We start from the raw sequence: 144,179 nt of genomic DNA on the forward strand, positions 1-144,179 counted from the left end.
TTCTGGACATCCAGTCTACTCCGCAGTTTGGTTTTCTTTACGGTCACTGCAGAAAATCCCGCTTCACAAAGACAGGAGGTTGGAAATGGAAGCAGGGTTTTCGATACTTTTGGGTGATCTCAGGATAATCTGCCTTGAGTTTAACACACTGGCGCAGTTGTGGGCTCTTAAATCAGGGATAACGGCTGGTAACCTGTCATGTGACCGAAACCTGTACACACACACACACACACACACACACACACACACACACACACACACACACACACACACACACACACACACACACACACACACACACACACACACACACACACACACACACACAGGTGCTCTGTCTCTCTCTCTCTTTGTCTATCTCCCTCTAAAAATTAAAAAAAACTAAAAAGAAAAAGAACAAAACTAGAAAGTTGCATTGAGTATACAGAAGCTGAAATTTAACCTTGACCTAGTTTTCATCTAATTTCTTCCCGTTTGCTGCCCAAGTAATGTGCTTTTTTTTCATCTGTCTATCTGCAGCGGTTGCGAAGATATTTGTTGGACATACTAACGGACGAACAGGCCGACAAACACACGAACACTGACAAATACAGCACCGCTTTGAAACGGGATGAGCCAAGGCAGTCACAGACTGCCTTCAAAATTTTACCCTAACCTAAAGTTGAAACTTGACCTTGACCTAGTTTTCTAAAGGTCAAGGTCATCATCTTATTTTCATCCTCATTGCCGCCCAAGTAATATACTTTTTGTTTCCTATTTCTATCTGCAACGGTTGCAAAGATATTTGTTGGACATACGAACGTACAGACGGACGAACACACGAACATTGACAATTACAATACATCACTGCTTTGAAGTGGGATGTAATAATGTACCGATTTAAGCCCCATCCATTTCTGCTTACACCACACCCCTTCCGGTTTAAGTCCCACCCATGTCATGCACAGATACGGATACAGATAATTTAAATGGTTGAACAGATGCAGATAGTGGTGTACTCACTCATCCCTAGAACAATTATCGTCATGCTTTACTCTCATTTAAACATTTGCAGTAGTGGAAAATGAGAAAGGTCAAATCAATTTCAATCAACTATTTCCTAACTAGGAGAAGTTGAGTTACTGACAGGAACTGTGCTAAGCCAATTGCCATTGCATTAGAGGGGACGTAAATGGCATTTTTGAACATAATGTGACAATACTGAGTACACCGCACAATCAAGACAGCACAACAAACGTGTCCTATATGAGTTAACACAGAACAAAAGTTGCTCACATGAGACACCAGTGCTTTCAAAGTAAAGGTTCTTTGAATCACCTTTGTCCAATAAAAAAATCTGACACTCTTTGCTGGAATATAAAGCTTAGTCCTCAAGTGCCGAATGTTATAAAGTAGCGGAAGTGCAAATTAACAAGCATCCATGTACAATATTCATAGTCTATAGACTTTTAGAAAAATGCAGGCTGCAAAATAATCACCAATCAACTCAAAACATCTAAAACACTAAAATTCTAATTTTATTCTCTGTCATGTCTTCACATAGCACTGTGTGTAGTACCTCTCACATTAAAAATATTTTACAGAATGTTAAATTCAAAAAGTCAGATTTATTCAGGTTCAGGAATCTAAACGCATCTTCATCCTTTGATATTTAGAATGGCATCTCTATATTATTTCAGCCCACTTTAGCAACACAGGGCCTTAATTATTCTGACAGTAATGACTTGTAATTATGTGCTGTATAGTATTTTTAAAATGCGACTCCATACCAGGCAGCATTTGAAGAATTTGTAATCATAGTGAATAAAAATATCTTTCTAATGAATTTAATGTTGGCTTAGATGAATGTTACATGCTGTGAAGGCAGACACAGACATCTGTCAGGATACATTTTTCATAAGGAAGCCCTCTTTGCGGGCAAAGCCCCTCCAATAATGCATGAAACATTTACCACAATCAGTGAAATGAAGCTGAGCCATCAGCAAGAAATGAGTTGAAGGTGCAGACTGTGGTCCTTCATGTGAGAAAAGGGCCAACTAAAGCTCTTTTGGGATACATGCAACGGGAGAACTGATGCAATGCATAAGCTGACTGCCGATTTCTTCCATACTCCTATACTTTGATCCCTGCCTTCCTCTGAACTAGGTCTATGTTTTCCTTTTACACTAGCCCTCAAAACCCTTTTTTTTTCTGCAGTTCTGTGAAAAAACACATCTGGGTCAGTTTTGTCATTTTACTTGTTATTCACATATTTTCATACTTCATGCTTGATGCTTTTTTATATTTGTCACAGACTTGTATTATTTCATGCCTGTCTCCTGAAACCATGACCATGGTATGCTTTTAAACATTCAAACATGATTTTGGGAGACTGTTTTCTATTATCAATTTCTCATGTCTTCAGAGACAGTTTAACACAACGTCTTTTCGCAAACATTGAATTAATTTTCACTGCTGGGTACTTCATCCTACAGCAGAGTGATGCAGCGCTGCTGTAGGTGTCATAAAGTGAGATCTGTTCCCTTCTGGATCCAAGTCCTTGTCATTAATATAAATTAAAAAATATAATTAGAGAACTGTCATTGAAAGGTCACAGAATGAAATTTAACTGTGCAACACTCCTAATTACTGACAAATTGTGACACTTTTATCACAGTCAACCTATGGCAGGCATTTTAACTGCATCCAAATTTTCAAAGTCTGTACAATATTTGACAAGAGACATTAACAATGTTAATTTTTATGTGTAGAAAACATGGTCTTGTGGTACGACTGATAAATAATATAGTGCTTTTACTTTGCTGTGTTTTGAGCTGTAGAGACATTGCTATTTGTAGAGGCTGACTGAATGTGCTGACATGTCATGTGGTTAGCTTATCAGTCAGCAATATTTATAAATCCAGTTAAGAAGGGACATTTTCACTAATTGGAGTCATGCAAGTATGTTTCAGTCCAATATTCACTGTTTGGCGTTTAGTTTTATCTGCAATTTGGTCTCTGCAGAGGGAAATGTCTCATTTTCTAGTCTTTAAGAGGTCTGTCTAACTGAGTGTCTTTGCTGTTTGGTGCTGTGCAGTGTGGAGAGGACTTACGGACACTATTTTCTCCGGGGCGGCACGGTGGCGCAGTGGGTAGCGCTGCCGCCTCACAACATGGCGGATCCAGGATCAAGTCCCGCTCTTTGCGGAGTTCGCGTGGTCTCCCCGTGTCTGCGTGGGTTTCTCTCCGGGTTCTCCGGCTTCCTCCCACCTCCAAAAGCATGCGCGATTGGCCGTTCCAAAGTACCCGAAGGAGTGAGTGTGTGTGTGCATGGTAGTATGTCTTTGTGTGTGGCTCCGCGGTGCACTGGCGTCGTGCCCGGAGTGTCCCCCGCCTGGCGCCCTATGCCGCCGAGATAGGCTCCGGCTCCCCGTGACCCGCTACGGCGGATACAGCGGTGGGAATCTGAAGATGACTGACTTGACTATTTTGTCCTGCTGACATAATGTTAGCAGTGAAACTGAACCAAAACAGTCAAGTTATGGGTAAGACAGTTAAAGAATGAGCAGGAACTGGTCAGAAAGCTCTGATATGACAAGAAGAACAGCAAAGTCAGGTGAAAGCTTACATTACTATTGGAAGGTTATTTCTTTATATTACCCTGCTAAAATCTGTTCAGAGAGTCACACCAGTTTTATTTTGTCACTTTATACATCGGTATCATGAAAATCACCAACAGACATAGGAAGTAAATTAATCTATTGAGATTCTATTGCAGCATATTGGGTATAGCAGGCAGTGGAGAAAAATTACTTGATTTATAAATCAAAATCTGCATTTTTTGGAGACAAAATGAAAAAATACAAACATCTTGCTCTTAAAATAAAAATCAATAGTTTTGAAGTGTTTGCCATTAGTGGGGTAAAACAAAAGAATGCACATTCAAGTTCACCCCATGAGATGCTTTTGCTTTGTTCTGCAAAGACTTTTAGTTGAAAATAGAAAGTGAATTATTTGTTCAACACACTAACTGTTAGTTACAGCACTTGTAGTGTGTGCAACTAAAATGTGATTAGGGCCAATTTACTTATGTGGTTAGTTGAGACAATCCGTTGCTCAAAATCATTAGAATTGTCAAATATAAGAAAACCACTGAGTTATTTATCCTCTTCTGAAATATATACTTTTTGATAACACTTGGCATTCCCCATTGTAGATGCCAGCTCTTTGTGGCAGCTATAGCCTTTATAGTATGTTTGTTTATCGTATGGTCACATACGGGGATGCGCGTCACGTGGTGGTGGTACATCAGTAGTAGTAAAGTCAGCTGTTCACCTGGCGGGACTTTGGTGTGAATGAACTGAGAGAGGGTGAATGGGGAAGTGCTACTTTTTGCTGACCGCTTTTGTTCTTTTGTCGTATACTGAATCGCTGCCTTTTCCCCATGTAAGTGTTTATTTTTGTTATCAGTAATAAATCTACAAAACGCAGTACTCTGGAGCAGTGATAACTGATGCTTCGACAGCCAGCGCATCTGGCAAGGTATTACTTTTACCCTACTCAGCCTCTCGGCGACTAGGTTGTTCAGGATAGTCGCCTTCACCCATTATTAGCAATACTGATGTGTAAAAACAGAAATTAAAAAAATCCTTTGACACTGCACTAAAGTGCATACATTCTCATGATTGATTAGACATCTAGTTGACAGATACCTGACGGTTGTTTGCTATGGTTGGCACTTGCAACAACCAGGCTTTCATTGCTGTCCAGTCCAGCAGAATTTCAACTTTGTATCTCAGTTTTTGGAGCCATAAGCAAGCAAAATCAGTAGCAACAGCTTGTCTCTGAACATCACCAGTTTCCTTTCCAAATTGCAGTACAGTCATTTTGTGTTTGCTTCCACTGACACCTCTTCAGATTGATGCTTTCATTTTCAGTTGGAGAACATTTACAGAAAAAGTAAAAAAAAAGTAAATCTCAATGATTTACAGGTAATTAAGCATTACAATACCATTTTGACTGAGTTTCTTTATGGTTTAGAAGTAATTTTAAATTTTTACCATGTTTGTATTGTAAAATGAGAAATCACTTTAATAGCATTAATGGCTATGTTAGCAAGAAATGTTACCCAAAAGGTGAAGATGTGTTTTGCTGCCCAAACTTTTCCCTCACTCCTACATCTCATTATCCACTCGTATCACAGGAGTGCATCAGGTGAAAATGACTGACAATGGCTCAAGATGGAAACAAAAAATAAATGACGATACAGGTGACATCCTTGTACTAGAATGAATCAGTCAGACTGAAAGAGCATCGTATCCACTCACGATGTTACTGTATGTGTCACAGGATTATGTTTTCAATGAGCCATGCTTTGCACTGTATTAAAAACAAGGTATTGCTTTCCACCTTTCATCAGCTGTTTCATTGACTGATGAAGACATAAGGGGTTCTGTGAAAATGATTTCATTCTCTTATGTTTGAAGAAAATTAGGTTTTACAGTATGGTGTGTGGGAGGTACTTCCTCAGCAGGGCAAAAGACAAATGTTTAGAGGTATCGGTCTTGTTTGAGTTAAATGAAAAGGTGCATTCAACAAGCCATCTTCAGCTGTGTTGAGAATGTGGGGGTGTGCTCATTGAATTACTACACTTCTGCTGCTGCATTCAATAAAGAGTAATTCAGGCTTAGGGGGTGGTAGTTTGTGTGACATGTTTTAGTTCAAGTAAATATGGCATGAATGAGATTGTAGGTGAGCTGGTGTTCTCCTGCAGTCAGATCTATCAATTTCCTATGGATCACATGGTCACAAACAGATCCTGATGATGTCATGGCTCTCTGCATCATTAACATTGAAAGGTTATTTCCCCCTTCTTGGTAGTCGGGTATATCACATGCTGAGTTCAATTTCCAATTTGCCACAAGAGTGCCTGGGTCATTCTTACTATTTATCTGGGGAGAGACTATCTAACAGTGTGATAAAATTCCTGTTGAATTAGCTGACTTCTTTTATTATTTCCCTTGGAGCCCCTGACTTGGCTGAGCAGAATAATTCACCATCCACTGTTTGCTTGCTATAGTTAGAATCAAGAGCTTTTAATTTTCAACTTTCAGTGGATAGGATCTGTCTAATACTTAATAAAATTAAGATTTTCATGTATTTGTGTTGCACATATTATAAAAAGAAGCAACACTGGGGTAAATTTCCCTTACTTAAATTTAAATAACAAATTATATATGCACTCTAAAGTGATCATGTGTCATAAATATCTGAGTCATGAGTACATATTTATTGATATTCTGAGATCTGGTTATGATATACTATATTAAAAACATTCTATGGTTACATAGTTCATTGTTTTTGGAAGATTAGAATTTAGCAAGCAACAACATACTCTGAAAACTTTTCACAGTTTCAGAACTAACAAATTATTTTAAGCTGCTTTGTAATGCTCTAATTAGGAACCTCGGGCTACAGTGGTACTTTTGAAGGCATAATTAGTTTTGAAACCTCAAAGAAGTCTTACGCTCTCTTAGCTTCATTCCTTCTATGTATTCCATTTTATTCTGTTTCCATACCAGCTCCGTATCAAATAGGTCCTACCAATGTTCTGTAAGCATCTAAAGACATAGGTCATTTTTCAATTCGGCTGATAAATAAAAGCTTAAGAACAACATGTCAACATATTTGCACTTTAAAATGTACTTGATAACTGTGGAATTGATGTTTCCTCATGGAATTATTCAACTACGATGTATTTATTCAGTGTTGGTATGAATTGTAGATCATATAAGAGAGGCGGCAGTGGCTCTGTTGGTAGAGCGGATCGTCCAATGATCACAAGATTTACAGTTCGATTCCCACTCCCGCCCAGCCACCTTGGAGTGTAAGGTGACAGTGGAAGGTGTCAGCTCATCTTACAAGCACTGCCAAGGTGCCCTTGAGCAAGGGGCCGTCCCCTTTACAAGTTGCTCATTAGGGCTGTCTGCCGCTCTACCCCCCCCCCCCCCCCACTGCAAGCCCACATGCCTCTTGTGTGTGTATGCATGACTAAAAAGTAACAATGTGACTTAGCGTGTACTACTAATTTCCCTTAAGGGATCAATATAGAAATATATATATATCAGTATTTCTGAAGTACACTGACATCTTTAAAGAAGGTTAGGAAATGTCTGAATCCACTATTCCTCGCCAATTTGACACATTATATTTGATTGTGGTACTTTGTCCACATTTTTCACATTTAGCCTGAATCCCACTTGGAAAGTAAGAAATTAGGGCAGTAGAACCCAGGAGAGTTTTGAAATAAAACAAGGTTTCTGGAATATTGTGTGCGCTGTGACTGACATTTGCAGTCACTGAACTGCTGGTGACTGCATATTAGTTAGTATTCACTGATGGTGTAAGGATGATCATAAACATGCTATTGTCTCCCCCATCTGTTTAACAGATGTAAAGAACAGATGATGATCACAAAACAAATTTTGGGGAGAGCAGAAAAATGCTAATCATGCACACTGATCTGACATTGTCAACAACGCTGTTTCTCGGAAATGTCAACATTTCCAATTTGATTAGAACTCTTGCACTTCAACAAACACATTTGTGGAGCTCTCAGAGTAAATACATCAGATGGCCACTTACAGATTGTGGGATCTTTCCCAGTAATTTGGCTTTGTTCCACCGCCAAAATCATGCAATGTATGTGAATTGCTGACTCTAAATTACCCGCAGGCATGAATGTGAGCCTTTCTAGATGTGATGAACTGGCAACTTGTCCGGGGTGAACACTGCCTCCCGCCCAAAGTCAGCTGGGATAGGCTCCAGCCCATCTATGGCTGCAGAAAATGAATGAACAAAACCCAGATAGACCAACTACACCAATGCAGAACACAAGTCGAAAACTGTCATCGAAACCAGCAGGTGGAGCTCAATGGACTACCGACAGTGGGTAAATAGCAGCTGAATCATGATAACAACAAGCATCTCCAGGGTCGAATCAGATGGCAAGGTTGTTGTCTACAGTCATGACATAAATGTCCCAACACAAGCACGTCTGATACATCCTCCCACTTTTTGTTAACACATGTTTGTTTTCAGCTCTGCAAGAAAGTCACAGCTACGCCTGTTATCGAGGACAGTCATTACTGTTGCTTGGCTACTAACATTCCTACCCATCCTCTGGCTATTACTGTGGAATAGTGACGCCTTTACTGCGCTCATTTCTTGTCAGGTCTTACTTGGAAAGGAAGAACCTGGAGATGACATCATGCAGCTCCATGGACAGCTGTCAGACTGACTCAGATGAATGTGGGCAGACTGAAAGTCACTGTGTTCCTTATGTCAGAGAACAAAATCCTCCTGCAGTGAGGAAGCTTCCTAGTCATTCACCATCAAAGTATGAGTAAGTGCTTTGATGGGAAGCTGTTACATACAGTAACTTCAAAGTTCGCAAAACAACAGCTGATAGCAATAGTGAACGACAATTACCTGTGCCTGCAATTACAAGTTTCCTTTATCAGCATGGAGCAGTCCCAGGGCTGCTGCTTGAAAAAGATATTGTTTCCTTAGTAGAAAATCTGTTCTATATGATCACTGAGCAGGGAGCCTAGGAAGACACATTGAATAACGTAAGTCTAATTTAATAACACTGACCATGATTACTAATGAAGAAAATAAAATGTTCACTGTTCTTTGTGGTTCACTCTAATAAACTCTGCTCATTCAGTTATACATTCAGTGTGCACAAATGTGCACTTACTTATAATGAGAAGGAATTATTTATAGCATGTGTGCGCTTATTGTTTGTTGGGCCCAACAGGTAAAAATATACTGAAGGTTAAGAACGCTCAAACTTGACCTCCCAGCAATCTGTTGCTTGAGACAAATATTCATAATTCCCATGCACAACTGTCACCACATCCAGTCCCTCTTCAATATGTTCATTAATTGAATGAACAGATCCTTGAAAGACTATGTAAGTGGCAGATCCTCTCATTATTGAAAGTGATTTTATGCACACAGTAATCCTGTGATGATATGTATCTGTTCTGATGGAATTTAATATGACTATTTAATGCCTGGTACTTCAATTTCAGCCGAGTAAATTGAAACTAAAAGGAGAAAACAATGACGTTATCATTTTATAACTGCATAAAGAATCTTCAGGAGTTCAGGACGATAATTATAAGGCCTTCATTAAAGGCTTCATAAAGCACATTTGTAAGTTAATTCGGCTGAGGCCTGGAATTTATACAGCACTGGTGGAGCTTCTTCATTAAGAATGCTCCATCCAACAAATAGAAGTTTGTTAGTTATACTTGCCTGCTAAACAAAACAGTGCTGTTTAAGATGCTCTCTGTGCCCACCTCCTTGAATTGCAGATGACTGCTTTCTTTTACCAGCATTTGTCTCCATATGTTTATGTATATGTTTGGAATTGTATTCCCTTTCACTAATCATGACTAATTATATTGTTTTCAGAATTCAATTAGTTTTATTCAGAATGCAAACTAACAAAAAACTATTAACATATGCAGTCAGTAAAAGGATATCAACTGATAGGTATGTTCCACTCACTATATGACAATGATTTAAAAACTGATGAGATGATATCACTGTTTAAACGGATCATATACCCTTTGCTGTTCCAACTACTGAATTACCAGGCAAATGTACATTTTGCTCCCAAGTGTTTTGTTGATTTGTTCACTGTGAGAAAAACTCCAAATGCATCGTACAAGAAAAAAAAATGTGTGTGTGTGTGTGTGTGTGTGTGTGTGTGTGTTTGTCTGCCTGTGTGTGTGTGTGTGTGTGTGTGTGTGTGTGTGTGTGTGTGTGTGTGTGTGTGTGTGTGTGAGTGTGTGTGTGTGTGTGTGTGTGTGTGTGTGTGTGTGTGCGTGCGTGCGTGCGTGTGTGTGCGTGTGTGTGTGTGGTACTCTGAAGGATGGAGAACTGAGGAGAAGGGGTGGCACCACCTGACTGTTTCAGATAATCTATTTATGACTTCACACTTCATTGGGCACAGACCAAAACAATTGGCTCTTGAGCGTGTTTATCCCGTGTGTCATTGTTATCAGTCATAGCTGCAACACACCAGAAAAGTGTATCCATTGCATACCAGGGTGGCAGTGGCTCAGTCACTAGGGCTTGGGCTGGGGACTGGAGGGTGACCAACTCAAGGTCTGTGTGGACAAAAAAACCCCACTGGGAATGTGAGTTCACAGTAGAGGGAGGCCAGTTCACCTCGTGATTATTACTGAGGTGCCCCTGCGCAAGGCACCGTCCCCGAAGAAAGCTGCTCATTGGGCACAAGGGAGCTTGTGGGGAGCTGCCCCCTGTTCTGCCTCTCATTATTTACATGCTTACAGGTCCCTTGTGTGTATGGGTCTGTACACACACGCACACGCACACACACACGCACACGCACACACACGCACACACACATGCACATATATGCTGTGTATATACACACACTTTATATACGTATATATACTGTACATATATACACATATATGGTATTTATACAGTATATGTACACATACACACACACACACACACACACACACACACACATACACATACACACAACACACGTGAGTGTGACAAATAATATAGCAATAACTAGCGTGGAAAAATTGTTTCCCCTACATGAGATCAATAAACTTTATTATTACCAATTATAGTTTACATTTTTAAAACCTTAAAATTTTAGAATCTGTGATGCCTGCAATCCATCTCTGGCTATCGCACCCTCACCCCAATCAGAAAGGTCTTATCTGAAATGTCAGTGCTGCTGTAGTAGGATAGTCATTAAGTATAAATAAAATATGAGAAACTGAAGATAGAACTTGCCCAAAGTGTGTGCCAACCTAATGCTGTATTTGTTTACTTGGGAGCACACTCTTTCTCTGGGGCTTGTTGTTGTATTTGTTAATTACATTTATGAAGCTAGGAACTTATAAACAAATCAGAATACATGACAACATTTAATGTGTGATCGTAATATTGTACTCCAATTTGTGAGACTCTTAAAAGATTTGAAATGCTTTTAATGAATAAACAGTGAGAGTGGTATAGCCAAGGCAATACATGATTTTAAAATCTAGACACTAGAGACACTGTCACTTTTGCATTAAACTGTATAATTGAAACTGATTAACAACACGATAACTTTTGAAATTCGGCAAAATCCGTTTCAAAAATATTAGTTTGGAATGAGTGTCCATTCATTTTTTTTATTATGCAGTAAAATGAATGAGGACTGAAAATGGTATTCCACGAGTTGTTATCTGCTGTTTATGGAAGCGACCATTAATCCATATATGGTCATACAGAGTTACTGCCACGCCCCAGGCCCCTCCTCGTTTGCGGGCTTGTCGGGTCCTGTAGTCGCCCTGCCCCAGTGCCAGGAAGTTCAGGAACTCGGTCACCGCCCCAGCCCCCCTTCTCCTCGTCCATTGTTGGGCAACAGTCTGCGACATCGAAACGGTCTCAAGCGAAACTTTTCAGGAAGTTAATTAGCTGACGAACAGCGTTGGAAGGCGAATTTAGTGTTACGGAGAACCGTACGAAAGGAACCAGCTTCCAGGCTCGCCGGGCTTTACTGAATAAGCAAGAAGAAAGGAGAGTAAAACTTTTCGGTCAAGGAACGCAGTAATTCTCATCCCTCCATTTTGAACTTTTAAAGTACCGTTCTTCTTGCCCGTTGTTTTTGGTAAGTTTACCATGGTTCCTTATTCTACTTCTGGCACACTTAAAGATGTTTTAAAGCGAAAAGTTAACTGAATTACATATCAGAAAGCACATGTGACGTTTTTCAGTATTTATGCAGGGTAAAGAAGCAAACTGCTGTGTTGGCTAACATTGCTAGCAAGGTGCCGCGTTTGGCAGATTTGCACGTTAGCAGGTAACCCGCAGTTTGTAGAACTGAGTTAGCCTGGGTGTGACGATGCCCTGTCCAAATTGCTGACAAGAAAGCAGTCAACATTTGTTAACATCGGGAAATAAGCGTTTGTAAAGTAACAATTAATAAACTATTGCGTTAATTCACGTCTCGTTATCCGTAGATGTAAGATGTCAATCTGATAGGTAAGCTTTGGTTAGCACCTGTAGCTCACCGTGTGTCCATTACTACAATAATAATTTGCGTGGATTTATTTTATTTTTAATGAATGGTTAAAAAGTTAACAAATAATACAGCTTCATTAAATTGAAAGTTTCTTCAAGCAAAATTCACTTGTTAATAACAGACGTGCCCCAGTAGTGACAGGCCTTTCAGGTGTTGGTTTGGCCAGGCTAGATGTGGGAGACTTTCACTGCCACACCCGATCACACAGCAGCAGGTCATACCGCTCTCTCAGGTACTCGGAGTTGCATATTTTTTTTCATGAATGAAGACTCAATAGAAGTAGGGCGGGCTGGGTACGAGGATTGCCGCATGCATTTACCAAACTGTTTAATATTCAACGGAAAATATTCAACAGAAAATGAAACAGAAACAACGATTAGATACTTCAAGGAAACAAAGAGTAAATGTTGGTGTTTTTTGTGAAATAAACTTTTGATGTCACAGTGAATGAGAGACCTTGAAATGTCTGAAAAGGAATTTATTTTAAAGTTCTTATGACTACTAAAGCTAGTAAAATTGAAAGCACCATCACCCAACTGACGGTTCTATAACATATGATGTCGCAGCAAACACAGCTACACTTTTAGTGTTCGAGCAAACTATGATTTACAATCCTGTTTTCAGTACAGCTGACCATGTTTTCATCTGCAGCTCCTCAGCCATCATGACTTAGTGGTTATTTAACAATTCCATAACTATTTATTTATACCTTGCCATGCCAGTTATCTAATTAAGCTGCAGTCATTGCTTGAAAAGACTGGTCAGACGTGGGCCACAGCATTATTGTACTATGCATTTGGCAGTCATCCTGCCAGGTAAAAAATTGCATGCTGAAACAAGAATATTAATACTTCAACATTTTAACTGCTCTTAAAATCATGAAAGAAGCTCCAGCAAAAATTTTTATGTACAGTAATTCATTTATAAGTGTGTTTTCTTATCATGGTACAGCTGCAAGCGTTAAGACATCATCAGCATCATCATGTGATCTCACAATTAGGGATTAGCATTTTAAGTTGCTAAACACTAATCAACTGTTATCCCTCCAGAATTGTTGAGACCATGACAAACATCAACACAGCCAACATCAACTTCAAATGGGACCCAAAGAGTCTCGAGATTCGTACTCTGGCAGTGGAGAGGCTGCTGGAGCCTCTGGTCACACAGGTAATGTTAACACATGTGCACTTTTATTTAGAGTAACACAACAGGGTCTGATACCATGTAGCTGGACAAATTTGAAAGTCAAATAATTTTCTTTTCAGTATGACAATATCCATAGAATGATAAGCAGGCCTTGAGTAATGTTTTGTAAAATGCAAGCCGTTATTCATTCATTCATTTTCTGCCGCTTTATCCGCTGTAGCGGGTCAAGGGCAGTTGGAGCCTATCTTAACTGGCATAGGGCATGAGGCGGGGGGCACGACGCCAGTGCACACACACAAAGACAGACAACCATGCACTCACACACACACTCCCACGGGCAATTTGGGACCGGCCAATCAACCTAAAGCGCATGCTTTTGGAGGTGGGAGAAAGACGGAGAACCCGGAGAGAACCCACACAGACACAGGGAGAACATGCTAACTCCGCACACAGTGGGACTCGAACCCAGAACCGCTGTGTTGTGAGGCGACAGCGCTACCCACTGCGCCACTGTGCCGCCTGCAAGCACGTTATGTCAAGTTCAATTCTGTTTCCCAAAAAAGTGGCAGACTGAAAAGCCTGTTATATTTTCAAAAGACTTTTAGTCATTAACATAAATTAGACAATGTGAAGACAATGTAGCTAGTTGTATATTTAACTTATCAACGTCATTTAGCAAAGACAAGCACATTCTGAATACATCTTTCAAGAGTTGGAACAAGGGAAGTAAAATGAAATGAAATCAACTCAGAAGAAATATTCCAGCTAAGCAGTAAAAAGTTTCATTATTTTCTGAAAGGGACATCCTTGAAAGACTCAATCACGAACAAGCAAAGATGGTTAGACGTACAGTCTTCTTCTTTCTTCTTCTTTTCCTTTTGGCTTTCCCTTCAGGGGTCGCCACAGTGAATCAATTGCCTCCATCTAACCCTGTCTTCTGCATCCTCTTTTCTCACACCAACTACCTTCATGTCCTCCTTCACTACATCCATAAACCTCCTCTTTGGTCTTCCTCTAGGCCTCTTGCCTGGCAGTTCAATACTCAGCATCCTTCTACCAATATATTCACTATCTCTCCTCTGGACATGTCCAAACCATCTCAGTCTGGCCTCTCTGACTTTATCTCCAAAACCTCTAACAAACCTGTGCTGTCCCTCTGATGTACTCATTGCTGGTCCTATCCTTCTTGGTCACTCCAAAAGAAAACCTTGGCATCTTCATCTCTGCTACCTCCAGCTCTGTCTCCTTTCTTTTCCTCAGTGACACTGTCTCTAGACCAAACAACATCGCTGGTCTCGCCACAGTTTTGTACACCTTTCCTTTCATTTTAACTGAAACTCTTCTATCACACATCACACCAGACTCTTCCTTCACCCGTTCTATCCAGCCTGTACACGCTTCTTCACCTCTTTTCCACACTCTCCATTGCTCTGGACCCTAAGTACTTAAAATCCTCCACCTTCTTGATCTGTTCTCCCTGTAACTTCACTCTTCCACTTGGGTCCTTCTCATTCACACACATTACTGTGGATAACCTTCATTCCTCTCCTTTCCAGGACAAACCTCCACTTCTCTAGCTTCTCCTCCACCTCTTCCCTGCTCTCACTGCAGATCACAATGTCATCTGCAAACATCATAATCCATGGAGATTCCTATCTAACCTCGTCTGTCAGCCTGTCCATCACCATAGCGAACAAGAGGGGGCTCAGAGCTGATCCCTGATGCAGTCCCACCTCCACCTTGTACTCCTCTGTCACACCTACAGCACACCTCAACACTGTCTTACAGTCCTCATACATGTCCTGCACCACTCTCACATACTTCTCTGCCACTCCAGACTTCCTCATACAAAACCACAGTTCCTCTCTGGGCACCCTGTTATAAGCTTTCTCCAGATCTACAAAAACACAATACAGCTCCATCTGGCTTTCTCTGTACTTCTCTATCAGCATCCTCAAAGCAAATACTTCATCTGTAGTACTCTTTTTTTTTTTTTTTGGCATGAAACCATACTGCTGCTCACAAATGCTCACTTCTGCCCTTAGTCTAGCTTCCACTATTCTTTCCCATAAATTCATTGTGTGGCTCATCAGCTTTATTCCTCTATAGTTGTCACAGCTCTGCACATCTCCCTTGTTCTTAAAAAAGGGCAACAGCGCACTTCTCCATTCCTCACACATCTTCTCACTATCTAAGATCCTGTTGAAAACCCAGTCAGGGACTCTTCTTCAACCTCTCCTAGACACTTCCAAACCTCTACAGGTATATCATCAGGACCGACTGCCTTTCCACTCTTCATCCTCTTCAATGCTCTCCTCTACTTCCTGGTCCACAACAGTCACCTCTTCTAGTCTTTGTTCTCTCTCATTTTCCACGTTCATCAGCTCTTCAAAGTACTCTTTCCATCTTCCCATCACACTACTGGCACCTGTCAATAGAATTCCGTCCCTATCCTTAATCACCCTAACCTGCTGCACGTCCTTCCCATCTCTATCTCTCTGTCTTGCCAGCCTGTATAGGTCAGTCTCTCCCTCCTTGCTGTCCAACCTAGCATACAAGTCACCACAAGCCCCTTGTTTGGCCTTTGCTACCTCTACCTTCACCTTACGCTGCATCTCCCTGTATTCCTGTCTATTCTCCTCAGTCCTCTCAGTGTCCCACTTCTTAGCTAACCTCTTTCTCTGTATTCACTCCTGCACCTCCTCATTCAACCACCAAGTCTCCTTATTTACTTTCCTTCCAGATGACACACCAAGTACTCTCCTACCTGTCTCCCTGATCACATTAGCTGTAGTTGTCCAGTCATGTGGAAGCACCTCCTGACCACCCAGACCTATTCTTAACTCCTTCCGAAAAGTCATGCAACAGTCTTCCTTTTTCAGCTTCCACCATTTTGTCCTCTGCTCTGTCTTTTCCTTTTCATCCTCCAAACCACCAGAGTCATCCTACACACCACCATCCTATGCTGTTTGGCTCTCGCCTATCACTACTTTGCAGTCACTGATCTCCTTCAGATTACACCGTCTGCACAAGATGTAGTCTACCTGTGTGCTCCTACCTCCACTCTTATAGGTCACCCTATGTTCCTGCCTCTTCTGGAAGAAAGTATTCACTATAGCCATTTCCATCCTTTTTGCAAAGTCAATTACCAATCTGTCCTTCTGCATTCCTCTCCTGGATACCAAACCTGCCCATCACCTCCTCATCACCTCTGTTTCCTGCACCAACATGTCCATTGAAGTCTGCACCAATGAAAACTCTCTCACTTCTAGGTATGCTCTGCATCACTTCATCCAAGTCCAACCAGAATTTCTCCTTCTCCTCCAGCTCACATCCTACCTGTGAAGCATACCCACTAATAGCATTGAACATCATACCTTCAATTTCATCGAAGGTGTGTTGTTCATCACTCTATCTGACACTCTATCTGACACTCTTTTTACCTCAGGACATTCCTAACAAACTCCTCCTTCATGATAACTCCTACTCCATTTCTTTTCCTATCTACACCATAATAGAACAACTTGAACCCTGCTCCTAAACTTCTAACCTTGCTACCTTTCCACCTGGTCTCCTGGACACACAGTATGTGAAACCTTCCTTCTCTGCATCATGTCAACCAACTCCTTACCTTTTCCTGTCATAGTTCCAACATTCAACGTCCCTACTCTCAGTCCTATACTCTTGGCGTTCCTCTTCTCTCTCTTCCTACGAACACACTTTCCTCCTCTCCTTCTTCGACCAACAGTAGTCCAATTGCCACCGGTTCCCTGTAGGTCAACAGCACCGATGGCGGTCATTGTTAACCTGGGCTTCGACTGATCCGGTATGGAAGTCATAGGTTTGATTCGCATGTTTGATTTGGCAAAAGTTTTACGCCGGATGCCCTTCCTGACGCAACTTTCTGTATTTATCCGGGCTTGGGGCCAGCACAATAAGACACTGACTTGTGTCCTCTTGCAGGTGTACAGTACACCACTGTTAAAATATGTTTGGTCAAATAGTACAGCCGTTTTCAGAAAGGTGCTCAATTGCAGTTGCAAGACATTTGAGGATTTGACCTTTGACAGTCCTTGATATAATCAGTGGATTAAGAGAAATTGGAGAAATCTCTGCATGTAAGAGGCAAGGATGACAGCGGTATCTGTGGTCTTAGATTCCTCAGTCCCCACTGCTTCGTAGGAAGCATATTATTATATGTCAGTAACATGGGACTATTTGAGTAGCTAACAAAAATAATTGGTCCATCTGGGTGGGTATATAGCTTCTAAGAAATGTTGGTGCAAAGTATTGCCGAAAAAGAAATGCATCATACTAGTTCACTCATCTTCTTAAACATCATCCTTCTTTGCAGCTCACAGGTTCAGATCCATATGTGAATTTTAACCTTAACAAAGAAATTGTTTAGCAAAGAGCATGTAGACCAGTGGGATTCAAATAACAAAATTCATAAATTAATTTTCTCCTTGAAACAAACCACAGAGAAACAGTTACAGGTTAATCAAAAAAATAAAATCTGTCTTAACTCTTTAACCAGAACAAAACCGAAAAAATATCTTATTTGATTTATTTTCACAACACCTGAAGTAAATGAGTAATTTTGAGTAATTATAAATTAATACTTGTTCAGAAAATCCTCACAAATAATCCAAACGGTATCTTTTTCAGGTATCTCCATATTTAAGGGTTTTTGTAATCCAGGCAACAGCATCACTGTGCCCTTGTACTTTCATAGAAACTAAATGGAATAAAAAGCAAATATAGCAGTGTTGAGGGTTTATGGGTGAAAGGAGCTATAAGATTGTTTTAATTTGCAAAATGATCTTTTTGCATAAATTTTACTTACTAAGTACATATAACTGCATATCCTTGCCATAGGTCACCACTTTGGTTAACTCCAGCAACAAAGGCCCATCTAACAAGAAGAAAGGACGCTCCAAGAAGGCCCATGTGCTTGCTGCATCTGTGGAGACTGCTACCCAGAACTTCCTGGAGAAAGGAGAAAAGATTGCCAAGGAAAGTCAGTTTCTTAAGGATGAGCTGACAGCTGCTGTAGAAGACGTCCGTAAGCAAGGTATATTTGGAAAAGATATTGCAACAGTGTGTGTTTTGTAGAGAGTGCTTCTGAAGATAGGGAATATGATAAATAAATCATAAACCATGTACATATATCTGCTGCAGTGGAGAATCTTAAAAGTAAAATGTTTTGAGCGGTACAGATGTTTGCTATGAAAATTTTATTGTGTCCCATGAATTGACTTTTAATTTAAGCATACACATTCTTCATGGGATGGGATATAGAGTGGTGGGCAGCGCTCACATGGGACGGAACAAATGACCAACTTGTAAGGGGACGGTGCCTTGCTCAAGAGCACCTTGGCAGTGCTCAGGAGGTGAACTGGCACCTCCCAGTGCCAATTTACACGCCTCTTGGTAGGCAGTCACGTGATACTGTACGCGCATTCCATTGACTGACGGCATCTGGAAGTGCGCTATGTTCCGTGAGTCTTGGACTTACGAGAAACAAAAGTGCTTTAAACAGTCGATAAGAGTGGGAAAAGGTAATACAGATAGAAGGTGGTTTCAAAGCAGTATAGTGAGGGTCATAAACATTTAAATTACCGTAAATCATAAGATAGTTTGTCGCTATATCGCAGAATTCTTTAATTGCGTGTGGTTCCTGGATACATTAACCACGATGAACGAGGGCACACTCCTCATCTCCGTCTCGCCATCAATTCATTGATAAAAAGCTTACTTGCAGCAGCTCTATTTCCGTCTTTGACAGACTGATTGCCTTTAACTTAAAAGCTGTATTATATGGCTTTCTTTGCTTGTTTCCAATCATAAGTGCTGTGCATGATATGCAAAATGTCTGTTCAGAACACAGTCCAATTATAGTTGCGTCTTTGTGGTGTACTGTCTCTTCCACCTGTCTCTCACTCTTTCACTTCCTGCGACAGCGCCCCCTAGAGGCCATTAGCCCTTAAAAATCTTATCGTTCCATCGTCACATCGTTCTTTCAGCTGCAGGGTTCAAAGTTTGGGAAAAAATAGAAGGTCTATATGCCGCTTGTATTTATGTATATGAATGACTAGGTAAGTGCATATACACAGTTTGTGTGTGTTTATATGTGTGTTTATATATACTGTATAAGATATACACATTGTTAAACGTGTTTTAATATCAGATTCAAAACTGTTATACAAAGCACACTTCCAAGTTTCATTCATTTAGTTTTACATTGTGTATTACACCTTATTTCCCTATTCTTGTGTAACTAGCTGTGGTTGGTGTTATGTCCTTCTGTATGCATTCGTCTGTTTTCCCCAGAAGCCCAGTTTTCCCTGCTTGAGCTCTGCCCCAAGTAGCTAGGAGGTAAATGACATGTCGCTACATAGCCTGCGCAGTGGCCATGAATGTTACTGTAATTGTGGTTAGCTGTCACTGAACTGGAATTCAGTAACTGCTAGCTGGTATACCAGCAAGACCTGGCTGTCAGCTATGCCATGCTGCTTGGTGGAGCGTGCGTAGACTGATAATACAGCTATTGAGTAGAACACACACACACACACACACACACACACACACACACACACACACACACACACACACACACACACACACACACACACACACACACACACACACACACACACACACACACACACACACACACACACACACACACACACACACACACACACACACACACACACACACACACACACACACACACACACACAAATAGGAAGAAAACATGACCACTAAGGTGACATTGGCCCAAATACATTTTACTTACAGATTGTGTGATATATTTAGCTATATTGTTTGAGACAAATGCTCAATTAATATCAAGACAATTCTCAATCTTTTTAAAGACTTTATCCTTTTCTGTCTGCTCTTGTCGCCATTCCATTCACCTTGTCCTTTGCGCCCCACCTGTGTTGTCCAGCTCTGTGGGGGATCTTATTGTGTGATGTACATTTTAATCATTTCATTGTGCACCTGGTTGGCTGCAGGGTAGCACTAGATGGATGAAAGTTTATTAAAGGAGCACTGATCACTATCTGCCCTCTGAAAATGGCCTTATTGATTTTGTTCACAAGGGGAAATAACAGCCTGAAGGTGTGGGCTATGTTTTAGATCTGTCTGGTCAATCATTTGTACAAACTACTTTATATATGTGTGTGTTTGAATGAAATATATCCCAAAAACTGCATGAGATTTCTGGGCTACAACTTTGATAGTGCAAGTGTTGGCTGTCTTTTTTCTCTCCATAAAACATTTCTTGAATTTCTGCAATCAATTACAAACTGTGCATAAAAAATACTTTTCCTTGGCTTGTGTATTTGTACGTCCTTGTCATTTAATTATCTTCTGTGTCTTACCATTGACATAAAAAAATGAGTTGGATGAGTTGAAAAGCTGCTGTACACTGGATGAAGTTTGTTGTAGATGATTACTAGTTGATTTAGTAAAACTAAAGTCCCATATCTTCTCTGCCTCTGACTCATTTTACTTTTTAGAGATGTTTTGCCTTTGTAAACAACTTGATAGGTATTTACAGCGATGCCACCATATTTTGGCATTTTTTGATGTGGTTACCCTACCCTGACAATCACATGCCATAAAAATATTATAGTGAGGAAATATGCATACACTGCGCTTCTTCTGTTGACTCTGTAGTTTTTACTTTTGTATAAATACTGTACACTGGCCAGCTGTTGTTGTTCTGGTCCCTCTAGTTGCATGAGTAATGGCGAACATTTGCACACTGCTTTGTTATTAAAGTCATTAATGGGACACATACAGTACAATCAGCTTTTAGGGATGAGGTTTATGTCTTCTTTTAGCATACACATCGCCACTCACGTGTCTCACCAATTGGGTATATGTCCTCAAGTAAAACTCCTTGTTGATTTCGGGTATCCAAAGTAATTCCATGTGACAAGTATTACATTAGGTTTTAAATAAAAGGTGACATCTGTCATTCCATTCAGCCAATTTTTGTGCTGTGTCTTTGTACGTTTGAGTCTCATTTTTATTTAAACATTCCAGGCATGTTTTATGAGAATATTTGTATGCATTAATGTGTCCCCAGAATGGTAGAACGATAACTGCAAATAAAACTAGTCTCCTGTCAAATGTGTAAAGAAAAAATAAAACTATGAAAATGCAATTTTACTCCATAATGGCTGAGCTTTATAACTCTGAGACATAATTGTTATCCATAGATTGGGATGTGCCTGGGCTGCCAGTGAGTTTCAAAAGCTTGTTATCCATGTCAATGTTTTTGTCTCAGTGGTAGCTGTGCTAGCACAAATCTAAACCCCTGATTGTTGAGTATGTGATTCCACAGTATGGAGTTACTGCTGAGTGCATATATTGAACTGAACGTACTAGTATGCATTGTTGTTGGATATTTGGAGGATTTGTTCATTGGCACAGTTGAAAATGTTACCACCACAGTCCGCTGAGTTTCTCACAAGTTAATTATTTACCCCACTGCAGATGTTTGTAGATGTTTTTTCAAAACCAAGCTATGAATCATAGATTTTTAAAGGAAATGTTTCAGTCGATAGTCATCATTGTGATGCCACCTGCATAGAGTTTGACCAAGCTATAACCAAATTCTTCATCAGAAATATGATGTCATTAAGCTGTATGGGAGGAAGAGGACTGTGTGAACTCATGAACTTTGATGAAGCAAAGTTCAGGAACTACAAGAGCTGAGACAATTGAGTTGTGCTGTATTACTTGGGGATTATACTGTACACATTGATACTACTTCTGAAACAAGTAAAACATCTTTGACCATGGTGGTTGTCATTCATTGCGCTTCAGTCTATAGAGAATATTAATCAATAGAGTTGCTCTGTCTTAAATGCAAACATGGCCTTAATAAAGTACAAACACAGCTTTAACAAAGTACTTGTTAGTTAGAATGCATCAAATTTAAATGTATTTTCTGTCCCTGCCTCCAGCGCTCAATTGTTTGCTTAGTCAGATGTACTGGGCCATCCAACTCTAGGACAACACTGGACAAAACGGACAGTGAGCCCTTTGTCTCAGCTTTGACCTCCTTTTTTTGGAAAGAAGTTTGCCTGTATGCCAGCAGACATTATTACTGGGTGTTGAAACAGTGTGTGTGTCTTTTAACTCTGTGTGACATGCAATGAAATGTGTCCTTCATCCTGTTTCCTACACACTTCTTTTGTTGTGGATGAAAACATGACAATTAATTTGTAGCTGTGATTTAGCAATCTTAGAAATTAGCTGTTAGCTTCTAGAGCAGTGGTTTTTAACCTTGTTGGAGATATCGAACCCTGCCGGTTTCATGTGCTCACTCACCGAACCCTTCTTTAGTAAAAAAATAAATAATTTTTTTTTCTCTTAAATTTAAGACATAACTATAGTATGTTTTACTGGTGTATTTGATGAATTGTGCATTAATGTCACCTTTTTCAAAGAACAAAACCAAGACAGTGCATGGACTCACATGAAATTATCTGCAAATCAGTGTGCTGTTGTTATTGAGAGACCAGTTCAGATATGCGTGGCTTCACCTTGGCAAGTGCTACTCCTGGGCTTGCACTAGGAGCAAGTATGACTAAGCCACTGTGGCTCAGTGTAGAAGAATTGAGCAAGCCACAAATAGCCACATTCTGTGCCCAAGACAGTGGCGTAGTGCGCGGACAATCGACGCTTGTTGCGGGGGGCGTGGGGGGGACACCCCCCAGGGGGAGTCCGGGTGGCCTGCCCCGGGAAATGTTTTAGAAAATGGGGTTGTTTTCCTACATTCTGGTGCATTCTGAGGACAAAATCTTCTGGTCAATTTACCTACAAAAATACACTTAAGTCAACAGTTCAAGCTTAACTATCTTTATTTCTGTCCTACTTTATGCAGGTATGAATGTGAGATTCAACAATTGAAAACTTCACTATTTGAAGATACAGTCATACAAAATATTACTCAATGTTTACTTGTAAGTTTTACTTAGACTAGAAGACATTTTAACGTTGACCACCACCAACACCATTGGTATGCCATAGTTTATTTAAAACATTTTTTTAAATTCAACAACATGATTTTTCATTTCAATTTAAAAAGGCATGAAAAATAGCAAGCGAGGTGAATACATATTTACATGCATCACTGGTTATTCCTGCTGGTCAAATGTATCAAAAGTCTAAGACTACAAACAAGTATTGATAATATCCTTCATTTACCTTCTGATCGGTCTGTCACCACTCCTCCCCCCTCTCAGCATTCACCATTTGTTTATTAATGAGGACTTTAACACAAACTCTACTATAAAACACTGGATTCTTTTGATCGATCGTCCTCGCCTTGTTGTACACAAATTCGCTGGTTCAGCTTGTAAAAAAACAATATTTTGCTTTTCATTGGACGAGAGGAGGTCATGACCCGAGTGCATATTTAATGATCGAGATCGTTCAGGTCACTTTGGATATTTCTGTCGGCATGCTTTGGCTAAATTCCGTCGGCATGCGGAAAGAACGGCGCTAGCGCCGCTCGCTATCGGAAATAGCGAGCGGCGCTAGCAAGCGACAAAGTTTTAAGTTTTAGCCTTTTTTCCGTAAAAATAAGAACGCCACTGTGGCTACACAGTCTAAAAACCTTGTAGCCAATCTGGAATTTACTTCGCCTATGGCGAAGTGGGGAATGGCTAGCGTAAGCCCAGCTACTCTTATGTCATTTTCACAGCAAAGTCTGTTTCTTTTGTTTTCTATGCAGCTTAAGGAAGTGTTCCTTTATTTTTGCCAATGCAAGAGTAGTTGCTCAACTTGACATTGCAAATCATGCAGAACGCTCACTTCCATCACGTTCCGTTATATAGTACATGTAAATTCACGTTGCACATATTCGTCCGACCACTTTCTTTTTTTGCTCAACATAGTAACTATAAATTAAAATATTAAGAAAGCAATCAGATGACGTACCATCATGACGGGCATAAATCGACTACTGAGTGCGCAAAATCCCCTGTAGCACAGGTAGGCTAATCGATGTAGCGTGATCACCCGCAGCCAGTGATGGCTAAGGGGGCGTGTCATCACGAATTGACACGATGTGTCAAACGTACACAGTGATTTGTGTATGTTAGGCAAAAAACACCTGACACATCGTATTGGTTGTTTTGTCTTGACCTCTGTCTCTAGAGACTACTAATGTTAATACTACTACATCTGAATGGGTAATAGAAAACAGTGCTGAAAAACAATTATTTAATGGTTTTTGTGACACTTATCTTTTTTTATAAGAAAGAAAAAAGATAAATCCATGTCCTTGCCTGTTAATTTGTATTTTTGCAAAATTTTGGTACAATACCAGTTGCTTGATATTCAAGGATATTTGCTTTTTCAGGAGTGCAAACAATGCAAAATAGTTCTCATCAAATACAACCAGATTAAAGAAAAGTACATTCACTATGTAGATATTGCTTTGTGCGCTGTAGCACAATCATGCTGCAACAGACTTTGACCTTGCCTAAACTTGTCTCACCAAGCTGGAAACAAAAATTTTTTGCTAAATTTCTAGGTATGCTGATAAACAAACCCACACCATTATCCCTCCTCCATAAAACTTAAGAGTTGGCACAATACAGTCTGGTAAGTAATCTGGCATCCACCAAACCCAGACGCATCCATCAGACTGCTAGACAGAGGAGCGTGATTCGTCACTCCACACTACACGTTTCCCCTGCTCCAGAACTAGGGGTGGTATACTTTACATTAGTCCTGGTGACGTTAGGCTTGCATGCAGCCTCTCAGAAATGGAAAGCTCACAAAGCTCCTGGTGTACAACTTTTGTGTTAATGTTTATGGCAGAGGAAGTTTGAAACTTTTTCAGTTACTCAGTGAGCAGACTGTTATGGAGTTTTGTACACTATGTACCTCCACGCGATCACCCCACTGTGACATAGTCTTCCGCTTTGTGACTGAGTTGCCGTTATTACTAAACACTTCCATTTTCATTTATATCAGTTGACCATAGTATAAATGATGTAGAAGAAATTTTGCAGTTATTATTTGTACCACGCTTGAATTCACTGAACTTTTCTGACCAATCTATTTTAAACAATGTATTCTCAGGTGAATCAATGCGGCAGGCTTCTGGAGAATTTGCAGAAGACCCCTGCTCCTCAGTGAAACGAGGGAATATGGTTCGTGCTGCCAGAGCTCTCCTGTCGGCGGTCACACATCTGTTGGTGCTGGCAGACATGTCTGATGTCTACAAACTGCTACTGCAGCTTAAACTGGTGAGAAACTTGCAATCCCTCGATCTGATGTGAGGTTTCAGATTTCAGAACACAATACCCCTCAGTTTACCTCACCTTTCCAAACTTGTTGTACAAGTGGAACTTATGACCAAGAAAAAGTAAGTAAAACCTTCAAAGGCCCCATGGAGAGCTAGCATTTTGGTTGTTAGTATCATGCTGTGGAACACATCTTAGTCCTTGGAAGAGGAACTGGTTCCTATTTAGATTATTCTGAGACAAAAAATTCTATTTTGGCATCAGTAGATTCTTTTTGGCAGGAACTGTGTATACTATTTAATACCCCAAATGTAGTACCGTATTTTCCGCACTATAAGGCGCACCTAAAAGCCTAACATTTTCTCATAAACCTGTAGTGCGCCTTATAATCCGGTGCGTCTTATATATGGATTGATTATCATATTAATATTGATTAAAAACATGATCGCTGAAAAAAAGCCGGCAGTCTGGCTGCCAGTCATGCCGCACTCCGCCACCAGAGGAGCCCCCTCACAAGGCAGTTGGGCCTACGCCCCCTAACAACGGTAGTCAAGGGGCGTCACCGAAGTCTTGGCTCTGACTGAGCTGCTCTGACGGTAGAGCAGACTGTAGCAGCACCGGTGATTACGTAGCAAAACATAAGGAACTTTCAACAATTCTATTAATAAAGTTTGACTGACTGACTGATCTCCGTATTTCCTAACTATTTGGCGTCGGAAATAACCCACTTTAAACTTAATTGGTCTTAAAAATGCCATTGTGCTGTCATTTGGAATCTAGTGACGGTCCATTCTATTAGTCTGTGGAAACAAACGGAGAAACTGGCATAAAGGTGAATGAAAGACCCTCAAAGCTGAACTACCAGCCTTTTCTGAAATTTCAAGAGCAGAGTCACTGCTAGACAAAGGTGTCTGTTGTGCTGCATTGATTTACAGATGTAGTTGATAGCTCTGGGGGGGCGGCGGAGGGGCGCATTCTGGCTTGTGTATTCTGTCTGCAGCAACGTGCTGTGAGATTCACGGCGGTGAGACACCGACGTTAAAGTCAGTTCTAGGAGTAAAACAGCGTCATATTTGCCAGTAAATTAGCAGCCTGACATTAAAAACTAGTTAAAAAATTGTTTAGGACACACAGCAGCAAATAGCTGCACCTCACCTCCGACTGGACTACCAATTGATCGAAACATGATCTTTCTAAGATGGCAAAGTGATCAAGTGATCAGATTTCCTTGATGAGGCTCAGAATGGCTTATTGCAATCATGACTGCCTGAGCAGTGCGGCTCTATCTAGTGGATGGTGCGCAACTACAGCCGCTGCAGTTTATCAAATAAATTTTATTAATTTTTTATTGTGTGCGCCTTATAATCCGGTGCTCCTTATATATGAAATAAATTATAAAACAAACAAATTATTGAGGGTGCGCCTTATAGTCCAGTGCGCCTTATAGTGCATACAATACTGTAATCATTTTATAAGATCAAGAATAAATTTAAGACAGGACAGGATATAAGTAATACACTTCACCCTGTGGTGCAAGTTTACAGCTGTTTGAAAATCTTAAAAATTATCTGTTGAAATTACTTTGTGGGCCACTACTGAAATATATTGAGTTGCAGTCCAAATTATAGCAAGTGCAAATCCTTGACAATGTAGGTGGTCTTAGTTGCTTCTTTTTAATATATTAATCAAGATTTTACATATCTCTGAAAAATGTAGCAAAATGAAAGTGAGTTTTAGTGAGCTTATTAAATCTGATTTCAAAAGAGATGTAATTCTCAGTCGCAGCTTCAGTAATTGGCTTGGCCTTAATGGAATTTAAAGTACTGTATTTTGGGGTTTCTGTTTTTTTCTTAAATTCAATAACTTGCCGTTAAAAAAACATTTTTGTCTTTTGTTTCGTATTTTTCATCCTGCCTGGCTCAGGTGGAGGACAATCTGGTAAAAGTGCGCAATGCAGGGACTGAGCAGGACCTTGGGATCCAGTATAAGGCCTTGAAACCAGAAGTGGACAAGCTGAACATCATGGCTGCTAAAAGACAGCAGGTAATGTACAGATGACAAAAAAAGCAACGACTTCTGATTGTCAGATCACAAACGCTTGTTTGAATAATTGGTCTGAGAGTTTCTCAAGTGCCTGAATGGTTGCTAATGGCCTTGTTACTCATAGTGAAATAAGAGGTGTAATCTACATAGTAAATTTTTAGTGAAGCCAGAGGAAGAAGTAAGCATAAAGAGTGTCTTCTGCTTTTTCTGGAAAATCAGATACAGTAAACATGAAAAAAACCTTCTTACTAGTTGCTGTGAAGCAGGTTGGGAGTTCAAGACTGTAAATATGACAAACTCACAAAGTGGTAGTTGAGTGCATTAAGATGCATTATACAAAGGAGATGGTCTTTGGGGTTCTCAGTGCAGAGCCAGAGGAGAATCACCCATGATAATCACAGGAAATTATAAAAGCATAGAACTTTGTGTTCATGTCTTCATGATCATGTCTATACTATGAGCACACTGTAACTACAAGGGAAGTAGATACACTTTAGCGATTAGAACTAATTTACATTTAGTAGTTCTTATTTGACAGCTGAATTGGTGTTATTGTTTTGTTGACCAAAGGATCTTTTTATTTTTTTCTGGCTAAACTGAACAGGCCACAGTTGCTTTAAGAATGAAGTTGTGCTTTCAGAGGGGGATTAGAATACCATTACAAAACCAAATGGAAAAGCCAGTTGAGAGCTAAAATTGTTATCCAATATATTTCCCTTCTCTGTTTCAGTAAATGTCAGTTTATAACATTTCATCTGCATCAAGCTGTGTAAATTACCTACAAGAACATCAGGTATGCTTAAAAGAGTCAGGTATGCTTAAAAGAGCAGTTTTATTCACTGTGACTTGTTGAAGTGCAGTGACCATAGCATATGGTAAGACCAATGCAAAATTGACCCGGGCTTTGATATTGACAAGTTAGACCCCTAATATCACAGGTTTATCCACTTACCATTCAATAGTGAAACTGTATAATGTCAAATAGTTTGACTTCCAGTTACGTGCTTCAAAAGCAGTTGTATAGCTTTTAAAACACAAATTAGAGGTCTGTTGCTTTCATTTTAAATAGGGGAATCTTGCAAGAAATTGGCACTGCTTTTGTGAAGAAATTCCACTCTTCTGAAATTGTATATTTTTAAACTGAGTTAAATGTGATTCCTGAAAGTAATGTGTATTAAAAAAACATTTTCTTGAATTTCTGTCAAGGAGTACTGTGAAAAAGCATTACAAGTTCAGTTAAGATAGCAGGCTTTCTATTTAGGCGTTTTTATGGCTTATTTTTGCCAGTGCTCGCCATTTCTGGAGTGAAATTCTATGGTTGTAATAGCAATGCTTTAAATTGCAAAGGCATATTATAGTGACCTGATTAAGATAGCTGCTGCCACAAGGAGATATTTTATCTATTTTAACCTTTTATTTTGTAAGACATTTGATGTTTATTTTTCCATCTCATCTACTAGGAGCTAAAAGATGTCCACCACAAGGACCAAATGGCCGCTGCTCGAGGGATGCTACAAAGGAACATTCCCATGCTATATACAGCATCCCGTGCCTGCTTACAGCACCCTGATGTAGCAGCCTACAAGGCTAACCGTGATCTGATCTACAAGCAGCTCCAAAATGCTGTTTCTGGCATATCCAATGCTGCTCAGGCCACTGCAACTGAAGACTCAGTCCTCAGTCAGCCAGCAGGAGGTGGAGAGCTCGCCTACGCCCTTAACAATTTTGATGTAAGTCAAATGAGTGGTTTACAAGTTGCACCCCATTTGCCTTTTGTCATGAAACCAACCAGATATCCAACAATATGCCAGATTAATACAAATATGAACTTAAACATGAAGAATTTCCCTGCAATGATGGGCCTCAGTTGTAAAATTGAAATCCTGTTCTTGGAGGTTATATTTAGGTCAAATTTTTAGTTTATGGAAATGGCCCAACTGAATCATAAAATGACCAAGGCCCTGGAAGGGCTTGAGGTTGAGCTGGAAATTAGAACGAGGTATGTGGACAAAATTGGGACATGGCTTTTGGGTACATTTGAATATGTTCTTGAGTCACTGCTGCTCTCCTCCCTGATTTGATTCCATCTATGTCAAATGAAGGAGCTTTATATGGCTTTCAGAAAAGCTGTTCGTTTGAGTACATGTAGTGAAAGCTTCAAAAATTCTGAAAGATAAGATGAATCCCCTCTCTTTGGTAGCCCCAAGAGTTTACTCTATTGTTGTTTAGTATTAGTTGGTCAGATTGGTCATACTTTGTCATATGCTTGAACACAACATTGAAGACATTCCTGCAGCTCTTTGATGGAATTTTGTTAGCATGGTTTTGGGGGCCACAAGGATAACTGCAGTTAAAACAAAGTTGATGTGAGTGATCAGGTACAACATGGGTTTATACATGGTTCAGAGGGATGTCTGCCAGTGTAACGTTGGTCAGTGTTATGTTCACTCAATGGGTTGATGAGTAAAAAATAAAATATGATCCGTATTTTGTTTTATGTCATTAGATTTCAACCCAAATAAACACGTTATAGAAGATTAAAAGCAAAGTGGTACAGAGCACTCTTGACGTTAAAGTGATCCTGGTGACATAACGTAACATGTAGACTTTCTAAAAAAATTTTGATAGTAGTCACATAAGCCTTTATTTTTGATTTGCTGTTGATAATTGTATGGCACATTATTATTCTGCACAAAACAAAAGCTGACAATGCAGTGCATCTACTTGAGAATATGGACAGGTCTGTCTCATCAGTGATCATTTTACATGTAGTTATGTATAAAGTCATGCCCCCAAAATGTCGTATGCAGACCATTTCTGTATTGTTTAAAGTGTAAGGCAAAAAAAATTAGCAAATGAGTCATCTCTCTGTCTCACTGGTTCCTCCTCCGTGTCTGTCTCGTGTGCCTGTCACCATGGTGACATGGCACTCAAGTAGAGGAGGTCAGATGAGACGGAATGGAGGGGGCTGGAGGTGGATCCGATAGATGTTGGGCCACCAAATAAACCACAATCCTAACAACGGTGTCGTTAAATATTTTGTTGGAATAAGGTATCAGCAGGTGTGTCACTGAAAAAGTTATATTTTTGTTTACCTGCCATAATTGTCATGGTAATGTATTAACACACTGGGATGCCTTTACAACATGTCAACTAGTAGTCTCTCTCAACAGGCTTGTCCTTGTGAAATCAGGCAATTAGATGTTTTTTCATTCAACAGATATAATTGAGTGTGGGTGGATTTGGTTATTGTCACATTGTGAATCAGAATAGAAAATCTCACATTTATACTGTATACTGTATGTTAACAGTAATGGGGTAATCTGTTGCCTGAAATGATTTGTCTGCTGTGCACACACGTTTTGCCAATATTTATAGATATATTGTGAAATGGTCATCACTTAGTTCTTAAAGTTGTACTTAAGACAGATAATCTCTTTAAAAAAAAGAAAACCCCCCCCCTTTGTATTTCCATGAAGTGCTGTTAGTACAATTTACAACAAAACCTAAACCACCAATCAGAAGCTGGAGGAATTTCTAAGGAAGTGTCAGTCACTGGTGTACCCGCCTTTCCCATGTTATTTCACTGAGCATTCCATAGTAGCCTCCTGTGTGGGCTGCACTTTGGAGACAGGGCTGCAGGCTAGTGTGGAAGTTAAGGTAGGAACCTGACAGTGGCACTCATTCAAATTTTCAAGCTACGTCTACTCTGTTCAGTCAAACATACTGCAGCTTGAATTCACTATATGGAGTTGCTCACTGAAGGAGTAGTTGCAGATTGTAGCCCTCAGTGCTCACCTGTGGGACTTGACTTGAAAATCTGTAAATTTTGCCCCAACTCCACACAGAAATTAAATTTTGAATTAAAAACTAAAATAAGCCATCCATCCATTTTCTTGAAGATGAGATGACGATAATCGTCTTGTCTTCAATCACTTTTCCGCCGTGCAAGTCACAGGTGTTGCTAAAAAAGTTTTCCAGCTGTCTCCTATGGGCTAATGGGGAAGAATAAATACAGATTTTCATCTCAGATAACTTTCTCAGATAAGTTTCACTGTCAACTTTTATAATTTATTTGATAAAGCCATTCTTCGTTCATATGGCTTTGATTGTGGAACATACCAGTCATATACTTGTTAGATGTCTTGTAAACAATAAGACACACAAGCTTTTTTTAGCATTATGCATATTCAAATTTCCCAGTTAGGGATCAGTAAAGTCTGTCTCTCTAATCTCTGAAGAATTTAACTTTATTGATCCCCAAAGGGGTAATTATTTTACCACTCTAGCTATTCTGTTTGTGTGTGTGTGTGTGTGTGCGTGCGTGTGTGTGTGTGTGTGTGTGTGTGTGTGTGTGTGTGTGCGTGTGTGTGTGTGTGATATGTATAATTCTATAGGTGAAAATAAGCAGGGAGTCATGTCTGGATCAATCACTGTTAAATCAACCCTTACTTTACCACCTAGGATTTAGTCTTTGAGCTGAAAGAGCAGGAGATCAGTGAAGTATGATAACTTAAGCATTTTTTACCCCCAGGTTTAATTTCCTGTCTGATCTTTTCTTTACAGAAACAAATCATCGTGGATCCCCTGGCCTTTAGTGAGGAACGCTTCCGTCCCTCCTTGGAGGAGCGCCTTGAGAGTATTATCAGTGGTGCGGCCCTCATGGCTGACTCTTCATGCACACGTGATGACCGTAGGGAGCGCATTGTTGCTGAATGCAATTCTGTACGCCAGGCTCTTCAGGATCTTCTGTCAGAATACATGGGCAATGTAAGTGACATGTCTATTATCTATCTGTTCCCATTGCCACCTCACCGCCCTCTATTCTAGCCTCCTATTCAGCTGTTCTCTTCATTAATATGAGAAGAGAACTGATAAGACATAACAGATAAGTACTATCTACATACAGTATATGCACATATACATACACACAGGAACCAGAACAAAAGCATGCTGTTCAAGCAAGTGCCTTATAACTAGAAACTGAACAATGGCAAGATGTGACAAATGCTGTAGTGTTTTTAAGTCAGCATCACCCACCTTAACATGTTTCCTGTATTATGAGATAAGTCCGAGGACTTAAGACCTGTTTCTTTTCTGTTAACTTGGCAATTTTTCCTGTTTTGGAGCTAATAACATTTCTGTAAAGCTAAGAGCATCCCTGATGTCGCACTTGAATACTGTCTTTTTAACAAAGCCTACAGTTGGCTGAAGATTAACAAAGTAATAGCCTATTTGAAAATAAACAAGGCAGTCAGAGACTGCTACCTCCCACGACACCCCTGAATTCAAAATTTTACCCTGACCTGCACATTTTTGTGCCTTGGCTTTTTGAAAATGTTGTTTTTTGTTATGTTATTATCTTTATCTATATCTCATCAGGTTTCAAAGATTTGTACCTAAAAAGGTATAAAAGTGAAAATTTGACCTTTATATATGACCTTGACCTAGTTTTGTCAAGCTCAAGGTCATTATCTCACCTTCATCCCCTTTGCTGCCCGAGTAATGTGCTTTTTGCTTCTTCTTCTTTCTATCTGCTACGGTTGTGAAGCTATTTGGTGGATGGACAGATGGTCGGACAGACAAATACAAAAACACTGACAATTATAATTCATCACTGCTTTGCGGGATTAAATATTTTGGGCCATGTGGGACTTGCAAGAACAAATTCTAATTTTATATTGACTTGACACTATTTTTTCTGCAGTATTGTTTTTCAAATTGCTCAGATTAGGTTTGTAGTTCATGGCTTTCTTGATTGACGTATTGAGAAGAAATGTTTTCAGAAGTTGTGAGCTGTGAAACCAAAACAGTGCTATATTTTAAGGCAGAAGTGGCTCCATAGAACTGAGAAGAACTGCAGAATCACATGGTGATTATTTTCTAGAAGAAGTTGACTGGTAAAGCTTATTAAACCAAAGAGGTAGGCTAAGTACGGGTTTTACCTGTTCTGGGGTACATGCTTAAACAAGCGTGATGGGACAGTGTCTATCAGAGAAACCTTTAGTGTTCATTCTGGAGAAAAAGGCGTTTGACCCATTTTGGTGCCGGGTTCACATACAGATGTTGACTACCGGTAGTCCTCAACTTACAAACATTTGGAGATATGAACAAAAGTGCATCGCCATATCCGACTGTATTTCCAAAATTCCACCGTCTGCCACAACCCCCGCCGAGCAGCACTGCTCCATACACGTTAATCTCCAACACTCAGCTGTCCCTCTTGCTGTTGTGTGTTGTTCTCTGAGCATCTTAGCATGTCAGGCCATACAGTGCCGTACAGTAGATTGTCAAAATCAATAGCTGACTCTGGCTGTTGTTGTTGTTGAATGCGCTTAAAAACTGGTCGAGAGGTCCTCAAAAAAGCAATTTTGGCCAGTAATAAATATGCTCAGCTGCTAATTTTTTAATTTACCAGTCCTTTTGGCTGATGAGCCAGAAAGTTTGGACACTTTTGTTAGAGATTCATTTTATTGTGCTAAATAGAAAAACATCACCAAATCAGCTAATCTTGCAAGCCACTAATCTTGTGAAGTGTCAGGTAAATAAATAAGATGGTCAATGGAGAACATTTTAGTGTGTCCCTCAACCCAGTACATTGTCAAAGCTTCTCACTTGATAGTTGTTGGCTGCATTTTAGAGTGCAGTAATAGCTTTAGCAACTACTGCTTGTTTCTTTGCAAAGACTGGAAAGTTGTGAATTAATTGGTCTTAAGTCAGGTCCTCAGACATTCTCTTGTCAGCAAATGCTGACAGTACTGTGTATACACATGTGTTAGTTGTGTGTGTGCTAGCTCAAACAGAACACACACACACACACACACACACACACACACACGCACGCACATCTCTGTGGATGTGTAACAAAAGGCAGTGAGCACAAGTGACATTAAGATAGATACTTTGTAACCATTGGAAACTGCAAATGCAATGTCCAATGGTTATTTTTTTCCAATGGTGGCATGTCTGCTCTTTTTGCATTTTGGATTATGGCATTAAGGCATGGTCTATCCTTGGTTAGTTGTTTTGTATGACTGGTCCCTTTCTTTATTGTTTTGTGACTATCCTGGCAAAACCTGCCAGCATGGCATGCTTTGCAAAGGCTTTGCTCGCACATGGTTAACATACAGCAGATTTGACAAATATCAATATGTAATTTTTCTAATATAGTTGAGCAGCATTTCAAAATGAGGTTATATTCAAATGACTTGTCAGTATTCATATCACCATGTTACAAATAATACACAAAATTATTCCACTGGTTGGACTTTGCATTTCTTATTTGTAATTACTGTATTTCCCAGACTTTGCTTTGCCTGTCAGTGAACGGACGTTGAGTGTTGTGCTGCGCTAAGCTATTGCTGGTTAAGGCTCACAGAGGCTGGAGTGCCAGCAGATCATAAAAGCATTCCAGCGAATGAGTGAAAGCAGATTGCAAATCCACCTGCAGCGAAAGCAATTGCAGGATCCGATTAGGTCGTAAAACAATAAAATAATATGGGAGGTTAAAACTTAACAAGTTACCGGTAAGCAACAGCAGGTTGCACCAGCATTCACTTGTAGGCGGAACCGGAAGTGATATTAACAGTTATTCAAATAAGTATTTTCTGCTGATTGGTCGCTGAACTATCGCTGAACTACATGACATTCAGCAAGTTGCCATAAAAGTAAATACAATCAAGGGATATGTAATGATAAGCTCACCCTGACGAGCAGATTTTTTTATGTGGCACTGTTACATTCAGAGTAAAGGAAAGTCATAACTATAGGTAGAACAACACAAATAGTCCAATATGAATGTCTTTAATTCAAGGTGAAAAATTTCACACTTGGCGACCAAATTAGCATTATGACATCAGTCGATGTTGAAGTGTTTTGTAAACTTAATTTTCATAGACCATGAAATTTAGAAATAAGGGTTTCATGATATCCTGGTATTGATGCTAATTGCAATGTGGTGGGCTGCAGTCTGCCTTGTCTTAACATGGTGTCATAAGGAATTGAAAGTGTTATAGCACATTTCTTAATACCAGTAAGATTTTGTTTTGTTCCATTCTCAGGCACTTGCAGTTAACTGTAACGCAAGACAGAAATGGATTGGCATAAATCCTTATTACACAGACCAGCAAAAGTGTCACAATTACAAACAATTTTTTGTCATTAAACTAACATGTTACTCAGTATGTATAGGTGTGTGTGTGTGTGTGTGTGTGTGTGTGTGTGTGTGTGTGTGTGTGTGTGTGTGTGTGTGTGTGTAATGTTATTTTTGTATATGCATGTACACACGCGCACACAGAAAAAAAAAATACAGTCCATGCATGTATATATTTTTTTCTGTTTGTGTGTATGTATGGATATGGTGCATAGTGGTTGATGTCAGAGCTCGAGGACTTTGTGTTCTCTGCAAGCTGATAACTACCACTAGGTTTTGGTTGTGGGTTTCACAAATTTCATCAAAAGTTTCATAAACATCATCAAAAAAACATCCCCTCTCTTCTTAAATCGCCTTGTTTTTTACAACAATATCAATATCACCACTGCTCTCTCAGGATCTGTGTATGTCTTTAGAAAGTACTGGTTGTGTTGTTACCCTTTATGCATACCACTTGAATCATGTTGCTTCCCTTGGCAGTAATATAAACACTAAGCACTGTTAATTTAAAATAAAGGCAAAGTTTGACAGTTTGAAGTTAGTTCTTCTGCTGTTCTGGACAGCTGCTGATCACATTGGCTAGCCTTTTTATACAACAATGCTGCACTAAAAATACAGCATTGTTGTATCTGTATGAAGTTATTATTTTCAGCACTTACAGATCCTTTCTGTAGAAGCCACAAGATTGCACAATGGCAATGTAAATGTGCATGCCTTTCCATTATTAAAACAACACTCGGTCTTAACCTCCTGAACTAATTTTCTTTTTTGGCCTACAATACACTTGCAGAGACAGGGCAAATGGAGTTGTTCATATAAAATATATTGTAAGAAATTCAATATAAATTACTGGAGTGGAAAGTCTTACAAAATTTGTAAGTTTCAAGTAGTTTTTAGTACGACCATAAACCCTAAGATAATATTGGGCTACATTCACTGTACAGGTCAGATGTACACTGTGTGCAAAATTATTAGGCAAGTGATTGTTCTGTCCACATTATCATTTTATCCATAACTTCCAACTCTAAGCTGTATAAACTTCAGTACTTAATGGATTTAATGTATATCATGTGATGTGTATTTGTGTAACGGGAAGATGTAAACTTAGGATATCAACACCCTATATTGAGTTGTGCATAATTATTAGGTAGATTCTCAGCAAAAATGGGCCAAAAAATAGATTTTTTTTACTGACTCAGAAAAATCAAAAATTGTAAAAATTCTTTAAGAGGGATGCAGCACTTTTGCAATATCTAAGCTATTGGGGCATGATAACAGAACCATCAAACATTTTTGTCATAATAGTCAAGTGTTGCAAGAAATGTGTTGAGAAGAAAGACGCAAATTAACCATTAAAGCTTTGAGAAGAATCAAACATGAAACTATAAGGAACTCCTCCAATGCTACCATATTCCACACTGTAACCTACTTGGAGTGTCAAGAAGTACAAAGTGTTCAGTTCTCCGAAACATGGCCAAAGTAAGAGGCTAAACATTGAACTGCTGAACAAGACATACGTTGAAACATCAACAATAGACCAAGAAATATGTGAAGATAGATTTTTCCAAGATTTTGTGGACTGACGAGACTAAAGTGACTCTTGATGGACCAGATGGATGGGCCTGTGGTTAGATCAGTCACGGACACAAAGCTCCGCATTTAGTCAGATGCCAGCAAGGTGGAGATGGTGTACTGCTATGGCCAGGTATGATTAAAGATAAGCTAATTAGACCTTTTCTGGTTGAATACAGACTCAAAATAACCCCCATACCTAATTCCAATTTTTAGGAGGCACTTCAAGCAGTGGTACAGCAAAAAGTCTGTGCCTTTCAAGCAGCCTCTTTTGTACAAGACAAGGCTCCAACACAAGCATCAAAGTACTCCACTGCGTGGCAGGCCAGTAAATGCCTTAAAGATGGAATAACTAATGACATGGCCCCCTTCTTCACCTGACCTAAACCTTAGTGAAAGATGATGCTCTTCTTCTTTTCCTTTCGGCTTTTTCCTTCAGGGGTCGCCTCAGCGAATCAGTTGCCACCATCTAACCCCGTCTTCTGCATCCTCTTCTCTAACACCAACTACCTTCAGGTCCTCGTTCACTACATTCATAAACCTCCACTTTGGTCTTCCTCTTGGCCTCCTACCTGGCAGTTCAAAACTCAGGATCCTTCTACCAATATATTCACTATCTCTCCTCTGGACATGTCCAAACCATCTCAGTCTGGCCTCTCTGACTTTATCTCCAAGACCTCTAACATGTGCTGTCCCTCTGATGTACTCATTCCTGATCCTATCCTTCCTGGTCACTCCCAAAGAGAACCTCAGCATCTTCATCTCTGCTACCTCCAGCTCTGTCTCCTCCTCAGTGACATTGTCTCTAGACCAAACAACATCGCTGGTCTCATCACAGTTTTGTACACCTTGAAAAATGACGCTCTAAGGCTGAAAATTAGTATACTCATAATACGAACATACATACCGGTTAAAAATAGCTTTTCCGTTGGTTTATGCATGATAACTGTTTTTGGATAGGCAATTTCAGTGCTTGTTTGGCATCTCCCAGGACCCTGCTAACATCCCCAAATTCAACAGCCCTTGTGCTATTTGGTCTTAATGTTACAGGACTGTTTTTTGTGTGGCGAAAATCTGTTTTTATTTGGCACATTGAGGCATCTCTACAATAAATTTAAATATATACTGTTTGAGTCATATCTCCCAGTTCTTCTTGCTGTTCTACACATGTCTAGGCATACCTGGGTCTTGTGGTTTACATAGCAAGAAGTAATCGTAGAAGACTAAGGAACGTAAATGTCTATGCAGACATTTTTTTGTTGTTGTTGTAATTTTATATACTGGTTTGATCCCCGAAGGGAAATTAAGAACGCACACTCTAGCTAATGATTCAAACGCATGCATACATATATATTTGTGAGTACAGGCCCCTGTATCACACACACACACAAGGGGGCCTGTAGGTATGCAGGGGAGGTAGAGTGGCAGGCAGCTCCTTTTTGGTGCGCCTCAAATGAGCAATTTGTAAAGGGGACGGCACCTTGCTCAAGGGTGCCTTGGCAGTGCTCCAGAGGTGAGCTGACACCTCCCACTGTCAGCTCACCTCCAGGTATTTATTTTGGGGCGGGAGTGGGAATCGAACCGCCGATCTTAAATCACAGGATAACCCGCTCTGCCGCCCGCTTTTACCGCTGAGCCACTGCCACCCCTAAAATGTTGTATTAATAAAATGATTAAAGGAGATGCATTAAAGGACTTTTATATCGCGAATCCCAAAGACATGGGTTAGGCATAACCATGATTTGATAAATTTTTTGTCATTAATTTGTAAACTACAGGTAGATGATGCGATCATTGTTTTCACATGCATCACTGAAAGAGTTAGAATTAAATGAGTTTTTAAAATCTTCATGCTTTAAATTTGACTTGATAAAATATTTTTAATTGAGTATTTTTCGTCAGATTTTCAAAGATATAGGGATACATACCAATGCTATCAACAGTTTTATTGGCTTTAAAGATTTGGACAAGAAACCAGGTTGTAATGAAAGAACAAGCCAAGTTGTGAGCATCCATCATTTACCAAACACTGTAAATTATAAACATTTTATTTAAAAAATATATGTTTTGAGGGTTATGTTATCTTAAGTTTGGCACATCTTATCCACTATACACATATGAAAATGTACATAATACAAAAGGAAAATGGGAAGAGATAAGCATTCCTTTTCGACACAGATTTTGGGTAAGAGAGTGGGAATTGGTTCACTTTTTTTTTCCATTTTTTTATTTTTAGGCATGTGAGGTTCAGGGCTAAAGGGTAACGAGAGGAAACAAAAACAGTTTACAAAGAGCCAAAGTGCAAAGGGATGCATATTTTAACAAACTGTGTGGATTTTTTTGTCATTTACTACAAGTCATGGGTTTAAACAGTGAAATGACAAGTGATTGACAGAACCTTATAGGAATTCCACAGACATCCCTATCCTTGGTATTATCAAACATGAGGTCTCTTCATACTGTTTGCTAAATCACCAAAAAAAGAAATCTTTAGCTAATTTTTCACTTGTGACCATGCAACAGATTTGAAGGGCAATAGTTAAAGGCAGACCTTAGCTGAAAAAAAATTAATGAAAGAAAGTGGAGGTGCTTGACTTTGTAAATCTGTATGATCACTTGATGTAATGTGTTTGGTTTTCAATGTTAACAATTTTTGGTTTACACAAATACTTTAGAAGTTGACCTAGCCATCATGAAAGCATGTGAATAATTTGAGCCAAATTATGACAGGGTTCAGTTTGGAGACAAAACACATATGTTACCTCCTGGCTTCCTCTGGGGGGCACTGGGTCACTAACTATCTTCAACTGACATCTTACTTCATTCTGCTTTGTCTAATCATTTTATTTGCTGACTTAGTTTAACATAACCAGAAGTTCAAATGTCATTAAAATATCATTCATCTTCCTACCCGCTCCATCCCTTGCACGGGTCACGGGGAGCTGGAGCCTATCCCAGCTGGCATAGGGCGTGAGGCGGGGGCAAACTCCGAGCGCGACACCAGTGCACTGCGGTTAAAATATCATATTTCTAATATCTTAGCCAAGACCTTTGCACTAATAATTCCCTGATCAGACATGGAAGAACTCATGAGTTGATTTGTAATGGAAATCACCATTTCCTTTGCACATTTTAAGCCCATGGTGCTGTCAATCTGTGTTTATCTTTCTTTACTTAATTTGACCACTTGACCAGAAAGATTGGTTGCTTGCTTGCTTTTAATCCACTAACACATTACTCCACAGTTGCCCCTCCATTCTCTCATCAGCTCCCCTCAATCCCTCTCTCTTTCACCCTGCCCCCACTGCCAAACTGAACACAAAGAAGTGCGGAGCTGCGGCAGCAGCTTCAGTCTGATGCTAATGCACATCCTCTCCCTCCTGCATACAAATGTCTCCTGACCCAGGCTTGCTGTTTGCCTATGATTGGATCACCATTTGCTTTCAGGGTATTGACCGGAGTTTAACTTGACACTTGTTAACTGCTAATGAAGGAATGGCTCAAATATTTGCTGTTGACCATAACATTACATTTAACATTATCGATTGTAACTTTGTATCTGTAACAAAAATAATGTCTTAAAGTTAAGGTCAATTATTTTTGTGTGTGATGTGAACAGTGGTTCTACTAGAACTACTTTTTGAGTAGCTGAACAAGCTAAGTGTTGCTGGTTCATTGATGTGGGTGACTGAATATTAGATTTTGTTTTGTCTTGCCTTAATTGGGGCAATCTTGAGCCTGTCAGTCCTGATTAGTGTGTTAGCTGTAAAAAGCCTGGGCTTCTAGGAAAGGCTTTCTTTTCAGAATGAAATGGTCTCCTGTCTGGCATTTGCACTGTTCATTACCCTTTTTCTTTTGCTACCCTCACACCTCACTGTAGCTTGTCTGCATATTGACCCTCGTATATAATAGAAAACTGTACTTACTTATAAGGTTAAGAAGTTGGAAAGATGGTCACAGTGTAGGTGGCATTTAGGAGAATCCATGTACAGGTGTTTGTGCATTTAAACATCTTAATTTTTTTTGTTCTTGATGTCGAGGTTCAGGAAGACATCAAATGGTTTTTGCTAAGTTATGCAGTATGTTGGAAATTAGTATTAGTGAAAAATGATTTTCCGCATTTTGAGCATTTATTTGTGGCAGTTGGCCCTCATAGATGGGAGCTCTAACATTACTTTTTTGTACCATAGTGACAACCTTTGTACCATGGTGACAACTACATTTATTTTTCAGTATATTTCAGATTTCAATTTTTAGATAAGTGGCCTTGAATGCATTATAGTTCTCCCAAATAGAATAAAATTATACAACAAGACCACTGCCTGTGGTGCAGTAAGAAACATCTCAAAATATTTACTGTTTAAAAGAAATAAGACATAAATTACATTTCTCCACTTAATGTATTCCATTAGCAGAGGGCCATTTGGCTAAGTATTTTCTCTGTGCTGCAGAATATAGAGACAACATGGAGACAAATCTCACAGTTTACAATTTTCTTGTTTAAAATGATTGCCCCTGCCTGATATGAACAACCTTGCATTCATAGAAAAATAATTTGTGACTGTCTCTACAGCATCCATAAATGGTCTTGTCCAACTTGTCATTGTAGCAATAGTCATTCCTCACGTATTCTTAAATCTCACTTGTAGAAATTAGGCTTTTTTTCTTCTTCTTCTTTACATAAACTGAAAAAAAAATCCTAAAAGCAAACCCTGTGTCATTTGAAATGATCAAATGGTGAATCATATACTCTGAATAAATAAGAGTTCATACTTCACACTCTTTGTAAGGCAGTTGCTGACACTTGCACTGCCCATAGCCATTGATGATCACGAGTGCCCCTTCTTCATGGCTGGGCTCATACTCATTATATGGTACCTGTGTAGCTAGATCTGCCATAGGCTGCCGCTGTTGGGTCCTCATCTGTCTGCGATTCTGAATAGCTGAACAGTGACGTATCCGGCGCAGGGTGGGAGGGCAGCACTTCCGTGATATATACACAACAAAAATGATGAAAAAGAATGAAAATAGAAGTGCCATAGTTCCAATGATAACCCTATGAGTCATAATAGTGTTGTCCATTGCCGTAAAATCATCTGTTACAGCTGCCTCTTCCAATGTCGTAGTAGTCGCTTGAGCTGTTTGTGGTGTCTGTGTTGTGGTTGTTTTTGTAGTGATGATGGTAAAGCTCCCAAAATCCTCAGCAAAGTCCTGCGTGGGGGTTGGCTGCATAATTCCAAACAAGGAGCTTGTAATTTCTGCAGCAATAGTAGTGTCTGTGGTTGTACTAATGGTCTGAGCAACTGGTGCAGAAAAATTCTGGCAAAGCTGAAATCCATAAACGGCATCTAGTATCTCCTCACCTTGGGCATATTCAGGACTATGACAGAGGATAGAATGCTCCCACCTTCCTTTAAAGGTACTTAGCCAGGTGGCCAGAGAGCAAATCCGTTTGGTACATTCCCAAATGTTGCTTGATAACCCAACGGTGCCCAGAGACTGCCACATTTCCATGACTTTGGGATCCAGACTGCTAAGTTTGTTGTTATCCAGCAACAAAATCTTTAAATTTGGCAGCGTTTGAAACACATCTGGCGTCAGCACACGAATTTCATTTCCAGTGAGGTCCAGTTTCTCCAAAGTGATCCAGGTCCACTCCATTCCGCATGTTAAGTTGCTGATTTTATTCCATTGCAGATATAGAAACTGAAGGGCAACAAGACGAGGGAAATGGGCCAAGTTGATCTTTGTCAGCTGATTGTGCTCCAAGTGGAGCTCTTTAAGCTTTATCAGCCCAGCAAACCCATTCCGGGCCAAACTCCGTAAGCGATTGCTGCTGAGACCCAGGTATTCCAGGCTGCGACAGTCCCAGAATGCCCGAACAGGTGTCGTGCGAAGCAAATTGGAACGAAGGTGTAGTATCTGGAGCTTCCTCAGTCCATGAAATAACTCTGGTTCCAAAGCAGTCATCTGGTTGAATGACAGGTCCAAGATCTGGAGATTGATGAGGTGAATGAAGGTTGTGTTGGGCAACTTGGTGATACGATTGGAACTCAGGTTGAGGTCCTTCAGCTTGTAGAGCCCTTGAAAGGCATCCTCTTGGACAGTGGTAATCTGGTTATGGTCAAGATGAAGCCATGTGAGCTGGGTGAAGCCATAAAATTGATTTGGGCTGAGCTCATTGATGCTATTGTGGCGAAGTGACAACCCCAGAGCCCCCTTATCCACACCATCCGGGGGAGCCTGAAGCCCCTGGGTGTCGCAGTAGAATTGCAGGTCCTCGCAGCGGCATTTTTGAGGGCAAGTTGTGCATGATGCAGGGGGCAGCGGGCACACTAGGAGCATGCTGATCACAAACAGACACAGAGCCGTTGGTGCAGGTCCCACCAATGGCCACCTTGAATGGAAACCTGGGTGGGTTCACAGAAAAAAAAAATGAACTAGGGAACAGGAAAGTGTAGCTCTGCTGAGCACTATTTCATCTGTGACAATTATGCTTTTAATGTGGGCTCCTGTTCTTTCCCACGCATACACCAGTTGAGGTATTGAAATATGCAAATTTACTTCACAAAGCCATCTAATTATCAGTTATAAATGAGCTGAACTTCATTCCCTCTCCATTTGCTATTTTTTGCTAATTACAGCCATTTATTTACTCATTTCTGATGGATCAATTTTGCTGCTGTCTTTTGAATTCTTAGTAATTGTGTGTGTGTGTGTGTGTGTGTGTGTGTGTGTGTAATATATGTGTATATACATAACACACACACATATGTATATATATATATATATATATATATATATATATATATATATATATATATATAGTTTGTGTATGAGGACATTTGCAGTAAACAGAGTAGGCTGAAGAGCTTTTAGTCCGTAGCCGCCTCTTGGTCTTACTCCTTATTCATGTCAGACCTGCCTTATAAAGGGGTGAACTTACCCATTCTTTTGTGAACATCGGAGGCTGCATTCAACTGTCCTTTTTCGCAGACTCTTGGAGCAACCAGATGGAAGAGAAATCCAAAGGGAAAAAACCCTTTTGAGCAAGCACAAAAGGAATCAGCCTCTTTGGAAATAAAGCAATTCTGAGCCCACCCATATGAAACAAAATTAAAAATTCCATGTCACAAGATCGTTATTCCTGTTGTTCAGCTATGAGTCTTTTTAAAATCCAAGCTCAAAGAATGTGTTGACTCTTTTCCTTCAGACCAAAATCCTTATAATAAACATATATAGATACATATATAAGTTGATCAGTTGGATCCAGAGCGACTCCAGTGGACAGCCCCCCCTTCTTTTTTTTTTTTAACCTTTTGTTCTGCTACCTCCGTAATAATGTCAGCTCAAATCGTTAAACGAATATCTTCTTCCTCTTTCATGGTTGTAGTCTTTCAACCCTAACTTGTTGATGGCAGCCAGAGATCTTGCTTCCGACGCCGGCTCAGTCTCAGCATAGCCTCTGCAGAGCTGTGAGCGGAGCCGTTATCTGCTAGTTGAGACGCAGGGAGAGAGAAAAAAGCAGAGCAGGCAGTCAGGGTTGTTATTCTGTGCTTTTTGTTGCAGCCACTCACTGCTACAGAGTGGTGGCAGCCTGGCGTCGATCATCACTATGGTTTTTCTCTCTCTTTTTCTCTCCCACACTCTGAAACACTCTCTCACTCTCTTGCTCAGTCACTTGGTCTCTGCCTAATACACACTGCTTGTGCACTTCAGTCTTCCACCATCCTCCTTGCATCCTCTCCACCCACCCACTAGCTCATCGTCATTAGAATATTGATATCTTGGATGTGTTGCAGCACCTTGCTGTTGAAATTAAGCATAGCTGTAAATCATGTATGTGGTTTGTATGAATATATACCATTGACAAAAACAAAATGACATGACAGTATGTATAGTTTGTGAAAAGATGTTCTGAAGGCATTTTTCCATTGCATTGTGCCTGAACAGGATCATGTACACTGCAGTCAGGTGTCTGGCATGTTTATAATTTACATTTTCTGAAAATGTTGCTTTAATTTCTCAGTACTACCATATGATATGTGGTCAGCTGCTATGAATTTAACAAATGCTAGCTTTTAACATATAATTTATAAAACAGTACTTGATTCTGAGAACCAAGCATTGGTATTGAAGTAACTATAACGCTGTGAACATTTTTTGTAATAAGATTAAATAATTTAGATTGACAAATGGAATTGAATGTTTTCTTTTGTCATTTTGAAGAGTAACTAATTTTCTTGAAATTTTCTTCAATTTAAATTTTACATGACTGCTTTATAAAATTCTGACAAAAATATGGAATTATTCACCAATTCTTTTTAGATTTTCTGGTGATATTAATGTCATATGAGCAGCATGTTGTCATTATCCATACATTTTGTGGTGCACTACATTTCTTACGACAACACATGTATTGATTAGTTTTGAAAACTCAAGGTAAAATTTAAGATGCCAAATTGTTTACAAAAACCCCCACAATTATTGATAAGTACTGTGGTGGCACATTAACTTGATAGACACTTCAATAACTTTTTTTTGTCTTTTTGTCAATTTATACATTTGCAAAAAGACTTGAAGCAACATGGATGTCTGGAAGTGAAGTTATTCCCCCACAGAATTAGATGAGAACATGCTAGAGGTGAACCAAGACTTAAATTTATGTCCATCACCGGACCTTTCCTAAGAATTACTTAGACTTTAGATGAGGCTGCGATGAACGGCAGTTTATAGGCAGTTTGTAGTTTGTAGTCAAATACAGAAAAAACACCATAAATTTTTGGTGTTAATCGCGTCTAGAATTGCATTGTTTCTTATGACTGCTAAGCTGTGTTTGGCCACAGTGACGTATGACGCCCACGTGACCACTGAATGCGGAATCTGCTGCGGCACAGATTGTAAGCTTTTTTGACCAAACGGATGATGCTACACATATAGCATTTTTTCTTCTATTTTTCATAATGACGAATAACATATATGTCACTTAAAATTAACTTTACTGTCCCTTTAAGTAGTATAATGCGAAGGTGATCTCTAACACTGCACTTCTTGAAGTGAACTTGCTTAAATGATCTGTGATAATTTGAGCCTTGCAGCGCATTTATTTCAATAAAATGTTTCCATGATCCAATGGACTAGTGGTGGAAAAGGAATGTTCCTAAATCTGTCCTAAAGGAGATGGATTGAGACTCACTTGAGTATCATAAAAGATGCTGCAGAGAAACTGCCTCCATAATAACCACCTGAAGACATGCTTTAGAACCCTCTGGTGTGGAAATGAAATATAGGTTAGACATGGATGAAAAAGGATTGAGAGAGTAGCGGCAGAGCAGACTAAAGCTCAACCATAGCACTGCATCCAACCATCACAGAATCACAAGGGATTAGTGCCTTTGGTTCTCCACAGCTCCGAACTATGTACACAACCCCCCAGTGGGTAAAGGGTAGTGGGGGATGGAACAGGTCAATGTCACCCCCATCACTGGTCTTGTGTTGCTGTTGATTAGAGCATTATAAGGGGAGCACTTTACCACCAATAACTGGTGCTTTGTCTTTATTCTATTGGTCGTAGTTGATATTCTTGATAAATTGTCTGGAATTTTCTATGCTTTCTCTTTTTGTCATCATCCGTTTTGAAAGTTTTACATTCTGCACAGATTTATTTGAAGAATTTGCGGGATGATCTGTGCTCTATGAACTCATTTGCCTGCAATGTTTTGTAGCAATTGCTGTCCTTCGGCGGACTTTCTCCAATGCTCAGGGCATTTATCTGTGTTTTCTTTCTGTTCTTGACTGATCTCAAGATGCTTTTCTTAGAGTGACACAGTATTTGCTTGTGGGGGCGTGCTGACATACCCAAACTTTGTTTCATCGTAAGCTGCCGTAACTTCTCCATCTTCCCCTGCTTTTCCATCCTCTGTTCCATAACTGGATCAGTCTTTATTATGCTAAATACCTTGATTGGAACCCCAATTTTAAGTGACAAGCTCCGCAAAACTGTCCCCCAGCCCTCCTCGTGGAAAAATGTAATTGACATTCATTTATGTTATTGGCAGCCAGTGAGTTAAGGGACCCATGGCTGGAGCTTTACCTTTTGTCAATGGTGCTGTAATAATACTTATTTTCAGCTTTCCATGTTTAGTCAATCACCACGTTAAGTCAATCATTTTATATAAAGCCGGTTGGTCATTGAAGATGAGAAAACGTTGTAAAATAGCATTCATGCAGTATCCACAAAAGTGCCACACAGAGAAAAACAGCCTTTTTTTTCTTTCAAGTGTACAACAGAAAAATAAATTAAAGGCTCAGTATCCCCAAAAATGTGGCTGTAGAATAATTCCACTTTCAACAGATTGAAGAGAAGGTCTGGCAATTTAGATTGGGGAAATAAACTAAATTTTTATATGTTATCCTTTTCAATTACTTACTGCTCTATCAGTGGTTGTGGTGGCCATGAATTGTAGCATGGCTGTAGATGCAAATTAGCTGTTTTTTAAAAAAAAAAAACCCTCATTTGTTACTTTTACTAAGGTGTGCTTTCAGTGACAGAGGCCAATGTTGGCCTCTATGTTTCGTAAACCTATGAATTGAAAAATTATTGTAGGAAAGCAATGTGGTGCTTTTTGACAGCTGCTCTATCCAGGGCGCAATAGACTAAAAAAATAAAAGGACCAGAAATGACTGCTGAGCTGCATAATACTAGCTACATGAATCACTTATCATGTTCTAGCAATGGAAGTGTAACATGTCAGGATCTATTTTGACACTTCACAATCTGTTTGTCAGCAAACAGTCTATTCAAGAGAGTTTTTCCCCCAGAAATGTTTATGACTATGTAAGTGCCTCCAGAACAGGAGCATATAAGACATGGAGACGTTGTACAGCAGATGACAGTGCTACCTAGCAACAGCAGCAACGTCCAGCCTAAAGTTACCTTGCATACCTCTGTTGTGTTTTCTCTTCCTGGTCTCACTGGAGGTTAGACCAGAGTTCTGCGAGTGATTTTTTTTGTTTTTTTGTTATGGCCATGCAATGTGTCACTGCAGGATTGTTATTACAAACTAACAAAAAAGCATCCATCTTGAAATTAAACATGGAATATACTGTATGTTCTGCCAACCAAATAAAATATAGTATATAAAAAAATTGCATTTAGTATTTTCATAATTGAATAATTAATACTATAAAACTTAATTATTAATAAAGTGGCACAAATAATAAAAAGTGCAACAAGTAGAAATTGATCATTATGTTTCTGGATGGGAAAATCAGCATGTTCATTTTGTCTGGTAAAGGCATTGCCAGCTGCAGGGGAGTGTTCATATGTTTTCTGTCAACTTCTGACTGAAGATGCAAACAAGCCTGATTGTCCTGCCAAAAGGCAAGCAGATCCAAGTGTGAATCAGGGGCATCCTCTCAGATACCTTGCAAATTTCCGGTCTAAATGATACTTTTGGGAGCTCGAGTGGTGCACTGTTCTCTTCTCGTTTCTGGGCTAATCTTTGAGAATCATGTTTCTAGAGGAAGAGATGTTCCCTTTTCCCATCTCTTGAGGTACATACATCTCCATTGCCGTCATGGCACTGCTCCTCATACATTGATAATACCTCATAAGTTTCAGAAATGATTGTTGAATAAAATAATGCCAGTTTTCTAATGTCAGGAGCATAACCATGACCTATTTTGATGAAAATCATTCACTTATTATCAAAAAACAAATTTATTCTGTACTTTTGTCTTTTATGACTTTGTATTGTGCATTTACAGTATATAACTGATGCAATGCTGTCCTTGGATGTCACAAAAATTCAAAACTAGAAATTATTGATGATAATTAAGTACAAAAAGTGTTGATTTTTACTAGCTAATACCTGCTGTAGAGTAGGTATTAGCACAGTAATTGGAAAATGTGTGTTGTTACTTGATAATAAGCAAAAAACTTGTTAACTGTGTTGTCTGTTCAGAATCTATATTATATAAACATCTACAACAATTAATTTTGAAACGCTAGTTAGTGACTATATCACCCTTATCAATAATTCTTCCAACATGTTCATGTTTCAGGCGGGAAGGAAGGATAGAAGTGATGCTTTGAACACAGCCATCGACAGGATGACCAAGAAGACAAGAGACCTTCGCAGACAGGTTTTTGTTTTCATCTTTAATTTTTTGTGTTCTTTTTCCATATAACTTTAGACTTGCTGTTTGTTTTGAATTTAGATGAAAGTGATACTATGTTACTAGGGCAAATCTCTGTGCTAAAAATGTTCGAGTGCAGCAGGATATCTTATTTTAACCCTGCCTTTTTTTCCACGTCTTATTTCACAGCTACGTAAAGCTGTAATGGACCATGTGTCTGACTCTTTCCTGGAGACTAACGTTCCCCTCCTGGTTCTGATTGAAGCTGCCAAAAATGGCAATGAGAAAGAAGTCAAGGAATATGCACAGGTGTTCCGTGAGCATGCCAACAAGTTAATTGAGGTAAGGCTGGATTGTCACTGTTCTTACAGTAAAAATCTTGCATGTCCTATACTCAAATAGCTTCCTGACTATTAATTTACCATAAAAACATTAGTTTCCATCATATTCTTTATTCGGCATGTGTGGCTCATTTGACTTATACCCTCCAGATAGATAACCAAGATTACAGTGCCTCAAAGTATTAATAGTTGCTCGGCATCTCAACAAAACAAAAAAAAGAAAAAAAGAGACAGCACAGATTTTAAACAAATTTTGCACATTTCCTTAACATCTGCATCTTGCGAGAAATTTCCTTTTTAGTTTTTTTTTTTCCACGGCACATTAGCAGGTTTGTCTTTTTGCTCACCTATGATATAAGTTGTACTCTTAACTGTTTTAGAATTAATTGAATTTTTGTAGTAGCAAGGTACCTGTGTCCTTGGACTCAAATTGTCTAGTTCTTTAACGAAAACAAAGCCAAACATTATTTGTATATAGTATGTGTTTTTGTATACTTATGTGTCTCTTTGTCACACATATATGCAACATTTATCAGGTTTCACCCTGATTGAAATCTGATGCTGATGGGACTTAGCGACCACTGGGGCATTTTGGTAATGGTTTTTAGTTGAAAGTATTCCACATTGCAACAATGTTTTTAGGCTGTGTACAAATTATTCATATCTGATTCAAAATGATGTCAATGAATTCATAGCAGAAGTTATTATACACTTGGATTGGCAAATCCAATCATTCTGCTGTCCTCTTCGTTACGTACATTTTAAGCGTAGTCAGAGGAGAAACCGATAAGAGTGTTAACCTTTTGATCATATTTTTACTCAGGAGGTACAGATACTGATTTTAGTGCAGAGTTGGCAGAAGAAGAACATAGCACGGAGAAGCAGTTGAACATATGCACACAGAATGTGTGCCATGCCTGTGTGAAAGTTGTTGAGTAGATGAAGTGTAATTACATCCTCAGTGTTAACCCATAAGAATACATTTTATTCTCATGTCCTCCCTTTGTTTATCTCACTTGGTTTGCTCTTTTTCCTCGTTTTCAAGTGACATTTTCTTTTAAAAGAAGATGCATAATTGTGGACTGCTGTAGCTTTATATAAATTTGTAGTCTTGTGAAGGTTTTCTTTTTGGAAAGGCAAAGTAAAAAGTGATCTGGTGCATATTGTTCTGTTTGCATCGATAAATTAGGCTCCCATGACATGTGGTCATGCACTATAGCATGACAAGTGGAATAGGATTAGTTGGCTTTTGTGTATGATTTCCCTGTTTGGCTTCTTCCACGGCCCTTTATGCTGAAATGGCCGTTTTCACGGTAGTATCATGGGAGAAGGCTCATATGAAAGATCATGAAAGTAAATCGCAGGTCTCTCCCTTAAGTGCTTGCTTTATTTTATGTTCCCACTTTCTCACCCCTCCTCTCAGGTACTGAGTTTTCTCCCTGTGGTCCTGCTGATGTTTACATAGTGATGTAAGATGTGTTTGTATTAGTGTTTCAGTGCTTCACCAGCACAGCGGAATAAGTGCTTCTCATCAGCCAAATTGAACAGGAATTTTAAAGCAGGGTTGTTCTTTTTGTCGAATTTAGACTGAGATTAAGAGGATCTTTTACACCCTCCTTCACTGTGCCACTTTCAGCTGGTGATGAATTTCACCTTTGAGTTAAATATTAATTATTATTATTATTATTATTGTTATTATTATTATATTAAATCTATCAACTTTACATCTTTAGTCCTTGGAACACAACAGAGTCAGAGTCAAAAATGAGTTGTGATTGAGTTTTTTGTTTTTTTTTAAATTTCTTTCCAAAGACAGTACTTTGGTTTGACCAGAAATACGTCACACTCCAACTAGCACAACCCTGAATCATGGTGACCTTTGAACAGTGACACTTTACAAGTGGGAGTAAAAGTACTATTATTATCTTAAAAGGAACTGGAAAAGACAGTTAACTTGACAATTTTCAGTTCCTTGTCCTTTCCTTGTCATACCAAGTGCATTGTTCTCATACGAAAAAAGAGTAAAAATCACTGTGACAAGAACAAAAGCTCAAGAAAAATAAGATGACAATGAGCATGTAGCTCATTCTCACCTTCATCAGTAAGGGAGACATTATAAGGGTAAGGATTTGTGTTCTTATTGTGGGATGCTGCTATAACTGAACAAGCTAGAGAAGTTAAACACATCTGTGGTTTCTGTTTTGAAAAAATATTCACTTGTATTAACATTCTGTGCCATACCATGGAAATCAAACCTTTCATCTTAAAACTGAATGATGTAAACCAATGGAGTACTCTATCAAATCCTTTGAAATTGGATGAAGCAAGATTGAGTCGAGATCTGTCACTTTTATACTGTCTATAATGGATTGCCACACGGGGACCGGAACACTTTGTAACAGCATTTGAAGATGCAGTTTGTTAATTATTAGAATTTGTTTTTGTTTTATGCAGAATCTAACCTGTTTTGAATCAACATTGTAGAATTAATAGGCAAGCTGGCTCAGAATTCCAATTCTCACTTATTTTTGAAAGTGTATAAAAATTCCTCTGTGATGGTGGTAGCCCTCAGTGCAATGTGGCAGCATTCTGATTCATTCCCAGAAATTAAGGGCAATCTTAAATTATTGTAAAAAAATAGATTTTTATTTCGAGACATTTATTATTTTTGTGGATGTATGTGGATCTCTTCACTGCTTGGCTTTTGTTTTCCCCTACTTATCATGTTTTACCGTCTGTGCCATCATATTGAATAATTTTAACAACTTTATAAATTAATCCTCAAATGTGGCTTTGAATTCCACAGGGATTACTGGTATTATAGCGCTGCTCCATTACTGATGCCGTAATGAACTTATCCTTGTTCAGTTGTTTGTCTTTCTATGGCTCCTTCAGTCTCTCTCAAAATTAGTGGCTATGAATAATTAACGTCTTAGACCCCGTCTCTGGCTTTAAAGAATGTTTTCTGTGTAGGTGGCCAACCTGGCATGCTCTATTTCCAACAATGAAGAGGGAGTGAAGCTGGTCCGCATGGCTGCGTCTCAACTGGAAAGTCTTTGCCCACAGGTACGTCACGTAACCTCAACGTCTAACAAGCTCACCAATTAATATGGTCACAACCATGCACTTTAAAATACTTGCTGCTTTCACTCATATTTTCAAACGTTGATGGCAGAGCTTGATAGGCAAGGGGCCGGCATCCTAATCAATGAAACAAAATACCTCCTATTCACAAGACCTATCTATACACTGATAAAACAACCAGTGACGTTCAGTATGTTGCCAGAGTACACTTGGACAGGCAGCTAAAGTTGATGATCTACTCAAGAGTCGGAGCAGTTTTTTGGCTCTCTCCACTCTTCTGTGACTACTTTAAATCGCCTTTAATGAGTCTCATTCATCTTAAGCATTAATATTCACAGATGTTTGTCTCTCAAAAACAAACAGCTATTAGTTATTTCATTCATCTGTCACCATGCTCAATGTCTTTATAATCACTTCCATGAATGAATTGTCTTCATTTTGCTCTCCTAACATTTGGGTGTGAATGTTGGTCTTCATACAATCAAACTGTGGTAATCTTGTTGCCGAGGTCTATACGGTAATAGAGCTTTAATGGGTGTAATTTGGTGATTACAGGTGATTAATGCAGCATTAGCTCTTGCTGCTAAGCCCAACAGTAAGGTGGCCCAGGACAATATGGATCTGTTCAAGGAACAGTGGGAGAAACAAGTCCGTGTCCTCACTGATGCTGTTGATGACATAACATCCATTGATGACTTCCTTTGCGTGTCTGGTGAGTAATAATGCATTTGGATATTATAGCCATATGATGGCAAAAGAAAACATACTGATGGAATTACCATGATTTATGAGTTTTGAAATCAAATAAACAGACCATTAATTGGTAGACACATTTTTAACATATATTAACATAGATAAACATAGATTTTCACAAAGTACTCAAGACCATTGTTGAAGGGATTTAGAACAGCTCCAAGGTGTATTTGATATTAATTTCTTCTTGATCAGTACATAGGAAGACTGAGCATTAAAGAGTGACCTCATCTTTTCGAGCAGGATAAGAGCCATTATGTTCACTGTGGATATTTATATTTGACAAGCTTCTCATTAATAAACGGTTTGACGCTTTGTTTTTTTTGTAAGTCACCCCATCCTATACCCCAGCTTCCCAATGGCCTCTTTAAATCTTTGGTCTATTTCTAAATATATTTTTTGTTATTAATGCTCTATCTCCATCTTTTGTCAAAACATTTTACAAATGAAAAATAATAAGGCCTCCAAGTTTTTTTCCCCCCAGTAATATAAAATATGCACTACTAACATTAATTGTATTGTGTCTCCAGAAAATCACATCCTGGAAGATGTGAACAAGTGTGTCATCGCTCTGCAGGAGAAGGATGTAGATGGCTTGGATCGCACTGCTGGGGCTATTCGGGGTCGTGCTGCCAGAGTGGTCCATGTGGTCACTTCTGAAATGGACAATTATGAACCTGGAATCTACACAGAGAAGGTCTTGGAGGCCACCAAGCTCTTAACAGACACAGGTACCTCAGACCCAGATGGATGTTACTATTGTTATTGAGCAAAGCAATGTTAATTTTTACCAATAACATGGACTTACTTAATTACATGAAATAATTTATATTCAAGTTCAGATCGGCATTATGTTCAGATAAAAACTGTGGCATTTTTTGCATGTTTTGTTTAATTTATATTCCGATAAAGTTCACAGATACACTCATAGGGTTAAGGGTTACTCTGTGCATATTTATTTACTAAATAATTTATAAATGCAAAGCATGACTGTATGTCATCACACATTTGTAGATTAAAAAGTGCAATCTTTGTCCCAATTAGGTGGGTGAGTGATCACAATTTATTTAACGCTGTGAGAAAATATCAGCTCTCTACATGCAAAAAGCACTCTGCATAAGCATCAATTTGAAAAATGTTATGCATGTTAATGGTCTCTGGATATTGTGAGGGCTTTGATATTAGTTTTGTGCTACTTAGAAAAATAGTGTGGCTGAAATTCAAAATTTTTTTCCTAACAGAAATTGATGGCCAGCTTTCACACTGCAGAACAGTGTTCTTATTAAATTACTGTTTTTTTTTAAATTATTATTTTTAGTCTTTTTAATGTGAAATGAATGAATTCATCATTAATACACTATATTAAGGGATATGATTTGTATGACTATCGTAATAATCTGTATCAGTAAGACACAATTTTAATTCCAAAGCCTGGAGGTTTGAAAAAGTTTGCAAGCACAAAGCCATGTTTTTCCTCAAGCTCCTACTGCTTTCGGCCTCCACATCTGCATCCTGACACCCGTGCTTCTCTAAAGGGCCAGCTGAATCTTAAGTACTAAATGAAATAATTAAATATTATTAATGCAGATGCTCCGGAGATCCTTCTGGAACCGTTACAGGCACAATGCATGTCTGCTTGGATAGCTTTGTGAAACTTCCTAATGAAATACTCTTATTCCAAATCGGAGACCTCTTCATAAATTATTCTGTTCTTCATGCAGCTTATCAATTAAAGCCCAAAAAGTGAGTCAGTCAACAGAATGAAGCAATGTCTGTGAAAGTTGAATGTAACAGTCCTTCAGAGTGGGAGAGAAAGGAAATGGATCTTAATAGAATCTTTGACGAAAATGTATTTAATCAGCGTAAGTTTTAATAATTTATGTTAAGGCGCACTGGATTATAAGGAGCACCTTTAATGAATTGTTTATTTTATAATTTATTTCATATATAAGACGCACCGGATTATAAGGTGCATATAATAAAAAATATTAAAATAGATTTTAAAAACTAGTGGCTGTAGTTGCGCTATCCGTCCACTAGCTAGAGCATTCATGACTGTGAGTACCTTTAGTCAGCTGTGAATGGCCCTATTGTTGCTTCAGTGAAGCTATTCTGAGCCTCATCAAGGAAACCTGATCACTTGATCACGTTGCCATCTTAGAAAGAAGTCAACACGCATATTAAAAAACCTGACATTAAAAGTAGTTGAATTCATTACGAGTCCACTCAGTTCGAACAGGGCGGATTATTTCCTGATCTGAACTTTGAAGCAGCGACGTTCGTCTTCGTTTATTAATTAAATATTGTTTCGATCGATTGGTAGTCCAGTCAAAGGTGAGGTGCAGCTATTTGCTGTCTAAACAATTTTTAACCAGTTTTTAATGTCAGGCTGCTAATTTGCTGGCAAATGCGAAGGTTTTACTCCTAGAACTGACTTAAACGTTGGTGTCTCACCGGCATGAATCTCACAGCACGTCGCTGCCAGACAGAATACACAAACCTAAATGCCCCCCCCCCCCCACCACCACCACCCAGAGCTATCAACTACATTTGCAAATCAGTGCAGCACACCAGGTACCGTTGTCTAGCAGTGACTCTGCTCTTGATATTTCAGGAAAGGCTGGAAGTTCACCTTTGAGGGTCTTTCATTCGCCTTTATGCCAGTTTCTCCGTGTGTTTCCGCAAACTAATAGAATTGACCGTAACTAGAATCCAGTACTGACACTCGACAATAGCATTTTTAGACCAATTAACTTTAAAGTGGCTTATTTCTGGCGCCACAGTAGTTGGGAAATACTGAGATCAGTCAGTTGGTCAAACTTTATTAATAGAATTGTTGAAAATTCCCAATGTTTTGCTACGTTATCGTAGCCGGTCACCAGTGTTCTTCTCAGCAGGCTGCTCTGCCGTCAAACAGCAGGAGTGAGAGTCAGCACTTCGGCGGCACCCCTTGACTACCATTGTCAGGGGGCGTAGTACGGCCTGAATACTGTCTGAGGGAGCCCCTGGTGACATAGTGCAGCATGACTGCCGGCTTATTTTCAGCGATCTTGTTTTTAACCAATACTAATATTAATATTAATCCATATACAAGGCGCATCGGATTATAAAGCGCACTACGGGATTATGAGAAAATTATAGACTTTTAGGTGCGCTTTATAGTGCGAAAAATACTGTAATACAATTATAGCTCATATTGTAAGTGATTAATGGGACCAAATTACAGAATAAGAAGAGGACGACTATGTACAATGTTTATGTGAAGTAAGCTCGTTCTGTTTGGTCACAATCTCATTGGCTCAGAGTTGGTGTCAATGTCAGATGCAGGGGCTAATTGGTTGTATTTTTCGAAAGGGTAGTTCTCTTTTTGTGCTTTGTGTTTAAAATATTACATTATATTAAATTAAATTAAATTATACAATTTCCTCCGGGATTAATAAAGTATCTATCTATCTATCTATCTATCTATCTATCTATCTATCTATCTATCTATCTATCTATCTATCTATCTATCTATCTATCTATCTATCTATCTATCTATCTATCTATCTATCTATATAATATCTATTATATATAATCTTTATGTACTTCTTTATCATAATTTTTTTTGTTTCAACCCATTGTATTCGTCATATATATTATATATATATTGATCTCTGCTTCATGCCGTTTCTCCATATTTACCGTCTTTTGTGTTTTTGATGTGAATCTTCATCAACTTTGATTTATTCTTTTTTCCCCTTCTTCCTCCTATCATTTCATATACTTTCCTCAGTCATGCCACGGTTCACAGAGCAAGTGGAATCTGCAGTAGAGGCCTTGAGCTCAAACCCTTCACAACCCGTAGATGAAAATGAGTTCATTGACGCATCCCGTCTGGTGTATGATGGTATTCGTGACATTCGCAAGGCTGTCCTTATGATCAGAGTAAGTCTAACAGGGTCTGTTTCTATTTTTGCAGCAAAAAATGCTCTAAATATACAGCGTATTGTTTCTCTATACTGTTTTGATGCTTACATTTTCTGCGTTTTCACAGTTGAATCTGTCAGCATTGGTTTCAGATGTTTTCACTTTAATAAGATCTGCATTTGGTCACAATAATTAACTAGACATAATTCACTGAGAACCTCACAAAGGTCTGTGTAAAATTTACCATTAATCAATTTACCATGGAAAGCACTGATTTAATGTGGTTTAATATAAAAACCTGCAACACATGTTATTTTGCATAAACATTTTGACGATCCTTGCCTATCATAGTAATTCCATATATATGGCCAATAGTCTTTGAACCAGATGCTGTTAATAATATTATGCAAAAAACTGTACAGGTATATGCTTGCAGTCCAAGAAACCAATGATTAACGTGTCTCATGCTAGAGCAGACCTAATTGACCAGACATGCAGTCTAGTGTAACAGCAGCTTTTGGTTAATGGGCTTTTGCTTGAGTAGAACTATAACAGACAAATGCTAGAGTACCTAATTAACTGACAACACATCAACAAAACCTGCTACAGCTGTAAGAAAAATACAGAATAATATGTTTTTATACTCTAATATAAAAAAATAAGTTAACTAGAACATGACAATTCTACCATAGTGTTATTTTATATATGTCTAACATTTAGATTTGCTTAAATCAATTACTGTGTCTAATTATGCTGTATTTGCATTATTAAAAGGAATTAGTTAAAGATCAAGGTTCTAATTAATATTCTTAACTTGGACTATCAGATGACTGCATTCAATTTCCATTTTCCTCTCAATTCCTCTTATCCAGATTGATTAAGCCGTTAACATTAAGCCTGTGGGGTGAGCTAAACATTATTTAGCGGGATAGTGAATCTGGTTTACTTTTCATTAAATTGTCAGATTTATTCTGCCATTCTTAACTTGTGACAAAGAGATTGTGCTGAGACTCCCCTTGAGCTGCATCCATTATTTTTAGGAGAACTATAGGTTCCTATTTCCCATAGGTTTGCCATAATTTTTTTGTCAAATGTGTTAGATAATCATCACAGATTATCTGCTGTGAAAGTTATGGATTTTCCAACGGCATATGCAATACACAGTACTCTTAAACAGTCCACTTAATAAGGCAAGTGTATCAAAAAAAAGTCTTTAAACCAGCAGAACCCCTTCATTTCACATGAAAGCAGGCAAGTTCAGCTCTGGAAAAAGACCTGAAAAGTTGCAAACAGGCTGAGTGCAGTGTTATGACACAACTTCACCAGAGGGCATGTGTACACGCACACCTACACCACATGTTTCCTGACTTGCTCTCTAGCTGTCTTTCTAGAAACCCTCACACACACTGCATGGCAACCTACTCTTGAATAAGAACAGACTTTTGTGTGGTTGGGGCTGCTTTAGATAGACAAGCCTTTTACCTCCGTAAGTGGTGCATAGGCAGCCCATGTTGGGTATTTGACAGGTGGACAGAACAGTCTCCACACCTACAGTGACATTAGAAAATATGTCTGCCAGACATCAAACTGTCTCAAAGTCGGGAAGCTGCTGACTGTGAGATCCAGGGGCCAGCTGATGTTACTTTACCGTTTGTCTGTGTGCCATAGCCCAAGGTGATGTTGCTGGTTCTGTCATTAAAAAAAACTGTTCTGCTCACATAGGCTGTCCTCTCCTACCATTGCAAAGAAATAATATATGTGTCCGGGCCACTTTGTATTTTCCACTCTCTTCCCATTTGATGCACCAATTACAGGTGATACTGGTGGAACAGAATTTTAAAGACATAAAATTGAGTTGATGAACATTATTAGATATTGATTAATCCATTTTGTGACATTTTGAATATTTGTTTTGAACTGTAGATAACTGTAGATTAAGTTACCATTGTCATTTCTCTACAATTGTTTTCCATTGGGTGGTCATTACAAGCTGTCATTTAGGAGCCTCCTAAGTTCTGCTGCACAGGCTGCAGCAGGTAATGTCTCTGCCCCACTGATCGGCATTGTGTGAGTTGAAAGAAGCACCTATGAGTCACTACGGCTTTGTATCTGAAGCCATTCCTCTATTCCCATGGGAACAACGGCATCTCTACATTCCACAAAGCAGTGTTAGGCTGTTCAGAGACCTTCGGTTATTTTTAGATGCGAAGGCTGCAAACCCATTACAGATCGGAGGTATTGAGACAGCTGGATAAGCAGAAGTAGTGGCACATGCGTTATAATTCACCTCTATCCACATCTTCTCTGTGCACAATCATCTCCAAATACATTTTTCTGTCAGTCAGTATTCTGTTTTGCCTTCAGCATTAGCTGCTGTGGTTGAAAATCTTTTGATCATAAATATTCATGGAGGAATGCTTGTAGCTCATCTTACATTCAAAGCAAGGGAAAGGTGAAGGATCGGAGATGAAGTATCTATGTTCATAAGAATAAAACTCACCTGCTCTTCTCCAGACAAGAAGCAGCATCAGATAGTATTATTTTAATCCTGTTATGTTTCATGCTAACTTGTACATCCCTTTTCCCTTTTGAAATGCACAGACAGCACACAACACTTGATTTATAAATTCATTCAACCTATGCTTTATTAAATTTCACCATGTGAGGTCATTTACATGCCATTACTTTAAATAAGAAAGTACTATTCCCTAAGACTTATCAGAAACAATTACTGGACAAAAACATCATATAAAAGAAATAATATATTGTAGTACCATAATGTAACTAACATCTCTACCTCTGCTGAATGAATTTTTATCCTCATGAGGTGTAGAGGCTAAGCCAAGCCTTAAGCCACTGAGGTATTCCACTGCACTTTTTGAATGACACACTGATGCGCTTTGTTGTAGTCAGAAGTCTGACACGCAATTTTATGCTTGATTACTATGTTTTATTTCCATTAAGTTTCTCAGTTAACTAATAGTTAACATCAAATAGCATTCATTCCATTCAGAGTTCATTACACTCAGACCCCACCCCCACTCACCTCTTATCTGTAAGTCTACTGGGATAGGCTCCAGCAACCCTTGTGACCCGCAAAAACGGAAGAGCCTCCATCAAAAAGAAGGGGAAAAAATATATATAAAATGACAAGCAGGTTGTGACAGTTTTCTTGCAGGTAGTCTATAGGCCTTATTGCTGACACTAACTTTCAACCTAATAAGAATTGTCTTCAGTCTCGATGTTAGTGAATGTCCCCATGCACATAAATACATCGTTTGTCAATTCCCTGCTCAGAAGTTCAGAGATGTGGATATAAGAAACCCTGCAGATGATGCGTCAATAGGAAAGCTGAAAAGACCACATAAAGTCCAACATCAGAACAAACTCATCACGTAGTCTTATATTTCTTGAGTTATTTTGACATGACTTGTGAAATCTTAATCTATGGGTTGTTGATATTTACACTACGTGGTGTAGGTTAAAGAAAGTGGAACTACAGTAGTCGGGCATGGCGACATGCCTTTGTTAGTATCTACGAATGTTTGTAAGTTGAGTGTTTGTATTTTGAAGATTTCCTGTATTGTCTTGTGTTATACTCTGGTTAAGAGCAGCAGTGTCAAGACATTTCTCATAGATTGTAAACTGTTTGTAATCAGTGCACAAAGGTTAGATGTTGCATACCATGTTATTTTCGGTTTTCCTCTTTCTCTTGCTTCCTCTTTGCTTTAGAAATTACAACAACCTCATCTGCTCTTCCTTTACAGACTCCAGAAGAGTTGGATGACTCTGACTTTGAGGCTGAAGACATTGATGTTCGCAGCAGGACCAGCGTGCAGACGGAGGATGACCAGCTTATTGCTGGACAGAGTGCACGGGTATGTTGTCTTTCACTTCAAGTATTTGCACATATTCCTATATTAGCCAATAAAATCTTAGATACATTCTGTAGCCCCATTCTTGCTGTTAATAGGTTACACACATTGGCCGTGATGCCATAAGAATTTTTTTTTCTGAATAGTTGAAGTTCAAAAAGTGTTAATGTATGTTTGGGACAACCCATAAGTGGGTGAATGCCATGAATGTAATTGTGTGGGTAGTCAATATGTTATTAATATATAGGTTAATATATTAGAAAAATGTTTTGAGTCTGGCTACATTAATAACTTGATTAATATTTAGTGGTGCATTATGTTTATGTTCTGGTTGACACTTTCAGAGTTTTTCCTTTTAAATATATGGTCATGATTAAGGTTGTGGAACTGAGTTGCATCATTACTGAAAGGGATTTCTAATGTTTCCTCCACCTCATTTGTACTCCTCCACCATCATTATACGAGGGTGGTATACTGCTAAGATCATATATAATATAGTCAAGTCTAACACCGATACTAACTGCTGCTTCATTAACAAGAGGACCCATTAACACCCCATCTAAATTTTAACAAAACTGAACATTAACAGATTTGTAAATAAAACATTTGCAAGAAGCTGTTGTACAGAGTTACATTAGATCATTGAAGTGCATCATACAAAAGTACCCAGGAGTATAACTGTCACATCCCAAGAACACATGCAAGAAGTTGAACTAGGATTGAACTAGGAACAAAGCACAGTTCATTGTAGCACCACAGTGATTCTCTGCTTTGATCTCAAATCAGCGAATTGCTATTGGCTGGCAAGAGATGTCATATGTATCCATGGAAACCGTAGGGGATGATGTAAAACAAAATGCCCTGGAGAGAGACATGGCCTCAGTTACAGTATGTTGACATCTAGTGTGCTAACCGACTTCGGTCTTTATAATTCCTCCTTCAGGCTATCATGGCCCAGTTGCCCCAAGAGCAGAAGGCAAAAATTGCAGAACAGGTGGCTAGCTTCCAGGAAGAGAAGAGCAAGCTGGATGCTGAGGTATCCAAGTGGGACGACAGCGGCAATGACATCATTGTCTTGGCTAAGCAGATGTGCATGATCATGATGGAGATGACAGACTTCACCAGGTGAGTTTTGAGTAACACTTGGAATCAGTCGTTTTTCTTCCCCAGGCTATGATGGTGCAATTTTTTTAGATATATTTCTAGTCCTTTCAGGAGCCATTTAGAATAAATGATGTGTAGTGTAGAGGACACACACATGAGACTGCAGTGTTTTCTGCAGTCTGATGTACCTGCGTGTGTTTTTTTTTTTCAACCAAACATAATTTTTTTCCAAGACTAACCAAACGAAACTTACTACAGAATGAATTCATGTTTAGGTTAAGATGACCTTGATAATGAGATTATAGTCTGAAGTTTATTTCTTAGTATTTGTTCATGCCAGCAAAGAGTGCTCTTCCTATTTTGAGTTCTACTGTTCATGCATGAATGCTCTTATGATCAATGGGGACTTCAAAAAACAAAATGTATCACAAGTTACGGTGCACGCCATGACAGCGGAAGTGATGCAATCGTAGACATCACGATAAATCCATATCAGCCCCGTTATATAAATATAAGGCAAGCGACAACATAACAAGCCAACATTATCACATTTTTAAAATCACAAAATCACGTTGTGCTGACCCATTCAGAGTTTCAATGGATTGTTTGAGGTGCTGCACTGTTTGTCCCTGCACACGTCTGTAGTTTTTAGCTGTAGTTCAGCTTGTCATGTCAGTTAACAAGCTGAACGTTCTTTTTCTTCCTGCTGAATCTAGAACTCTCATAAGTCCATTAGACAATGCACATACTGTTTGAGTGACTTACTAGTTATAGTGTCCCATTTTGGCTTACTGTGTGTATGTAAAAGTTAATAAAGCTAGCACGTCAATACCTTCAAATCTCTTTAAAAATCAACTGGGGTGAAGTGCTCATGGCAAGTTCTTGGATCTTTGGAGAGCAATGGAAAGCATAGATAAACAGGGTCAAAATGACCAATCTTTCCAGAAGGTATTTTAAAGAAAGATATGTTCCTATCTTTGTGTCTAACTCCTATGGTGTTGGAACAACCATTCACCTCACAGATAACCATGACTTTATCGGATTTAACGCTTCAGTGATCGTATTGTGTTGTAATGGTTGCCCTGACTGATGAAGAGACGGGTGTCGCCGATGATGTATGACCCCACGTGACCCCCGCTGGGGAGCCCGATACGGAAGCTGCTGCAGTTCAGATTTTAAGGTATCCTGACCACAGGGATGATGCCAGATATCAGGAATTTTTTTTCCATAATGATAAACAAAATATTTATCACTTTAAAATGAGCTTCCTATACCTGTAAGCAGCACTGAAAGATGGGATTTTTTTTCATTGTTATTCCAACCTCGCTATCTTAATATCCACATCCATAAGGAGTAAATCAAATCTCCTCTGATACATGATTTCAGCTGGGTGTGTCCTGTATATCTTGAAAGGACAATCTTACTCAGCAGAGCAGTGACAGGATGGCCCTATTCTCTTTTGTCATGGGTTTGTTGAGAAAATAAAATTAGTAGAAAAATGGTTTGGGAAAACCATCTAAGAAACCTTTTAATAATAAAACAAACTGAGGTTTCTCCATTATTCCGTGACTGTCAACAGTACAACAGGAACTGCTACCACCCACATCAGAGGACATGGCAGAGAGGCAGGACAGATGTTGCTGGTATCCACCCCACCGAAAATAAAATAATGAACATAGGACTATTTTCTTTGAAACCGACAAGGATGTCCTCATTTATGAACGCCTGGTTTGCACGTTTTTGTAATTCTAGTTTTAAAGTGTTGATAAAGAAGGGAATACATCTAACTAGTTTGTATTCACGAGCATCAACAGTTCACAGTATAACTGCAACTTGACTTAAATCCCTAAAATATTGAGCATCAAACATTCCTATAATTCAAGGGACTACAACAATCAAAATCCATCAGTTCATTTTCTGTTGAAAGCGAAACTATAGATACAGACTAAGTCAGACAGAAGGTTATACCTTGTTAAAATAACATCGTGGTAATTAATACAATTGTACTTATAGCATTTTTATCAATCAAATGCCCTTTTGTTATACTTCTGTAAAGAACTTTTTTGATTAAAAATGTTACAAATTTATTTCAATTTCCATTAACTATAGAATAAAGTGCAGAATTAAAATACAAATGCAGTGACAACCATCATCATCATTTTCTAATCCGCTTAATCCGCTAACGCAGGTCGCGGGGGAGCCGGTGCCTGTCCCGGCAGTCTCAGGGCGTGAGGCGAGGGACACTCCGGGCACGACGCCAGTGTACCGCGGAGCCACATAGAAACAAACAATCATTCACACACACACTCACTCCTACGGTCAATTTGGGACCGGCCAATCAACCTGAAGCGCATGCTTTTGAAGGAGGGAGGAAGCCGGGGAACCCGGAGAGAACCCACGCAGACACGGGGAAAGCATGCGAACTCCGCACGGAGCGGGACTCAAATCCGGGTCCGCCGTGTTGTGAAGCGGCAGCGCTAACCACTGCGCCACCGTGCCGCCCTAGTGACAACCAATAGCACGCAGCTGTAAAAGATTGAACTTTTTTACTCAGCCCTCCTTTGCCACATGATGTTCCAAGTAAAACATACCTTCTTCTTTTCCTTTCGGCTTTTCCCTTCAGGGGTCGCCACAGCAAATCGGTTGCCTCCATCTAGCCCTGTCCTTTGCATCCTCCTCTCTCACACCAACTACCTTCATGTCCTCTTTCACTACATCCATAAACCTCCTCTTTGGTCTTCCTCTAGGCCTCCTGCCTGGCAGTTCAAAACTCATCATCCTGCTACCAATATATTCACTATCTCTCCTCTGGACATGTCCAAACCATCTCAGTCTGGCCTCTCTGACTTTATCTCCAAAACCTCTAACATGTGCTGTCCCTCTGATGTACTCATTCCTGATCCTGTCCATCCTGGTCAGTCCCAGAGAGAACCTCAGCATCTTCATCTCTGCTACCTCCAGCTCTGTCTCCTTTCTTTTCCTCAGTGACACTGTCTCTAGACCGAACAACATTGCTGGTCTCACCACAGTTTTGTACACATTTCCTTTCATTTTAGCTGAAACTCTTCTATCACACATCATGTTAACATGTGTTCTTCTATATTGCACACTTTACGACAGTTCCATGTAGTTCTCCTTTACAGCATTGCATGTGTGTTGTGCATGTTCAGCGAGCGCATGAGTTGCATGTTGTGATGGTCTTGAGAGAAAACCTGTTTGCATGACGGTTGCTGCTGTGGAGAAATAAAAGTCAGTTAAACTGAAGAAACGTCGTGTGTACTGAGCAGTTATCAACACATCACACCTGACACTTTCCGCCACCCGTTCCATCCTGCCTGGACACGCTTTTTCACCTCTTTTCCACACTCTCCATTGCTCTGGACTGTTGACCCTAAGTACTTAAAATCCTCCACCTTATTGATCTCTTCTCCCTGTAACCTCACTCTTCCACTTGGGTCCCTCTCATTCACACACATGTACTCTGTCTTACTGCAACTAACCTTCATTCCTCTCCTTTACAGGACAAACCTCCACCTCTCTAGCTTCTCCTCCACCTGTTCCCTGTTTTCACTGCAGATGACAATGTCATCTGCAAACATCATAGTCCATGGAGATTCCTGTCTAACCTCCTCTGTCCTCTCCAGACTTCCTCATACAATACCACAGTTCCTCTCTGGGCACCCTGTCATAAGCTTTCTCCTCACTTCATCCTGACTGATCTTTGCTACTTCCTGGTCCACAACAGTCAACTCTTCTAGTCTTTGTTCGCTCTCATTTTCCACGTTCACCAGCTCTTCAAATGACTCTTTCCATCTTCCCATCACACTACTGGCACCTGTCAATAGACTTCCATCCCTATCCTTAATCACCCTAACCTGCTGCACGTCCTTCCCATCTCTGTCTCTCTGTCTTGCCAGCCTGTATAGATCAGTCTCTCCCTCCTTTCTGTCCAACCTAGCATACAAGTCATCATAAGCCCCTTGTTTGGCCTTTGCTACCTCTACTTTCACCTTATGCTGCATCTCCCTGTACTCCTGTCTACTCTCCTCAGTCCTCTGTGTCCCACTTCTTCTCAGCTAACCTCTTTCTCTGTATACACTCCTGTACCTCCTCATTCCACCACCAAGTCTCCTTATCTACTTTCCTTCCAGATGACAAACCAAGTACTCTCCCACCTGTCTCCCTGATCACATTACCTGTAGTTGCCCAGCTATCTAGCAGCACCTCCTGACCACCCAGAGCCATTCTTAACTCCTTCCTAAAAGTCATGCAACACTCTTCCCTTTTCAGCTTCCACCATTTCGTCCTCTGCTCTGTCTTTGCCCTCTTCGTCTTCCTCACCACCAGAGTCATCCTACACACCACCGTCCTATGCTGTTTGGCTACACTCTCGCCTACCACTACTTTGCAGTCACTAATCTCCTTCAGATTACACCATCTACACAAGATGTAATCTACCTGTGTGCTCCTACCTCCACTATTATAGGATCCCTATGTTCTCGAAGAAAGTATTCACTATAGCCATTTCCATCCTTTTTGCAAAGTCAACTACCATCTGTTCTTCTGCGTTCCTCTCCTTGATACCAAACCTGCCCATCACCTCCTCATCACCTCTGTTTCCTGCACCAACATGTCCATTGAAGTCTGCACCAATGACAGCCCTCTCACTTCTAGGTATGCTCTGCATCACTTCATCAAAATCCAACCAGAATTTCTCCTTCTCCAGCTCATATCCTACCTCTGGAGCCTACCCACTAACGACATTGAACATCACACCTTCGATTTCTAGCTTCAGACTCATCACTCATAACTCCTACTCCATTTCTCTTCCTATCTACACCATGATAGAACAACTTGAACCCTGCTCCTGATTTTCTAGCCTTGCTAACTTTCCACCTGGTCTCCTGAACACACAGTATGTGAAATCTTCCTCTGCATCATGTCAACCAACTCTCTACCTTTTCCTGTCATAGTTCCAACATTCAACGTCCCTACTCTTAGTCCTATACTCTTGGCGCTCCTCTTGTCTTTCTTCTCGCGAACACACTTTCCTCCTCTCCTTCTTCAACCAACAGTAATCCAATTTCCACCGGCGCCCTGTGGGTCAACAGCGCTGATGGCGATCGTTGTTAACCCAGGCCTCGACCGATCCAGTATGGAAGTCATAGGTTTGATTCGCATGTTTGATTTGGCAAAAGTTTTACGCCGGATGCCCTTCCTGACGCAACCCTCTGTATTTATCCGGGCTTGGGACTGGCACAATAAGACACTGGCTTGTGCCCTCTTGCGACTACATTGTTTCAAGTAAACATATGACTTTCTGAAAAGGACTCACAAATATAAATGCTCCCAAACATGCTGGCCATGGAAAGTAACAGATCCCCAAACCTAGGGAAACGGGACTCAGGTAGCAGTCTCAAGAATAAAGTCCCCTTCTCATTTCTCTGACTGAAAGAAGGGGTCCGAACGTAGTTTGGTCAGTTCCAGCTGCATTTCCGCAGGTTGTTCACTGACAGCATTAGAGATGGGGTCTGTGAATAATGCAGCTCATGGTTGAAATCTTGGAAGCACTCATTGAATTGTTGCTGCACAGCTTCTAGATTGGTTTTGTACTTTGGAAATAGTTTCTTACATTCAGGAACAATCTTTGCTCATCTCTTCAAAGCAGGGGAAAGTGCCAAATTTGGAGATGCAGATGTGAAGCCGTATTGGAACAGTGTCTGTTTGAGTGGCTCTTATGTGAGCATACAGGTCTGCAGCTGTACATTAGGATGGTTAAAATGTGAGGTAATATCCCCAACAAAGACCATGTCATTCAAAGAAGTTTGCAGAAATATGCATTTGTATCACTGCAAAGGCAGGGCTCCAAGAATACAAGGAGTTTCCTGCAGCCTCTTTCTGTGGCTCATCCATCTGATATCAGAGTCCATCTTTAAATCCCCATAGGCACCATTAACCTTTTCCAAGAATGCAACAAATTACCTTTGACTGAGAACCCATTTACCCCATCAAATGACATTAGTAACTCTGGTTACAATATGTAATCTCATCCATCACCAGTGAGAAATATTTGTGGTTATGCATTACGTATTTTAGCTTTTCCTCAACATGATTTTGAATATCAAACTCTTGTCATCACTGTCTGACAAGACAGAGAATTGCTTCAAGGTTTTGAGTCATAATCTCCAAATGATTTAGCCATCTCGTTTGCCCACCACTTCACCATCTTGCTAGTGGATAGGGATTTCTTTGCTTTAGCAAGCTTAAGGGAAACCGCAAAAAATGTGTTGAGTTGAAATGCCTGCACAGTTGTTGCTTTGGTGAAAAGGCTCTGCTGTCGGTGTACAGTATTGCATCTCTAGTGTATTTGCCATACTTGTCTCGGTGTATGGTGTTGTATTAGCGTCTTAAGTTGAAATCTTTCATAGCTGATTGTGTTTCGAGACTACACAACACGCATTTGTTTTCCTTTGAATGCAGTAAAGTATTTGTTACTGTTTAGAAGTCGAGAGCAGACATTTGCCTTGCAAAATGCCTTATACATTTGGAAGGAGCGCATTCTATCCATCGGAAGCAAAATTGCACTTGTTGTCAGATCCTGTAGCTTCAAAAGTAGTGAAGCCATTGATTAACAATTACTATTAAAATAATTATTTGGCCATACCAAATGATGATGTAGGCTACATGAAACCCACAGGAGACCAGTTGCCCTTCCCTGTTGTAGTAAATATAGTATGCTTGCGTTGGTGTGTCATTTTATCTAATGAAATATCTCTTCTATATTCTCTGGCTGTGTCAAAGATCTTGTCTTTAGGCAAAAGTATAATATTGGATCATCATGACACACTCCACAATATTGATGAAGCCAATGATCCGACCTGCTTTTACACACAGTTACAGTAATCCCCACCTATATATTTGAATAAGCTCACTTCAAAACCTCACACTGTCACGCTTCCCGTATCTACCCGTAAGTTAGGGCCTCTAGCCAAATTAGCTCCAGTCTTCACATTTGTCCATGTCTTTCACTTACGGAGACATTTTGGCTTCGTCAAACATAGTGGTTTATATTCTTTGATTGTGATGGACCTCACGTTGTCGTGTGTAGAACCCTGATGCTTTATTCACCAGGACCAAACTCACAAAGCCAGCATCAATCCGGATTGCCAGACCTTCTTCTTCGCGTTCGTTTGTCCCACACACACGGAGCTGTTACGTCTTCGTGGAACACAGCGGTTTGTTTTCTTCTGACAGCGAATAAAAAAAATGAAAACAAATTAAGTCTGATATTATTGTTTTATTGTGGAATTTCCACGGGTTTCCGCTAGGGCTTAATACATTTAAAAGATGGAGGAAGAGATTTTCATGTGTTTTGCATTTTATCCACATTTTATTTCATACATGTAAAAAGGATTGTAAATTATTCTGCTTTCTCAGAAATTTTCAAGGTATGATAACCCTCTAAAAAATTACAGTATCATGGTATTATGGTATATCACTATTATTCGTTATTCACGGATAATAGTGATATATGGCAGTCATCATATTAACAAGGATTCCTAAATAATCCTTTTGTTGAAGAAAGACAATCGTGAAATCATCTATGATTCATTAGCAACTTGATTAAAAAGTCTGTTTTGAAAATAAATTAAAAAAAAATTAGGCTGTATGTATCCCTTTTGCAAAAAACAAAGGGGGAAAAGGAGCAGTGTCTTTAAAAAAGTAGCCACGTAAAGCTTATGTAACTTGAGGTGGTGCTCATTGAACAAAGAAACAATGCAGATGTTGCTGTAGGGATGAGGAAAATTATTTCAGTAGCACGTTTTATGATCAATTCAGATGAAACAGCAGGATTTCTTTTTAATACCTGAGCCATAAAATGTAATGTATTGCATCTCATGGTGAAGTATTGCACATAAATGTAATCCCCTTGTTTTCACCACATATAGGCTCATAATATTAAGTGGCTGACAACCTAAAGAGGATACCATAGAGGTATCCCAGCGTATGTGTGTCTCATTCTGTAACTGCTGTGTCCTTTTCAAAATTAACTGATATATTTTAATTCATTTGGTCTCCATAAAAAATAAAACTCATGAAAGGAATGAGGATATAGCAAATACAGTGCACCCTCATATATTAGAGCATTAACACTCACAACTTAACCTCATTGCGGATTTTTGGTAGGCAGTCACGTGATACAGTACACACATCCTATTGGCTGACAGCATCCGGAAGTGTGCTATGTTCCGTGACTCTCGGACTTCCGTGAGACACAGAAGTGCTTTAAACAGTTGATAAGAGTGTGGGAAAAGATAATACAGATAAAGGTGGTTTAATATCAGTATAGGGAGTGTTCATAATGTTAAATTTTTTCTTTATTTTTTTTTACCGTGTTATTGTAAATACCAAAAATAATAAGATAGTTTGTCGCTACATCGCGGAATTCGTTATTTGCGTGTGGTTCCTAGAACGCATTAACCACAAGTAATGAGGTCGCACTATATTGATGAATTAGTTGTACAGTGTTTAAGGGGATGTCAGTGGGATATGTTAACTCGCACTGACTCTTGCCTCATATTGTCCCATTCGACTTTGGTTTGCACTCCGTATGAACGTGTGTATATGACTGTCGGGAGACACATGGATGTTAGTAAACCTGAATATATATCCTCACATTATGCCTTGACTCTTGTATATGGCAGTAACAGATGGAAGTTCCCAAGCTGGATAATTCAGCCGACATCCAAATTATTGCCCCTCAACCTTGAACTGGCACAAAGCCCTGCCAAGGTTAATGTTCTACGAATTAATAGTTCTAGACCTCTGTGCTGACAATTCTGAAGAGAATGGAGGAGATTCTTGATGGTTCCTAGATGCCTTATGTTGGTACGCCGTCTTTTTTCGAATAAGTCAGGTGTGCCTTTGAAACATGCAACATATTTGGGAGCCAACTATCATAGAGCATTCTGTGCTCAGCCCGACAGAGCTCACTTTGACAGATCTGTATGCCTGCAGCTGTCACTGAACAGTCCTTTCTCTGTATATAAAATCTACTGCACAAAAGTTGTAAGATTGTGCTCTTATCAGTCGTCTTCATCCATCTCCGCTTCCTCTTTGTGCTTCTTCCTATCGATACTTGGCCATCTTGACATCTGGATATGGTGATAAACCTTATTACTTGGCCCTTTATTTGTGATGAACAAAGCGTTAGATGTAAAAAATGAAATCAGTCATTACAGATAAATAATTGACTGTTGAGGTTGTCTATCATGATGTGACCCAGTGAATAACCCACAACCTTACAATGCCTCCAATGTTGTCCCCAGGGTATGACTTGTCCCCAGAGAGCAGCCAATCTGTGCTGTAATGTGTGGCCTCTTCTACAAGGACCCTGGCTTGCTGTACAGCAGAGCAGCAAGGGAAAGTAAAATAGGGAGGAGCTGTAGATGGTAGCAGAGGGAAGAAGCAGCGAGAGGATGGAACACAAAATTCCATCTGTTCTGGGTTGGATGGCTCATTTTTAGCCTGGAGAGAGCAGCTTTGAATCTAATTTGTGCCTCTTGCCAACTGTGTGACAGATTCCCTTTGGGGGGGGCAGAAAAAAAGGCAAATCGCTGACAAGCTTACAGTGAGTTAGGTCAGAGTATGGCTGACCCTTGTTGGAATGGACCTTGTATGGTTTTAGAAGGGGAAGAATGGCTTTTTTGTTTTATATCAGGACAGTGACCAAAGCTGTTTTAATTGGCTTGTGCACTTATCAGTCTGCCACTTTTGTTCCCTTTGGTTCTCCTTTGTAGTTCCACACCTGGATGAAAATGACCATACAAATGAAGAGTGTTTGAAAAGCAAAAGTTCTGATTTAACAACAGGCTTCAAACTGAATTTTAAGTCAGATTTCCTTTACCCTTCAACGAATATTTCAAAGCTGATAAAAATAAAAACAGAATGAACCAAAATGAAATGAAAGTTTTTATTGTGTTAGGCAGTGAATGACTCGTGAAATTTGTAATTAAGCTACTTAAATTGATATTTCTTTTGTTTATAAAAATTCTCCCATTTAATAAAAATGCACGTTATCAGAGTCTCTGTAATTTCTTAAAACCGTATAAATAATTTAAGTTGAATAATAAGGTTAAAAACCATTTTATTGGTTTGCCTGATTTGTCATGTTCTGTTTGTTATGTTCTTCTCTGACAAAATCAACTGATGACTGAGTTTATTTGTGTTGCATATGAATTTGTGAATGTTTGTGATCTATTCTTATAAAGTAACACCTCCCTATCCATAGTTGTGTTTGACTGGTAGTAAAAACAAGTCTCCAAAACAAACAGCCATTGCCTGGCTGAGTTGCTGCTCCTGCATATTAAATGAGTCTGCAGTAGATCAGCAACAGTGACTGATGTTTCCTGTTTTCTCTCTAGGGGGAAAGGGCCACTGAAGAATACGTCTGATGTCATCAGTGCTGCCAAGAAAATTGCCGAGGCAGGATCAAGAATGGACAAGCTGGGCCGCACCATTGCTGACAATGTGAGTCGTTAATGAAGCTCTGTCCCAAAAGGCTTGATGGAGGCTGCACCTTTGTGCTAACAACCATTTTTACAATCAGAAGTGCTGCATTTACTTTATAAAGGGCCAGTAAATTAGGCCCAAGCAAAACAAATGACAAAAAATTAATTTTCTGTGAATAAACATTGCAGTAGACCAGGGGTCACCAAATGGCGGACCGCGGTCAGGACCGCGTGATGGTTCTGTCCGGACCCTTGACCACTCCATGATAAATTCACGAGAGTAGATTTTCTTGGGAGTATTTTTTCTGATGGTTGCGGCTACAGACGGCGGTCGCGGCTCCTCCAGTTAATATGGTAGTAGCGCCACTCAGTTCAGCCAATCAGATCGTGTCTTTACCCTACTCTGTCAGCGCACCTGAAAGTGACACAGCTTGCTGCCGCTGTGACTTTACCGCTACAGTGAAGCACAGAGGAAAGGAGACTGTGAAAACAGAATAGCTCCAAACGAAGGGAGGTTAATGAGGAAAACCACTGGTTATCAATACGTGGACGAAATTTATGTTTATTCCTCTGTCAGGCAGTTCAAAACCATCATGTCTCATATAGTCTGAACACGTATCATTAATTAAAAATGGTAACGTGAAGAGCCAATATGAAACAAAGCACAGAGCTTTTTAGAAAAGTTATCTCCTGAAGTCCGAGCTGAGGGCAAATTTACCGAGCAAAATGCAAAAGAATGTTCAATAAAGACATAGTGGGTTTTTGTGGCAACATAAAAATCTTTTAGTGATGAGACAGTTGTGAAGAAGTGCTTAAACGCTGTTGTTGAGACATCTGAGGGAAAACGAAAATATGAAATGAAAATATCAAACAAATCCCGATGTCAACAGCAACCAGAAAATCAGAAATATTAACAGCTTGATGCAGCTATTCATGCATATGTGTGGCCATTGATGAGTCTACAGATGTTACTGGTAATGTCCAGCTTTAGTGTGTGTCAGGTTCCTTCACAAAGACAAGGAGCTCTTTGCTGGGTGTAACACCACTAATACACACAAGAGGAGAGGACATCTATGCAGCAATAAGATGCTGACAAAGAGGGACACAGATCTGAAGCGGATGTTCTGTCACCACAGACGACAGAGAACACAACCCTCTCTTTTTCCACCACCTTGTCATGGTGGGAAAAGAGAGGGGGGCTGTGCCCAACAGTGGGAGCTTTCCAAAACAGTCAAGGTGTGCTATGTGCACACCTTGTGCACAAGTAAATTACTGGCAGGCCACATGCCCCTTTCTCTCATGAAGAAAGTTCTGTTTGCATTTTTCCCCTGAAAGGGCCAGTTTTTATTCATGCCATCTGAACATGTTAATGTTTTTTTACTTGAAGTTTCAGCCTTCAGTTCTTTAGACCGAGACGTCTTTAATTTATTTTCAATTCTGAGGTTTGTGTGTTCTTCAATCTAACATAAAGGTTTCAAATTTATTTGCCTGGGTCTACTTTTATTTATGGTGAGGTAAAAGAGCTATCTGTGCCCTCAGTTAACCATATCCTGCATTGAAAATTGATAATAAATGATAATGTGGACATATGGGCCGGCTATAAGACACAAACTGGGCTTGAGTTCGGACCTTTTACTTCGAGGAAATTCTTAGAACCGGACCTTGCAGAGGCATCTCTTTAATTGAATGCCTCTGCAATAGACTATGATTAACTGGTAAATACCTGTCTCGGATTAGTTTTACTTCCCTGCTGTGAAGTAGAGATGTAAAAGGTCGGATAGTGCTTTGTTTTATTTATTTAGATTGCGAGAAAACAACAATGCATACCTTATTAACTTGTAACACTATTAACATTTAATTTTTTTATCATTCAATTGAATGACTTGCCTGCTGTTTTGTAAAAGAAAATAACATTGTGTGCTACCAGATTCATTTATTGTATAAAAGGTTACTACAGCTCAAAATCTTTTATTTTTTGGAACATTCCTAATCTTATTTGAAGATATGTTTCAGAAAACATTCCAAACATGTAATTTTGTCTCGCAGATATGCTTTTTATGCCAGTGGCACAAACCCAAGTAAAATGCTGCCATGGCACCGCCTGTCAGATGTTAACAACCACTATGGTTTGTGCTATTCATGAGACAAAAGCCACCCGTCTTCACCAGTTTTATTCCGGATCAGACATCATCGCCCTCTCTCTCGTCTTTCCATGTCCCACTCCCCAATTCCCAAATCCATCATCTTTCCACATCTATCCCTTTCCCTGGAGACAGTGGTCCTTGGCATAGGGAAACACATTCAATTATCTCCATGGTCACATATTTCACTTAAATACTTGCACTGTACCACACCTCTGGGAGAGACTGTACATGATTTATACTCCAACTTATTCATGGGCTGTCTTAGGCAACGACTTATTGCCTTAGTGACTGTAGTATGTATACATTTTGTTGTTAAATCATGGAAGATTGTGTTTGGGATGTTTGCAACCAGACAGGATTGTCAGATTGAGGTTGTACTGTAAAGACATTTCCTGCATTTCGATGTAACAGCTGTGGGTCTTTCCACTTCTATCCAACAATACATGCTCTGAAAGGCGTGCGATGACTGAAGATGTTTGCTTTAAGATTTCAGCTTCGATAATGTTGGAGGCATTTGACAGTCTCTAGTGTTATTGTTTTGTTGACATATTTTATGATGCGGCGGCAAAACATCACAACAGCACAAAACCTCTTTGTTAAGTAATGAGATCATTCAACTTGTATGTGTTAAGGCAGACTACAACATACACACATTTTAATGTTATGTATTGTCAAGAACAGATGGGTTGATTTTTACGTTTATGCAGTTTATGTACTGTATGCTCCAGGAAGCTGTTAGGTCATAGCTTTTTATCACCCAACATACAGTTTGGGAACAAATAAATGTGTCTGTACATCTGTCCCTCCATATGTAATCGTTTGGTTTCTAGACATATTTAAAAATAATATTTCACGTATTTGATGCCTTGAAACTACAGTATAGTACATTCTGTATACCTCATGCAATTTGACAATATTATACAAATGGACTACAAATGTAGTTCCAGATAAGGTTGTTGTCAGTCATCATGGCTGTTTGAAACAAATGAAATTTATTTAACACATGCCTTTTAGAGACTGAAGAGGTGCCTTTAGCTGTTTTTATTTTTTATCATATCAAGTTACTTTCATATGTTGATGTCAACATTATGTCCTCCTCAGGCTTGAAACATTTTAATGTACAGTTTTATCAGGAAAATATCCTAAGGGGCAAAACCATTTGGGGCTACTACTGTATCTGGTAAAAATTTGTGGGGGCCAGAGTGATGCGAGTCTTATGGTTCTTCTAGCAGTTGTGTTTGTAATGAGAAGAGAGATGCTGCTGCTGGGGCACGTGTGAAGTACATTCCACATCAGCTTATTTGGGCAAAACATTGGTTCTTAATGTTGAAAGCTTTCTTTAAGATATGACTCAAGTATCTAATCTGTTGGTAGCCAATGAAGGCTTTCACTTATCCCTATGTGTACTGGAAATATCTGCATTCATCTGTCATAGTGTGATATAATGAGCTCCTAGCCTCGACATGTCTGATATTTTATTGAAGGTGCCCTCAGATCCATTGTATTACAGACCCCTGTTGATCACAAAGATAAGTCTGATCCGTTTTGAACTGATTGCATCCGAGTAATCTTAATAGGTAATGACTTTTTATGCCTCACTACTGCTGTTGAAGATGCTCATTCACTTTAATGAAAACAGTGTTATCCCCAAAGAAAACAGGTGTGTGTGTGTGTGTGTGTGTGTGTGTGTGTGTGTGTGTGTGTGTGTGTGTGTGTGTGTGTGTGTGTAAACAGTGTTATCCCCAAAGAAAACAGGTGTGTGTGTGTGCATCACATCAACACATCTGTTGACAGCCCTGCATCTCTGTAAATACATAAGAATGTGTTAAATTGCAGTGGCTATTTTATTCTCACATCCCCATCTATTTGTAAGTACTCATTTCTTTATCTTTCCCTCTGTGTATGTTGTGTCTATATACACTATTTGGGAATTTTAGGATATGAAGCACTCAGAGTATGAAGAAATGAAGCGTTTTGGCTGTTGGAACACAAGTCTGTGCCAAGAGTATGGACTCCTCTAGCCTCTGAACTCATCCAGCTGTCCTTATCCGCCTGACACTCTCAACAGACAACAAAACACAAGCAGACTAGGCAAAACTCACTTCTTAGGGATGTTCATGGCATAGAGGGGAAAATGATGGACAGAAGGTGTAGGTAGGGAGAAATAGTGAGTCCATTTGTATGGGGAGATGAACATCCCTCCTGAGAGATGAAGCTATTAAGAGTGCTTCGCCTTTTAATTAGCAGTATAATTGCCAGGTGCTTATTAACTCTTTATTTATTTATACATATAGTTTATATTTAGGGTTGTGTCTCTAACTAAACAGGATATGCCACAGGCACACTTATAGAAAAAGAAGGGCATGCGAGTGTGGTCTGTTTATACTTCAGCAGCAATGTTTTGGTGAATCACCAATCGGAGGCATGCATACTAAGAATCAGGATAAAAGTCTATTTTGCAACTGCTCATTAATCTAGGCATATTAATCACTTGTGTTCTGTACCTCTGGCCTGGAGTGCCTACAAGGGTTTACCTCTCATATGTAGCACATTGCCAGATGGTCTGAAACATAGGATCTTGTCCCACATTTTCTTCCACAAGATTGTTTCACGTCATGTTTTTGGTCAGTGATTGTCTACCTGCCCATCTGAACACAACACAGTCTAGTTTGTGGTTTCTGAAAAAAAATCTAAATATGTGTAATAGAACCTCATTAAATTTTAAAGAAATGAGTGTATTGCAGACATGAGCTGCTGTATTTAGGTCAGTACCGTACAAAGGTCTGCACTGCAGTTTATTAAGAATTTATGATCCTTCTCTGCTGGGCAACTTATGAGAATTCTATCTGAGTTGACTGGTAAACAAATAATGTAGTGTAATTGAGATTTATAATGTAAATGTGTTAGCCGCTATGCAACCCATAAATTTCCGCTGCTTGCCTGCCCACCACATAAGTACATACAAGCACAGGCACATAAAATGAGGCTTGCATGTTGAGAGAATGGGCATATGTGTTTGTTGTGAAAGTTTTATTCTCATGATGTATACTGACATACATCCCATGTTATTCCAATTTGCATTCGATCAGTTGAGATTTATGCTGATCCAAGGGCTGTGTTCTGGTTGCAGTTTAATCGTAGCTCTGGAAGTCAACGTTTTACAGCAGACGGGGCTGTAAATTACCCTCTGCAGTGGTAGAATCACCCAGAGATTCCACAAATTCTCAGCTCAGCAGTTCAAGGGTCAGACCTGAGCCAACTGCAATCCAGTCCCACTAAACGGAGCTCATCTTATTTTCTGGTTTAGAAATTATTCCATGCAATTGCTTTTAGAGGCATTTACCTGAGAGAATTCAATGCTCTGTATTGTGACATTTTTTGAGCTCCTCAAGATGACACCCCATGGAACACAGAAAACAGCCTTTTGGATGGTTTTATGAAAAGGGTTGCAAGATTTTCACAGTATGATAACATCTCAGGAATTACTTCATTATTATGTTATCAATAAATAACATTTATACAAATGAGATTTGGTAACCCAAAACAACATGCATTGTATGTAGAGGACAGCTGATGACAAAGTCCACCTCTGCTGTTTAGGGATGATTTTTTTAGGCAAGAGCCAATACTGACTATGCAGAACGACCTAAAACAAAGGAGAGGATGACTCAGTAAATGCATTTTTTGCACAATGCTAGATTTCAGTTCATTGGAAGATGTTCCCACAAATAAGGTTCTTTTTACATGAAATATATAAATACACTATACTGTATATAATTGTAGTAGAATAACGTGACTGTTCTACTCAATTCTGTAAAGTGCAGGCTTATTGCACTTGACCCTCTTCATCTGTTCTGGGTCACAGCCAGATTTCCAATGTTTCAAACTAGGGCTGCCACAAACGATTATTTTGATAGTCGACAAATCACCGATTATTTTTTCGATTAGTCGACTAATCAGATCATACGTAGATTGAAGGTAAAACATACAGCTTATCACACCAGCATGAAGCTGCTCTTATATAACCATCAATACTTTTCAGCTTTAAGTGTTTAAGGCATATGCTAACTAAAAATAAAGACAATTAAGATGATAGTTCATTAAACCTTTAATGAAATATGCTTGTAGCAACAAACATTTAACTGCGTAACATAAAGTGCAAACAGCTGAGTAAAATAAGGAACAGGCCCTTGCCTAAACAACACAAAAATAAATACTTCAGGTTTATTTTTTAGTTTTTTTCTTTCCTTAATTTGTCTTTGGCATCAAACATAGCAACAATGAGGTAGGCACCTGTAACTAAGGAATTATTACAATTTTGGTCTCGCTGACTCAAATATAACAAAAGTGCATTTTGGTGCTCAGTGCACACAACTGTATTCAACTTTACTACACTCTGACTCTATGCAATCCCAAACTGCACAAGGGTCTTGTTCATAGCCAGGAAAGTTAGCATTTCTACATGTCTTGGAGAAAGGCTTGCTCTCTTTGGAGAGAAGATGTTCCCTGCTGCAGAGAAAATCCGCTCCGATGCTGTCCGTCACCAACATGTTCAGTATGGACTCGGTCAGGACGTTTGCTTGCTGAGGTGTGCATGTAGCTGGCTTTGTAACAAAGCCGTCCATTGAAGTAGAACCTACTTTTTTAGCACCTGAAACATCACGTTAGAAAACATTAGCGTTACCACATTTCCTATTCAAACATATCACTGTTGTAGCGTTACAGAAAACATATGAAATATGTGTGCTAAGGGCAGCTAATGAATCAAATCGCCATCGCTAATGTTAACGTTTACAGCTATATGAGTAAGTGGTAAGTTAGCTCTGTTTACGCTAATATTAGCCACTAACTACCCAGTTAGCTGACCGAGACGACGGTCCCTCTTCATCGTTGCCACAACCTGCTTCCTTTTCAGGTGCGCGAACATCGCAGTTGTGCTGCCGTGGAAGGCAACTTCTGTTTTGCAGATATTGCATTGCACACTTTTCTCTTTTGTTTTCGTAAAATGCTCCCACACTTTTGAGCTCTGGTGCCGCCGGGTAGCCATGACACCAGAGCCCCTCTGGTATAACTTCCAGTGACATCACGGCTGGCCCCGATTACCTCTACTGCACAGGTGTGTCAAAGACAGAAAGGCAGGCGCGGCCGAGGAGGTGCCGCAGCAGTTTTGAGAGAAAAACAAAGATTAAAAACAAAACAAAACAAAACGAGGCGTCAACTATTAAATTAGTTGTCGACGATTTTAATAGTCTAATCGTGACAGCCCTATTTCAAACACAGAAGCTCTGAAACGCCAATGATTAATTTCTAATAAATATTTGACATATAAAAAAGTTTTTATCTAGCTTCACTAAACTACTCTTCTAATAACGGCAATGAACAGTTGTGATTTTTCCATTGAAAGTGTTTCAAAGTTGTCATGCCCAAGCCCCGGACATATTGTTCTGGATTTTGATATTGTTGATTTTACAGTAATTTTTGTTGTCATCTTTTCCACAACATATCTTATAGTACAATCATGTTTTACCACTCTGTCCACATCTTTTAATACTATGATTTTTCTACAAGTCATGACATGTAGTAATGAGATTTTAACAGACTCAAAAGTAGGTTTTAGCCAAATAATTTTAAATTGTTGATGATTTAACACCCCTATTTGTACCTTCCTAAGCTGTAGCAGCCATGATATCACTTTTGCTCTCAAATCCACCAGACTGACAAGTGCAGCCTTAACATTAAAAGTTGATGAAGGCCATTTAATTGGTCCCTGTGGTTACCTTTTTAGAGCATCATTTTGGCTTGTCCCCAGCTTGATTTTCTCCTGTCATACTAAAACTCCCAGTCTGCTTCAATGTCACATTAACACTCCCAAGTGACAGTGTGATTAAATTTGCCCTACCAAATGTGGAGAATCTCTTTAGCAGATGCAATAAGGACAGGAAATCTGGCTATCATCGCTCAGTTTGGAATGGATCTTGACTGATGCGGTAGTCTATGGCAGATGTATATTTAGCAATCGAGTAACAAAATCGGTAACAGACGGGCAAAATCTAATCTACAGCACATTAACGGTCAGGCCCATTAATAAGGTTGCACATGGAAAATGGTAATACACTCAGCTTTATGAAGAGATTTTTCAAATATTTTTTCCCGCTTCCATCAGTGGTTTGAAGTATTGTTCTTCCTTGACTTTTCAATCGTGTGACCATTTTATTCACCACCTGTTGTATACACTCGTGGTGTACTTAACTAATTGGTTTTGTTAGAATGTGCCTTCTAGATTTCTGACAATAAACACAATATCATATTCATGCAGTGCGTACCATAGGGATAAGGCCATTACATATCTGGCCAGTGTGTGAGCTGTCTGCATGGCGAGAAGGGCACAAGTGAAATAAAGATTTTTAAAAAATTCAGAGTGGGAAATGTAGTTATAGCTGTCTCAACCCTGCAGGGAATAATTAATGATGGATTTCTTGACTTTTATTCCAGAGGAGTATGGGTAGTTTCCTCTTTTCCCTCTTCTTCGATTAAATTTTAAGTATTTTAATACATTGTTTGAAGTGCCAGGTTAACTTACCATAGAGGGGCTGCTTGATTCTAATTTCAACCTAGGTGTTTTGGGATGAGAGGTAAATTTTCCCCTGTGGATACATGCCTGTAATTATCTTCTCCCCGGGTGTATTTTAAATGTTTAAAGCTAACCAGAATTATGAATAACATTTGATTTCTCCTATTTCTAGGGTTGTGTCCTTTATTTTTGGAGCTACTGTTATTTTATGTTGCCACCATTTTGAGGTGTACAGGAGTTAACCGTCATCCAGTGGATGTATTACTTTCCCCCCCCATTGATCAGGAAAAAAAATCACACTATTACTATCATTTAGCCTCCAGCTTACCTATTATTTCAGTTTTCACCTTAAGTACCAGAATGATTCTTTGTGCTTTGTTTTTGGTATGTTCTCAAACTACCCCAGATATGTCAGTCAGTTTTTGCTAATGGGTTTCAGTTCATTGTAATTTACAGTATTTTCCGCACTATATGGCACACCAAAAAGCCTATAATTTTCTCATAAACCCGCAGTGCGTTTTATAATCCGATGCGCCTTATATGTGGATTAATATTAATATTGGTTAAAAATACAATCGCTGAAAAGAAAGCCGTCAGTCTGGCCAGCAGTCATGTTGCACTACGCCACCGGAGAGCATCCTAACGAGACACTGGCTGTACTACGCCCCCTAACAACGGTAGTCAAGGGGCGTCGCCCAAGTGCCGGCACTCACTGACCTGCTGTCTGACGGCAGAAGCAGAGCAGCCCGCGGAGAGCACCGGTGCCTGGCTACGATAACGTATCAAAACATAGGGAATTTTCAACAATTCTATTAATGAAGTTTGACTGACTGATCTCAGTATTTCCCAACTATTGTAGCGCCAGAAATAACCCACTTTAAACTTAATTGGTCTAAAAAATGCCATTGTCGAGTGTCAGTGCTGTATCTAGTGACCGCCCATTCTATTAGTTTGTGGAAACACACGGAGAAACTGGCATAAAGGTGAATGAAAGACCCTCAAAGCGGAACTTCCAGCCTTTGCTGAGTCACTGCTAGACAAAGGTGTCTGGTGTGCTGCAATTGATTGTAGTAGTTGATGTGTGTGTGTGTGTATGTGTGTGTGTGTGTGTGGGGGGGGGCATTTAGGCTTGTGTATTCTGTCTGCAGCGAAGTGCTGTGAGATTCACGGTGAGACACCGACGTTAAAGTCAGTTCTGAGTAAAACAGAGCGTCGCATTTGCCAGTAAATTAGCAGCTTGACATGAAAAACTGGTTAAAAATTGTTTAGGACACACAGCAGCAAATAGCTGCACCTCATGTCCGACTGGACTACTGATCGATTGAAACAATAATTAATAAACAAAGACGAATGTCGGAGTGTAAATATGTTTCAAACTTCAGATCAGGAAATAATCCACCCTGTTCAAACTGAGTGGTCCCCTTGTAATGAATTTAACCAGTTTTTAATATCAGTTTTTTTAATATGGCGTATTTTACCAGACAGAGTGGCAAATACACCACTTTGTCTGGCTCTTACCTCTGTGAACCTCACCACACGTCACTGATAGCTATAGAAATAAAATCTAATTTGACTAAGTTTTTTATACAAATTTGTACTACAGTATTTTGTAGTTCTTTTATGAGTAAATCTCACCAGCTAAGGGTAAAACCCACGTGTGTTGACTTCTTTCTAAGATGGCAAAGTGATCAAGTGATCAGGTTGCATTGATGAGGCTCATAACGGCCTCTTTGACATAATAGGGGCTGATCACAGTTGATTAAAGGTACTCACAGTCATGAATGCTCTAACTAGTGGACGGATATCGCAACTACAGCCACTAGTTTTTAAAGTCTTTTAAATTGTTTTTATTACATGCGCCTTATATTTGAGATAAATTATAAAATAAGCAATTAATTAAAGGTGTGTCCTCCAGTGCACCTTTTAGTGCAGAAAATACTGTATATCTCTGGATCTGTGCAACCTCCATGGCAGATTTTTTGGTGTAATGTCAGATTAATGTTCATGGTTTCTCGTCCTGAAGGTCCTTTCTCAGATTATGTACAGTTACCTTAAATCCTCTGCCACACAAACAGATAAACAATTGTATTGATTTATTCTTCGTTCTTCTTCCCCCTGATAAATGTTTTGTATGTCAGAGGAGTAATGCCACGTTGAGAATCAGGCTGACCGATCTAAAATGTTGCATTTGGATGTAAGGTTTTGATTTGTTTGTTTGTGACCTTCTCTTTTGAGTAATAAAGCTCTAGCTGCCACACCACAGTGAAGCTTGTCTAAACTAACTTTATGTTTGCTAGAGTTTGTCTTTTGTCTTTGGCAGGAGAACAGATTCTGCTGTCAATATGTTATGATATGGGATGATTTATAGTGAATAGTTAATCAGTATAATAATCTGTATAGTTTCAGCAACAACTTTTCTTATACTTTGTCTCTATAAAAGGTTTTAGTATAGAGGAAAAGATAAAAACATTGAATTAAAGAAATCAACACTAAAGAAATAAACATTGAACACTGGGAGTATCAATTTTCTCCTGACAGAAAGGGACTGATTAGCAAAGCATATCAGAAAAGATTGTTGTGTTCACTGCCCTATGACACTCCCCGACAGTTTGCTGGCAGCACTACATTAGAATGCTGCCGTGTCAGTGAATATTGGAAATTGGAATTTCCTTTGGGTGATGTGTCCTGAAATGTCAGTGCTGGGCAGCGCTAGTACAGGAGCTGTGCCTTTTTCTTTCTCTGCATAATGAATTCTGTAAAACTGCATGGCATTTCCCATAATGGGATATGACCTTCCTGATCCTCATTCATATGATGGACATTACCCAACACGTAGAATGGTAAAATTCTTTTGTTTTACATCAGGCTTTGTTAGTTTTATTATATTTCTGTCCATTTTTCACTCTGTGGGATGTGAATTGTCAAGTTTATACATATTTTTCCTATTTTCTAGTAGGCTTCAATAAAGAGTTGTGCACACGTAAAACTCGGGTGTGTGACATCTTGCACAAATATGGAATACACTAAAAGTCACATTGTTACTTAGAATCCATTAGCAAATTAGAATAATAATCCTCTACCCTTTGATCCTAGTTTAATATTGCTATTTTACCTTTATGTGGAAATTAGTAGCAGGTAGTTTATTTTTTTCCCCACTGGCATTGTATGAGATAGTTTATCATACTCGGTGTATTATGTACACTAAATAAAAATCATTATGTTGCAGTAAGGAAGAGTAGCAGAAGGTTTGGCTTCGAGGTTTTTTTTTGACTAGCAGCAAAGTACGTTGTAGCACCCTGGAAAGAGCTCCCCCTACAATCAGTGTTAATTGGAGCAATGGGAAAATGTAATAACAAATCCAGCCAATGTTTCTCCAAAAATGCCTTAAGTACATTTTACTGGTGTATCATGCGTGAATTAAATATGTATTCTATATAATTAAACTGTACTGACTGACTGTACCTTTAGCCTCTGCTCATAATACACGGGCTATGGACACACCAGTATCACATAATATCATTAAAGGAAAAACATCCCTTTAAAGTCAGCAGTGAGAAGGCTTGATCAAATTCACATGAATCACTGACATTTGTTCATGTACTGCTAGCTTCTTCTTTTTTTTTGTATTTAGAAAAGAAAAGGTTACTCACCTTTACTGTGTGTTTGCCTTGAAACAATATCCAAGGTTGGGTAATGGAGTCTCCAGTGCCTTCTTTCCTGTTCAGCCATTTCTCAATAGGAGCTAACCAATCAAGGTCAACTGTCAAAGTTCACAACTGACCACACAGCATGTGAAAAGACAAGGAATGTTTTACAGCATTATTCAGGAAAAAATGGAGATTAAAAAAATAATACAATGATTTATTCCAGTTCTTCAAATCACAATTAAACAATGTCATCACTCCGTAGGACAGGGCATCACTTTCCCTTTCATTCCCATTCAAATTTTGTCACGTAAAATGGAAATTAAATTGTTAATAGTTTGAGTTGATGTGATTTACACAAACTCAAACAGATAAATCCATGCATAGATTGAACAATTTGTTTATGTATAACTGATGCAATTTAGTATTAAGGGGGAGAGCCATTGTGTCTTGATCTTTACTTGACTCAATGTGGTTTCCAGAAACATTAATGTTACCCAGTGAGCGTAGATGATTAAGTCTCTAAAACATCAGGTCACACTGTTTGCATTGCTAAATTTTTTGTCTTTCTGCAACTTATTCATGTGTTACAGTCAGACCAGCCTCAGAATTTCCTGAGTGCTTCCTAAGTGAAGCCAGCAGCTGAGCCGAGTATGAACACAAGTGATGCTTTCACAGTGCCCTGCTCTCAGACATCTGAATACATCCCCAAGTTCTCATTAGCATGGCTGCTGCATTTAGCCTCATTGAAGGTCTTTGCTTATAGCATGTGTGTATGCACAGGCACGTGCACGCACGCACACACACAGACACACGCATGCACGCACACACACACACACACACACACACACACAACCTCCCAGCTACAGTTGAATCCCCCTGTCTACGTACGATTCCCCCAGTTGGATTCCTCCCCCTTATGTACTCCTCCACTGTTCCCCCTCTGGCTCACTCGTCATCAACGCCTTTTCTCCAACTACTTTTTTTTCCTCTCCTTATTTCCTCACTTTTAACTCCCTCCCTCCCCCATTTTCTCCATTCTCTCAGCCATGTATAAACTCTTCTGTGTGATCATCCCCTTCAGTGCTTCCCCTCGCCTCCCCTTGCATATAACATTCCTTAATAAAATGTCACCTCTTACATTTCCATTCTCGGTCTATCTTCCTATTAATCTGGAGTAGATGGTGTAGAACTTTGTCACTGTAATAGTCAAACGACATCTGGGAGGCTTTCAAAAGCAAAAGACATTAGTGTTTACTTGTGTTTTGTTTTTCTTACCTTTAGTTTTCTGTTCATGCATATGAAGAGTTTCTTTAATTAGAGTGGAAGGACATGTCCTTGTTTTGTTATTGATCTGATGGATGCTTTATATGAATGAGCACAATTGTGCGGCTGCATGCCTCTGCGATTCCGTTGAGTGAATGCACTCAAGAGTCCCATTCTGTTGTCAGCAGCCAAAAGGGTTTTACATATAAAAAAGCCAGGACCATTATTTCTTTCTTTCGTGTATTAGTTCTTTATAACAGTTGTAGTGACATTACTGAGTGGTATCTACTCTTGTTTTTTATCCACTTACAGCCATGTTTATGTTGTTTACCCAAACTTGCTGGAATTTCTTGTTCTGGACTTACTAGCAATGTCCTGCAGAGAGCCCATCAGTTAAAAGATTGGTATTACGTCCCTCCTGCCTTTTCCCTTCACTTAAAGTCAGCACAGCTGATATATAGTATATAATAAAAATATTTGTTATTGTTTCAATGCAGCTTCTTTTTAACGCATAAAAGAAGTCCACACCTCAGCAGAGCCACTCAAGGAGAAGCAAAAGTTCTGGATTTTGTGTGAATGCAGACAAAGTGCAAAAACATGTGCAGGTTGTTTTATATCAATGACACAGGGGAGGAAAGAGTCAGAGGACGTCATCTGACCTGTTCAAGTTTTTGACCTGTAGTGTGATCTCACTCCCTGTGTATTGTTATTGGGTGAGTCTACAAGTACTCAGCTCAAAGGCTGAGAGATGATGCTAATGCTTCAGCTACACGTTACCAGCTGCTTCTAATATTTTTTGAATACCCACCAATATATTAGTTTCATGTTCATTTTTGCACATCATAGAGAGACAGCATTGGTTTTGAATGAGCAGTGCATTCTGATTTAAATGTAAAGCATCCGTTATTAACTAACAGACTCCTTTGGAAATGCTAGAGGAAGCATGTTTGTTTCCAGGAAGACTTCTCTAGACCATGACCACCTTAAAGAAGATGGACCACCAAGTTAGCCTCTTAATAGAAATTGCAATTTGTATGACTTTGTCCTTCGTAACCCTCTGAAGATGAGTTATCAGTCTCACAGGTTGTGGGAGTGCATTTGTTATTTTGACTCTGAGTACATTCCATGGGGGTGTCTACCTTACCTGCCATTATGCTGCTTACTCATCTTGATAAAGTGTGAGATCATTGCATCTGTAAAATCATATAAATATTCTCTGTTCAATATTCGCTAAGTGCCAGCTAACGAGAGGAGTGATTGATCATTCAACCTGCTAGCAGGTATTATTAGAACTGTTCATATACATGCTGATTTACACATCAGTTGACAGATGCTGTTGTTCTCTCTTGCAGTGCCCAGACTCTACCTGCAAACAGGACCTGCTGGCCTACCTGCAGCGCATCGCCCTGTACTGCCACCAGCTCAACATCTGCAGCAAAGTCAAAGCTGAGGTGCAAAACCTTGGAGGGGAGCTGGTCGTCTCCGGGGTAAGTTTGATGTCATTTTAACCTTGGATCCATGCACTATTTACATTCATTATGCTTAAGAGCCCCACAGTACCTTCAAAGTCACAGAGCAGTGTCCTTTGGTAAGATATTAATGTAAATAGAACTGCATTTTTGTCCTTTGAGGTCTCCACAGGGTACCACCAATTACCCCTGACAAAGCAAATTAAGTCAAGAGAATACATTGGTTGCTTTTTATTATATTATTTGGCGTTGACCCAAAGAATTCAGAGTATTTATATTACTGACAAAAGATCTTGGTTGTAATTACTTTATGAATCTTTTTTGTTGCTGAAATGCAGCTTTTATTTTATATCTATTAAATGGATTTCAGAAACATCACTGCCAGAAAAGACAACTTTTTATCAGGTGTTGCATTTCCTTGTCTACCAAAGACAACACTGCAGGAGCAACATTTACAAAACCTTGTTAGTGTTCATTAACCACTGAGTCACCAGTAAAATTAATTAAAATTAGTTCCCTCTGAGTGGGGCAAGTGACTAACTTCTCTGGCTTTCTGTTGAGCTAAAATGAGCATTTGTCTAAAACTATTCATTTGTGGACCCCAATTCTGAAGGGAAATTACATTTATTTTTGTCGACATCAAACTATCTGGTATTCTCTCTCCTGTCTCCATCAATGCAGTTGGACAGCGCTATGTCACTTATTCAGGCTGCAAAGAACCTGATGAACACTGTTGTGTCCACCGTCAAAGCCTCATATGTTGCATCTACCAAATACCAGAAGAGCAAAGGCATGGAGGCCCTCAACATGCCAGCAATCTCCTGGAGGATGAAAGCTCCTGAGAAGAAGCCTCTGGTGAAGAGAGAGAAGCAGGATGACGGCCAAACCAACAGAGTCAAGAGGTCCTCTCAGAAAAAGCATATCAACCCTGTGCAGGCTTTGAGTGAGTTTAAGGCCATGGATAGCATCTAGGTGTTCATTGAAGAGGGCGCAAGATATCGACCAATTAATATATAGATAGAGCTCGTGATTTTGTCCAAAAGTAAAGGGTTTATTATTTTTTTTCAATATCTACATTGATGTCTTGCCTGTTTAATTCATGATGTATTTCTACACTGCCTTGTTTCTATTCTACAAATTCATATTAGCTCTAATCTGAAGCATTAACTGTCTCAAATTAGAGGGGAAACAGGGAAAACATTTTGTACATTTTCTTTTCCTGTCCGTGGGAGGAAAGGGAGTGGATTTTGCTGATATTCTAAAAATAAATTCCAAAAGGATTTTGACTGTTTTGTATTCTTACCAGACTTACTGTAATACTGAGAGAACTCTGGCGTTTTCTACTATAAAGTTAGATTATGGCTACATACCACCTGGACCGCAAATATCAACTATGCAATCTTTCAACTGCCTTGTTTTAACTGAAGCAATAAGTAAAGTTCTTTTGGATGTGCTGGGCTAACTTTAGTATGTTATGGTTCAGCTTTAAAGAACCAAAGTGATGTCATTTCCATGGGTGCCTACATTTTTGTCATGTTTTACATATATTGTTATTCCACTATGAACACTTACAATACGCTTCAAACTGACTTTAGAGACTATATTATGCCTCCCTTAACATTTGGACTGGTAAATGTCAAATTTAGCCGTCTTGTAAATTTCTTGATGTTTTTTAAATTATTTTTCACGTAATGCAGCAAGCCAAAGGTGATAAAGAATTCTTTCCAGCCTTATGTTTGACTGCATGACTGTTTTCTGTATCATGCCACACAGATCTGGTTAGTCTTGGCAAATAAGGCTTGATCCCTCAGTCGGGTCTGTAAAGCTGACAAGTTTTATTTACTGTCAATGAGACCAAACACTTCCACTATCTGAGATTGTGTCCAAACTGAGAAATAAATGTGTTTTCACTCTATTCCTTATGGGGTGAGAAGAGAGAAGGGAATTTCACTTACTAAGATTCCTATTGTTTGGATTCCTTTGTGCTTGAGCTTGAGCACTAATCAACATTTGATGCCTCGCACATGAGAATGAGAAACTAGAAATTATTTTAGGTTTTTGGAGCATTAAAAATTAAAGGAGATAGGTTTTTATGCTTCAGATAACTGTGATTTATACCAGTAATTAGTTTGTTTTTTTCAGGTTGTTTTCCAGCTATACATAGTGTGCTCCTGTATAGCGGTGCATTGGTGTGCAGCAAAGCTTTGAAATCCCGCTGCATTGGTCCTGGGGCTGATCTTAGCCTTGTTCATTTGACATCCGTAGACTGTAGCAGGATTTGGACAGGTGGATTTTTATCTTTTTTCTTTTCTATAGAATCAAGCATTTCCAGCTTTATTGTAGTTTGGATTTGAATCTTGAGTGATATCAAACTACTTTGCTGTGGATTTTTTGTATTTGAAAGCTGACTTAACAGTGCACATGTTTCTTGTATTTGTGTGCCGCCTTTATCCTAATAAACAATTAAATTGAGTGTGTTTTATTTCTTTACCTTGTTTTACAGTCTTCAGCAGAGTTCATCTACCTTACCTCAAAGTTATTCTGTATAAATGTTGTTGGTATATATCCCAAGGACTTGGTTAGTTAAATATTTTCAAAATTGAAGTAGGTTTTACCGTATACACACTTAGGTTTTTAATTCATCAGCCTGTGAAGAGAGTGTACAATGACATGTAAAAGTATTCAGAATGACCACCCTGGTTTTGTTTTTGTAGTTATGACACTTGAGTTTTTATTCAGAGGACACCAAGATAGCCTCTTAATTTTGTCTGACAGGGAAAGCGGTAGAATCAGTCCAACCCCCCCTTCCCTGAACCATGGCACCACTCTCTCACCTAATAGTGAACTGTGAACCAGAACCTACAATCTCACAAGATCACTGTTAAGTAGTAGAAAGATAAAAACTTGGACAAAAGATGAAACATTCACCCAAGGCGTACACCTTGTAGAGATGTTAGACAAGTATATGTTCAGTGCTGTCACGGTGTCCTATGTTGTGTTTAGCCTGCAAGTAACACATTTCGTCAAACTTGAACGAATGAAAACAACTCTGTGTTAAGCTGCAGAAAAATCAAAGTGAGATGAGAGGAGGTTAGTCATGCCCAAGAAATGAATTTGTGGAGTAAGTCGTGGAACAAGATTGATTTCTCCTTTTTAACTTTTGGGTGCTAGGAAACTGCATTAGACAAACAAAATTTTGAACCTAAGGTCTGTTCGGCTGAGAGTTCATCTCCTCAGGACTGACCCTGGCTGAAGTAACTAATACGCACGTGCAAGAAATGCTGCTCCGTGACCTTAAACTCACACAGATCAAGTTTCTATCAACACATCCAATTTTTTTACAAGTTGTCCTTTAAACTTGTAATAACCTTTTCTCCTAACATCAATAAGCCATGTTGACACATAAGGACCAGCTCGTCGCATAGCCGGGGGTCCAGCTGACCTTTGGGAGAAACATTACCTCTTAGATCACTAATGACTGCAATCTGGATGATGCCCAGGTGATTTAACATTTACTGGCAGCCCTCTGCGCCTTCAGTGGTCAGTGAAATATGCTTTTGTTTTTATTGCTGGCATCATTAGTGTTGTGTGATTTTGCATGTTGTGTTAACATAGATCTCACAGTCCAGTGGTAGCATGCACATTTTTGTTTACACATCTCATTCTGTGGTGCATTGTACTCTGGTTTGTACATTATAGCACCAATAAAGGGTTATCAATCTACAATATTCGTGGAAAAGCCTGGCCTTATTTCCTCCTCACAAACTAAAAACTGGCTAGAATCCAAAGAAATCACAAAATTTTGGTTTAAATTTGAAATTCTTATGCTTACGTATACATTGTTTAGCGTATGTGCTTTCTCAGGGAATATTAGTATCCATTTTCTTACATTCATCTATGGTAGAGGTCCACATCAGGACACTGCTTACGCGCATTTCTCAAGTGTAAGGAATAAATGGAAAACTTCAGAAATTTTTGTGCTCTCAGAAATGCATGAGGTGGTACTACCTTGAGGATTTTATCTGAGCAAGTCCTTAAGTCAATATTTCTCTAACTGCAGGAAGTAAAAATATTGAATGCTAGACCTATAATCTACTGATGTATTCATTGAAGTCATATTTTATTAAAACAAACATTAGTTTGTGTTTCTATGCTCTGTGTTGACTGAAGCAGAAGAGGAAGCATTAGCATGGGGAGGACTCGTTAGGGTCTATCTTGTAGCTAAAGACGGTAGAGTGGTCTTCAGCTTTTATTAAGTACCAAAGTAAACAGTCACTTTAGACAAATGTGACAGTTGAATACGTAATCAGTCAAAAGCAACAATTGGCAAGTGCAGGAAGAGGCTTATATTATAACTGCCCTGTCATTAGTGCAGGAGTAGGTCTCAAGTATAATGTAAATATGTGTTTTATTAAATTTGAGATGTTGCAGTCACATTACGTTGCCATGACCCAAACTTCCTTTCATCTGTGAACCAAGTCAGCTGCTACTGAGGCATACCAATATTTTCTTTGTTTGTCTCTGTTGTTATTGCACCTCTTTAAGATCAGTCTGACTGCTTTGTACTATTGTGGGATGAAGGCGATAAATGTGTCCGCAGGAGATTTTATTGTCAAGACCATCAGTGGTGACATGTAATGACAAGGATTTTGTGATATTGAGCTTACTTATACATAGACTCTTAATTCACACAAAAAGGGAGGATCTTTTCCCTTGGGGCTTGAAAGTAGTACAGTACTATATACAGTATTAATATACAGTATACTCTAATAAACTCACAGATATTCTAATGCAGAATGTTTTCCAAATTATTTACTTACACATGAGATGACTTTGAATCTAGCAGCAGTCAGCAGAGAAACAAAAGTGTTTAATTTTGCTGATGCCATCATACAAATGTGTAGCCACACATATAATTAAAATACCCATCAAGAAGAAATAGGATAACATTCTGCTAAGACTTCTGATCTGTAATGACTGTGTAATGGTCTTACTGTACATGATTACTGTAGTCCTGAAGTTACCCAAATTTGTTAAGACTAGTTGTTAGTAGAGCTAACCTAATCCAGTGGCTGGTTCCAGTTTGTCCTCTTTCCTCCATGTCCCCATTCGTGTTATGCTGTGTCAAACTGCTGAGATGAAGTTTTATCAATCCCAGAGATCAAGTGTGACAGATTCATCAGTGAAGACTTTTTCTTTTGGCAGAGATTCACATTATTTTAAAATTAGAGGACCTTGGATGAAGAAGGAAAAGGAGTGATTGTTTCGGGAGGAGTGAGATGGGCTGATATGGGCTCCTACAGTATACTCTACATAAACAGAGGTATAGATTAGCTTCTGGAGGATTTGCCAAAAAAAACTGTGAGAGAGTACTGGCAATAAACACATGCTGCTGGTTCCATTACAACACTGGACTTTCAGCTGCTTCTTAGTCTATGTGACACCAGTGGTAAGCAGAAACTGTAAATGAGTTGAATTTAATCCCTTTTGAAGGTCTTTAGGTCCCTTGACCTTATGGGTTTAACCTTTCCAAGGGATCATTAATAATGACATCCTCACATTAATAATTTCTTTTGCCAGTAGCAGTCTGGGGGAAAAATATTCTACAAGTCCCTTTCAGCTCCAGACTGAGAGCTGGGAATTTAGGAGAATGTTAATTACCTAAGGGCCAGCAGGAAATTTGGTAATTGTTGTCAGGTTCTGAATTGTATATTGGTCTGCCAGTGTCTGGTTTACGGTGCCACAGTATCCCACTTATAATGTTTGATGGAAGTATTGTCCTTTGGGAAAATGTATTTATCTTTTCTTCGTAGAGGCCTAATTAGTGATGAGCCACGGGGCTTTCACTCTCCCCTGCTCATCTAATAAAATGTAAAAATCCTTCCCTGTTGGCTGGTCAAGACATTTTTACTGTGACTGCTGAGTCTTAGGACCAGTGTTCTTTATAGGAGTGAGTCTGCCAATGACGAGCCAAGAAAAGAAGAAATTCAGCAGTACATGAAGCACAGCTCTTATTGCTGAGTAATCACATTAAGACCTTTGTGTTGTGAAATAGATTTTTTTAATTTTAAATCATTTGAAGTGATTGTGAAAACCAATTCCAGGTGGTGTTATCATCTGATATAAATTTATATCAGATAAAAACCTGGACAAAAGATAAAACATTCACCCAAGGCGTACACCTTCTTCTTCCTTTCATTTTAGCTTTTCCCTTCAGGGGTCACCATGGCGAAATAGTTGCCCCCATCTAACCCTGTCTTCTGCATCCTCTTCTCTCACATCAACTACCTTCATGTCCTCCCTCATTACATCCATAAACCTCCTCTTTGGTCTTCCTCTAGGCCTCCTGCCTGGCAGTTCAAAACTCAGCATCCTTCTACCAATATATTCACTATCTCTCCTCTGGACATGTCCAAACCATCTCAGTCTGGCCTCTCTGACTTTATCTCCAAAACCTCTACCATGTGCTGTCCCTCTGATGTACTCATTCCTGATCCTGTCCTTCCTGGTCACTCCCAGAGAGAACCTCAGCATCTTCATCTCTGCTACCTCCAGCTCTGCCTCCTGTCTTTTCCTCAGTGACACTGTCTCTAGACCAAACAACATCGCTGGTCTCACCACAGTTTTGTACACCTTTCCTTTTATTTTAGCTGAAACTCTTCTATCACCCATCACACCTGACACTTTTCTCCACCCGTTCCATCCTATCTGTACACGCTTCTTCACCTCTTTTCCACACTCTCCATTGCTCTGGACTGTTGATTGATGAAGGCCTTTTCTTGTCCCCTTTTTATTTTGTAATATGAGGGAAATGCACATCATTATCATTACACATCGTTTCTAGGCAATGAGCTATTACTTTAGCTTTAAAGTGAGTCTAAATACAAGCATCACAGTTGTTTGCGATGTACAATTGTTTAATTAAATTGATTACACTTATATTGAAAAATGGAATAAAATAATTTGAAGGAAACAATTTAATTGTTATTAATTTATGTATAATGTGTCACTTGGTAACACTTCATTATCGTGACTGATGAAATTACATCATACTGTACAACACAGCCACAAAACCATGGCTGAAAGAAAACGTAACAATGCTACAGGCCACACAGTATATTGGTTAATTAACACTCACTGCTATTCATATTATTAATAATAAACATGCTACAGTCTTATATAATATCATTGTACAGTCATAAAACATTTCTATTGAAGCTAGTATTGTTTCTGCACATATTTTGTCTCTTTTTGTGTTTCTTTTTATTTTCTTTTTTTCAGTAAACTAAGGCTTGCAGAAATTCCCTGAAATACAGAATAATTATCCGCCAATAGAGTAATTTTATCCATTCCTGATTCTAGGCGAAAATCACAATAATAAAATCAATTGCCATCAAATGCAGCCTTAAAATGTATTGTTTTTCCTTTTATATTAAACACAGCATGATGAGCTGGCGTCTTGTCTGGGGTGTACCCCACCTCTCACCCACAGACAGCTGGGATAGGCTCCAGCTGACCTGTGACCTGTACGGTAGACAAGTGGCTGAAGACACGGAAATTGCTGTCATCTCATCTACAAGACACTGGCTGGATGGATAACCAAGTTGGTCATCCCATTAAACAAATCATAATGTCCACTATTCATGGCATAAGTCCCGAATCCACGTAAATAAAGTCTAGATCCTTAAATGACCCTTTTTAAGACCTGGGTTTGTATTCCTGACGTACCGAGTCTAAAAACATATAGTGGATGTAATGTAATGCAGTGAAATGGTGCCAGCATTAAAAAGAATCTTATCTTTTCATTTGAAGTCACTTTTATAATAAGCTCTCAAGGAATTACAAAAAAAGGCAGTAAAAAATAATAAAATCAGCAGTGGTACAGTCATAGGTAATTATGTTAAGAACTCCTTGCACAATGCAAGCTGGAGAAAAGAAAAGCATAATTCTGCCAGTCTTGCAGCGAAGGCTGCTGCCATTGTATGGCAAATAGATGTGGTGAACATATGTGTGCTGCTCTGGGAAAATTTATGTGATGTAATTAGATGTAAAATGCTTTGAAGCTGGCTCTTGAATTGACTTTCGACTTGACTGATTTGTGGCTGTGAGGTTTTTCCTTGTGTCGTGGTGTTGTCTTCAGTCAAGGCCAGCAGATCATTTGCAAGCACCTAAATCCAGTTTTGAGACTTGGTCGATCAGCATTTACCAGTTTGGAAGTGTGTGGAAGTAAGTTCGACAACCCAGAGAGAGAATTACATTAAATATATATTCCTCATTGTATGTGTTCAGATTCCCCCAATGTTAGTATCATTTGCTTTACTGAGAACACTTTCTGACAGTTATTCAACAAACCCACACATTAAACATTCAGTCGAGCACCTATGCATAAAGTAATCCAGCTGTGTCACACAGCATTGCTGATTTTCAATCATCTCATATGCATTCCAGGTACCCAGCGCTATATTTTAATGGCTGACATCTCAGGGCTGCGATTCAAGGGTGATTTATATCTCGTCATCAGTTACAATCAGACCCAAGGATCTGACACTGTGCTCACTGGACAAGCATAGCTAATCCACTGTGCAGGAAAAAGGAGAACAGCTGTGTCACATTCCCAATTTTTGTGAACATTTGAATCAAAGTTGCTGCAGTAGAGATGCAGAAGGATAAACAGACAGAATGATAGAAAAATGACATGGCCCTGCATTGGTACACAAGCCTATGTCTCATCTTTAAACCAATTTTCTTCCTCAGCACTCTAGGGAGTGGTCTGATTTGCAGCGCTTCCTTTCTCAGAGTAAGTGTTTAGCCTGCTTTTACAATTAGATCTCACACCCAGCTACAGCATTAATCAAATAGCCAGACAGATTCGCATTTGAAGATTGAGGGAAAGTGTCCTACATGACTCCCTCTGAGGTAACAAGCGGTGAAGCAGCACATATATTTTATAAGTAAGCGTCTCAGACATACTGTACACAGATTTGATCGGATTTCACAGAGCTCTGAAACTGAGCCAGAACGAAGGTTTATTAGATGTACGTTACAGGGAAATGTGCTATAAGCTTTTGATTACATTGATATTGCTCTTATTTACTTTGGTTTGGAGTTTTGCTGTGTACCTGGACAGCATATTGTGCATAGATCAGCATTCAAAAAGCATAAAAATATCATAGATTTATTTTTCGTCTTCTGGGCTTTAAAAGTCAAAAGGAACGCAAAAGAATACTTTGAGAAATTTTTTTAAGAGGCAAAAAACTGAAAGCACATAACTGTGAAACTTAAAAAAGAAACTATGGACCTCACAGTTCATCATTGCTGTGTTGTGTGGGAGTGTGTGCATTTCAGCCTTTACAACACAATGCCAATGAAAATCCAGTACAATCACTGAATGTGCTCTCCTCCTGCTCTGCGTATGGGCTTTAAATGCTTTAATCAAAGACCTGCTCGCTTTTATAGGTCTTCTTTATTGTACAGTTTGTGATGACTTTCAAATGTATGCAGTGATTTGTAGCTACTTAGGGTGACAGTCAGTTCAACCATGTAAATGTATGTTTGGTCTTGGCCAGCAATGTTGGTCAGTGCTGAAGTAATGAACAAAATACAATAACACTGAACCAAACCTCCTTTGTATAAGGAGCCACCATTGTGGCATTTCTAAAGAAATATTATTTACCAAAGGAGCAATTATTTTTGTCCCTATGGATGCCTGTGAGAGCTGTAACATTCAGCCAAAACCATATATGACAACACCTATTAGTCCGAAATTACTTATAAGCATAATTGGGAGTGAAGATATAAATCAATAATTGGTCTGTTTAATTCTCAATGATTTAATGCAGTGCTCTGCTGGTGTCGCACGTTAGCTACTGTAAGCAAGACCAGCGCCTAATCACCCATCTTATTATTCACTTAATAGTCTCTCTTTAGAGCTAATCCTTTATCTGCTGTGAATCCTGTCCCTCCACACAGCTGGAAATGTTTTCCACTAAAGCTGTTTCTTCTGCCAACTATATATGCAGTTATTGTGCTTTGCTGGCCTAAATGATCTGCATCCAAATGCAAGATGCAAATGCATCCCTCAGGTGGGAAATTAACATACAATGTGTATTTCAGTATTAAATGAGCTGAATGAAAATGTTTCAAAGCAGTCATGAAACTCTGAAATGAACATGAATTGAAATGAAGATTACTTCCTGTGGACAGGAATTATATAGGAAGATGATGTTTTCCTCCCACAAATGGGATTATGGCAACAACACAAATTGGACAACATACTTGTCTGCCAGCAAAATTTGGAGGTCATGTGACTGATGGCGTCTGTTAATTTGTTTGTCTGTGGATGTTGGTAAGCAGAATGCAAGAGTTTTTTTAACAGGTTTCAATTAAATTTGGTGGAAAGGTAGGCAGTAATGAGGGGAACGGCTGATGAGATTTTGAAACCCATCTGTAAACCAGTTTGGATCCAGGATTTTTCACCATAATAGGATTTGTAATATTGCTTGGTGGAAGTATGCTCTCACTAAGTACCCTGTAGATTCACACTGAAACATCAGCTCACTGTCAAGTGGAAAGAACCAGAACAACCATGGTTTAGTGATCGGTTTATGCCAGGAGACTCTCATCAATAATTAATTCACTTTATTGTGAAGCAGAGCAACAACTGAACCATTTTGAACATGAATGTTTTTGTTGTTTTTTAACATAATAATAGGAAAAACAGGGACATAAAGACATTAACACCAATGAAGAGTGTAGTGGTTTGTTTTCTATACACACCCAGTCAGAGCTCAAAGGACAGATGTAGATTCCTAAGAACCACAAGTGGCCCCAGTCAATGCTGAAGATTGGCTCTCATAGGTTTTTCTGTGTTGAGCCAGGATCATGCCGCAAGCATCCCACCAATTTCCAGGACCCTTCAACAGAAGTCTGGCTCATCCCTGAAGTCACGAGGACATCCAGAGCTACAGAGACACACCACAACAGGCCCAGTACAGCCAGACCCACAGTCCCAACTCCTACTGTGTGAGATACTATATGAAATAAACCAACGTGTTTATTCTAGTGTGTAAGTGAATACCTAATGTGTGAAGTGTGTCAACAAAAAAAAAACAACACAGAAAAAACAGAGGTCATAGTACCCAGCTGAAGGAGGGACAGCCAGACTTCACCCCTAAACCTACAGTTCAAAGTCAACAGTTGGACGGTGTCAGAAAACGTTTGAGGATGACTGTTTTACAACAAATTCATCCATTCATTTTTCTTACCACTTTTCCCTTACGCGTGTCACAGACATTCATACTCACTCACACCTACAGACAATTTGTCAAGTTAACTGTTAATGTATAAGTAGGACTACACAAATTCGCTCAACACCAGAAATAATAAAATGTTAATGACACAAGCTGGGAAATTAATCCATATTGTGAAGCTGGAGACAAAGTCAAGCAGTGATCCCCACCTTACACTACACTTTTGCAATTATGCAGTGGAAAACTACAGTACAGCACACATACGTACCCAAAATTTACCTGGTTAATTAAGATCAGATTAATTCCATGAAGGAAATTTTTAACCTTCAGAATATCACATGGGATTGGTTAAATAAACTTCACGCTGTGTAAAATAGAACAATGTTTTATTGGTAAGCCAGTTGTTACAGGATGGTTTGAGTTCTGTACCAATTGAGGAAACACAAACACAGGGATCAAGTTTAAGAATACTTACAATAAATGCACTACAATAATATACACTAAAACAATTGCTTTTTGCCAGCTTGGTAAGCCTTCAGATGTGTGAAAACATGTATGAGATCTAAAGCGTGTCTGTTTTCCACTTCTGTTTTGTTGTCTACAGGCTTGAGGGAGAACTTGTGTGGAGCTATTCAACCAGGGGGTTGAAGTATTTGATATGAATTGTTTGTAATTTTTGTCATTGTAATTTTAAGATGGCTATCTCATCCAATGTTAGCACTACAAGAATGTCTCTTATTCTTATAGCACTAACACCACAGCCAGAAGTTCACAGTTCCCCAAATCATAGTTCATCTCAGTGAAGGACTACCAGCAGGAGAAAAAGGTGCATAGGTGGAGCTTGTGGTTGGATGTAGAGCTATGGCATAGGACTGCCTCAACTGCTGAATCCAAGGCATCAACCTCCAGTACAAGCTAGAGATAAAGATCTGGATGCAGAAGAATTGTTGCACAGAAGAACATTTCATTTGACTTGTTAAAGGCAGCACCAGATGGTGAGGACCACACAAAAGGCACAGAAGTTCACTAAGACAAAGGGGCAGCTACACGATTGTAGTTTCTGACGACTCATCTAGAAAAGATTTGCAAAAGCCCAAAAATCTTTGTAGTTGTCTCCAGGTGGCAGGAACGATCCACTCAGTGACCTCCTTAACCTGCTTTGATTTTGCCTTTTCTTAATTACAAACTCAGAAAAGATAGTGAAGACATGGAAAGCACATTTCTCTGTTTTTACCAACATTGCGTTCTGTAATTGTCTCTGGAGAACTAGTGTGGTGTGCTACACGTGTTCATTAGTTCTTTAAGAAAATCAAATTGTAATGTAGATGGATGAGCACAAACCTTCTGAACATGACCTTTAAGCCATAATTGATTAGGGCTTGGAAAAACACAGGGATATCAGTACGGCCGAAAGGCATCAACAGATATTCAAAGTGCCCCAGGTGTGTCTGAAAAGCAGTTTTCTATTCATTTAACGTCCTTTATAGAAAACAGATGTAGGCATTCCTGAGATGAAGTTTCAATAATAATAATAAGTAGTCATACAGTGGCCCAAAAGCAGAGTCAGAGGGAGAAGATATTTTTTCTTAATAGTTTTGTCAATTGCTCCTTGATAATCAATACAAATGCACAGGGAGTTATCCTTTCTTGACAAAGAAGAAACTGGCCCCCACTGGAGGGGAGGAGGGACGAATTAGGCTAGTGGAGAAGCACTCATTACTGTAGCTCTCCGTAGCCTCTTTTTTCAGCTTCAAGAGGATATTATAAAGCTTTTGAGTGGGAAGAAGGGTGCTAGGAAGAAGTTTAAAGGTGCAATCATAGGGTCTGTGTGGGGGCAGTGAAAGGGCACAGTCTTTTCTGAAAACCTGACAGAGGTCATGGTATTCAGAAGGCATTGAATTGAGGCCTATATCTTCAGGCAGTGAGGGAGGTGGAGTGACACCAGCAGGGAAGACAGACTGGGGGCAGTGCAAATGACAGTGAAGTCTCCAGTTAATGATGGATGCCGTTGCCCAGTCAATATGTGGGTTGTGTGTCTTTGACCAAGGCAAACCGAGCACCACGGGTGACATGATGAAGGAGATTACAAACAAGGAAACAGATTACCAGATGCCAGTGTCAGAATGATCGCAACAGTCCGATGGGTGTTCACCACAGTACTAATACATATTTGTGTTCAGGTAATTCCTTTGCTGGGATGTTGGCTTGTATAATGAAAATAGAATCAATGAAATTGTCATCAGCACTGTGTCTACAAGCACTTGGAGAGGAAGTGTGTTGGCAGACCAGTGAATCATATCTTTTACAAAAAGGTCTGTCCAAGGAGGATGAGGAGTTTGGCTCAGCAACTCCTCCCTTGAGACTAATGAACCTGCTCTTTTGGGCAGCTCAGGACATCGAGACCCGTCTGCGCACAGTAGATACACAGGCCCCTACATAAGCGGAGTGGACGCTTGTACCACAGGTTGAACAGGAGGTGGTGGAGAACTGGGTGGCCATGTTGTCCATATAACTGCTGACCTGGGTTTCATTAGTTGAGAGCATCTGAAGCATTTCCATCACTTCATGCTGTCCAAACAGATTGCCTTAAGAGTAAAAAGCCTGCTTCAGGCGTTCAGTCTCTGCCAGGTCCAGGTTGGTCCAGATGATTCTGTTATGGGATGGTTTGAGTTCCGAACCAACAAATGCAGAGACAAACACAAGGTTGAAGATTAAGAGTATTTAATGAAAATGGCAGACAAAAGGCACAGGTAATGGCAACAAGCGGGCTGGTTTGATACCTGGGTAGGAGTCTGAGCATGTGAAATATCCAGACAGGAAAAAACACTAGGGTGAAGAAGCAATGGTGGCTGACACAGGCAGGGAGGCAAACACGAACGGGACAGAATCATCTAGCACAGGGGCTGAGTCAACACCCAGCTATGGAGTGGGTTGATTAGTGGAGATTGTAGTCAGGAGACCCTTGTCTCAGGTAGGGAGAGGAAAATCAGCCTCCTGCCAAACACTGCCAGGAAACCTTTATTTGGGGGCTAAAGGCCCCTAAATAAAGAATTTGAATTCTAGGACATTACAAAATTGTAGCACATGACTAATCAATTGAATACACCAAGAAGAGAAGATTTGAAATCCACATTTTTATTGGTTAAGTGTGCTTTATAAATGAAATTCAAAAGAAAAAGACCAAGCAAATCAGCAAACCAATTAGGCCAGGTGCATTTCTCAAAAACGTAATACAAATTGTTAAATAAAATTCAGAAAGAAAATAAGGCTCAGTCTCAAATAGGCACATAAGCAGACTCTCAATCAAAATGAATACTAAAGCTGACTCAACGCAGCAATTCAAAATGAAAAGTATAACACGCCTCTAAATAAGGCGACTAAATAGCAAGATGCCAACAGGCATTTCCTTTAAAAGGGTAAGCTAACGTTCAACTTTGTGCCCTTGATATGTTTTGCATTTAAATGATACCTTAGACAGGAGCTGCTTCGGTGACATGAAAATTCTCCTTTACAAAAGGTACAAATAATAATAATAATAATAATAATGGATTAGATATATATAGCACTTTTCTGGACACTCAAAGACGCTCCATTATTCATTCACTCCTCATTCCTACTTGGTGTTGGTAACTACGTGTGTAGCCACAGCTGCCCTGGGGCAGACTGACGGAGGCGTCTACAGCGCAGAATCACTGCGTTTTTGTTGATAGTCCCGTCTTTGTTCTTTTTAGAAATAAACTTTCCGCCCAAAGGTCCGAGTGGGCTTGCCCCGCTCTCCTGTTCATCTCGCGTCCATCTCTGTTGTCACTCACTCTGCTTTTGACTAGTGGCGCAGGTAGGAAGTGACGTCACTGATGCCTACGGGTCTCTCAATGGGCCAAATTTAAAATGCTTGCGCATTACTTGCCACTCGCGATTTATTGCGTTAATTTTTACAGCGCATTAATTTGCAGCGTAATTAATTAATCTAATTAATGTGTTAAAGTGACAGCCCTAATATATATATATATATGTGTGTATGTGTGTGTGTGTGTGTGTGTGTGTGTGTGTGTGTGTGTGTGTGTGTGTGTGTGTAATATGTACAGGTATATATGCAAATATCATGCAAATATACCAAGGACGAAGGATATGTTCAGCAACACTGCAATGATTTCACACCTATCAATTATTCAATAAAACGCTGTAAAGTCAATAATATATCAAGCATTGATACATTCACCACCTAATACCAGCACTGTAAAAACAAATAGACCACATCTCAATTCAGGTTTCAATAGATGTGTTAAATAACCCAAGCAATATGATGTGGTGCTTATGTGTATGTGTGTGTGTGTGTGTGTGTGTGTGTGTGTGTGTGCGTGCGTGCGTGCGTGTGTGTGTGTGTAAGAGTAATTTTGATGCACGAGAGATTTTCCATCAGCAGCTTGGGCTTGTGTGAGACACAAACACACAGACACACACACGCGGACCTAAAAATGTCAGGTAGCAGTTTGTGAGGCCTTCATAACTGTATGTGTCTGTACAGGTGAAAGTGTGAGGGTTCCCTTACATCCATTTCCACAGGATCTCAATTATTTTAGCAATGAATGATTTTAGAAATCAAAAGATTTGGTTTAATAATTCTTATAACATGTTAATTAGACATAGATAGACAAGATATATCTATTTTTTAATGAGATCCTAGCTGTAGCTTTATATGCCTGCACATGTTATGATTCCTTAACTCAGTTCGTAACAGAAAGATCAAACATAAAAACAGAAATTAAATTTGCCTAAAGAAACAGAACTAAATAGATGCTGGTGGGCCAGCCAAAATTAACAAAAGCGGGAAAGACCTTTCCCCCTCTTTGTAGGTATAGTAATGAGCCACACCTGTTTGGGAAAATGAGTGACAGACCAGGAGAGAAGGGGGGCATGAAACACCACCAACCCACGCTACTGAACAATGCATATTAGGGGAAAAAATAGTTAAACCAGAAAAGAGCCTATACTTTCCATAATATACATTGATCAGGAACAGCTGTCTACAAGCAATGCATCAACCAGATCACCTCTGTTGTGTATATGTCTGATCTCCACACTGAAGGCCTGTATAACCTCAAAAAGTGTTTTTCTTCTTTTCTTGTTTTTCTTCCTATTTTAACATGTTCAAAATGATCACACACTACAAGAATCAGATTCAGTAGTGCTGGAGGAATGATATGATTTTGCTACCTGGCATGCATGACAAGATGTACAATAATATGCAACAACTCTCTTATATAGGTAAAGGCCTTGCATCCATTGATTTACTCTTAACAGTTCCTGGAGAATATTGTGAATTAATATCAGGATCACACATAAAGCTGTTTGTCCAATTGACTTCAGCTTCATCATGGTCACAAAGTGACCAAGTGACAATACAGGCGGCAAAAATCTTTGGAAACCTCTCAGCTAGCTCATCAGGACATTGCCTAATGGAGACCGGTGTCAACATTCATGCTCTGAACAGATTTACCACCAGAGAATCCATTGATCTTTGGTTCAGTTTCAATCATCTTTAACTTTTTCTCTTATCACTAATGTTTCTTGTATTTTTCACAATCCTTATTACCCTCCCTGCACTCTATCAGCTCATTCCCTCACCTGTCTTGCTGCAGCCACCTCTAGTCCATCCTATAATCAGTTCCCATTCTACAAATACTCTGCTCGGCCCTCAACTACCCTCCACATTGTTAGTGTTTTTCTCATTTTTCAACATTTTTGTGGGTTGATTGATTTTCCTGTGTCTGGTTCTTGGATTCTGCTCATTGTTGGATTTTTTTGCTTGCATGGACTGATTTCCTGGTGTTCCCATACTAACTTTTCCTGATTCCTGGACTCTACTTGTACCTGCTTCATATTGGATTTGTTTTTCTGTTCGGCCTGAATACCTGTCTTTGTGAATTTGCCTATCAAATTTAAATTTAAATTAGGACTTCCTCTCCTGGTTTGCCTTAAGAGGCCCTCCACTGCCCACATGATTAAACAACCTGCTCACAATGGATCCAGCCAACAGCACTGCAGCACTGCCTGAAAAATCAGGTGAGTGCTTTTTTTGAATAAAAAAACAAAGTTAAAATAAAAAATATAAGTTAATGAAGAAAAAGAGACATATTACTGACAGATTTTACTGAAATGTGTGTGGAGAAGGTTCAGCTCAGTGCCGGTTTGACAGGAGAATACAGTACATGAATTAAAGAAAACTATTGAGGGAAAATCAAAACTGAAAAACAACAACTGTATTACATCATTATTTTAAAACAGTTTTTTAATGACTACCAAGCTTTAACATTTTGAGAAATATAATATACAACTTTACTCTTTTTACTTGAACAGTTATGACTTTGTTATTAATAAAACCATTAAAAGTAACAGTTTGTTTAGTTTTTAAATTGTACTATTGGCAAAACTCAATCCTCGCGTACAGATTCTACCGTATATTCTGCTATTACTTTAGAGATGCATAAATGTCATGTTGGGATGCACAAATCTTTCTTGAAGCACATTCCAGGTATGCACAATTTTCTTGAGGTAAAATGAACTCTGCACTCAACATATTGGCTTCTTGCAGAGGCTGTGTAGGAAATGGCTGTTCAGCAGGAGCATAACATTATATCTATACCATTACGCTCTACCATCTCTCCAAGAACAAGTTAGGGGGCTTGCTGAGAATTCCTTAAAGCACCAGGCATCCAACTCTGTGCCTGACCCACCTGTTCAAACACCAGAAGTTTCTGAGGCCCACTTTCCACCTCCAGAGCACTGTTCTGGGGCTTAGGGTACCTGCCGCCCTTTTCTGGTCTTCAGTATTGGACAACAACCCTTGGCATTTCCAACCAATTTGGCCTGAGTAGGCATACATTATTTCCCTGATCATTGGGAAAGCCCATGACTGGGGAACTGGAGAATGGGAGAGACTTTGGCACTCTGACATCGGAGAGCGATTGGTATGCTGCTTCCCTTTTCACCGGCTTTTACAGCAGACCCTCAGGTCATCACAAGGATGAACTGGCAGCCCGGGACCCCCAACTGATCTTGGTTCCCTCGTCATTCTGGGTCTCCGTATCAATGGCGTTCTTTGGGAATGAAAGGAGAGGGGTTAGTTTTTCACTCCTCTTCTAGTGTACGTCTCCCCGCTTACCACTCGCTGCCCTCCACCTTAAGCAGTGGAGAATGCTGCCTGTGTAGACACTGTCAGCCAGACTACTCCCTGTCACAATCCCTTCACATTATCCTACCAACCCGAGCTGCTGATACAGAAACCTCCCTGTGGTGCAGCCTGGGAAATGCTGACTGGTATAATCTGATATCACTACCTGATTATCCTCACCAGTAGGCCAATATCTGTATACCTACCTGAGCAATCTATTGCATGACGACGCCAAAGATGCCGCAGAGACAATTGCGGGGCCTGCGCTAGCCCCCATAAATCAACATTGAAGGCTTCTCCAGATGCAAGGCAGATGCAAGGTAGACATACTAGCGACAGCTGTGAAACAAATTCGACATAGTGTGCATCCAGGAAACCCACATCTGCCCTGATCAACACCGATCTGCCCTGCCTGGAATGAAGCTGGTGGCGGAGATCCGTCACAGACACTACAGATCAGCCGTATTAGGCAAACCAAACCTCACAATCCAAGAGGTCTGCACCCACACCACCAAAGGGCAATTGGAAGCAATCACAGTTGCTCCCCCAAATTTCTCAGTCACATCATTGTATAACCCCCCCCAAAGCCCATTCACCTACATCGAACTGCCAGATTGATGCAAAAAGAAATTCACATCAGCATCCGGGACATCAATTCACATCGCACATTTTGGGGCTATAAAGAAAACCAAGATAGGGATGCAGTCGAAACCTGGCTTGAATTGAAGCGTCTGATCCTGATCCATGATGTCATACTTCCAAAATCCTTCCACAGTGCCAGATGGAAACAAGGATATAACCCAGACCTTGTCTGTGTGAGCAGCGAACTAGCATCCAGAACAGGGAAAGAGGTCCTGTACCCCATACCCCCACACACAACACCGACCTATTACCATAACCATCTGATCCGTCTTACAAGCACCAACCGTCCCCTTCTGTAGACGGTTCAACCTTCGGAAAGCGAACTGGCTGTCTTACCAACAGGAGATTGAAGACTTAATCCCCAGCATCCCACCACACCCCAAAAGCTATACCAAGTTTACAAACCTGCTGAAAAGCTCAGCCAGATGAAATATCCCAAGAGGATGCCGAACCGAGTACATCCCCAGCCTGTCAGAAACTTCTAGTGACCTTCTCCAAGCCTATCATACAACATACCACGAGGACCCGTTCTCCTCCACCACCACAGAATTCAGAGAGATCCTACTGAACAATGTCGGGGAAAATCACAGGCAAGTCTGGAAGGAGCTGATAGCAAACATCAACATGACCAACAACAGCAGGAAGGCATGGGCCACAATCCGCTGCCTTGGCGTAGACCATACCACACCGCCTACAGTCACAACAGTTACAGCAAACTCGGTTGCAGCACAGCTGGTGTTAAAAAGGCACAGCCAAACCCACAGCAGACCCACAGGAGAGAGTTGCTGGACAGCGATACCAGACCACCCACAACCACCAAGTGCCCTCACCAAGTCCTACGACCTTGAAGAACTTGAAGCAGCTCTGTGTTCGCTGAATCCTGGGAAAAGAGCAGGAAATGAAAATGTACTGGGAGAAATGTTACAGCACCTACGACCAAAAGCAAAAATCTGGCTGCTAGAAATGCTGAAGCCAAGTCTGTTGCCATCCCTAAACCTGCCATCCCTAAACCTGGAAAAGACCTATCATCACCAAAAGGTTACAGACCGATCCCTCTCCTTTGTACAACCTACAAGCTATATGAGAGGCTATTACTTCAACGCCTAACACAACTCATAGACCCCAAGTGTACTAAAGATCAAGCTAGTTTCTGCCCTGGCTCCCCCCAGTGCTGGACAGCTACTGAACCTGAGCTTTTTGTGTGTTTGTGTGTGTGTGTGTGTGTGTGTGTGTGTGTGTGTGTGTGTGTGTGTGTGTGTGTTTCTGTGTGTGTGTTTCTGTGTATGTGTGTGGGTGTGAGACACCCCCCAGTCTCAGTTCACTTTTACTGCAATCTCAGAATAGTTCCAACCAGGAGAAGAGAGGAGTCCACTCTCATGTTTTACCACCTACTGGGTACTGCGTGAGAGACATTATAACCCAATCTGAAGCTGAGGATGTAGCTAGTGTGGCTGTCCTCTACTACCAAAAATTTCTGAGTAAATAAACAGCATGTTAATCACTTGCAACAAACTCCATGGACCAATACACAACTCGGGTGAGAGTAAATTGAAAAAATCCTGTTTTCTTTTTTGATCAGCAAAAGACTGAGTGTTAGGGTTACACAATATGCTATATCAGCATTAAACACTACAGTGTGTCCTCTTGCAATAGTCAGTAAGTCAAGGTTTTCATTTCTCATCCCTCAGTGGAAAACGACCAGCAGAAAGCCAAGAAGAGTGGAGCCAAGCTTATGGCTTGATTAACAAGAAGGATCTGTTTATAAGCTGTTTGTTTTCCACCACATAGATTAAGTATGCATTGTTACAGATGCTGGGCAGCATACAAATAACACAAATGCAACATGATAGTCAATTTTAGTGTTTTGAGACACCTGTCATTTCTCTCCAAATAGATCTTTCTCTCTTGTCCATATTGGTGTCAGAAAGAAAAAAATGCAAAGGGCAGAAAAGTCGCATTTCAGCGGCTTTTGCAGAAGCGACGGAAAACTTGTTTTGATAGATCTGAATTTCCTGTAGCTAAAATCAGGAAAACAAGATAATGAGTATTATGATTATATGCATTTGTAAAGGAATAATATTCACAACATTCAAATCTTTCTGCTAAAATTTCCGTGATGTACAGTATGTATGTATTCATTCATTCATTTTCTGCTGCTTCATCCGCCGTAGCGGGTCATGGGCAGCTGGAGCCTATTTCAGCTGGCACAGGGCATGAGGTGGGGGGCACTCCGGGCACGACGCCAGTGCACCGCGGAGCCACACATAAAGACAAACAACCATGTACACACACACTCTCTCCTATGGGCAATTTTGGGACCAGCCATTCAACCTGAAGTGCATGCTTTTGGAGGTGGGAGGAAGCCGGAGAACCCGGAGAGAACCCATGCAGACACGGGGAGAGCATGCGAATTCCGCACAGAGCGGGACTCGAACCCGGACCCGCCATATTGTGAGGCGACAGCGCTACCCACTGCGCCACCGTGCTGCCCTGTAATGTATATTTTCTGGAAAATTGATATCATAATATCTGTTTCATCAAATACTGCACCTCCCTGGACTACTACACATTACATGTACTATGACATGAATGTTGTGCTTACAGTAATTGCCATGTCAATGCTGAAATGATATGTGCCCCTCATATTACGGCTGTTACTGAAGTCCTGCGACTCTCAAATGTCATGTTGTGGTTGAAAGCCGTGTTACTGCTGTGCCGCTGCTACAGCCTGCTCCATCTTTCTACATGGCCTTTGATAAGGATCAATAATGATGATGGGATTTCCTCTTGTCCTCAGAGAGTGAAAGACGGGACGCTGAGAGACAACTGCCCTTCACCTGATTTATGTCTGTGGTGCATTCTGTAGATATAGATGTTAAAACTGCAGTGATATCCCAGAATTTTGATAGGCCCATTCACATATTATTATCACACTTTACTGAAATCTGTCAGTGGGATGCAGAAAAACAACTGGTGAGAAGCCAACATTTTAGATGAGGTACTTGTGGACAAGCATTTGTGACCTGCTCTTGTTCGCTGTGTTGCTGTTCTCACCTGTTAACATGAGTGCCAAAATTAAAAGCAAAACATTCCCTCACTTGAGCTACTCATGCAATCTGTGTTTCCTGGCTGTACTTATGCTGCTTGGAAAGGGGATGAATGCCAAACTCACTGAAAAATGATGTTGAGTCAAAATAACCTTGTGACAGTTGTTGTGAATTCTTCACCATAGAGGTAATGTTCAGAGCCACTCTATGAAGACAAGAGTCAGCACATCCAGGTCCAATCAAATGCATGAACCTTGACCTCATCACCTGCCTTGGCCCCAGTGGTGAAGATGTTGCCAACAGAAGCTTGATGGTCTGCTTATTCTGGCTCCAGAATGGGACTCTGGCTCAATTTGGGCCAGAATCGTGGAACGATGCTCTTCACTCTTCAGGTTAGATGGGGACATGAGAGTTTCCACGAGTACTCTGTTTGCTGATGATGTCTTTACCAGTCTGTGAGCTTCAGTATTCACTGAAACTATTGCGCCAAGTGCAAAAGAAGCATGAGAGTCAGCACCTCCAGATCTGGGGCCATGGTTCTCTGCCAGAAATAAGAGGATTGCCCCCTACAGGTGCTATATTGTACTGTTATACTGAAGAGAGAGCAGAGCTTGGAGGCTAACATCTTAATTCATCACTCAGTGTATATTCCAACCTTCATCTACTATCAAGAAAAAGGGCCAAAATGTGTATTCCTCCTAGTGTGGCTGGGCCCTTAGAGATGAGGATGATGAGCTTCAAACAACTGGAGGGAGTTCAGTGTGGAGCCCGTGTTCCTTCACGTCAAAAGGAGCCACTTGAGGTGGTTCCAGCATCTGATTAGGATGCCTCCAGGGCTCCTCTCCTTGGAGGTTTTCTGGGCTCATCCGATAGGGAGGGAGTCGCGAGGTAGACCAAGAACACACTGAAGGGATTACATATTGGATCTCATCTGGCCTGGGAGCAATGTGGGATACTCAAGGAAATGCTGGAAAGTTTCGCTGGGGAGAAGGACATTTGGCCTGTTGCCATAGCAACCCGGCCACAGATAAATGGAAAACAATGTATGGATGGATGTGAAACCTATTTATAAATACAATATCTAAGCTGTTTTGTTAATTGACCATGTAGCAGCTGCAATAGCTGCAAAGAACCAATAAGTGCAGCCTCCTTCACTCTGCAAACACATTCTTTTTTTTTTTCCAGTTTGATTTGTTATGTCATGTGTCTTGTATTTTGTTTTATTGTATGGACTTCAGTGGACAATGGATAATGTGCACAAAAAATTTATATACTCTATTACCTGTTTATTTTTATGTTCCCCGAGGACTTGTTCCTGTGCATTTCTTATGGAGATTAAATTAATGTTAGGAATCCCCCCCCCCCCCCCCCTTTATTCTTAGACTAAAATTGGCTGTCACCTTTTCATCCCTAATAAGTTTACATCATTACTAAATGGACACAGACGGAGTCATAAGCGCCACTTGTGCTGAGCTGAGCCTGAAATACAAAGTACAGTAAATCAACTTCCCATGGTAATGGGCTGTTGGAGAGGTTAACTTAATTAATACTGATGTTAAATAATTTGTCTGTGGCGATGCTTCCGTGAACTTAGCTCAGTCTCACAGTGTGACCTAGCACTCTCCTCTATGCCTGATTCAGCTGTGATCCACACTTGAGACAACGTATTTTTCAGAAGAAGACATCCATAACATTAAATTTACATTTTTTCCCAATCCCTAGTTGAACAGGGTGATTGTCCATCTGTATATCTGAGGAAGCAGGCTCAAAAAACCCCAGAAGAACAAGGCTCTGCTTTAGAACTGTGCCTCAGGATTGCATTTTTCATGCCTTGATTACTGCATTTCCCCTAAAAATTGTAGTATGGATGACAGTTAAGTACAAGTATAGATGGAGTGAATACTATTAAATTTGTCCAATGGTTGAATGAACATGTCATAGAATCACACAGACACTCGCACACATGAACACACACATATTTTTGCTGATTGATTCTGTCACATAGAAATAGACTTTAGGTGATGTCATATATTACACAATGATTCAGCCTCATTAGAACTACTTTGTGGTTCATGGAGAAAACTAATGACATATCTTCAATTTCAAAGCAAGAATAAATATTATTTTTGAGCGTGATATGACAGACATAATGACATCATGTCTGTGTGTCAGCAGTACAACAACTGTACTCCACTGCTGGACTTTAATATATACAGTATTTAATATATACAGTACAGTATACTGTATATACATACATACATATACATATATATAATTATATGTATACACACACACACACACACACACACACACACACACACACACACACACACACACACACACACACACACACACACACACACACACATATATATATATACACACAATCATGAACCAATATTCAGTAATGCATAGATGATTCATTTAGAATGTGTTTTTTGTTAAAAATGTGTAAGTTAATATTATTTATCTTGTCATGGTCTCAGTCAGCCACTTCTCAGCAGCCCCGACCCCAATCAGCCAGCAGAAAAGCAGAGTGCTGACAATGCAGCTACCATCACACCGCCTTAGTGATAGCATTCATCAATCCTTAAATGCTTCACAGAAACACTGGATAATTTTTGTTGCCCTGTAGATTCTGCTAAGACAGACAGACTGCAGACTAATAGGTGTTCAGAAAGCTCACACTGCTTCTGCTAGCAGCAGTGATGTTTGGACTTAAATAATCATTGAGTCTGTGGCTTCTGCAGAGGACCTCCTGCTTCTCCTCTTGCTCCAGGCGGTGCAACTGACTTGAAGTGCAAAAGCATGTGGAATGCTTTATAATGGGCCTTAACGTAAACACTTAATAACATAGTGAATCCCTCTTTTATGATGTAATTGGGTCGAAGCACCAAATGTTACATAAAGTGATCACTGTAAACAAATGTGGACTTGATTCATCATACACTCATTGAGTGTCGGCTCCATCAGTGAATATGTTTAGTTTCAAGCTGTGCAGTCTCTTCTAATTTACAATATCTTTGTGGTGTGTGGTGTGACAGCATTGTTTGTAAAATTTAATCATGATGCAGCAGTCAGTCTTGGCCAATCATTGGCTCCCAGTGTTTAGTGTGACAGCTGTACTGGCAATCCTCACTGCACATCATAACTGGTGTGATTTGCCCATGGCTGTGAAAACCACTGATCAGTCAACCATCTTCCTGCCTTCCTGCTGTCCCTCCATTGTCAAACAATGGCAGATTCTGGCTACTGTTTTAGAATCAGACACACACATATTGTGTTAATCTTGGTTTTTTTTTAGACTGTTCCATAGCTCTACCAGATAACAGTAATGCAATACAACAGAACAATATAACGGTACATCCTAAAAGCTTAGCAGCCATTCTCAGGTATTGACCTAAAAAGTGAAATGGATGAGTCGTTTTGAGTTTCTTTTGGACTGACATGACAACCGTGCCATTAAATACAATGCAAGATTTTCCCAGCTGAAAATTAAACCACAAAATTGCATGAAAATATCCCACCATGTTAGATATTTGTTCCATCTCAGTAACCAGACCTGCACATTAAAAAAAAAATCAGCTAATACAAATGTCCCAGAAGAGCAATCCTCCAATTTTAATCTTTAATTAGATTTTGAAATATATCAACGTGGAACATGAAGTGCTGGTTGAGTTTATCTCCTGCTGTAGTCCACAGTGCAATGTATCATTGAGTGTTTCACATATGAGTTGTTTTTTTTTGACACCACCATTTTAGTTCCTTATGAGTGCAGAGGATACAGTGGAAGCAGGCAACAATTAATAAATGAGTTTAATCGAGAGCAGACTAGACTTAAAACACACCAATGGCCAATTGTCTTCTTCACCAGGTTGTAATGTGCGGTTTTACACCATACTGCCTCAGGCAGTTCTTTCTTCCTGCTGAGATAGTTTGTGAATCCAGCTCCTCGTATGACCTGCAACCGGCTGAGCCTCACTATTTTGTTGTTCTCTTGTTGCAAACCGACAGTGACGCATTGGTAGCTGCTGGCAGAATTAGATAGATAAATGGAAAGAAATACGTAACACCCCAACTTATAGTCTGTGTCTCATATTGATCGAGTCAAGCAGCAGTAGATCTCCATTTGCCTCCACTAAAGCAAACTGTGCTGTTCTTGAGGATGACCCTGAGGATTTAGAGATATGAACACTGTGCAAACTGCAGGGTTTTTGCCATTCGGAAGAAGGGAGCATGGAGGGTAGATGCAACAAACTTTCAAATATCATCTCCTGGAAGATCTATCATGAAATATTGTTTATATATTTACCTTGCTTATATAGATTTATTCCTTTTGAGCTGAGGTCTTACTGAAACACTATTGTAAGCAGGGAATCATGTGACAATGTACAATGTCAAGCTGCTTTTATTGCAGCTGTGCTGCAAAAGCCCAGTAGTGTTTAAAGTGGATCATAGGAGAACAGGGAGTGATGGATGTTTGGAGCTGCTTTTTCAATGTGTGCTTATTACAGAGCCCTAGCATGAAAATCCTAGGGGACATAAAATCTCACATACTATTAACTGAAATGTAATTCCCATAATAAAAAATGAAATGAGTAAATTGCAACACTTAGGAAATGGAGGGTTCCATTCATATACATGATATGTATTACTACTGCAATTCTCATTCTAACATGTACAACAGAAAAGTGGGGTGGAAAGGTGAAAACAACTTTGACATAAATAAGTGTTGAACACAACCTCTTTTAATTACCTTACCTGCCACTGCATGAAATCAACTTGTCCTCTTTTAATTTAATTACACATTGAACCATACAGAACCACATAACTATGTCTTTCAACCATTTCTGTTGGTGTTGCATCACATGGCTTTAATCTTTGCTAAATATATCACCGCTCTGAACAGAGGACTGAATTCTCCCCAGCTCAAAGCAAAAACCCCTGCAATTTATCTGGAGGGTGTACTCACTTTTTTCACAGATTTAAGGACTTTGAATTCCTCACCGTATTTATATAAGCTACCACAAAAGCTGGCTGCTGGTCCTCTTCCTTGAACAATCTTGAGGAACACGAATGGAATTGAGATGCTGGCATTGGAGACTTACTTGACTAAGGCGGCAGCTGCATAAACAATGATTTATTTCACATCCTCTTAATTTTTATTCACTAGCTCCCACTCATACATGGATAGTGATGAGTCACACCCTCTTGTGCACACTCTAATTATTTTGTACCATAGCAACTGTAACTTAGCATTGGGAAAAGATCTTCCATTTAAAAGTTTTGGAATATGTAACTTGTATTTCTTGATACTTTCAGAAAAGTATTTTGCTAAACCAGGCTGACAACATTATTGTGCGTCTATCAAGTATCCATCTATAAAAACGTGAGCAACAAAGTCCTACTGTGTTATGCTAATTTAAGGTAATTAAAATTGACTTAACTGACTTGAAACAGCTTGTAGTTTCATGTAAAATACAGAAAGAACATTGTCTAATTAGGGCATAAGCTATTAAGATGTAGTAAGTGGCTTCTATTCGAAGTCATTTCTGCACAGGCATGCAGCATCGTCTGGAGGAGAGCCATCTTAAAATCTGGGCTCGCTGACAACTATTGACACTCTCTCAGTTCATGTGTCTTATAACACGTCGGCACATAAAATTGTTAATCATACCTAGTATCACACACACACACACATGCACACCAAAAGTTAAAGCATTGCATGAATGTCACAATGTTGTAATTCAGGCAAGAAATTTAATGTTGAATGGTGGCTAATAAATTTCACTGTAACACAGATTTCAGCCTTTTGTGAGAGGCTCAACAGATCGGTTATATTTGGATGTCTGATAAGTCAGAAAAAGACCCACAAAAGTTCAACATGGTTGACAGCGTGGAAGATCTGGTGTAATTTGAGAAACTGCAATCCGAAAGTCAGTCTGCTTTCAAAACTTTGTGCACCAATTGAACCTGTCTTGTTGTGACTTTAAAGCTGAGGGGAAAATATCTTGCTTGGACGGCTGTTTTGAACTTTTTTGTAGTTTTGAACTACCTACATCATTCAATAGGCTGTAGATATTAGAATCTGAGAGACCAAACAAATACAGCTTTATATGTCTCTGCTTAGATTCTCTACAGTAAATCACCATCACACTGAAGTATTGGGTTCATACAAATGACACCACTACTGAAACTAAATTGGACAGGAATTGCATGAACTGTGAACTGCATGATCCAGTCATTGTAACATGCATATGGTATTACCATGCATTTCCCTTATTTAGAATTTGCAGGATTTTCCTGTAATGGAAAATGAGCAAGTGAAAATTTTCCCTTTTAGCAATTTTAGCCATATTTTATTCCCAAAGATTCCCATGAACCAGTACAAAACAGTACGTTTAACTTTCATAGTTCACAAAAAATACTTGTTGCTCTGTAACAAGTTAACTGAGAATCAGTATCTACATAGTGATGAGTTGTGAAACATTTCCTCTTTCTGAAGCAACCATGAGTCTAAAGATTCCACATTCTGCTAAATTTTTTTCCTACAACATTCTGATGTATTCTTTGTGGGTGGAAGGGGTTTGTGAATGAATGACACAACTTATTCCAGAGAAAAACGCCCATCACAGAGGGAATCTTTACATGAGTGTGTGTTTCTAGGAGGGGCAGGAGGAGGACGTGAACCCCATTCTTAGGGTCTCTGCCTGCTTTATTTTTTACACATTTTAAGGCCACAAACACGAAAAATTTAGCCATTAACACTGTTTGTCTCTTTGTCTTAGTTTTAGTTGAAATGATGACCTCCTATTCCTGCTTCACTTTTCCTTCCTGTCTATTAAAGAACTCAAACTAAAAGGCTTTTCCAGCCTGGACTGTGCTTTCTATATATTTGATATTTTCTAGGTTTTAAAATGGTATGTTCATCTGTTAATTCTTAATATGATTATGGCTCTTTTGTACACAGTTTAATTTAGACTGCATTTTCACTGATAATTCGATGCATCCTGGGAGACCTGGATTTGCAGCTAGTTAGTCACGGTAGCTAGTTGTTTGGCGAAAACAAGATAATGGCTTATTAATTGAATAAAAGAAAAAAACTTCTCTCTAGAATTCAGGTTTGCTACTAAAAAAAAGAGCAAGATGTGAACGTGTCTTTGCACAGTGGTTTATGGTCCCACCTAGTCTGTCGCAAGACCTTCCTCTTCCTGAAGATTCCCTGAAAATGACTCCTCTTCTCATTCATCAACTGTCTTATCTTCTTTGTTACTGCCCAGTGTCTGGATTCAACTGTGGCAGATACAGTGCACACACATGGACACACAAACACACACACACACACACACACACACACACACACACACACACACACACACACACACACACACACACACACACACACACACACACACACACACACACACACACTTTGTTGCCGTCGCCTTAGGGTTTGGTTTGATTCATGCCCTTAGTCAGACTTTGAGTGGGTCTCAAAGAAATAATGGTGCGACTTCCATGAGAGTGTGGCGCCTTCCTTAATTGGTGTCTTTTCTTGCATGTACATCACATTCGCCCTTGTTCACTCAAAATTACGCATCAAAGCATTGAAAAAAATCTCCTACAGTGCCAAGTGAAGTTTAAAATACTGAAATCCTAATAGGAGCTGCACACCAAAAACTATTTTTCATACAGTCAGTGTATCTACAGAAGGCATCTAGTGAATATGCCAATTTTTCATTAATAATTTTTTTGCCTTTATCTCTCAAACAAACATGATTTTCCACACACGCAATTTTCCACTGATATTGCCAAATGACACCATCACCTGAAAAGGATCCGTTTGAGGTGAAAACTTTATTGGAAAGAGAAATCCCAGATAGAGTTGATATATTCAGAGTGATTCTGAGCTGCAGCGACTGCAGCATTGGTCTTTACAGTTCCAATGAGACCTGGCAAGGGACCTTCATTCTTAAAGAAGTCAAGTCACTAAAGGCTAATTTTGTTTGCTCCAGCGAATAATCTCTGTTTCAAAGAAAAAACAAAATAGAAAAAAAATTGGTAGAGTTTATTGAACGTCTCTTCAAATATTATTCAAGTCTTATCTTATTCTATCAGAAAGACAAGTAATGAAAAACAGGATCCTGTGTACATCATTTGACTAAGATCATGAATGAATTATAGCTTTGAAATTTGATTTGTTTTTCAGCAACCCACAGATTATGACAATTTGAGTTTGCCACAAAATGATGCCATTTAATGTAAATAATCTGAAATAATATCTAAATACTGACAGTATATTAAAAAGAATAATTTGAAAAAATATTTCAATCTGAACTTCTCATGAACTAAATGTAAAGACTTCCAGAGCTGCACCAAACACTCCCTTGAATGGTGAGGAACATATGTCTCAGACACGATGGCTGAACTTAATTCCTGAGGTTTTTCCTCTTGCCAGCAAAAATGAATGGTCATGTTTTCATCCACTCAGGTGTGAAATTGCTGCTGTATTTGTCAGATCGGTGCAGGTTAATGTACTCTCAGGCTCTGCTTCCTCTCCCTTTGCACCAGCCTGGCTAGCATTTGCAGTCTGTGGTTTCAAACCAGCCACTTTGGTGATAACAAAAGATTAGGACATAGAGCTGCAAAAAGCTCTGATGGATTTGCCCAAATGACCGTAACTCCTTTAGGTCACGCTGGCTCATTTATTGGTTCTCTCAAATGAAGCCCAGAATGGAGTTCTGCCCCAGCCATCAGCATGATAGTAGTGGCAAGTTGTTTTAGGGGGGAAAAAACGGCAAGAAGCCATTAACATAGCGCTGCACCTGCCCATTCTGAAGTGCTCAAGTCATTCTGTCCCGGCTGTAGTCATTGGGTAGCCAGTCTCATCTGTGCATTGATCGCTCTGTTTTGGATCTTCCTTCATCTATGAATAATGTAGTCATCTGCTGGGTGTAGTACCTCTGAAACCCCCCTGTTGCAAGCTCTGGGAGGTCCTACAAGGCATGTCATGCCTGTGTGTGATAATTATTTTATGGGTGCTGCTCTCACTGACTCTGTTCTCTTCCATTGTTTAACGCGATATCTGGTGCAGATGGTTACACACTTCAGGTAGATCTTCTGTTGAAAGCTCTTCTTCCCAGATGCCCCACACCTCAAATCCCACCAAGCACACTCTGTGACAGGTCATTCACGATGCTGAATCGACTAAACCACATGTGCCACTGAAGGTGACTCGTTCCGTTGAAAAATACAACAGTTGATCTCTTTGTATTCGGCCGCAGATTTGCTCTAGTAACTCTTTCTCTTTCCCTCCACCTCATTATCAATGCTTGGTTGGGTGTCTTAACCAGTGTACTGTAAATTCTTTCAACAGCAATCTGGGATAGCTGAGAGTGTTGTGATTTCCATTCTGTTGCACATTTCTCTCTGTGCCAGTCTCCAGAGGATGCTGTGGGGGGGTGCTCCCCCGAGGCTGGACACCAAGCCCCAGGCAGTGTGAATAGATTAAATTCTAGGTGACAATTTCTTCCTTACATTTCTTCAACAAGATTAAATCCATACTGTTCACCATGGGGAAGGGTGGACAATTGTTTATGTCTTCTTTAGCACATTGTAAATAACTGTAAATAGAAATGCTGTCATTTATGATATGTGTTCCTGTGATGTGTTGTGACCTTTTCTTGAGAAATTAGAGGTTATATAACCATGAGGCATGGTTTGTTTTTTATTTTCCTCCCACGCAAATATAAGTTTGCAATATGCAAAAGATGTAGATGATGCAGACTTGACATGGTACGGGTGGGCGATGTAACAAAAATATCAGAACTTTTTCAGGCAAGTTCACAATATGCAGTCCTTGTTAAGCCTTTCTCTCGTTAGTTCTCAAGAGTATTTGCAAGTTACTGATTACTACTATCAGAAATGCACATGGTAAAATAAGAACAAGGAAAACAGCAGATTTAGACTAAGATGCCATTTTCAAATGGATTTCAACTCCAAAATATGGGTATGATGTTTTTTCTGCCTTAGAGCTCTGATGCGGAGGTAGATGTAGGCTGAGGCGATGCTGCTGGAAGCTGTGCTTGTATTTCTAGCACAGACACCAGCTCTGGCTCGTATTCCCTTTGTCTCAGTAACTTGTCAATCATAAGTAAGACCACACAATGTTGGAAAAACTGAGTTTGTGATGCACTTTTTTCTGCCATCTATGTTGCAATACAATGAAAGAGACAAAATTTCCCCAGATAAACACAGTGTTATTCATGCAGATATGCATATTAATCATGATTATCATCATTCACATTAAGTGCCTTAATTATGACTTGCATACAAGGGTAGATACAAAAATTAACCCAATGGAATTATTTTTTCAAGCTTCTTTAACAATCAGTTCACATCAGTTTCTTGACATAATGGCGTCAAATACCTCATGTCATTGTCCAACAAGTGGCCCCTTTTTGGTTCAACATTATTTTAGTTAAAATGAGTCTGGAACAACATCTGTTGGTAACTCTGAAAGTTATTCAGTTATCAATTATTTTGTAGATAGATGTTATTCAATTAACTTCAGGGTCTTAAGAACCAATTTCTGATAAAAAATGATAAAGAAGGGAAATCATTTGAAGAGGATTTAACTCAAAAAATAACTTTTTTTTTACCTATACAAAACTTTTTTTAATATGATAAGGTATAAATTAATTGTAGACTGATTTCATAATTTCATTCTGTGTCCCTGCTGTTATCTAATATTGTTATTATGGCCCCAGTCTTTACCTGACAGCCAGTGGCTCTATTTCATTTTAGTCTAATTTACTGCTGCTTAAATCACTGCAGTCTAAGTTGAGCTTGAAGGCCTTCAGTGCGTCAGTTCCACAATCAGTCACTGGTCACACAGGTGAAGCTCTCCTCCGTCAGTCCCCAACATGAAGTGTTACCCCACAGGCAGATCTTATCAGTTATTATGATAGTTTTTAACTCCAAGCTGGTTTCATGATACTGATGTTGAATGTTCCTTGAAGTTATCATCCATGAGAAAACATTAAGAAACAACACGGGAGAAGGTAAGAAAGTTGAGGCTTTCGTTTTTTTGGTGTTTCACTGGTTGGAGGTATCAAACAGTTTAAAGCAATACAGCACAATGCAATGATAGAACATGAACTGTAGCACAATACTGATCACTCTGAAAAAGCAGATGGAGACAGTTCAATCAATACTAATCACATATCATCATCTCTTACATCCCCTGCTGTGCTGGGACGAGTCTCTCTATAGGTCAAACATATCACTATTATTTCTAATTCTAAAGGAAACCAAAGCCAAATAACGGTTTGAATTAAACATCAAGTATAATGATTTATACTCTAATATTTCCCTTTTTGTATTACTGCTTAACATGAGTTAAATCGTATTATGCATCTTTGTTATCAGAATTAGGGTGACAGCTTTATGTAAGAACAAATAAATAAGAATGATTAAAGCAGTGGCAGGAATACCTTTGTGTGGATGTTTTTATATGAGCGAGTATGAACTGATTTTAACTCAACAGTTTACAAATGGTTGCCAGAAGATGCATGTAAATATTCTTCCAAAACCTGGAGAAGGATGAATTCCCAGAGAAACATATGGCATCAACCAGACTAGATGTCTGATCTCCCTACATTTCTCCTGCCAGTGTTGCAGTTCCTTTGCTGTGGAGCGTATGAAAAGTGCTGCAAATGGAAAAAAAAACGAATACATTATTCTGTCGAGAGTTTGAAGTAACGCTTGGTTAAATTGTTGTCAATAAACAAGACTCTGCAAAACCAAATCACCCTCGCAATCATCCTGCAGCTGTCACAGTTCTTGATGACAGGTAGCAAACAGTATGGCATTTTCTTCCCCTGCAGAACTAAATGGGAAACTATCAGGAGGAAACAACTGTAAATGCCAAGAAGGCCTCCTAACAACCAAATCTGTGCATAAAACGTGTCACTGTTGAAACATTTTACACTTGCAAACGGGTTTGTCAGGTTTTTTTTTTTTAAATGGAAGCACATGAGAAATGAAGACTTGCAGAATGGGATTGGATAAATAATAGATGTCTTACTTTAACATGCCTCTATGCACTGGAAGCAAATGACATTTTCTTTCATGGTGGTTTTGACATGTCACTTTAGCACTGGTCTCTGCTCCTACTGATGCTTTTTGACTCACAGCACCAAAAATTCAAGGACGCTGATTGGAAAGTTTTGGTTCCTAAAATGGTTTAATTCAAGAATCTGGTCCCACCTAATGGAATCATACCTTACAAATAGCTTCAGTTTTATGTGCCTACAGTTTGAGACGTTTGCTTCTGAATGTTTTGTTCAGAATCTTTTTTATATCGCTACAATAACTTCAGGGAACACAAACACTTTATTCATACACATTTAATAAGACATAACATGACCGAGTGAATAAAAAAAAAGTTTAAATGCTGAACGTCAGCTCAGTGGCTGGCCAACAGTGGTGTTTCAGGTGTGCTTTAGAGAAATTCTGGTTTTGCGTACATTTACTATAAGACTAGAAACGCACTCAGACGAACACACCCCTTCATCATCTAGCAACACATGGAAAAACATTATCATAATCATATTTTATAACTTCTCCCCCAGTCTAAGGAGATGTTAGCAGCAGCAGCAGCAGCAGCAGCAGTGGGGCCTCCAGCCACAACATAAAAATGACAGAAAAATGCTGCGTCTCTCTGCTGCATACAAACCGGTTGCCAAACCGTCTGACAATCTCAACCGCCAAATTAATACACAACATTAAAATGCAAGAATTTTGCTGGTGCCATAAAAAATATCAAAGAGAAACAAGACTGAGAGGGTAGAATAGCTGCCAGAAACACTGTGCTTAATAGTGTAAAAACCTTCAAAATTAATTGAGCACCAACATTTTACTTCATCTTTCCCATATATGCTTGCAGCTACCAAGGAAGGAATCCTGCTGCAAATGGAAATGGCTTTGTCTCAGAGCTCAGTGAAAGTGTGGATATTGTATTCATGATCTTATTCTCTTTTTCATGTTCATGATAAGGGTGTACTAAAATGCACATATACTCATGTGCGATTGTGCAGAGGTGGAAGGTTATGGGAGACCATTCAAGGTGAATGCTGCGGTTCCTTCCAGGGATCGTGTTATACATCAGCAATCAGTAATGGCACAGCAATCAGACGCTATTTACAGGATGTGGATTTGCATAAAAAGAAGATGATTTATATGATCAAACCATACCATGGTTCATAATGGAAGGCCGGAGGTCTTGGCCTTTCTTACAATAGGCACCATTTAAACAATGCAAATGCATGCATGTCAAAACCTTTCATACGACTAGTACAACTTCCTGTCAAAACAACTAATTTCACAAGGAAGGAAAGAAAAAGGTCAACCCAAAGGTTTGTTTTCAAGAACAGTCTCAGAAAACTTCAATTCAATGTTTTTAAATATATATTTCATCTCAGCTTGCTGCAGAGTCGGTTTGAGTCAATATGAAACTTCATATCTATGGGGTCTGACCCAGTATTCAGCCAGGGTTCATGCTTCACATAGCCTCTTTCAATCTATTCTATTGTAGCACCCAAGATATTAGCGATGGGAGGGAGCCACAGTAGTGTTGATACGATTTATCTTTGCTCAGTGGCCTGTCTTTCTGCTGGGATAAAAAAAAAAAAAAAAAAGCTCGGGCCCAACAAGCCAGATTGTCCTACAGAAAAAAACTTGTGAATCTATGCTAAGCCATTGGGGTTTTATAGGCTGTACCCTGGGGAACAACAATTATTCCATTGTAATGACTGCATTCTGGTTGAACACATGACCATCGTCTAGATTAGGAACACATCTGATGCTGATGGCAAACATTTCAATCTCAGCAAGCCTGATTGTAAGGACTATCGTGTAAATATATTTGCTGCGGCCATCAACTGAGAAAGGAAAACGACACGCCTCACACACTGCTAAAATGACACACACAACATCAGCTGTGACGATGTGTAGTGTCAATGACAGGACAGAAACTGCAGTGATGTAGAGTGACTACGCCCACAGCAAACTCACATGTTCTTTCCCCTGAGGCTCTGAACTCCTCCTTTTTCATCTTCACTCAACAAACAGGTAACATGGATCCCACCCAAGATAAATCACATTGGTTCAAAAATGAGAAATAATCCCATTTTAAAGTGCCGAGGGACAAGAGAGGAGGTAAAAATACTAATCCTACGAAATACAATTTTATGACTCCTCCTGTCACATCTACTTGCTTTGTCAATTTAGCGTTAACACTGCCGCCTTGGGGCCTCAGCATGGAGACCATGGTGTGTAGCTGCACCAGCCACGTTCGCCTTGACCGCTGAAGCGTGTGAGAGTCCACTTCACATCTCCTACAGTAAAATATACAGTTAGTTCAGGGGGTCAGGCATGTGAAGACTATACATTGCTTTTCTATGCTGAAAATCACTTTTTTGTTGTTTTTTTAAACTCTGAATTCCTGAAAAAAGTAGTATTACAGTCTATCTATTTATCTATTCACACACACACATGCACACGGACACACACACGCACACACACACACACACACACACACACACACACACACACACACACACACACACACACACACACACACACACACGCTACTTTCAGCATATTTGAGTGATTATTTTTTTATTATTTCAATTCAATTTGTGCTACCTCAAGCTTTGCCTCAGTGGTGTTTGTGTCTGTATCTCCCCTACCAAACATGTGAAAACAAGGTCCTACTTCTCGTAGCAAAAGCTGATTAATGTAATAGAGATTGTTCCTGTGATAGTCTAAAGCCGATATCCAGTAATATCTAATTCTACCTGAGCTCCTGGCTTGATGCTGCAAAGTGCCTTCATAGGATTCAGCTGTGTGCACTGAAAGGTTTGCACTGTGACATTTTGACCTTTGAGATGAATTTAAGAGATTACCACTTCTTTCTATCTTTTAGTGGCGGTTCAACTATCAGAGGATGAGCAAAGCAGAGGAAAAATAATCTGTTTAGAGGTAGTGGGAGAGATACTAACCCTTCACCGTCTCTGTGCTCTCTATGGTGAGGTGTCTGTGGCCTTGACAAGATTACATACAAACACACACACACACACACACACACACACACACACACACACACACACACACACACACACACACACACACACACACACACACACACACACACACACACACACACACACACACACACACATTCACTCTACCTATACCTACATGCAAAGTCTTCTCTCACCGTTATCTTTGTTAAAGCTCTTGAATAATATAATCATTTCAGCTCTGTGGAAACACAACTGCAGTTTATTTTGCTGAGCTAAAGTCCTAGATAGAGCTAAACAATACTCCTCCACACTCGGGCTGGATGCCACATATACTGTCATCAAGTCCTCACATCAAACAGACATACCCTTTAAATGGAGAACACAACATTAGTTGCAGACACACACAGACAACATGGCATTGTCAGGGTTTGGGTTAAGGATTCTGTGCAATTGAAGTTCTTTTGGTTTAGAGAGTAAACATGTTCAGGGGTTTGTCTAAGAAGCATGAGTGTAAGGATGTGAGTTAGTGAAGTAACCAACAGGGGGAGGGGATTTGAAGGATATGAATACACATCTAAGCTTTTTTACTGTCATGTTGGTGGAGCTGGGGTCATACCACTTGCTCAAATCCCTGCAATGATGAAAAATCCATTGTGTTGTCTCACTTGCTGCTCAGAGTGGCTGTATAGGACTCAAGCAGTATCTCTTTAGCATTAGCGATGGGATGAGATACAGCATAGGTCTAGGGCCTCTGCAGGGACTCAAGTGAATTCCTTTAGAAGGCATGCGTGATACCAGTAAGTGTTCTAGATGTGCTGGGAAATGACTTGTGACAAATTAAATAATGAAGTATTATTATTAATGTACACACACAGCCCACCTCCACTGGTCTTGACTGAGATTGACATTACTCCCCTGTAGCTGTATGAGTGTGTTTAAGATGCCTTCATACAGCCAGAGAGTGGGAGGTTAGCTGCAGCATTAAATGGTCCACTGTGTTGACCAGAGAGTGCACGGAAACTAGTCAAACAGATGGCAGTGTTGATCAACTAGAGTTAGCCTTTAGCATCAAACAGCTTGCCCCGCTTCCTCTTCCTCCCATTCCACTCAAGGCACATCCTCTCTTGGGTGGCTATGGCTAACAGTGCTGTCATGATCGTAGCTCTCCTTTCAATGCGGTGACGAGTGGTGGCTTATTCTGAGGTTTTCTCTCTGAGGTAAGGTAAGCAACATCAGCAATCATTCAATCTAGCACCAAGCCAGAGAAGCCACTATGCTATCCATGCTGCCATCATGAGTGCTATGTTAAATTAAAGTCGTCTCACAGTACTATTGCCACTATTTTAACGTTTGTAGAGTAATTTTAAGGTTTTTGATGAACAGACTTATTGTTTCCTGACAATATTTTAACATTCCTCAAGAAAAGAATCTAATTTCAAGAAAGACAAGTTGTGTAATAGCTATGTATAGCCTTGAGTGCTAAATCTACATTTTGGTGTGAGGGGGCACTGAAAGTATTAGTGCACCACTTCCCTGTTACCTAGTTTAGAAAATCCCCTAGAGCTGATAGCTGCCTCAGAGCAGATATTCTTCAGCCCCTGAGTATTTGTACAGCAGCAGTAGCTGGGGTGTTGCATTCCCAGAGGACGGGAAAAGCCTGTTCTACAAATTGTAGGCTTCTGGGAGGCATATAGGCCGGGAAACCTCTCAGGGGAGTGATGTACAGATGGCCTGATAGACACTCTGCCCATAATTATATTTGCTGTCCTCAGGCTAAGAATGAGTGCCACTTTACTGATATTTAACAACACTCTTAACACTGGGCATTGTTGATTTACAGCAAGAAGAACCTGGGTTCAAACCTGTTTGGGTCTCTTCTGTGGAAGGTTTGGATGGTCTCCCTATGTTTGGCTTCTCTGAATCCCTCCTATCTCCAAAAACATGCAGTCTGTGAATCTAAATTGCCCAAAAGCATGAATGTGGGTGCTGGAGTGGCCGTTTGTCTTTAATGTGGACCTGATGTAAGCTGGGGAGTTCCCCACGTCACGACTCGCCTCCCACCCAATGTCAGGTAAGATAGATGTCAGTCCCCCCGTAACCCTCAACAGGATAATAGAATGAATGAATACTCTCAATCTCAATTATCTGATCCATAAAATAAACTGACTGACTGACTTAAGCCCCTTGCCCCTCTAGGGTGCATAAACTGTTGACAATCGCTCTCCATTTCACTCGGTTTGTAGGAGTTTTTTCGAGGTCTTCCCAGTTGAGCCCACTCTCTGCCATTTCTGCTTCAACGCTTCTTCTCCAACTGTTACATTCAGGGATTGTCGGGCAATGTTTGTTGCGGGTTTTCAGAGGGTATGGCTGATCCAACTCCACTTTCTCTTCTGGATTTGTATGCCAGTGGGATCCTGGTTTGTTCTTTTCCACAGGTCCACATTGGTTACTTTTTCTTTCCACCAGATGTGAAGTATTCTTCTCTTGTCCCTCCTGATGTTCTGTCACACTTTTTTGTTGCACCTGTTATACTCGCTTCTGTGCTGAAGCCTTTGCTGCTTTTGTTCTTGAGTTGTTCAGCTTTTCTTTCAACGTTCTCCTCTGCTGGATTATGATGAAGGTTTCTGGTATAATCCACTCCTTGTGTTTTGGGGATCTTCTTCCCAAGGCCTTCCAATTCCAAGCAACTTTTTAAGTGGTCCCATTCCTCATTTATTGTCCAACCTAGCATTTTTCCGAGCTAAAGTTCTGCATTTTTCCCTGAGAGGATATCCTGGAACTGCTTCGTCACACGACCTTTGCTAAGATATTTTGTGTTGTATTTTGTTCTTTGACTTTTGGTTTGGTGGTATCTATTCAACCTTAGTTTGAATTTAACTACCAGGAGATGGTGATATGAGGTTGCATCTGCCCTTCTTCTTGTCATCTTCTTGACCTCTTCCATAGCTCTCCTGAACTTATTACTGATATATTGTCGATTTGATTTTCTGTGACATAATCTGGTGACACCAGAATTGTTTTGTAAATTGTTTTGTGTGGGAATACACTACGACCGATCACTAGGTTATTGTGTACACAGGTGTCTGGAAACCTCTCGCCATTCTCATTTATTATTCTCACTCCATGCTTTCTTATCACAGACTTATGTCCATCGTTTTGGCCTCCAATCAAGATAAAGTCTCTGGCTATTATACCACTGAGTAGGTGGTTTAAGCTTTCATAAAAGATGGGCTTGCATTGTTGTGTTATGCATCGTTGGTTGGTGCATAACTCACTGAATTATGTGGGCTCTAACCCTCCTGTTGCTGGTGTTGAAGGTTGCAGAGATGAGAGAATTAATGGGTTTAAATTCAGTTAGAGCCTTTCTAGTATCCTTCGTCATCATGATGGCCACTACCTCTGTATGAATCACTCCCTCTTCTTCATGTCCAGAATAGATAACGGATTGCCCACTGGCCAATGTGACCTCCCCAAGACAGAGAGCTTGTAGTGCTCCATTTCTTTTGCGACTGTTGCGGCCTTGCCAGCCTGTAACATGGTACTGATGTTCCATGTCCCCACAGGGATGGATTTTCTTGGGATGGTCCCCTCTGCTGGGGTACCTTCTTCTACCAGGTGCGTGATTCGGGATTTGTTTGTCATCGTTTCTGTAACTACCTCTTTTTTACGGGATGGGGAAGTTACCCCCACGCCCAACCCCTAACCTTGGGGACCAGGGACTGATTCTTCTGCCTCCTCATCCTTGACCTGTCCGGTTTGGTTGAACCTGCCAGGGGTATAAACCCCCTCCGGCATAGCTCTCGGATTCACTGGAGTACACAAGCCCCTCCACCACGACAAGGTTACAGTCCAGAAGGGGCCATAAAATAAAGATGTGACAAAATTCCGTGTTTTTTTTTTCATTTTTTGAAGAAATAATAGTTGGCTGAATCTATTTTTATACAGTTTATACAACTGCTGCAAACATGTCATCATGGTGATATGCCACAATGAATCAAGAGAAGGGAAGAGAAGAGTCTTTCCTACCCCACTAGCAGAGAGCAGGCAAGCAAGAAAAAGGTGGAGGTTTCTGAAGACAAGACCAACCCTGATCTCCTCTTGGACGGTTGGTGCAGGGTTCTTTTGATGAATGAGGTCCCTCAGCAGTTTCTAGTGCTTTCTTACGACAGTATTCTTTTGATTTTATTGGTAACATGAGACTAAAATATTTCAGATTTTTATTGGGGGGTTGGAATTGGTGTCAAAAGAATGTCTCAGACCTCAGTCTTCACTTCATCCTGTTCTCTATCCTCATCACCATGTTTACATACATAAACAACAAAACTGCAGTATAAGAGAAAAGTATAAGAGAAGTTTGCAGTATAAGAGAAGTTTGTTTTGCAATCTAACACTGTTTGAATTGATTCCCCCAGAATCTTCCTCTTGAAGTCTCATGTCCTGGAAAGCCCACTGTCATTTAGTCAGCATCAGCTGTATGGAGAACCAAACAACTAAACAACAGAGGCAGACTAGGATGACTGCATACTGTACTTTTATTAATTCTAATTCAGTTTGTCCACACATATTAATGCTTTGTTCTATCTTTCATGTGTAGAAGAGAGAACAGAACAGCCTATTACGCTTGTTTTTTTGTTTTTTGTTTGCTGTAGTCTCAGCACAGACCAGCCTTCCCGTACCCCACTGATGAAGTTTAGCAGCCAATTGAAAATGCCATCTGCGTTAGAATGAATTAACTTTAAATAAAAACTACTCGCAGCACGGTTTATTAAAGGACATTTTGGTAATCACAAACAAATGAGTCAATGGTTCTCCCGACCTGAAACTGTCTATTTACTACCTCTGTTCTCAGGTAGGCCAGGACATGATGTCTACATGCCAAATTGTTGGCTTGTTGTGATATTTGAGCTTCTTATTATTATGTTCTGTCATGCACTGTTCCTTCACCGACTCTAAATCTGTCTTTGAACATCTCTTTTATCAACAAAAAAAAAATCTGCTGTCTGCTATGATTCAAATTGCTGTCTAGCTGTTGTAAACATGTTATTATCTGGCTACTCTATCGCCAGACATGTTATTTGAGAACTTGGGTCCTTAACCTTTAACTTCAGACTATTTTGTTTGAGACTAATGGTGTTGTCTTCTAATACAGATACAACCGTATTCTTGTGGAAATTAAGTTTTATTTATCTCTTTACCCGACAGAGCTCAGTGCTATGGCTGAGTGGAACTTAACGCAAATTCAAATATTGCAAAAGCAAAATATGCCCACAAAACCTCCCCATTCACTCTAACTTTGGACTTCTAATCTTACCTACCATGCAAATAAATAAAACATGGAAGAAGCAGTGCACACATTAAATAACCCCCGTCCCCCATACAGTACTTTTTTTTCTTTCCTATCTGTGGTCATGTCAGAGAAGGAGGGCTGGAGACAATTTCATTTATTAAGCTGAAAATGTTTCTGTAATAGCTTCAGTCCTGGTTTTGTTTGGAGACCATTGCATCTGAAAGTAGCAAATGAGACATTTGTACAAACCATTGGAGAAGTCTCGAGCGTCCCAGCCAGGCAATAACTGTGCCTACCTCTGAATCTTCAATCACTGACATTAGTCTCTTCAACTGGCCTACATATAATATGTTCTCTGTCACCCTGCAATCACTGTCCACTTTCATAGCAGATACTGTGTGTGCCTTTTAGACGCTGTCTTCTGTCCAACCAAAGGCAATCACTGTAGAGCCTCCTAGACAGTCTCCACAAGGACGTTTCCACTTATTTCAAATATATATATATTTTTCCATTTTGAAATTTAGTGGCTTGCAATGTAAAATGACCAAATAATCAAAATGATTATTGAATATCAGTCATGTCTCCGAACTATTAAGTTTTAATTTTATTTTGCTGGGTTTTGTTTATTCTAACATGTCTTTTCAGATCCTTCCTTCACGAGTATTCTGCTAATTCCCTTCACCTGCCTTCTCTCCACACACCTGCAGCAACTCCCCGATCAGCCTCCCGCCGTCATATACCCGGTTTAGTCTTCAGCTCTCTGCCAGATTGTGTAGTGTTTGCCCTGACTCTCCAGCCTATGTACCCTGCCTGTCCTTGAGCTTGTTCCGATCCTGCCTGTTCTCCGGACCATGCCTGTTGCCAACCCGTCATCTGATCTGTCTGCCTGGTTTCTGGATTCTGCCTGTTCGCCTATTGTTTGTCTGATTCATCTGCCTGTTGGACTGATTACCCGATACCTGAACCCTGCCTTTCTGATTGACCCGCCTGCTAGTCTGTCGTGCTTTCGGGTTTTCCACCAGTCTTGTTCTAGTCTTTACAAAGTCTTCATTGTTTAATTTATTTGAAATGAGTTCTTGTAAGTATCTTGAAAAATTACATGAAATACTCATCAATCACAACGTTTTCAAAACTGCCCCTTTGTTCCCATTTTGAGAATATGTAAAGATGTAGGATTTGGAGCATCAAGACACAATCCGGAGATACTGTCTTTTCTACATTAATGGGCTGGTGTTTTGCTACTTGCATTGAAACTGCTTTTCAAAAGACAGTGTAAGACATCTTTTCAAATACATTTTTAAATTACTAATAAAGTTCCTTTTAAATGAATTCAAAATGTTTTTAAAATCTAGTCATTTTCACAAATTACTGTACATCTAGAGTGAGTTTAGGTAGAAGGTGCTTTATGGTTTGGTGTATAAAATCATGATTCATAGTATTTTCAAATTTCACTTATTATGATAAAAAAGTTGTCTCTGCCATGTGCTGGCATGTGTACAGAGCGTCTCCCAGCCTCATGCCTATAAGATGGCTCTAGCAAATCCCCATGATCTGCGAAAATGGAAGAAGCTGTTCTGGAAATGAATAGATGATAAAAAGCAGAGACACCATCCCTTTGATTAATTTATCATGAAGATATTTAGATCAATTAGTTATGTCAGAGAGCATTCTTTAAATTTGTTTGCTGGAAGTAGAGACAATTGTTGTTACTGTCTGGAAAGTTTAAACCACTTTGGTCACATAAGTTCATCAGCATCGCTGGCTGTCAAAGATTTCCCTTAACCAAATACTTGTTAGGAAATTTTTATTTATCAGTTTAAACTTGAGGGACCATATTCTTGGACTGCCTTAAATTGTAATTCCCCCATTTTTTTCTACAGTTGGAACATTATAAATTACCCCCTCTCAAGAAAGCATGATAATGGATCAAATCAACACAACTCCAATGCTCACTGATAGAAGCAAAAGGTATTCAGGCATTCAGTTTTGATAAAAAGCCTTCCACTTAATTTTTCCCACATTAAAGCTTTCTGTTAATTCAGTGTTTTAATTTACATAATGTACTGTACATTGTCTTGGGTTCTTGGGGTACTATTTAAGTTTTTTCTGTACTTGATAACATTTAATTCAAGTGAACATCTCTCAAATAAGACTAAGCCCTTACCTCATGTTTTGTTCACTTAAAACTAGCTGACTTTGACACAGTGTATTCTGGTTATGGCAGTAATGCCCGCAAGACTGCATGAAGATTAAAGAATCTACAAAACATTGGGTATTGCAATCTTTTATTTCACAGTGCTCTGGGCAATGCCTGAAATTCTGTCCGAGACTTACTTGCTTCTTGTTGAATCTTTGAGAGGATGCAATTTTTTTTTCTCTTATCTCACTCCTATAACATCCTCTTTGGTCTCTTTCTTTCTGTCATGCTGTTCATAGTAGGTGCTAAGTCTTGCACCAAGGGCTGCAGGCTCCAGTTCTGGCTCTCATTTTGACCCACTCCTTGCCACCATACCCAAAGCTCCTGTGCTAGTGGTGTGAACACCAACCCTTCCTGGTACTCCAAGCTCCTAGTCAGCTACACGGCTAACTGAGCAAAGTAGTCAGAGAAGCCACGGAAAGCTCAATGCTCATGTGTGCATCAAACCTCATCTCTGCCTCAGGACTGTCTGTTCCTTCCTGTTTTTTCCTGGAGTCTCAATCCAAAACCTTGGATGACTGGAGTAATGGCTGTTTCGCAATTATACTTGCAAGACAGTCATTATTATTTATAATGACAATGAATCATGTTCTCGTACAAACCAAAAATCCCTGGGTAGGAATGTGAGGTTGTGTTTTTGCAGCTCCATTTATATAACCTTTTTCATTTCCCTAAAGAATTACCTTATCGTATGCGCTGCAGTTTCAGTACACTTTAACAACACATATTCATTTGGCCACAACAGAAAAATGAAGATGAGCATTTATTCTCCAGGAAATCACTTTGAAACAAACTGGCCTCATTTTTATTGATTGAACAACACTTTTGTTTATTATGTTGCAAAATAAGGCTGCCTGAAATATTGTAATCAACTAATGCTAAAACCCACCCGTAATTGAATGGTTATTTTATTTAGATCACACATTAACACGTCTGCATTTTTCATTTGGCTGTAATTTATTCAAGGGGGTGTCATGAAAATCTAAACGAGATTTGCATCATCAGCTCATGCATAAAGAAGCACATGCAGGAACATCATGTACAGTAAAGGTGGCCTGTGAAACCAGGTCACTTGTCTTTCAGATTTCCACACAAACCAGAACTCCCACATGAAATGTAAATATATAATTGCAAGTTTAAGTTTTCTAAAGTAACTTTTCTCAAACTTCTTTAAACATTAAAGGTACAGGCTGTAATTTATGAAAAAGTGCTGCAACATTATCTCCCACTCAATCATATATGCAGAACCTTTTTATTGATCAAACATTTACATTCACACAAACTAAACTACAGCAGATACATTTGATTCAGCCACACTTAAGCACCCCTTCCAGGAGATATTTTTGGATGACAGTAGCATTACTCATCATGGATCATGGCTTCATTTAGCTGCTTCAATTTCAGGGTCCTGGTGTTTTTCACGCTGGCTCACTGTCACACTGTCACAGCCTGCTGGGACACTTGAATAGCATAGAACAGTGTTCTTGTAAAGCTGTTAGTAACACCTATGTTTGTCTTACAAAGACAAGTTATTATGGCTACAATGAAAAAGGTCTGGCTCTAAAAACCCTCACTGTCTTCTTGTACTCCAGTTTCATTTCAATTTTAAGTTCTATTATTCTGTTAAATTGATGACTAGGTCGTTAAAAGACAAAAAAAAGAAATAGTTCCAAATATACAGCACTTAGAAATCGTTGTATGGGAGGTTGGTTCATGTTTTTTAATTTCATGTTCTGGTTAGAAGCGTTCTTTTAAACCTCAGAATGACTTATGGAGACTTGGCCGAGGCTCAGGAAGGTCAGGGATTTGATTCCTGACTGGAGCTGTACACCAAAATGTCCTTGGGAATGATGCAGATGCACAGGAGCATTTGTGAGTGTGTGTGTGTGTGTGTGTGTGTGTGTGAATGTCATCACAGACACACAGACACACACACACACACACACACACACACACACACACACACACACACACACACACACACACACACACACACACACACACACGCACTCATCGTAAATGAATCTGTGTGAATGTGTAAATGTGCATCGTGAAGTAGTTTGAGTGGTCAGTAGACAAGAAAAGTGCTATATCAATGTAAGTCAATTTACCGTTTCATCATGACACAATGCTGCGTCCTCGTGCTGCACTACCAAAGGGTCAAGAACATAAGTATTGCCGGAAGGGTTCTATCATTAAATACTCTGTTCCTGATGTGGACTGTTGGGCTGATAATATGTCTTTTGTTTGTTAAGATAATCCACTGATGCCGCAAATCAACATCTTCATTGTGACAAGTATTATTATGGTCTTCTGTTTAACTGCTTCAATTGAATAAAATTCAGATGCACCCTAACCCAAGCTAATTTATTCAATGAAGTAAAATGAGATCACTGCCTTAGAAACTGACCATTCACCTGCTCCATGCTTTATTTTGTCTTGTTATCCTTGGTATCCTATTTGACTCTCGTCATTATGGCAGCCTGCCCTCACTGTAACTCGTTTGTGTGTGTGTGTGTGTGTGTGTGTGTGTGTATAACCACCATTTACTGTACTTCTACATTGAAAAACCCAGACTAACTCTGAGACAATATATTCACACGACGTGAATAAAGATTCACATCACACCAACGCAGCTGACAACTTTGTAAAGACTTTAACAATGAAGAACGGTTTTACACAAGACACTCTAACAACTGGAAACCCACATTAAAAACTCAAAAGCAGAGATATGGACGTAATGTAGTCTTTCATAGCCAAAAACAGGTCTGATAGTGGGGAAGGCAGTCAACTAAAGGCAAACAATTCAATAAGGAGTAGGCAGAACTTGCAGTCAAAAACAGGCTGGATTGTTGGAATGCCTCACTCGAGACAAAGACAACCTACTGTAGTACACAAGGTGGTTGTCATATTTACAAACAGGTAAAACTAAGATGGGGAAGTGGGAGCTGAAGTGTTAATCACATATAGCTAGATGTGGAGATCTACAATGAAAGGAAATGTGAGCGTTTCAAATAAAAAACCATAAGAAAAACAATGCGGTCAGAGACTGCAACATCCTGCGACACCCCTGAATTCAAAATTTTACCCTGACCTACACATTTTTGTGCCTCCCTGAAAATGTTGCTTTTTGTTTAGTTATTATATATCATCAGGTTCCTGAGATATGTGCAAAAAAATGTACAAAAGTTGACCTTTTGACGTTGACCTAGTTTTCTCCAGGTCAAGGTCAAGGTCATCATCTCATTCTCATCCCCTTTGCTGCCCGATTAATGTGCTTTTGTTTTATCTTTCTATCTGCAATAGTTGTGAAGATATTTGGTGGACGGACGGACGGATGGACGGATGGGCAGACACAAACACTGACAATTACAATACATCATCACTTCGTGGGATGTAAACATGGCTTAGTTTGCTGCGACTTCACAGATTATGCTGGTGTCTTGTGAAAGAAAAAAAACCCCAAAACTGAATATCATCATAAAAAGCTTAATTTACTCACTGAAAAGAAATAACTACAAAGCCAAGAATCAAATCAGGAAACATTTAGATGTATGATTCAGACCATTAAAAGATTAGACAATAATTTACACAAATGTTCCCGGGGCATTGGTTCTGTTATCTTTATAAAAGGTATCCTTAAGTTGTTATCTCCCACAATTGCTTTCATTTAAAATTATAGAGTATTGAATATTAAATGTGAAGAATTCTTAGAGATTTTTTTTTAATTTAAATGAAATAAGGCTTACTATAAGCAACACTTACCAACAGAAACTCTCTATGTTTGTGTCGATGAACGTTCACCTGGACTGACATTCCATAATTTGATGATATGATGGCAAAACATGTAATCAGCATTGCAATTAGCTGGATGAAGTCTTTCACTGATGCTCTTGATCCAGTTCCCACCAAACTGTTTGATGTCAACTTCCAGAGTTTATTCCAGATTAAAATGTTATCATAATGTGCTGTGTGAGTTCATACCTTTACAAAAACAGTTATTCAAAACCTCTTCTTGATAAACAGTAGCACTTGTGTTTTTATCTCCAATCCTTCTGTTATTTAAACCCTTTCTTGATAATTATGTTGAGGAATAATCACTATATATATGTATTTGATGCTTAAATATGATGCCTCTTACGTTGCCTTCAGTGGCGTTGATAAAGCTGTGCTAACCAAATTATTTTCAAACATTTCTGTAACAATAACCTCCTGACTGAGACAAATTAGATCACAGATCCCCTTATTACAAGTCTTCATTACAATCTGATAAGAAGTTCATTTGAAAATAGTTAGTCTGGAAATTGAATGAAACCCATTACTAAAATCATCATACCCTATATCAAAATGTTTCCTATTGAAAGAAAATGAACATGCATTACTCTCACTGACTGTTAAGTTGAGCAAGAGATTGGCACAATATTAGCATTGAGCTCAGTGTTAACTATTCTTGCTGGTTTACACAAATTTGTGTTATCATGCTGACAAATTGCTGCTGATGGTTTGTTACCAGACGAGAACAATGACTTAATTACAGCAAATCAGAAAGTTGCAGGAGGTAAAATCAGACCTGAGAGTCAGTAAAACGCTGAGGAGAACTCTGGTGATAATGAAGATGAACAGTGATAAAACTTTATTAGCAGCTGAAACAAACTGGATTACAAAAGGAAGCATTTTGTGTTGACAACACTATTAGAGCAGAACTGTGTATCAGCTACTTTATGTATGTAGGTAATCATCCAGAGCATGAGTATAGGCTAGACTAGGGGTGGGCAAACTTTTTGACTGCTGGGCCACACATCGTTCTAAAATTAGATGGGTGGGTGGGCCAGCTGAGGAGCAGATGGATGGAGTGTTTATTTGAATTAATGCAAATGACATGTATAATCATTATATAAAAGGATTTGCCCTTTGACAAGAAGCGCAGCATACATATGCAAGGATAATTGTAAAATATATTTTTACAACTGCGTTATTTCATAAAATTAATCATATGCTTTAAACAAGATTGGCGGGTCGGATTACAAATGCCTAATGGGCCATAAATGACCCACAGGATGAGGTTTGCCTATGCCTGGCCTAGACGTTATGCTAGTTTGGATGCCATGTTGACGGTGTCATATAATTGTCGTCATAATCTATTATCACATGTCATTTTAATGCTTACGGTAATGGGAATAAAGCTGAGGAATGACTTTTAATGATCAGGAGACATACCAGTCGCTTAATTGACAGACAGAAGATTTGGAAACAGAAATGAGAGAAAAGGTCAACACCACAGGGTGAAGATTCATCTATACCATAGTGAACTGAAAGTAACAGATAAGTAAAAGTAATTTTACAGAATTAAACAACTACGCATAGAATTAAACTACGCATAGAATTAACCAGCTTTAGCCTGGATAAAATTAAAGCTCCCGCCAAGTCCAGATGAACTTACAGTATTCTGTCTGATGGCAACCCTGTCTGTGCAACAGGGGTGCGGCTGCACCTTTCGGGGATCCATAGTGTCACAGACACTTTCCAAGGTGGTACGTCTTCAACATGGTGTCAGCACCACAGTAGCAAGATGCACGATGTACTTTGTTCAGGTCCTCTCAATTATGCCCACATCTTTAGAAGGGGATTTCATTTTTAGGTTAACACTGCAATGTTCTGAGCAGAAAGAGGAAAAATGAAAAGTTCTGCCTGTGTGAGCTCAGACACACAGAGCGCTCTCACTTATAAACACATCACACATTTCCATCATTGTTAAAAACAATTCATCCAATGATGGAAAGTATTTGGTTAATGTGACAACTGTTCTGGTGTTCGAGGCATATTCTGTATTAGTACCAAAATCCATCATGCTATATCAGTTCAGTTTATCTTGTAAGAAGGAAATATGTCACTATTACTTTAGCATCCAATTCCCCTGTGGGACTTCAGTCTTCAGGTTTCTGATTATAGGCTGGCATAAATACAGCACACTGTGGCTCATAAGAATGAAATATTTTTGGCCCGTGCTGAATTTAATCTTTATTAAAGCAAAGTCCCTCTGAGAATATTTCTCTCTCACACTGTCTCACTTTTGCACTCATGCCAGTGCCTCATAAATTTGAGGAAAGCACAACACATTCCCTTAAATCTGCAATTAGAAATGTAGGTGTAACTAAACTAACACACAAATTAATCCTGTGTTGGCCTAGATTGTGCAAACACTTCCACATATAATACAGATGAGTTAGCAGGATAAGAACTTTGGGCCTTTTTGTACTTTTTGGTTGATTTTTGCTTGCATAGGGTAGACTTGAAATTACATCAGATGAGCTGCAGCAAGAAATGCTGACATTAACAAACCATCCCAATAAAGTCCATGCATTTTTATACAAGGGCAGTGACATTATATTTGAACATAAATGAATAAAACTGCTTCTTTGATTTGATACACAAGGTGATGCAAAGTTGACCGGTTTGCTTTGCATTTCCCGAAGCTGCATTTTGTTGTGATGCTCAATCAAATTAGCTTTGAATTCAAGTGATCATCACACTCATTAAAATGTGTTTATATAGCAATCACTTTTTCCATGCCTCAGTAAAAAGGCTGCTGCGCCACTACCATTCCATCCCTCTGATGTTTGAACAGCCTTCTTAATAGGAAGTCATTCTACACAAGCCCTGGCACATAATTTACTTTTACTTGTTACTTGTTGAGCACTTAATCACGCAATATTTTATGCAGCTCATGTTAGTTTGCCATTGTAATTTAATGGCCAGCCCATTGAACGTCCTCTGTGTATTGAGGAACTACATATAATAAAACGTATTGATAGATTTATACTCGTAGTTCAAATGATAAACCTAAAGTGGATATATAATTCGATAAATCTGGATTACATTAAGAGAAAAGCATCTTAAATTCAATTTAGGACTTATGAGGCTTGAATTATGATAGAGTATGGCCTGCCTTTTGCCATGACTGCATGAGAACTGAAAGGGAGCAAACAGTCTCCCCTGACACTAAATATAATTCACTTCTACAAACAAACTATAGTTAACTTTTAGTGGAAATGATGGTTTGCTTTAAAGACTTAAAAAGCCAATTGAGGTCAGCATTATGGGGCATATATTTTCATTTGCCATGCAGTTGCAGAACAGTTGCAGCTGTTCTGTAGTGATTAGCTTGACACATGTGTTGTGCACAAAGTGCTACCAGGCTAACAGCTGAGTCAAAAGAAGAAGGCCAGACCCTCCTAATGGGATTTTTACAGACTATTTCTTCTTTTCATTTTAATAGCCTGCTCCTGTCTCAGTGGGTTTAAGTGAAAATTAAAGTATCCCCCCTGAAAAGTCTCAATGGAAAGTGATTTGTTTGTATAATTCAAATCGTTGTTAAGTGCATAATGCACTCTAATTACACAATACAGTGGTGCGTTTCTTTTAAAATCATGCATTTCTTTATTTCAGGCAGACCAACACAGAATGAATCACACAAAATGAATAATGAAAGTAAGATATTATGCCGATGTGAAAAGCTTCTCAGCAGTCTCAGATTTAGCAGGAATGAAAATGGAGGAAAATGGCATTTTGATAAATAAAAGTGCATCTGAGCATATCTTCATGCATTTCCATCTGTACCTGTGTCAAATTTACACAAGTGAAAACCTTTGTGTTTTATACCAGTCGAGTAGCATTTGTTAAATAATTTTAAGCACTTAACGCAAACACAGACTTAATGGGCATCATGTGCCTGTGGAGCATTGAGTAAGGTAATTCATGTTCAACGATCTACTTTCCACTGAAGGATTGTTTTAATGGCATTGATATGCTAAGCAGTTAAAAATGTGTTAAAACATGTGACTGGAGTGTGTGTGTGTGTGTGTGTGTGTGTGTGTGTGTGTGTGTGTGTGTGTGTGTGTGTGTGTGTGTGTGTGTGTGTGTGTATGTATGTGTGTGTATGTATGTGTGTGTGTGTGTGCGCGCACCTGGTCACCCTGACCATAATGTACCTGTAAGTGGTTTGAGTTTGATAGAGGTGTCGCTCAAACTCAGTGAGGTTATCATTTATTGTGTTCACAAGGTAGAAAGAAAAAACACAGCGGTAGAGATGTGTGTTTTCTGCGAGATGATGAAATGTAGTCCAGAAAAGCAGATTTGAGTATTAGATGCATGAGCTTCAAGGCTTATCAGACTCCACAATTCTGCACAGTGCTTTATCCCATCTGGCAGAATGTAATAACTCTGAAGGGTTCTCAGAGTCAATCAATTCATATCCTGTCGCAGCACTCATCAGGAAGTCAGTTGAATTAAGTCATTCATGTAACACAGCTATGTACCAGAGGTGTTTTACTGCATGGACATGTTCATTAAGTTAATGCAGCATATCACCACATTACTGAATTGCAGCTATTTGGACCTAAATTACTCTTTTGTTGTTGTCATGAAGACCACATTTGTATTTGTTCATATATCATCTAACATTAGCAAATGTTTATACTGAATATTTTAAATATGAAAATGATGTGAAAAAAATATTAAGTCAGGTGAAGATTAAGAATTTCCGTGAAAAATGTGAATCTGCAGCAAGCCTCCTTGACCAAAGGTGCAAAATTTGATTCAAGAGGAACAGTTGTAGAGGAATCTTCAACTGGCCACAAAATCTGACAGCTTTCTACTTGCTAGTGTATTATTCATTACTGATGATGCATCAAATTTTAAATACAGTCAGACATCAGATCTGTCTGGCCCACAGTATCAGCACCGGTGGGTGCTATTTGGTGCGCAGAGCTTTTGTTTTTATCTCTCTGCAGCTGGAGTGGGAGTCACTTTATAGTTGCTTTGTGCTCACATGAGGATTCAGTTGAGACAAAATGGCCATAGACAGAATTTGCAGGAGGGGAGCAGAACATCAGCGCTAACTCCACTCATTTCTTATAAGTAGCTTCTCACACTGATCCGAGGTGAAGGTACAGTATGACACAATGTGTGTAATATAACATTCATTATTCAGTGGGGTTAAATAACATGAGGGCAGACAGCTCTAGTTAACTTGAGATGTCTGATAGTGGAGCTTCATTCAGCTCTGTGCAGGAGAAAGTTAAAGGCGTGTGTATAAATGTTTCACAAGGGATTCCCTTACAACAAAATTGAAACTATATATATATATATCATTTGTTTTTAGAATATACTATCAGTTATATCTTACAGCAGCAATGATTTAGCAAAATAGTCATATTGTTTTTAATCAAGTATTGATAAGAATATTTTTAAGACAGACTTGTTCACAGTCAGAGAACACAACAATTACACAAGAAGGAAAAATAAAACATGTATAATAAAATATAGTAATGTAAAACTAAATATTGTAATATATGTTAATGGGTGCATTATGAAACCCTCTCACTGGGAGCGGGAGCAGGATCCAAATGCAGGACACGGGTGGAGCGATAGTCATCCATATTTTAATTAAAGCAAGTCAAGGTAAAAACAAGCAAAGCAGAAGAACAAAAACAACCTGGGAAAGAAGAATGAGACGAAGCCGGCTTATAAAACCTCAGGCTAATCAACCTGATCGGGTCCAGGTCTGGAGACCAGGCTCTGCCCACAAGTTTGGCCTCACCTCCTGCCACACCCCAGGACAGCACAGCAGTAACACAGAGCCGTGATAAACCCACTATTTCCATAATGAAATTCAAACCAACCCTACTATCAGACATTAAATATGCCCTAGAAATCTGATTTCATGTGATTGGCCTCTGACATCTTGCAACTCCTGTATATTTTTTTAATTGTGTTTTCTTGCTCACTGGCAGCACTTAAATAGTTCCCAACTAAAATGCACTCCAGTCTTTGTTGTAAACTTTGTGCTGCTGCAGAGGATGACAACATTCAAAAATTTATACATGTCAGCTCTGAGCCCACAGAGACGGCCCCTTCGGTGCACTGTAATATCGGCAGGAAAATGAGAGTCATTTGGAGTAATGGCTTCCTAGAACTCCCCTTGCATCAGCATGAGTGTAAAGGAAGATAAGTGGCAAGTCACCAAGATGTTAGAGTCTTGTTTTCACAGCTCAACAGGAATTGCCACCTATTCAACGGGAGTGCAACCACACGCAAACTCCAACTGTGGATGGAGAAAGAAAGATCCACACACACAGCCACAGGAACTAATGCGCACACACACACACACACACACACACACACACACACACACACACACACACACACACACACACACACACACACACACACACACACACACACACACACGCTGCTACATGTGGGCTCACTTAACTCTTAATTATCATGGATGCTCCATTCATCAATTATTAAGCATACTCTAGGCATTGTTAATGGTATTTTTGGAGAGGAAGCTTTATCTATTGTAAGAAGCTAGATGTCTAGTTTGGTCGTCTGTGAAATAATTAGCCGTAGCCCCACAGGCAGCTTAAAGGCTGTCTGTGTTTAAATCAACTATAGTGTCTCAGCAAAGTTTTGGTGCTTTGTGGGGGCCTATTTCTGTAACCATTTGGAGATTTTCCCAACTGTTGGACAAATATTTCAGACAGAAGTTACAGTAACACTGCAGTGCAGGCACTAACCCGCATGCTCTACTGTATTACACTTTCATTTCATCAGTGATTTTGTCACATTTATTTATTTTCCAAAGGGAAATTAGGATACTCTGAAATATGAGTTATGTAAATGCCTTAACACTTGGATTCATTCTATATAAGCAGTTATAAATGATTACAGTTTGATTGGCAGAAATTCAAATTGTACCTGATGGCCACTAGGTAACATTACATGGAACGAGAATATCTGTCTGGATATACTGTAAGACATCGTATCCAGTGGCTTAAAAACAAATAAAACACCTCAATATCAAGCCACCGTGACGGGGCTTGAAATTCACCTCTCAGCTTTAAAACAAATGCTTTCAATTTGGGACAATCCAAGCATCACCAAAGTGAGACAGTGCACCAGGTGAAAGAGGGGATTTTACATTTCAGAGGGAGAAAGAGAGACCAAGAAAGGCTTTGGTGGTGAAACCAGCGGCATTGCTTGTCAGTTCCTCTGTAATGGAAAATGTATTTAAAATGGGGTCTACTGGATCTCATTTTACGAATCATTAATAATAAATTGGTGCCATCAATCCTAATGATGACAGGTGGCCTATTATCAGGCCAGCATTTGGGGAATTTCTGTTGTCTTGGATCAATTAATTCCCATTTCTCTGTACATAAAACATCTGTTTTGTTTCTCGCATAAAAAAAGGACCTTTAGGCTCCTTGGCTCACTGGTACGATTGATGACCTAATTTAACCTCTGTTTAGTCTTGGCTATGATAGCTGATGCTAAGAGACAGAGGAGACTGGAAGCAGGCCATGCTAAGCTCAA

The 144,179-nt window shown here is 39.5% G+C and overlaps 2 protein-coding genes across 2 annotated transcripts; one reads left to right on the forward strand and one right to left on the reverse strand.

Annotated features, from left to right (window-relative positions):
• The first annotated feature begins 11,395 nt into the window (after nucleotides 1-11,395).
• ctnna1 (catenin (cadherin-associated protein), alpha 1) lies at nucleotides 11,396-90,590 on the forward strand. Its single transcript, XM_068325311.1, has 18 exons — nucleotides 11,396-11,695; nucleotides 13,159-13,276; nucleotides 18,134-18,329; nucleotides 25,376-25,542; nucleotides 27,463-27,582; nucleotides 29,043-29,312; nucleotides 32,149-32,352; nucleotides 49,373-49,453; nucleotides 49,637-49,789; nucleotides 52,762-52,854; nucleotides 53,428-53,584; nucleotides 54,156-54,356; nucleotides 57,401-57,552; nucleotides 61,302-61,412; nucleotides 62,353-62,534; nucleotides 72,938-73,043; nucleotides 88,002-88,136; nucleotides 88,800-90,590. Exons 2-18 carry the CDS (start codon nucleotides 13,172-13,174, stop codon nucleotides 89,088-89,090), a joined length of 2,724 nt encoding a protein of 907 aa, XP_068181412.1. The 5' UTR covers nucleotides 11,396-11,695; nucleotides 13,159-13,171; the 3' UTR covers nucleotides 89,091-90,590.
• Nucleotides 42,074-44,306, reverse strand: lrrtm2 (leucine rich repeat transmembrane neuronal 2). Its single transcript, XM_068326091.1, has 2 exons — nucleotides 44,253-44,306; nucleotides 42,074-43,716 (listed from the first exon to the last, which is right to left on the reverse strand). The coding sequence occupies exons 1-2, from the start codon at nucleotides 44,254-44,256 to the stop codon at nucleotides 42,074-42,076; spliced, it is 1,647 nt and encodes a 548-aa protein (XP_068182192.1). The 5' UTR covers nucleotides 44,257-44,306.
• Nucleotides 90,591-144,179: the final 53,589 nt, after the last annotated feature.

This window comes from Antennarius striatus, chromosome 10 (genome assembly GCF_040054535.1).
Source record: "Antennarius striatus isolate MH-2024 chromosome 10, ASM4005453v1, whole genome shotgun sequence".
In the NCBI taxonomy this organism is placed as follows: Eukaryota; Metazoa; Chordata; class Actinopteri; order Lophiiformes; family Antennariidae; genus Antennarius; species Antennarius striatus.

Coding starts and splice junctions, on each gene's coding strand:
- ctnna1 (XM_068325311.1), top strand. CDS start 13,172: ATGACAAACATCAACACAGCCAACATCAACTTCAAATGGGACCCAAAG. Junction 25,543..27,462: donor TGCTACTGCAGCTTAAACTG/GTGAGAAACTTG, acceptor TGCCTGGCTCAG/GTGGAGGACAATCTGGTAAA. Junction 57,553..61,301: donor AGGCTGTCCTTATGATCAGA/GTAAGTCTAACA, acceptor CTTCCTTTACAG/ACTCCAGAAGAGTTGGATGA.